This window comes from Uloborus diversus, chromosome 6 (assembly GCF_026930045.1).
Source record: "Uloborus diversus isolate 005 chromosome 6, Udiv.v.3.1, whole genome shotgun sequence".
NCBI lineage: Eukaryota > Metazoa > Arthropoda > Arachnida > Araneae > Uloboridae > Uloborus > Uloborus diversus.
This window is the reverse complement of record NC_072736.1, coordinates 134,749,405-134,893,583: the sequence shown is the minus strand read 5'-3', so window position 1 is coordinate 134,893,583 and position 144,179 is coordinate 134,749,405. Positions and strand designations below refer to the sequence as shown.

Here is a 144,179-nt window from a genome sequence, read left to right as displayed (position 1 = left end):
TCCATAAATACTCGAAGACACCTGTACCCAGGGGCGTGCACGGGGGGGGCGGGAGGGACACCTGTTGGCCCGGGCCCGAGCCTGGAGGGGGGCTCAATATTTTTGTAACTAACGGTGAAATATAGGGGTAAACAATATGGAGATGGGCCCGGAAAAGTCATTTGTGATGGGCTCCAAAATTTCTGTGCACGCCCCTGCCTGTACCGATAAGGAAAAGTCTTTTTTTTTTTTTTTGATTGAAACAGCATAGTTACTCGGCGGTCTAATGTTAATCAAGTTCAGGTTTGATGAAATTAAGGGAACTCTTCAAATATCATACTCACATTTATATCGATTTGTACTTTATTAACTTTGTATATCGTCTCACTTAGTGAACCGGTTTTTATGCTTTTTTTTTTGTTGTTTTTTTGTTTAGTGGTGGTTTTGTTTAGGGGTGGTCTAACTTAGGTTCCAAATCTTTGATTTACCGTATTTGTTCTTTAGAGAAAAGTTAAGGGTAAAACAATAAATTTCATGCAATTTCCCTCACAAACGATTAAATATAAAACCCATTGATAAACAAAGGCCATAAAATAAAGGTTTATACTTTCTTTACCTATAGTTAAGAAAGTACTAAAAATATATATTATTAAGAGTAATGATAATGAAAATTTTGAATTAAGGATTCTCTGAAGCAAACATAAAATTCATTCTAGTGGAATTTTTAATCTTCATTTATAGTGTGGCCATGTGAAGAAACATGCGACTTTTATTACAAGCTACATGACACTAATTGCGAAGCATAAATTACAATTTATAATATTACAATTCTAAAATTTACAATTTTACAAATTTAAACTTAAAAGCGATTTCGTTTTTTTTTTTTAGTGACTCGTGCATTTGCTTTCGGAAAGCAAACTTTGATAAATTTGAACAAATGATGAAGACAATTTTTTGTACATAGTTACGCATTTGAAAAAGCCTTTCTTCACAGTCGTCGGCAGTCTCCGAGACGCTCGTCGTGTAATTTACACCACTAAAAAGCAAAAAATTAATTACTTTTAAATAAAAAAAAACCGCCTTCAAAAAATACCCAGGAACTAAAAAGCAAAAAATAACTGATTACACTTACATTCCATTTCCTACCCAAACATAGAAATGAAATTTATTTTACAATTCCGGTACAAAAATCAACTAAACTAAACACCGAATTAAAAAATAAACACTGATTTAAATTACTATACGATGAATTATTTTAAATACCTAACTAATTACATACGATCTCTTAATTTTTAATAACCTTTTGAAGTCGGGGTCTCCTATAAACTACTACCTAACGTAACTGAGTAGGTTTAGTTTTAAAGACTAATTTCGCGTATAGTTAAATTCGTGTTTAATTCAGGATTCGGTGGGTTGTCAGTTACGTTATGTAGTTGTTTATAGGAGGCCCCGACTTCAAAAGGTTATTAAAAATTAAGAGATCGTATATAATTAGTTAGGTATTTAAGATAATTCATCGTATAGTAATTTAAATCAGTGTTTATTTTATAATTCGGTGTTTAGTTTAGTTGATTTTTGTACTGGAATCGTAAAATAAATTTCATTTCTATGTTTGGGTAGGAAATAGAATGTAAGTGTAATCAGTTATTTTTTGCTTTTTAGTTCCTTGGTATTTTTTGAAGGCGGTTTTTTTTTTATTTAGAAGTAATTTATTGTATATTATGAACACCTAAAAATGATACTGAACTGGCTTAAAAATGATGATTCAAAGAAAAATGATACTGAAATGATTTCTGAACACCTACAAATTGATGAATTTCCGTGGGTTAATTTTATTAATTTGTATTGAACATGTTTTATTTATTTTCATGCCTTTCTTTTACATTTAATGTATAACTACGGTACGCTGTACAAATACTATTATTGGTGTCGCTGTGGTACGTAAATAATTATGGGTTCCTATTATTGTGGACAATTTTTAAAACTCGAGAAACGTGTTTTGATTGAAGTAAAGGCGGAAATATATTTTTTCCTTTAAAGACAAACATTTCTTTTAAATTACAAGATACATACTTAACAAGATGTTATTGAAAAGAGATTCGTGAGCCAAGATGCTCAAGAAAATTCTAGATATAAAAATGGTACTCCAGCGTTGATGGAAGAATTTACATTTGAAGCAAACTGATTAATAAATAACAATAGGGAAAACAACGTTATAATGGGCTCAAATGCGCAAAAAATTACCAACAGTTGTTTCGGGGACTAAAGAAATAACTCATTTCAATGCAAAATAGAGTGAACTTTTAGATGTAAAATCATCTGAAAATTTTTTTTGCATTGATAAAGGTGATTTTTTAAAGCCAAAACACGTGTCTTCAATTTATTACAAACTAGCAAACATACCCAGCTTTGCCTGAGTCAGTAATAATATTGAGAAACAATTTACACTTTCCTTTATTTATTTTTAGCTGTGCTCCGCCGTTTCTCCCGCTTTAATAAGCCAACAATGTATTTAAAAACTATTTTAAGTACTTCACGCTATAATATATATATGATATATACACATAGTAAGAAATTGCACACCCATATCCACATCAATGTTTCCCGTTAAATAAGAAAATCAAGAAATAAAATTTTTCAATAAAGCATAATTGAAAACCCCCGATTTTTAAGTTAATTTTTAAATGAGCCGGGTAATAATTGCTGAAAATTTTCCTGCCCGCAGCCGGTTTCGAACCCGAGACCCTAAGGTTGCTGGCCTAGCGCTTTATCAACTGAGCTATTTGGACAACAAAAGCTCGAGCTATTGATGCAACAAAAAATACAATATGTAAAAATAATGTAATGTAAAAATATCAATAAAAATGACAATATTAACAAACAGATAATAAATTTTTAAAATATGAATAAAATACGACGGGAAAACGTTTCACAATTTTTCTCAAAATAACAGAAAAATGTTAAGTTGAAATATTTGTTAATCATCTCACTCTTCAACATCACAATCGGTCAGTATTAAAAATTTGTAAAAATAGCCAAACATAATACGATTTGTATCCAATGTCTGGCACTGTTGAGTTTCAACAATTTATTTTATCTTCACATTTACTCATCCTAATTTTAAGACAAGTACCATTTATTTTAACTCTTCTTTTTTTTTTCTTTCATTTTTTAGTAAAAGAAAATATCCGCCTAATGACGCCATTTGAACCGTTAGAAAGTTTAAATAAATTGGGTAAAGCCATTTTTAAAAGTCGTCGACGAGAAGTCACTAAGTGAAAAACTACCTTATTTTCGAAGTTTTGAGATTTTTCAAGCTCTTTCAGAAGGTCTTAAAATCTCATTTGTGATTTGAAAAACAAGTTTAGCAGCTTATGCTTTGAACTTTCATCCCATTTCGTCTTTTTTCTCTTGACTTCCATCGGTAGCTTTTTGTTTATTGCTTCACAGATAACGAGCTCAAAACGGAGGAACAACACAAATAAATTGTATTTTGTATCAAACATTAAGTTCTTTTTTTTTTTCCTCTCTTTGCACTCCTTATCTTTGTACATTCTGAGAGAAATTTCAGACTTTCACTTTGTTTTTTATGCATCTAATTATATCCTTTTGGGAAAAACTAAAAGCATGGCATAAAAGCATGGCATTCCTGAAATGTTGCTATTCGATAAATTTATTTAACTTTCTTTTTTAGTTTTCCGCTCTTGTATAGGAAAACAACCGTTACTTATTAGTTGTTTTCCATTCACATATGAGTATACGTAATCAGGATATTCTTCCAGATATAATGAAACCTATTCTTAAAAAATAATTTATTGGATTCCCCAAAAGATTTAAATTTGATATTAACAAAGCTCCATTTTGTAGGGCTCACTAATGAGCAAATTCAGTTTCCATCAGGAAGGTCATTTAAAATTTTCCCGTTGGTGAGGATCAAGTCGTATATGCTAAATGCATATTATATCAAAAAACTTCAATCATTACTCCCACACATATGTAAATACAATAATTGATATTGCACTTCAGAATATATTTCCTTCATACCCTCTAAGTGATGGGTTTAGTTATCATAATTATTTCAAATGCTTTTCAATTTATATTCTTTCAATTTTATTTGTCAAGCATACAAGAGGTCAGAATGTTTATTCTCGGTTTAAATTAAAGATGATAAACTGATATTTTCAGAAATACTAACCATCCAATTTAACGAAAAAGAAAATTAAAATTTAGAAAATACAATGAAAGTATCATTAAGCTACTGTGCAGATTTTCTGATCTACGCTTTCAAAATGCAAGATTAAATTATGTTGCTTGTAGAAAACTGAACAAACTTTTCATTCGTACATTGAAGTTTCACCAACATTTTTTTTTTTTTTTTTTTTTTTTGTGAAACTTATTCTTGTATTATCTCTGACTGTTTCATAGATTGTTTAGAAACAGGATTGATATAATAAGTTTCCTTCTATTGGAACTGCCATCTATGTACTTTAGAAAGAAAATGCATTAAAAAATAAATAAAATAGAAATAACCTGGAAAATGCTGCATTTCTCCACTGGTTGCGCCGTGCATTCACTGATTCGAGACACTTTTTTTCATTTCAACTCCTCAAAAAACCTGATGCAAAACTAAAAAAAGCTTTCCCAAATTTTTCAAAACTACCTATGCCATACGAAATGTTTTCTCTGTAATGTGCCAAATGGTGCAGTTTTTAACGATGCTATTTATTTTTGAAAATGAAATTGCGCTTGATTGTTCGCTACTCCACAGCAGACGATCAATGCTGATGCTAGTTTTCTGAATGGATGTTTTCATTTTCTTGTCATATTGGGAAAAACTTTCTGTTATAAATTTTACTACTGCATTTTATATCATTGATGACTTTGAAATGGAAAACGACCCATTTCCGGAGAAACGAAAAATAAGAACACCTTGACTCTGGTACATACAACCACTACAAACTAAGGAAGAATTTTTGGAGTAAGTACGACTAGAATTCGTACTTAGGCCGTTCCCAACTCTGTTAAGTTTGGTCTTCAAGATATTTGTCCATTAAAAAAGTTTCCGACTCATTTTTTCTTAGGTTGCCGTCCATTCCTAGTTTTTAATTAGTAGGCAATATTGAAACTAAAGTTTTGAAAGGTTTATTACAAATCACAACATGTCATGACACGTACGGCATACTCTGTGAATAACTTAAACATCTGCAATGCAGCTACATCTGCAGTGCTATCTGCAGTGCAGCTTGATTTTGGGTAGTATTTATTGCATATGACAAAATCAATGTGACAAAACCTCAAAGAAATTGGCTCCAAAAATATTTGTACAAAAAGTACCTTAGTGATTCATAACAAATAAAAGTTAAACCCCATAGTAAACTTTAAACCTTCACTCAAATTTAGTCTTGGCGGTATTAAATAATTCCAAATGTCACGCATTCACATTATAAGGAATCTACGGAAGATTTTAGTGCACTTATATAAAAAAAAAATCATGTTCCATTAACATAAACGAGCTGATCATCACATGACTTCCTTTTACGCCAATTTAATGATAATAGTGCCTTGGAGTAAGCAAAGAAACACTTTAAATATTTTTGCCCTAAGTTTGATGTGAACTGAAAAAAAAAACTTTTTATACAGATAATTTTTCCCAATATTGGACATTTTAATGTGATTCAATGGGTAACTCTCTAAATATCTCCAATTGTGGCCAAAATGAAAAGAGATTTAAAATTTAAAAAACCCGACAAGTTTATCGCCAATTTGGCAAAAAAAAAAACTTGGCGACCAAAAGCTTGGCGATATATTGCCAAGTGTTTTCCAAATTATAACACCATTTGAGTTTGCATTGAAATTAACAATGATTTCCGTCCAAAAAGGTGTAAAAAACCCCCTTTGGAACATCCGAATGCAACCAAAAGAAGTGCACAACTAGACCCCACTCGAAGTCTGCGTACCAAATTTCAACTTTCTAGGACATACCGTTTTTGAGTTATGCGAGATACATACGCACATACATACGGGCGTCACGACAAAACTCACTGTAATTAATTCGCGGATCGTCAAATTGGATATTTGGAGTTTCTGTACGTTCTTGGGTATTTATCTACGTGTGGGCGGGTTGGGAAAAACTCAATACTCGAGTAAAATGGAAATTAAGGCTGATTTTTGGGTGATTTTTTTTTTTTTTTTTTTTTTTTTGCGAATACAGTACTTCCTTTACTTCGTAAAAGGAAATAAAACAGTATAAGATTTTTTTTTCATCGGTAATTTGCATTGATATGACCATTTAACTTTAAAAACAAGAAATATTTCTATAGTAGTCAAAGTTTTGATACATTGGAGTCAGAAACACCCCGCTGTTGTAGCGTTAAGATGTTCATACTGCTATGAATATATTTAGACAGGAAATCTTGAAAGTAGCCTGGAAACTAAAACTAAACGGTTTTTTTTTTATCAATTATGATATTCTTCTTCTTATAGACGTGCTCATAATTTTTTTGACAAATAAGATAGTATCCAACGTTATTATCTCCCAGGAAACATTGAAATTTTTCTTTCTACTAAAACTTACCAGTTAACTCTTTCTTAATCAGAGTTTAATTATCTTCCTGTACAGATCATTTGCTTGAACTTCCTTCATTCAACGCTTCTTTGACCTTCATTTCTTTCAAACTTCAATGGTTATTTTCTGAACCTTTTTCTTTTTAGTTTTCTGGATTCTTTTGACGACAATCAGGAAAGAAACTTTTTCTGCACAAAATGCTCCCTCTTTTGCATTGCTGTTTGTTCCATGCTTTTTAATTTTTCGCTTACTGCACTTCTTTTTCAAAAGATTTTTTATTTTTTATATGCCGTATTTTTCATCTGCTTTTTTTATTCAAAAAGAGTAGTTCTTAATGCATTATTTCTCTGCTTTGGTTAGAGTGTAAGAAAAGAAATAGCAACTGGTTTTAAAAAAAGTGGCAAGGCAAAAGGATGGAAATTTTAATTTAATATGATTTAAATATGAATCTTCACTTTTTGGTAGTTTTCCACTTGTTGAAATAACAAACATATTTGGTTCTATTTAAACCGTTCATACTGTAAAACTTTCAATTACTGCAAGGGTAGCATAAGTGTTTCATCAGGTAAAATGGTTTATTTGCAGACATTTGAGGCACAGTGAGAAGCAAAGGGATGCATGTGGACTATTTTAAGTTTCGAGTAAAACGCGTTTAAAGATCAGATCCTCGGTAGGCTTTCATTGAATTTTTTTCTAAATCATGCTGTACAGCAGCACCTACCAGGGCTACTAGTACAATCTCTTGCCCCAAGACAGAGAGGTTCACCTACCATTTGTACTGGTTATCTCCAAATTTTTAATTTTGCCACTTGCATCCCTTTGCTTCTCACTACCTCATTTGTCAATACCGAAAAGAGAAGCATTAAATCACTTTAAACATCGTACTGCACTCTGGAAGATGCGACAAGCTACAGACTCGCACTTCCTAGCTTACTTCGGCAAGCGTCGAAAACCAAATATTGTTTATGCTCGTAACTTTTGTCCTACAATAGAGCGCGGTAGCGGATTCACGTGGAAGCAAGCCGGGGCTCTTCCCGCGCGTGATAACTTCTAGGGGCTACAAAGAGACCCTATTTCTGTTTTGAGAATTGATACAAAAACCTGAAGGAAGATGGGTTACAGCGGCAGGTTCAAGATTTTCTCCCGGCTCAGAAAAATTGATTTTCTCACATAAAAATAAGAGAGTAAACATCGTTTTTGCTCTGCAAATTCCGAAACGGTAGATTGCTTTTGAAATATCATCATCGAGAGGTACAGGATATCTCCAAAGAGAAACGTCAGCGAGTGGATTAAAAAGCCTTAATTAATATGATTGCAACAACACATAAAAATATTTTAAACCAGATTCGTAATTCGGCAGTAGATGGCTTCTAGCGAGATTTCCAAGCATTGAAGGCGTCACGGTAGATATTTTTCGAATGACCACTAGAGTTTGACCAATCCGCACCGCCTTCCCAGCAGATTTAAAGATATCCACGGCCCTTTGGTCCCTTACATTAGTCTTGCTGAGACTCCATTTGACTTTTTGTCCCCATGCTTTGAAACCCCCACGAAACATTATTTTTACTTACAAATCAAAGAGGACATCAGCTATGCACTACGTGACATTCCAAAACGGGCCTTCCGTAGCGCCTTTAATGCCTGGAAGTCTTGCTAGAAGTGATGTATTGATGCCTATTTTGAAACCTTTAACTGTATTATACCGTTTTATAACTACTTAACTAACACTACTTTACTTACAAAAACTGTACCTTACAAAAAGTCCTTCGAAAAAAAAAACGAGCTGATGTGTGCATCACATGACTTTCTTTTACTCCAATTTAATGTCATTTCCCCATTATTGGCATTTTTAATGTGATTCAATAGTTTACTCTCTAAATATCACCAACAGTGGCCAAATTAAAACCAGATTTTAAAAAAAAAATCTCCAAATTTGTCGCCAAGTTGGCAACAAAACTTAGCGACCAAAAGACTGGCGATATATTGCCAAGTGTCCTCCAAATTGTAACTAACACTACTTAAGTTTACATCGAAATTAACAATGATTTCCCCCAAAAAAGGAGCAAAAAACCCCTTTAGAAACACCCGAATGCAACCAAAAAGGAAAGTGCACAACTAGACCCCACTAGGAGTCTACGTACCAAATTTCAACTTTCTAGGACATTCCGTTCTTGAGTTACGCGACATACATACGCACATTCATACATACGTACATACAGACGTCACGAGAAAACTCATTGTAATTAACTTGGGAATCATCAAAATAGTTATTTCGCGTATTTATACGTTCTTAGAGACTTACCCACGTGTGGTCGAGTCGAAAAAAAAAACTCAACATTAATTCGGGGGTGAACAAAATAGAAATTATGGTCGATTCTTGAGTAAAATTTTTTCGCGAATACAATACTTCCTTTTTCGTAAAAGGAAGTAAAAACGAGCTGATGTGTGCATCACATGAATTCCTTTTACGCCAATTAAATGATAATATTGCCTTGGAGTAAGCAAAGAAACTTTAAATACTTTTACCCCAAGTTTGTTGTGAACCGAAGCAAAAAAACGTGTTATACAGATTAGTTTTCTCAATATTGGATATTTTAATTTGATTCAATGGTTAAATCTCTAAATATCGCCAATAGTGGCCAAAATGAAATCAGATTTAAAAAAAAAAAAAACGCCAATTTGTTGCCAAGTTGGCGAAAAAGCTTGGCGATGTATTGCCAAGTGTTTGCCAAATTATAACACCAGTTGAGTTTGCATTGAAATTAACAATGATTTTCCCCCAAAAAAGGTGTAAAAGGCCCCATTTGGAACTTCCGAATGCAACCAAAAGGGGAGGTGCACAACTAGACCCCACCAGGAGTCTATGTACCAAATTGCAACTTTCTAGGACATACCGTTTCTGAGTTATGCGAGATACATACGCACATACGCATATACATGCGTACATACAGACGTCACGAGAAAACTCTTTGAATTACTTCGGGGATCGTAAAAATGGATATTTCGGTTGTTTATACGTTCATAGGTACATATCCACGCGTGGTCGGGTTGAAAAAAAAAATTCAATGTTCATTCGGGGGCGAGCAAAATGGAAATTAAGGCCGATTTTTTGAGTGAAATTTTTTTCGCGAATACAATACTTCCTTTGCTTCGTAAAAGGAAGTAAAAAAAAGCTCAAACTTCTCTTTAATCTATATTTTTATGCAATTAAGGATAATGATTTTATCCTCATTTTTACTCGACTGCGCGTGCGCGACGCAAAGGAGGGTAATGTGTTTATCCGTCTATGTATGTATGTATGTCCGTTTCAATGTGGCGTTCTACAGGCTAAACGCCTTGGCCAATTTTGGTAATTGTTACGTCAATCGATTTGTCTTAACCTTGGGAGTGTCACTAAACACATGACAGTAATCAAAAGTACCATTTCAAAAACCAGTTGCCATTTTGTCAGTTTGGGATCGGCACTCGCTGGGTTTCGCACACTGTGTCGCACGCTACCTGCGTGCGACAAATGCAGGTAGTTTTCTCTGCCTGAATGTTTTTGTTTACTAAGTCTACTAATTGGGGTTTCAATGGCCGAGTGGTCTATTAAGTTCGCACATTTTTGCCGAAGGTCAATCACATGTAGCTTTAAGCGGAGTTAGGTCCCTAGAGGGACCAATTATCGGTAGTTTAGACCACCTCAAGTTACTTAATAGACCTCACGATACTAACAAACTCTCTCAATGAAATGACAAGATTGCGAAATGTACCGTCTTATAATCATAATAACTAAGTCAATGAAAATTAACTAAAAAGTGTAAAATAAAAAAATTATTAAATAAAAACAAAAAACCCGACTGCGTAAAAACCAAAAAAACTAAAAAGAAAAATGTATAAGCCCAGTAGTTTAGAATGTTATTAAGTACTACTGAATAACTACACCGTTGAAATAGTTTTATAACCGTACACAGATAAGACAAATCATACATTCAAAAGCAGAATAGAAGGATCAACAGTCGGGGCTCATTCAAATTTCACGGGGTTCCTTGAATCAGAAAGGAATGGGCCCCGACTGTTGATCCTTCTATTCTGCTTTTGAATTTATGATTTGTCTTATCTGTGTACCGGTTATAAAACTATTTCAACGGTGTAGTTATTCAGTAGTACTTAATAACATTCTAAACTACTGGGCTTATACATTTTTCTTTTTAGTTTTTTTGGTTTTTACGCAGTCGGTTTTTTTTGTTTTTATTTAATTTTTTTTTTTTTTTTTGATTTTTTATTTAATACACATACTCTAAGACTAATACATTTGAAAACTGTTTTATTCCTACCTTTTATCTCACCAACTAGCGAAATTTTTTGACGACAGATAGCGACACGTTGTTAACCCAAAAAGTCAACCATTCTGAGTTGGTCACATAGTTCTTTAACATTATGCTTTTGTTTGTCAGATGAAGCTTTGGTATCACAACATGTCGTGGAAAAGTAACAATGTCATATTAAGTATCACAATTTACTTTTAGTCGTTGTACAATCTCAGTTCTCAAAATATTAGTAAAACAAAACTAATCTAATTATCTTAGTTAACTAATGAAATCGAGATAGATATCATGATTAAAAGTTTTAAACCAATTTTTTTTTTTGCAAGGTAGACATTTTAATGTCTTTCATGACTGAGCTTGATTTGTAATAGTTCATGTTTTACTATTTCTAATCTACAATATAAAAACACTAGAAAATCGCCCGTCAAGGTATGACGGGTGAAATTTGCTTCAACATATGAACGAAGCCATTGCCTGTTTGGTGATATTTTGATAGTTGAAATTTTAACCCTAACTCCAGTGGATTAACCCTAAACTCCAGTAGGTAGCGTTCATTGCTGACCTCTTTTTCGTTTCTTCATTCCCCTGAAGGACACAGTCTTACCAATAAAACAGTTAAGTTACCGGATCGAGTTCAGCCTTGTCACAATAAAGCCTTTCCCTGCATGTTAGACATTACCGATACAAATTATCAAATTACCATGCCAGGCGCGAGTTTCACTGTTGGTGACTTCAGGAGTGTTACTCAATCATTGGCTATTATATATACATGATAATTCTTTAAGTATATTTTGGTTTTATTATATATTGTAAATTAAATAAATGTAATCAAATTAATGTAACATTTTCATCACAACTTCAACGTACACGGAATCTTTAAAATAAAGGAGTAATTAATTTTAGCACGCATTTTATGAATCTGTTTATGAATTTAAATGGTTTTTTTAGATATTTACACGTGATCGTATCTAACTTGCATCAAAATTTCTTCGAAGAAGAAAAATAAATACTCAAAGTAAACAATATTTGTTCTAGTTTTGGCGCATACTGATAAAATATTCACTCCAAAACCTCTCGTGCGTATTTTTCAGAATAATACCCGCAAAACTTCAAGCATTTCTTCAAGCATCGAGGAATCGAACATTTATGAGGAACCTTCATCGCCATTTATGTTCGATCACCGAGTTTGAAGGAAAGAAAAAGAGCACTTCGGTGTTACATTTATGATCTCTGGAAATAATGCTTGTTTTAAAATTGAAAAAGAATATTGAAATATCATACGCTTCGCAGTTTTGGCGAGAAAATGGGAAAGGGGTTTTGTTTTCTTTACATTTTTGCTTCTAATTCTTTAGTAACAAATCATTGTTTAATAGTGTTTTAGTTTAGAAAATGCATTTTGAGTGCTGATTTAGTTAGCAATATATAGCAAAATATTTAAAAATTTTAATCGAGTCAAGAAAATCAATATGTGTGCCATCAATGCAATCTATACCGATAATAATTTTTTATTTCAGGCGTTGCAATGCTATGTTAAACATTAAATAACAAATTATCAAATACGCTTTGAATTTAAAAAATATTATTGATTAAAATGATAAACAATGTGAATAAAACACAAATTTGACCGTCTTTTCCTAATTAAAGTTATTTTTCATTTTAATTATACATTAATAATAATTTTAAAAATAGCAGGAATAAATAAAATTCGTGTGTGAATGAACATGCTTTGATTTAACAAGTTATTCACATCTCGTATGATTTTAATTCTAAAGAAATGGAAAAAATAAATTTATTTGAAAAAAAAATTGTGATATCAGTATATTAATTTTTATAAAATGTTATGATGATGAAACTGCCATTTATCAGAACAGCAGAAAGAAATTTATTATTTTCTTAAGCCCGTAAAACGCTTTTTATAAGCTTTTAAAAGTCAAAGGACAACGGTGAACAGCACCCAATGAAAATACTTAAAATAGTACTTAACAGCCCATTAATTTCAATATCTTTCAATAATTTCTATTTCGGTTGTTATTGACAATTACACAAATTGCATATTTTTCGCTCTGTTGGCATTTTTCTTTCAAACACAAGCTATTTCATTTCTTACAAAACATAAGTGCTCTTTGTGCAAGAAAATGATAAAATCAACAGCAATAAAGCATAAAAATGAAAGATTAAGGCAGACACTTGTTTTGAGGTTACAAGGAGCCGTTTTTTAAATGTATAAAAAGTTGTGAGGGTTCAACTCTAAGCAGCAGTCATCAAATAAGCCAACTTCTTTGGGGACTACTGCTTAACAGAGGATTTTCAAAACCTTTTCTGAGTAGAAAAAGGGTTCCTCATGTCCACAATATCTATTTATACAAAATCCTAACAAGACGCTTCAATAATGTTGGTTTTATCATTTATATTAGTGCGGATTTTACACTAGACACGACATTGTTGCCATTGCATTTTTTGTATAACAGAGGTGATGACAACATCTTTCTGTTCCATTTTACGAAAACAGCGCCATTTACTGAGAGTTTCCTGATGGAAAATAACTTTTAATGATGGAATAAAGAACAGCCATTTAACAAGTAACAAAAATTAAAATTTTGGAAACCACCGACTGCGTAGTAAATGTAGAATCAAGAAGAAAAATTGAAAATCCTTTAAAAGCCATATACTGTTAAAAATCAATTACAAGTATTTTATTTGTTAACTAATAGAAATTCGCAACAGATAAAAATTTTAAACCACTGTGTTTCCTTTCCTTGTCGGCCAACAATGAATTCGTTTACCAATCGCGCTTAGCCGTGTTTAAAATCTGCTTAAAAAAATTATAAGTCGAATTCTATACAACATGGAAGTTCCAAACACATTCTATCAGACGCAGAAAATATTACTTTATTTTGGTACTAATTTTTTTAATTTTTTAATATGCTTTCACTGCAAAAACCGCAAAAAACCTTTTAGAGGTTTTAATTAAAATCTTCGTTAATTAACGTCATCCGAAGACGCAACCAAGCTAAGAACACTCTCGATCAATTCTCCTTTCGAACAATTTTTTTTTTCAAAATCCGCCCATATCCGTTTAGGCGCTAGAGTGTCACAAACAAATAGATACACAGATACATAGATACACAAACACGTCAAACTTATAACCCCTTTCCTTTGTGTGTCGGGGGTTAAAAAACGAGTGCGTATAAATTGAATCATGCTTAACCAATAGTGTACGCAGAAATAAAGTGTCGGAAGTTTCAACACTGTCGTTATAGGCGTGAAACCAAACTGCAAACTGCGTCTCGACAGGTTAAAAGAAAATGATGAATAACTAGAGATAATATTTGAGGGTTTTATTTTGTTCATGACATATTTATTTATGCATTAGTATAAAATATGCTTTGGCTTGAAAACATCATTAGTAATATAAATGTAATTTATATTACTAATGGTGTTTTCAAGCCAAATAATAATATAAAAAATAAAAAGTTTTAAAAACCCCCGACTGAGTCGCAACTGTAGAATCAAGAGGGAAAATTGAAAATCCTTTTAAAAGCCTTATATTATTAAAAATCAGTGTCAAATATTTTATTTGCTATTAAATAGAAACTGGCAACAGATAAAAATTTTAAATCATTGCTTTTAATTTCCTTGTCGTCCAACAATGTATTCGGTTATCAATCGCGTGAATAAAGGCTTAGCCGTTATTAATATCTGCTTTACAAAAACGTTATAATTCGAATTCCATGAAACATAAAAGTTCGAAACACATTCTAATCAGACTCGGAAAAAAATTCTTTATTTTCGTATAAAATTTAAAATTTTTTAACTATGTTTTCACTGCGAAAATCGCGAAAAACCTTTTAGAGGTTCCTAATTAATATCTTCGTTAATTAATGTCATCCAAAGACGCAACCTAGCTAAGAACACTGTCGATCAACTCTCCTTTCGAACATTTTTTTTTTTTTTTTTCAAAATCGGTCCATCCGTTTAGGCGCTAAGAGTGCCACAAACAGACACACAGATACAAAGACACGTCAAACATATAATCCCCTTCCTTTGTGTGTCGGGGGTTAAAAAAATTTATAAAAACAAATGAAAAATATGTAAAAACAAAGTGTTAATTTCTTTTGAAACTGTTTGATCTTGACAGATATCTGCTGGGTGCATCTCTAAATTCCAACGGAAATCTACAAACAGTAACAGAGATTTAACATCTGATCCTACTAACCCACTCACTTAGCAATCGCAAAACGCTAACCTAAAGCATTTATTGACGTCAGCATTTATATCATCATTAATACCACACTTGACTGAAGGCTTAGTTAAGTGCGAATAACTAACACTATTCTGGGCAGGTAAACGGCAGTATCTGCAGAAATTCGTTTTCGAGCTATTTGAAGAAACGCATTTTGGATTCCATACTAACGATGGGGAAATGTTTCAAAAAGACTTTCTTTCGCGCTTTTTTTCCCCCCGAATGGAACAAAATAAGCAAGATTGTACAATAAATCTCACGTATAACAGATGAACGAAAATACAAAGAAAAAAAAAGAAACTTGAAAACTTTGTAGTTTCCGCTCTTTACCTGTTCATTGCAGTATAGGCTATTCATTTTCGCTGACGTTTCAAGAGTTTTAAATCACAAAGATGGTTCACTCTCTTAGGTTATACTCCAATGTAGTGGTTTTCACGTACTTCTCAAGGGTTTTCTTAAACACTTCGAGATTGCTCAAGTGTAGAGAGGCCCCTGAATTACACCCTTGTGCAAATTAATTGAAACAAACTCGAAAAATCGAGAAAAATAAGAAGAAATGGTATTTTATTTAAATTTATATAAAATCAAAAGTTTATATTGCATAATATAATGTCTAGGACTTTTTACTAACATTTAGACACGATTCGGCGTGGAATCCACCATTTTTTCACAATCATTTATAATGTTTTGGTCCTTGTCCCAAATTTGAATGAGAGCAGTTTTTGGCTTTACATAGTTGAACGGTTCGTATGCAGCAGATGATGTATCTAAATGTATAAGTCAGCAAACGTGTGCATCTCTTCTGCAATATCTATCCAAAACGCCAATATCTTTTAGCTTCGGTGTATTACAAAAGTATCTTTGTCGCCAACTATCGGAACAAATTACCCCAATTTTAACCCCAATAATCTTCAAAAACAATTAAACTGCCCACAATCTCGTCCTACCAACTTGGTAAAAAGAGTGAAATATTACCTGCTTTAGTATCCACTCTCCCAGTAATTGTCCGCTGGAAAGACTTTCCTGAAAGATCAAAGCATCCGACGGTCGAATTCAATATTTCACTAATGTCTCGGAAATTCGGTCGACAGATTTAATCCGATAGTTTCAGTATAAGAGGAAGGAAACAATTTGATAGCTATCTCCTCTAGATAAGATGGATTTCCTCCCAATCTTTCGATTCGGATTACATATTGAGAATAACGATGGGAAACTAATGTCTCAAGAAAGTATTTCTATGACCTTTCCTATAAAAAGTAAGAGCTATTGATCATTCTCAAAAAAATGTTACAAATTAATGCCCCCAAACTTCAATGTCTACAAAGTTACTTCATTTATTTTAAACTACTAAGTTAGTTAAGTTTAGAATTATTCAACAAATTTTAGTTCAATAGTATATGAGGATAGAGAACGAAAAATAAGCCTGCATATAATGTACGAAATGAGAAAACGCATACATAGTCAAGATTATTCGTCCATTCGGTTGGTTTATTTTAGTAACAGAATAGGCACATTTTAAAGAATTCTTCGGATAATTTTTCTTATTTAAAGATGATTTGACACTTTGTAACGTTTCTCAAATTCTAGTAATGAAAATGTTTTTGAAAAATACGAATGATTCCTATTTATTAGAAAATTATAAGAAAAAAATGAAAAGATCAAATTAAATATTTACAGTATTTTGTTGTAACCCTTAATTAAAGTTTCTTTTAAAAATGTGCTGTTTAGAAAAACTAGAAAGTAGTTTACCAAAAAAAAAAAGACTTTCATTAATCAAGTTATTACTTCAGAGAAGACGTCTCGTTCAGAAATTTGTTTTTATCGCCTGCTAATTCTTACAAAATGATGAAATTTCTCTCTTACTAATATCTCATACATTTCCGTCTTTAAAAAAACAACTTTTTTTCGTGAATGTAATCAGTTTTTTATCAAAATATAAATTTCGTGTAACTCTGCGGCAATTTTTTTATTATTACGCAGCTTGCGAAAAAAATTTCACCCAAAAATTGACCTTAATTTCCATTTTGCACACCCCCAAATGAATGTTGAGTTTTTTTTTTTTTTCAACCCGACCACACGTGGATATGTGCCTAGGAACGTACAGACACCCGAAATATCCATTTTGAAGATCCCCGAGTTAGTTACAACGAGTTTTCTCGTGACGTCTGTATGTACGTATGTATGTGCGTATGCATGTCGCATAACTCAAGAACGGAATGTCCTAGAAAGTTGAAACTTGGTACGTAGACTCCTAGTGGGGTCTAGTTGTGCACCTTCATTTTGGTTGCATTCGTATGCTCCAAAGGGGGTCTTTTGCCCCTTTTTGGGGGGATCTCATTGTTAATTTCGATGAAAACTCAAGTGGTGTTATAATTTGGCGGACACTTGGCGATATATCGCCAGTCTTTTCGTCGCTAAGTTTTGTTGCCAACTTGGCGACAAATTTGGCGATTTTTTTTTTAAAATCTGGTTTCTATTTGGCCATTGTTGGTGATATTTAGAGAGCAAACTATTGAATCATATTAAAACTGCCAATAATGAGAAAATGACATTAAATTGGAGTAAAAGAAAGTCATGTGATGCACACATCAGCTCGTTTCTTTTTAGGTCAATTACTATGTTTATGGGAATATGGCTTCTTTCTAAAGCAGTTTACGCTATCAAAATTTTCCCTTTTTAAATAGCATCTTTTACTTTATATTCTTAAAATAGGATGAAGTTTATTTTCAAAATGATTTTTTTTTCTTTCTTTGTCATACGATTACAAGTACCTAAATACCGGCTAGCAACGGTCAGAGTGAACAAGCTATTTCTTTAGTAGTTTAAGTGTAACTTTACTGTGGAAATTTTATTAAAACCATTCCTCGAAAACTAAAGCTACAAGTTAGCACCCCATATCCGGATCTAAGGCAGAAAAGCACAAACAGCTCGTTATAGCAACCAAGGGACAGGCAATGCTGCCCTTGTTTGGGCTCTTGAGTCTGAAATAGCAATAACACAACTATAGCCAAAAAATCTCATAAAAAGTTTAGTACATCTTTATGAGGGTTTCGTCCACGAGCTTTCGTAGATTTTTAGGAATCCCTAACGAGAGCAAAACTAGTCTCTAGATGCTGTAACGAACTGTTGAGTATTTGCTTGTACTTTTGAAAATATCACCAATTTATACTTTACCTTTCCTCAAGCGTATACAAAAACTCCCGAGTTAAGAACACGAATAAATTCCGCATTTTTAGAGCTGTAACAGGCATAGCTTATTAATAAATTAGATATTAATATACTAATTATACCAATTGTTAATTATACTAATTATTAATAAATGCATCCCAACTAAAACGGATTTATAGCACAAAATAATTCCTTTTGGAAACGGGGGCATTCCTTTTGTCCTACTTACATCCCTTTGCTTTGAAGAATGCTTACATTATTTTCTTGTCTTTTTTTGGTTTTTCTTCATACTAAATACCGTACAAAGAGCATATTACTAGGTGGTTCCAAAGTTTCGTAAACACTTGCTAAAAATGTAAGTTTTAGCATTTTGGAAAAAATTTTGTGGTTTGTGTCATTGCGTGGCAAGTAAAATTACAGTTTTTGCAAGTGTTTACTAACTTTTCGAACACTCCTAGTAATAAACAGTAATACAGCAAAACCTGTCCTTTACGATGCTGTTAGGACCTAAAAATATATTGTTATCATAGAGGGTTTATCATCATAGACAGTTTGAACATTCATGTAAGTATTTATCCCCTTAAATATTGTGTACATAAAAAAAAAATATTTAAAAATAACAAAACGAAATTGACTCGAGTAATTTAAAATTTATAACTATGAGATTATAATAATACTAATTTAATTTTAGGTAATTTAATTATTTAATATTTTTTTGCTTTTCTAAAAAATGAAAATAAAAAATGAAAACGTATTATACATACTACGTAAAGACATTTGAGAAACTATCAGCATTACGAAGAGTTTTACGCAAAAAAAATTTCCAACACCACCAAAATGGCACCTTTTCGTAGTTTCCGTTAGGTGAATTTTTCCTACTGCATTTTAAATATTTTTCAGTAATAAAAAAAAATAACGAAGAAATTCATCTGTACTTGAAGCTTCGTGCTTCAATCTTATATTATCTCATATTCGTAACATGGTTTTTTAAGATAGAAAAAGGATAGTAATTAAATGAACTAGGTTTGTTTTTTGAAAAAATTGTATAAATATTCGTTATAAACAGATGGTTTTCGCTATAGATAGAATGAAAATACAATGGGTAAATTAGAATTTTATAGAAACTAGAGAAAATATTGTTGTATACAGGTTTATCGTTATAGACAATCTTGCTATAAACCGGTTTCACAGTGTTTTACAAGTAGCTTATACCATAATACATTAAAAATCGTAACAGAACAAATTTTCAATCCAGTAAGAAATGTGCACAATTGTATTTTTAGTTCAAATTTTAATGTTAAAAGAAAATAAAGATATGTATTCTTTAAAAAATTTATTTTAATATCCTTGGAATAAAAATTTTTCAGTTATTTATGTATTAAAGAATAATCCTTTAATGATTTCCGTGTCTAAGAGTTAACCAAACCGTGTCTAACCGTTAGCTAAGAAAATAAGAACCGGAACAAATAATATCGAATCCTGCTGATAAGGATTGAGTAAAATGAATACATAATATGAGAAAATATTTCCGTTCACAAAATTATACTATCAGCAGATGATAGAGTAACCCGCGTGTTTCAACAATGAAACTCGCACCACGGCATGATGATTTGATAATGTGTTTTAATAATGTTTAACCATGGCCACACTGAATACTTACGGGCCGTGGCAATCGCTGAAACCCATGGCAACAAAGAGGGCACCCCTGTTTCCATTACTTTGCAATTGATTGGTGGATGCAGTGGTTCCCAGTGGCGCCATTTGCGGTCAAAATGGGCAACGTCCAATCAAAAATATAAACACACTTTGAAACATTGATTATGATTGGTGGATGCATGAGCTGCATTGAAACGTTGTTATTTATTGGTGGATGCAAGAGCTGCATCGGTTTAACACAGAAAATCAAAAATTGTCAAGGCCCGTAAGCTTATTCAGTGGGGCCATGGTTTAACATGCAGGGAAAGTTTTTTATTGTTGCAAGGCTGAACTCGATCTGGTAACTCAACTGTTTTAATGGTAAGACTGTGTCATTTCAGTGGAATCAAGAAAGGTGGTCAACAATGAACGCTACCTACTGGAGTTTAGGGTTAGTCCACTGGAGTTAGGGTTAAAATTTCAACTATCAAATTATCACCAAACAGGCAATTGCTTCGTTAAAATGTTGAAGCATTGTTCACCCGTCATACCATGACTGGCGACTTTCTTGTATAACAATAATAACAATAATAATAAAATAATAATAATAATAACATAATAATAATTATAAATATTGTTAAATATTATGAAAATAATAATAAAATAATAATAATAACGTAATAATAATTATTGTTTATTATTATGAAAAAAATATTAATAATAATAATAATATGTAATAATAAGATGTAAAGAATTTACGCGTGACTTGCTATACCCATTAATAACTACGATCATATATTGAGAAACGTAAAGCCATAACTAAGCCAATACACAATCTAGAATGCTCAATAAATTCGACGCAATGCCATTTTTCGACTTAGAGTACTATTCCTTTGTCAAACGAAAACAACAAGCAAGAAAAGAACATGGTAAAAGGAGAAAAAAAGTCAACAGTTTTTAGACTCCAGGGGGATAAAAGCTGATGAACTTTCGAGAATAAGAAATTGTATTGGAAATTCGTTGTTATAGCAACCGTATCCTGGGACTAGATTTATTCTTATTAGCAAAACGGAGGACAAAGGAAAAAACCATCATTAGTAGAACGAAACCAGAAAAATAAGTTCATTATTACTGCATTTTGTTTTGTAGCATTTAAAGACAATGTCAGCGGATTTAAATTATAAATGAGTATATTTAAGAGAAAGTTTATGGATAAACCGTACCAGGCAACAATCGTCTTTTGAAAATAGTATATTATAAAAACTAAATAAGTCAACTTTTAAAAAGAAGTTACATTTTGAGAGGTCTTAGCAATAATATACTTTCCGTTAGTACGAATAGTTAACTATGACGATATCGTTCATTTTCACAAAATGTTTTAATGTGGTACATTGATATACTATATACATCTGATTTTTTGAAACTTCCGGGTTTTTTAACCTAAAAAAATAATGTCATTCATCAAATTTAAAAACAAAATAATAATAAATAAAAACTTTTTGTGTGTTAAGAAAATAAATACATTTGATTACCTTTTTAAAGCGGTAAAATGTCCGCTCTGTTACCACTGGTATCAGTGTTGAAATAATTCTCCGTTTTAATCAGTAAGTAATTAATTTTAACATTGATTTATTACTTAAAATGGGCACTATTTTTAATAAATAAAAATAGTATAGAGTTTTAGCTAAAAAAATAATTAGAAAATTGTACAAAAATGATGATACATTTATTTCACACATTGAATGTTTTAATTGTAACATTTTTTGAAAAAGATCCATAAATTAAAAAACTGAAATGCATGAATAAATAAACATGCAGACACACACAAAAAAAAAAAAAAAAATGCATAGCATAGTGTCAGTTAAGGTAACAGGATACACGGAAGAAATGGAAAAAAAAAACCTATTTTGCCACTCCTGTGGAATTTTTTGAAACTAAACTGTTGGTGAGTGAAGACTAAGTGACACATATTGTGAGGCTCTGAGAAGTTGAGCTCCGACTCTGATAATGTTTACCTCTGTTTCGTAAAATAGGGAGGGGCAATTGGCGCTAAATTGAGTTTAGAAACTTTCTTAGTAGTTCTTCAAAAATATTCAAAATACAATTCGAGCCAATAACACGTCAATTTTTCACTAAATTCCCCTAAAACAGGTAAACATAGTCCAGGTCACAGCTCAACTAACCAGAGCTGCACTATAGAAGACAATCTAAGAGTCCCACGCGTTTCCAAACAATTGTTACCGTTATGGAGGGGTTCCCTCCTAGGGGGATCGTGGCGCAGACAGCGCCATTGAAATTTTTTAGAGGGGAGTGTTTTAGGGGGTATTTCTCATTTTTTGGGGGAGGTCTTGCTTTTGGGAGGGGTCTTCACGATATTTAGGAAGGTGCGCCATTGCCCTTTAGGGGGGGGGGCACCCCTGCCTTATGCCTTCAATGTTTGTTTGGAAAGCGTTCGAAAGCTAGAAGCGATGTATCAACTCAGAAAGAGTACTTAGAAACCTTTTAAAGTAATGCAACGGCGGAATCAATAAATATCTTCTGATCGACTCACTGACAATACTTTCTGGACAGACCATGTCTATGTGTCTGAGTTCTAGCTGCTGTTGAACACAATGATATTCCACATTCTTGGCTGTTGAAATGAAATGCTTGTTGTTTGGCGAAAAAATAACATGAGAAAAATGATTCTTAAAATAATAATTTGAAACGGAAACAATTCTCCCAAAAGTATAGTCAAGTAATAATGCATTTATTCAAGTAATAATGCAGTGACTGAGGAAGCAATATGTTGCGCCGAAGAGCTAAATCAACGAAACATCACGATTTGCATTGCATACAAAGAAAGATATTAAGCCTTCTTACTCAAATCTCCATTTTCAAGAAAAAATTCAAACCGAAAGAACGAAGTAACTAGGTATTCATTTAAAAGTGCTACAGCTTCTGCATATGTAATTCGAACTTGTTTCAGCTATTGTTAACACCTCACAATGAAGCTTTGAAATTATATTGTTAGAATGATTTTTAAATTGCGTTCTTTATTGTAATACAGTCAAAGAAAATATTCAATGGACAGAGTGTTGATTCAAGGAGATTTTACTCAGAAAGTGGTTTTAATTGATTTTTAATAGTAAAATTTTAATTTAAGTTTATTGAAGGTTTGAGTAGAAAAATTGACTTGTAACTTGAAATTGCAAATGTTTGAATTAACTGCAAGACCGAATATCTATGCGAATTTCGAAAGAAATACCTAAAAGTGAAATAAGATGAAACGAAAAATAAATCTTGAGAACATTAGTGAATATTTAAACAAAACAATTAAAAACAAAATGCGCATTACTCCTGTATTTTTGTAATAAATAAATTATCTTTTATTTTGTTCATTGGTTAATCCGTTTCAAACAGTTGAAATTGTTTTTTGTGACTTTCTGAAGAATATTCTACCACTTTTTTTTTTTTTTTGTGTGTGTGTGTGTGTGTTTGTGTGTGTGGTTTTTTTAAAAGCTTTTTGTAAACTTTTGTTTTTGAGCATGGATGATTGATATAAAGTAATTTTGCCTCGTCTCATTTAATAAATTTGTTGCAGGAGTTGGTAAAGGTCAGCAATCCGGATTTTTTTTTTTTATAATCCCAGTAATTTTTAAGGAACTTAAAAGCAATACCAGATGCCCATATTTACACCGTTTTTCTTTCTTTCTTTAAAACTTAAACCGAGTTACTAATGACCTGAAAGCTAAATTACCTCTTTTCAACTGTCGGCAGAACACAAGTAGGTGACTTCAAATTTGGAAAGGAAAAAAATGCTTCACTTTTGTTGATAATTGTTGTTTCAAAGAAGACAAAAATGCTTCTAATTAATTAAAATTATGAAATTATAATTTAATAATAAAAATCAAGTCCTCACGTCGTCCTAAAACTTAAAAAAATATTTTGTTGAGTTTTTTTCAAACCCGTATGAAATAAATCTGAATCGTAGTCATCCACCTGTAGCATTCAGTCAAAAACTAATTATATAAACACTAGTTTTTCAGTAACAAAACGCCACTCAAAGCATCATAATGACACCGATTAAAACACATGGTCTCAAAACTTCCTTCTCCTAAAATACGGAAGAATTTAAAGAAAATCTTCAAAGATGCTGTTGTTCTGGATCCTTATTTCAGAGCAATGTTTACTCTTATCTGAAATTTTCTGAGTTACCGGTTACTATGCCAACGCATTTTCATCGTCATTTCTCACCCTCCACATGATCGTCGGATCCGGTTCAGCCTCCGCTGGGAATGGAATTATTGACTTCCTGTTTTCCGAAGACGTTTTCTACCATTCGTTTCCTTCAACGAGCATATTTTCGAGAGTACATTATGGCCATGAAAAAACTATATATTGCTGTTTTATTTTATTTCTTCTATTTTTCTTTTGTTTCTCAGAATAAGAGAAAGCCATTGTAATTTTAGCACACGTTATGAACGTTGTTGAGGTTTGCAAAACTCCAATTTTTTATCATCAAAGGGAGATGTCGGACATGGTGGACCGTGGTCCAGGTTAGTTCCGTGAAAGGTCAAAAACTGGACTGCCAAAATTTCTCTGAAAGTATAAATTTCTCCAAAGAGTTGTTTGAAATAAATCTTATCTGCAGACAACAATGCTTTTTATGGAAAGCCTAATAAAGGAGAACGGAATCAACGTTTTTTGCAAAAAAAAAAAAAAAAAACTGACTTCGTTTATAGAAAGGTTGGAGTTTCCTGCAAAAGTAACATTTTAATGTTCTCAGCATCGAGCTACAAAGAAGTGGAAAATTAATATGTGATATGATGTACAGTGTATCGTTTTCAACCGTAAGCGGCTGGATTTCTTGTAGAAAGATATTGAAAGTCAAGCACTTATAAACATTAATTTTCAAATATTTAAAAAACTCTGAAACAAACATATTTTCATAAAGAAATGCTTTTTACACGGAGAAGCAGACGGCAATATTTTCAAATTTTATATAAAATCTGACAAAACAATTTTCAGCAAGATTAGTAGACTTTGCAAAGTTAGAGAATTTTTCACAAAACAAACTTGTTCCGTCTTTCACCGCTTTTACTCCTAACGGAGATAACACTGTAAAAAAATTCCGAAACGTTACTGAGTATTTCCGTGTAACGTTTCGGTATTCCGATGGTTTTTGTCCACTTCCTGAAAAAAAAACGTTACTGAGTATTTCCGTGTAACGTTTCGGTATTCCGATGGTTTTTATCCACTTCCTGGAAAAATAAAGTATCATTGTCAAAAAGTTTCCTGAATTGCTACAAGTTGCACGAATGCAGGCTTCTCGCTGTAGTGAAAAATAATTTTAGCTCCCAGTTTAAAGGTTAACTGAGCGTATTTATAAAGTGCAATATCGGCAGCAGTTCAATTACGGACCGTCCATGCTGGTTAAGCTCCCAAGGGGAGCGAATAAGCGTGGACTACGTTGCTTTGCAAGAATTGCAATCGAATAAAATTCTCGATACCTGCTTGCAATTCTTGCTTATCTTTAGCCATGTTTGCAATACTGCTTATGGAACTTTCTTAATAATTCAGGAATGTGCCAAGCTATTATATTATACCTACTTAAGTTTTTTCTAAAGTTCCAGAGACACGACTGGGTTCAAACTGGAAGATTTCTGAATTTTTCAGGAAGCTTCCGGGATAATTTCAGGCAAGTTACTGATAATTAGTGGAAAACGTTCCTGGTTTTTGCGAGGTATGTTACTGACAGAAATTGGGCAAATCAGCTGCCCATTATTTTCCAGGAACATTTCTGAATCGTTTTTACAGTGAATAAACTAGCAGGTAGACATTTTCTAGCGACTGTATAAAACTGCATTCGCAGAAGAATTTTGGAGTAAACATGCACAGAGCATTATGGAAGTTCCAAAAAATGGCTGTGTTCTTGGCTCCACAAATGCTTGTGAGTTTTTACTTTAAAAAATGACTGTTTTGAAAAACAAGCATCTCTCTCAAGATTAGTGGCTTTGAAGACATTCTGCATAACTTGTTCCCCGCGTGAGCAATGCTTTAAAAAACTGGCTCAAGACCGTAAATGTAATCTATCCTATTGATTTCTAGACATAAATATGTTTAGCTATTGCAGCTAGTTTTATTTTTTGACCTAAAATTAAAATAAAAAAAAGTAAGGCACGTAATGAGTTTTTTTTCTGCACCTTGATAAATAAAAATAAGATTTTCAAAACTATCATGACCCAGCCTAATTGCGCTTTAAGCCCAATTAATTGCGCTTTATCTCCCCACAACATTATTCAATGTAAAAGTAACTTAGGAATGAAATTTGATAATTATGAAGTTTTATTACCTTCAACCGATACAATTGTAAACGCATAACTATTTAATAACATAACATGATTTCAGAGCTCAGATAAAAAATGATAATAATCAAGAAATGAAACACATTATATGAAAGTGTCATTTTAAATTAACTGAAAATAATAATTGCATTCCAGCTCCACTAAGTTTTTGACATTTTGCTATCAGCAGTGAGAGTAAATCGTCACCAATTGAGTAAAATCTGAAATTAAAGCGTCATGAATATTTTAAACTAGCGGTACCCGCACGGCTTTGCCCGTAGTAGAAAATTAAAAGGTCATTTGGTTCGCCTGTATATTTACAAATAATGGATGATGAATTTATCGCCAATTTGCTGTGTCAATTCGCTCACCCATGTTATGGTAATTTGCTCGTCTACGTTATGGCAATTTGCTCGTCTACGTTATGGCAATTTGCTCGTTCATGTTATGATAATTTACTCGTCCATGTTATAATAATTTGCTCTGTAAAATGTTTTTAAAATTGAAATAGAAAAAGAACAAAATCGAATTTTCGAAAAATCGCTTTAAGGTGCACGCCTCCATAGTACAAATTAATTTGTGTCAAATTTCATGAAAATCGGCCGAAGTGTCTAAGCGCTATGCGCGTCACAGAAATCCAGACATCTAGACATCCAGAAATCCAGATTTTAAGCTTTATTAACTTGACTTAAATTAAAGATTTGCGTTCGTGCGGTGAAAGTTTAAAGAAGTTCAAGAATGATGTCACAATGAACTAAAGCTGCCTTGACCACCAATAAGACGGACTAAACCATGGTTGCTTGTACTAGACCTCTAAATTTTCGCATATGTGAACGCATTTTCCACGTTCATGGTGCCTTCATCGCATGTCCAACTCAACTGGCGATGAATTTCGATTGGTAGTCCGCAAAAGTGGAGAAAACTAATGATTACACGTTAAGCTCATAAAGTAATTAAAATGACAGTGACACCACTCAAGGTTACAATTAATGAGGAAGATTGCTTGTTAAATTTTGCTCCAACCGTGAGTCATGCTGAACACAGTTTGTCGATCGTTAGATTGACCTTCGTCATTTTCTTACATGTAATCTTTAAAAAAAATATTTTGTTTTGAATTTTAACTAACATTTGTATCTATAATATGAGCCAAAGTGGATGAATTAATACGTTTAAATAAAAGCCTCATGATATAATGTGTGGAGCATGAGAAGTTCTTTGTGAATCTTTTAAATTAAAAAAAACAAAAAACAAACAAAAAAAAAAAAATATATATATATATATATATACATACAGGGTGGCCCAGCGGGTAATGTTTGAAACAAATGAAAAAATAAAAACAAACAAGAGACATGAGTAGAATTTAATGACTTATATTGAAAGGACAAATTGGGCTATTAATGATATAGAGGTTCGAAGTGACTGCCATCTTTAACAAGGACAGCAGTTAGGCGGTTCTGCAGATCGGGTCTTATCGGCAGCGAAAAACCGTCTGTGACCACAGTAGCGGTGACTGTAGCCATAGCTTTTTTATCGTCTTCCACCGATCTAGTACGTTTGAACTTGGCATACAGTCTACAGGGAAGAGGATTGAAACACATTTTTCAGAACAAACATGGAAGCAAAAAGGATAAGATTTGTACCGTCAAACGCACAAAATGACTCACCTTTCCATAGTCTTTTTGTTTGGCCAATTCTTGTTGTGGAACTTCTCCTGCCATGCTCGTTGAACTGCCTTCACATTTTCATCACATCTATTTGTAGCACAATAAATTCGCGAACTTCCGACGAATATTTTTGTTTATTTTTACTAACGAGAATCACACGATAAAGCGCACCGCACACTGAAGGAACATCACATTTACAATTGCCCACTCAACGGAGCATGCGCACCAAGTTCGGCTTCACTCACTTGCACTTAGCACTATCTATTGGACTTTGTTTCAGACTTTACCCGCTGGGCCACCCGGTATTGAGTCGCTCAGAAGCCAATGCGGTTAAGTCCATTTTTTGATATTTTCTGATTTTCGGAGATTTTGATGAAATAAATAATAATCTTCTTAGTTATGAAAGGATTTACTTGTTGGTTACTTTTTCTAGGTTGGACAGCCCTTTTTTTAATAGCTTCTGAATATATTGTATAATAATTTCAGAAGCCAGTGTGAATAAGTCCACCTTTCATCAATAATTTTTTAAATAAACTTTGAAATGAAAATTAAATTATTCTTCTTCTTTCGATATTTGTTGGCAACACTGAAAACAAGAAATTCATAGTAACTGTAATAACTGTAACCGTTACCGTCTAATTATAATTGCTTGAGTTTTATGCATGTGCGTCAGAACACAAAAATATTACGTTGAAGTGTTTGCGAAAATTATTGTGTTATCAAAAACATTAAGTAAATTTTCTTTAATAACTGTAAAAACTCTGACTTTTTAAAATAATAAAAAAGATTTATTGTAAGGGAATAAAAACTAAAAATGACAATGGAAATAGAACACAGTGAAAGTGATACGATATTTCATTCTAATTCAAGGAGAGTTAAACCATATTGATTCTGATACATAGTCAGATAACGAAGATATAGAAAATAATCAAAATAACGGTAAAAGTTGGTAGAAAGCGCAGCAGGAATCCTGGCTTAATTGGAAAGTTTAAACCCAAGCAGGATTAAGCTCAAACATAATTTTGACGAGTATGATACCTTTCATGCAATTGATATAAAAAAAAAGCAAAAATAGGTAGGCCAGTAAATTTTAAAATATAATTTAACCTATATTATATCCTAATGGCAGAACAATTTCAAGAGAAACAAAAAAAGACATATGTTTATTAAAGTATATACCTCCAATTAAACACGACTTTTACAGGACATAAAGGACAACACGTAGAGATCAAGATTTACATTTAAATGACTCGGAAGAAGATGATGTTTGTTATGATGAATAAACATAAAACTTGTGACATTAAATGTTATTTTATTTTTTTACATAAATTTCATATCTTTTTCAGTTGCCAAAAGGTATAAGTCCTAAACTTTTTAAGATGCTGTCATTATTTCAATAAATATTTACGTTTTTATTTACAAATCCTGTACATATCTTGTTTTTTGCAGAGTTTACACCTCTAAAAAATTTTTTATACACTTTTTAAATTAAATTAATAAACCAAGAATTTTAAAAACTAATGTATCAAAAAACATTGATTTTCTCAATTTTTGTGTTTTGGACTTAACCGCATTGGCTTCTGAGCGGCTCATATATATGTGCTAACTTTCCCCTAACATTTCTGAAAGGACATTCATTTTTCTTTTGCTTTAAATATATTTACTTAAACTGTTTGCTTTATATGTGTATAAAAATGTAATTGCAAAATATGTAACTAGAAACTTTATCAGTGGTAATGGGTCTACATGCATATTTTTTTATACAGTTCCAATTGCTATTAGAAGCGTGAATTAATTTGCACTAAACTTACGTTCGTTATAATTTTTTTTTGTGTTATCGGCAATTGTACTTGCATATAAAATGAAAATTTTCATCGGAACTTAAGAAAGAGCATTTAAACTAATTAAATTAATATTAAATTGTTGCCTGTAGAATTTATTTCATGACTTTTATTGTTTTCAAACACTAAAATTCTCAATTTTAATATTCGAAGCGTTAATTTATTTTGAGCCTTTCTCTAAAAACACGACCAACTTCTGCAAATTAATGAATTGCTTCAAATATTTCGACTGGAACACTTAATAATGGATTTCAAAAGTTTTTATTGAGCAAGCATTAATTAACTTAGCATTAAAGACTTTACAGCGCATTAATTTAACTCTCGGGTTTGTATTTAGATTCATCAACGACAACGACGGAAAGAAATATCGTTTGTCATTTTGAGATAACAAATAGTAGCATCTAATTCAAAAAATTGGCTACCAATGAGATACTTACTACTTACCACTGATGACTAAAGAATTTTCCCAGCTCTGTCCGTTAGTTGTAAACTCATTTTTGTAGAAAAAAAAAAGGTGGAAAACTGAGAGTAAATATTTACCAGCAAAGTTCAGTATTTAGCCTTCTGCAGATTCTTTTGAAGTCAAATACAAAAACTATGAATGTTGCAAAGTTTACACATATGGTTCAAAGGTATTCTAAATGAAAAGAACAACAACTGCTATAAGAATGTTTTATGGAGATGCTGCAATGTACATGAGAAATGAGCGACGTTGGAAGAAGTTTGGAAACGAAGAAACAAAAATGTCTGATAAATTGAGGCCTACAACATCGATCACATGTACAAGTTGGAAAAGTGCTAATGAATTGATTTGAGAAGACAGTCAAAATACAGTTTATAGTGCTGCTGATGTATTGTTTGGCTCAGCCCCAATGGATAATAACTCGCAGTATCACAAAGTTTGTGATAAGTGGGTTCGCAAGCAATTCATTGCTGATAAGCGAAGGAGTGCAGTGAGAATGTCATTTTGCTTGACGTGCCCCATATTCATGATTTAGTCCTCTTTTCTGGCATGTGACCATTCCATTTTACGAAGTGTACCTACTTAGTTTTACATTCAAAGACTTAATGGAATGACTCTTAAGCTTTTGATCAAGAAGAATCTAAGAGAGATATTTTTACCTTTTTAAGCATTAATAAATAAGTATACTATTTGGTGAAATAAAATGTAATTTTATCAAGCAAATGAAAAATTCTGAACTACTGGTAATTACTGATTGAAGTTGATTGCACTTGTTGCTAGCCCATTGAGCTAAGAACAGAAAATGGTAAGTGTACAGAGAAAAAAGCAGTAGGTTATTTGAACTTTATTTGAAAATGTTATGTATTGGACCCTTACCTAGCGTTACCAATTGAAAATTGATCCATGAGCAGGAATAATTAGAGACTGACTTCTTTAGTTTAATGTGGGTTTTGAGGAACGTTGTCGTTTCAAGGAACTGTAGTCCTTAATCTGACTAGTATTTCAAATTGACCTGGTGATTATATTTAGAAATTATTTTACTAGCCCTAATTGCAGTTTTTCTTGGGATTGCTGCCCTCACTCTAATGAGGGCTTTTTAAAACTAATGTCGTGATAGCAATGGTAATATTTTGGGGTTTTTTTTTTTTTTTTTTTTTTGTTAACTATATTCCTTCTTGTAATGGAGATTTGTAGGATCGGTTGACGCTATTTCGGAGCAGTTGTCTCTGATTTGAATGCAATTTTATTTATATCTCTTCTTGTTTATTACGAGGGAATTTCGGACCTGCTTCATGCGATCTCAATTCCTTTCTCCACCAAGAAACGATATAGCAATTAAGGCAGTCCACGCAGTGAAAGGCACATTTTGTAGACGCTGTTATTTGTAAGTTGATCGTTTACTTTATTTCAAAACTTTTGTATTTATCCTTTTAGAGATTTATGTCCATCTTCAAATAGCAATTTTTAGAGACAAATGTATTTAATGAAATGGTTTTTTTTTCCGGACTGTTGTCACAATTGTGATAGAAAATTTTATTTAAATTCCCCTCTTTTATTTAAGCCTGAGTGTTGACTTTTTGTTATTTAAAACATTTGAGTATCCGAGTCCGACTAGGCCTTGCTGCCAGTTTTAAGGCAGATATATACGATTTCCGTTTACTGAGCAACATTAAGGTGGAAATTCAATTTAGTTCAAACACTAAATGATACATAGCTGTACCATCTGTCGACATTTCGATAATTTTGATCCAAACCAGAAGCAGAGCAACTCCTAGTTCAGAAACCTCAGAGCAATTGATTTGAATGGGAACCCTAAAAACTCTGAGAACCCGACATATTTAACTGTTTGCAGGTTGTGTGAAGCAGAGATTCAGACAGTTAAACAGAAGCAAACAAGTTTAATCCAAAACATGGGGATATACATACAGCAAGGCTTAAATAAAAGAAGTGAAGCGCTGTAAATTGGACTGTGGCTCTTTAAAAGGAGTAGAAGGCGGATTTTCATCATATAATTAAAGATTTAAAATAGCAGTAAGCTTCCTTTTAGGTCAGATGGTAGATTAAAAAAGTGTTACTGCGGATTCCGCAGGAGGCTTCAAAAGTCTCTTCCAATACGGAACAGGCAAAGTTTATGCTTTCAAAGCGAAAGTAATTACTTCCAACATTATCGTACCCCAGTCCTCTTTACCAAACCCGGAGGTTCTTCGACCAGCTTCCATAGAGAACCAAAATCTCTCCACATATATGTCCAGCACCTTACCGATCAAGTCACTTGGACATCGTTTTCAATCTCGAGTTAGACCGTGCAAAGCAGGCGACGGACGCAGATAATATTTAATATAAGTCCCAATAAACGTCCAATTTACGCAAAAGATCCACAGTGGCATAATTGATGAATTCAATGAAGTTTCCGGGTAACTTCATAATTTCTCAACATAACAATACTCAAGTGTAGCAATGAAGTGAGTAAGCATCTCAAAATCCTACATAATTAATGCATATCACTTCAAGACGATAAATTTTCTCTTAATGCTATTAATAAATTCAAACTAAACGATAATAAACTGCAATTTAATGATATACTATGCTTATGTTATCACGCGCTAACTCAAGGACGTTAAGGATTTCGAAGTTAGAATTCATCTAATGTATCTCCAGAATGCAGGGCTTTGTCATTTAATATGGACGAAGTCAAGCATTAAGTTCTTGTCGCATTCGTATTATATTCCTTTTGTGTTGAAGTGTATGTATTATCATACAAGTTTTGATTTAACAATTATATGAATGTTATTCTACGCATATTGTTATTCCATACATATTGATTTGTTTCACTAAGATTATTAGGAGGAAAGTGTTTATGTATACTGTAAGCAAAATGATTTACCATTGAGACGAGACAAAATGGAGGGAGAAAAGATTTTAATTCGTGAAGCTAAGACCCCAAGTCAAGTGATAGATTTTAAAGCAAAGCCAATGATTGGGCTTTCTATCTCCATTCACTAGTTCCTGCTCTAAGGTTTTTTTAGTTGCAAATGTTCGACGTGAGAGCCTTTTGTTACATGACAAATGTCTGATCTATAATCCAGTTCGCGTGTCAGGTGATTTTTTAATGGGGTTACTTCAAAGACTGTCAATCAATCCCCGATGCCAAAAATACTGCAAACACTAAAACAGCGCATTTTGGCAAGGTTGCGAACTGTTGACTGTGTGATTTGCCAAAATGTGTGGAATTAACTGGATTAAATATTAGATTTTGTGTAACAAAAGACCTTAACAGATACTGTCCTTCTTTCCTTTTCACTTTAAGAAATTCCATAAATAAATGATTCTAGACGTCAATAAATACATCCAATTGGTAGTTTAAATAAAAGAAGATATTTAATACAAATAATGTTCTCCGCCGACGAAGGCAAGAAAAAAACAACATTCACAATGGGGTGGTTTCCTTCAGTCAAAAGTATTACTTTTAGTCATTGAAATGGACAGAATGAGCGAAAAAAAAAAAAGAAAGAAAAAGGACATGGGCCCAGAAAATACTTTCATTTTCCCAGCAGTTTTTTTTAAATTAATTTTTTTAAATGTACGATTTTTCAAACAAGGGGTGGTCTTTATGACGTCACAAATGATGTTTTTTGGCGCATCTTTCTACTACGTTTCCACGTTATGATAATCAAGCAGCGAATTAAAATTGCACTCTACGTTTGCTATCAACCATATCGTTGCCAATACACGTGAGTAAAGATGCGAATTAAATATTTAGCTCTGTGAGTGGCAACACAGAATGGCATTTCATCATTTGTGATGTCATCGCCAAGAAATGTAAACAATGAAAGCTCACCGATTTAAGTAATTTTTTAAAAATATTAAACTTAAACAAATTATTTAAAAAATGGTCAGATCCTATGTTTTTAAGCATGCTCTTTCAGAAAAAATACTTTTGAAATTTCGGAAACGATCCCATTAAATCACAATAACTAAACTGTTCTGTAACATTTCTTTTTCTGTTGCCATTACAAAAAACAAATATAAAGCGCCAACGATAAAGATAAAAAGATATTAAGTAGAATTTTATAAATGGCTGACGATCATAAATGCAAAATTAAATTCAAAGCGCAGCAGGCGATATTTTTAACAAAAAGCAGTAACCAGTTACTGTTTGTAATTGAACATCTCGTACAATGTGCTCATACATAACACATTTGGGTATCTGAACTTTATGGGGGTAAAACGTGGTATATTTCTCTTTAAATTTATGGTATAATTCATTGTAACTTTGAGCAGTAGTTTTGAAAAAATGATATTTGGAATCAAATCCATCATTTGTAGTCTCGCTGAGTTACTAAATTACGCCATTCCCTACGTCGATAAAAATCTTACAAATTAAAATACATAATGGGTATTTATCACTTATTTGATTATATCAGTTTTTCAGTCAGTTATTCGCAACTCCAGAGCTCAAATACGCTACAATACACCTTACGGTGATTAACAATACTAAAGAAAAAGGTAAAACATTCCATTCCACGTGTTTTCTTTGGTGTAAATTACAGGCTTCAGACAGTTTATGGTGCAATATAATTTCAGAAGAAATGAAAAGAAAGCTTTCCACAAACACGATGAAAAATTACTGTCGTTCTCTAAGCGTCAAAGCAAGTTATAAGTTACGGCACGCGTTTGTTTTACCTTTTTCGTCCGCCATTAGACAGTGGCTGCAGCTCCCCTATAGTTTATTGGAGTTGCGAAAAGCAATTAATATTTTTATACGGTGCCTATCCTTCAAATAGAATTAATTGCCTTAAATATATTCATCAGCGTTTCGTCTAAAAGATAAAATGCAATTGTAATACAAAATAGAAATACTTTACAAATGTTGGTTTGTCAGTGAGTTTTAATGCGCACTGTCTGTAGCGGTAAAATCATATGAATCTTTCCTTCCTTACTAATAAGATAGTTTAAACAGTGTGAGAAATGTTCCTCATTTTTCACGTAAACATTTAATGTATGTTAACATGGAAAAGAAAAATAGTTTTATGACTTGAGTTTTTATTTCTATTCTTTCCAACTATTTTCCCCTCTTCTTTGTGTTTGTAGCTCCTTATAAGCAATGCATGTTACATAGGCATAAAAATTTGAAGCTAATACAAAGTGCGCCTTTCTTGTAAACAGGACTGTCAAGATAAAAGATGAGACTGCTGTCAGAGGGTTCTGTATTCGCCGTCTTTATACCCTTCACGGTGAAATTAAATTATTTATTTAACTACCCCCCAATAGTGAGAAACATTGTTTCTATTTTAACACACTCAACCAATTGAAAAGCTTTGAAACAATGTTTTCTTTTGAATCATAGAACTTGCCTATGAATGGCATAAGTTCATCCTTTCAGCCTATATCTTTATGCTATAGAGTGGAAAACCTTTTACTATAACAAGAAGTTCTGTCTAGAACTAGACGAGCCTACTTTCCCGTATACTCATACTACTTTCCAGAACCTGATCAATATTCTCAAAAATAGCTCAAATCGCAAATTTTTTCAAACATATTTTAAAAATACTTTAAGCTGATTTCTAGGAATAAAATATTCCTCACTCATCTAAAAAAATTAGATGCGTAAAAAAAAAAAAAATAGCAGCAACTTTTAAACAAAGCAGCTAATACACTTTTTTCCATTAAAAAAATCTTTAACAGCTTTCAAAACGAAAAAATTATAATTAAAATTAATAAGCTCATTAAAATAAATACATCATATCAAACAAAAAAAATCGTTTCTTTTTCCCTTGTTGCCAAAAACATTTTTTTAAATGAATTAATGCACTTACCAAAACAAAAACAAACAAAAAAAAGAAACAATAAAATGTCAACTTAAAGAAATTTTTCTTTGTCAAAAAAAAAATCATCTGCGCATATCTTTATGTAGAAACATAAATGACTTCGAGTTTATTCGCCAAAAACTGAGTACCTAAATTGAAACTTTAGCGTAAAAATAAAAACAAGTCATATCAACAATAATTATTTCACAGTTAAAACCATAGCTGCGGAGTCAGAGTCGGAGTCAATCTCATTTTGAGATAAAGGAGTCGGAGTCGAATATTTAAGAATCGGTGTCAGTCATTTGTCCTCCGTGTATAAAATTTTGCAAAAACTACGAAGTCAGAGTCGAAGTCGGAGAGTCGGAGTCCGATTAATTGTCGGGCACAGGAGTCGGAATCAAGTGCCCCTAAATTCTCGGAGTAGAAGTCTGGAGTTAGGCGTCAAGAGTTATTTCCAACAAAATTTGTTTGAAGATCCGCCTTCAAGTACGGAATCTACATTGACTTTCAGTTTCCCCGTAGACGCTATTGTTAAATGATTTGAACTGTTCAAAATTGAACGGAAAATTGTTCAAATCAAAAAAATATTTTATATACAAGTTTTTCATCAAAATCTTTTTCCTACAAAGTTTGTTTGAAGTAAATTCGCCTCACAGTTCGGAATTGCCTTGAATTTCCCCGTAGGCGCTAATGTTAAGGTTTTTTTGAACTGATCAAAATTGAACAAAAAATAGTTCAAATCAAAAAGTAAAATATGGAAATAAGGTGTCCTTGCCGAGATCTTTCGAACAAAAAAAAGTTTTTTCGAATCGGACTATTCATTCAAAAGTTATTAGGGGGGACAGACAGACAGAGAGATCGACAGACATTTTTCCCCATCTCAATATCCTACTTAATTTTAATTTTTCAATAATTATCTTACTATTTTATTTATTTTTGCCTTTTTTTTTTTGTTTTTTGGGATATTTTTAAGATGCATTAAGACTTCTTTCATGCTTTTTTCTTCTTTCTCTGACTTTTACTGGGACAGTAGGCTAAAAATATTAAATGGTGACTTAGATAACAAGTATTTATGTAAAGTTTTGCGAAGTTTGGTTCGTCCGACTTTGTGCAAACTCATAATGTGTGTCCATTCATGGTTTATTAGCGATGCAAAGTAAGAACTATTTTCCAAAATTTTATTGATTCAACTCAGAAATAATTAAGTAATGAATGAAATTGATTTTTAGTACTCAATTGAGGCAGTGAGAAGCAAAGGGATGTAAGTGGCAAAATTAAAAATTTGGTGATAACTAGTATACATGGTAGATCAACCTCTCCTCTGTCTTGGGGCAAGAGATGGTACTAGTAGCCCTGGTAGTTGCTGCTACACAGCATGACTTAGAAAAAAATTTCAATGAGAGCCTACCTAGGATGTTATCTTTAAACGCGTTTTACTCAAAACTTGAAAATATCCATTTACATCCCTTTGCTTCTCACTTCCTCAATTAGAAAAAAGTCTTCGATTATAGGGAAAAAAAATCTTTGATTTCAATTTATAAGTTAAAAATATAATTAATTGATTATTTACAAACAAGAATTTATTAAATAAATTCGAACTTTGAAGGAACATACATCTCATATTTCTTCATGAGTTAAAAAATCCTTCGTGGTACCCAAACGCGTGATTGTGAAACACAATTTTTCTTTTTGTTTGCCTTTGATTAAAGAATTAAAATATAATTTATGTGAATTGCTCAAAATGTAAACATAAATTTCGTACATGCTTATTTTTTTCCCAAAGTACATTTCCTCTTAAACAACTAGGGATATTTTTGATGGTTCTCGGAAAAGCAGATCTTGCAAAGGGTTATAGTATTAAAAAAAAAAACTTGACAGTTTTTGTACAGTGTAAATCTGATATTAATGGACGGGTTATGATTTACAGGTTAGTCTCACAAGTGGAATAGGCAGAGTAGTTTTTAAAAAATATAGAATGATGCACACCCACAGCATTTGGCGCATACAAAACAGTTACGATTACAGGAAGTGATACTTTTATTACATTGTGTTGATTTCTGCTGTAGTCAAAAAAAAAAAAAAAAAGCATTACGTGTTGTACATCATGGTCATCTTAATGCCTAAACTTGTAGCATTGTAAATGAATTTGATATATTTTAAATGCTTAAACTCAAGCCTTGTAAATAAATTAGCTATATATTATTTTCTATTACTATCAGCTTTCAATTTTTGTTTTTTTCCCTTTGATGAGATGAATTTGATTTCCCTTTTGAAAAGAGTTTATAAGCGTGTTACATAAATTGTTTTGTGACAAAAACGCATTTAAGAACATGCATTTCATCGGACACCGCGTTTGAAGTTTTTCTTTTTCTTTCATCCGATTCAGATTGTCTAGATTAGTACATTAGTTAATTATTCTAATATTCATCTATTTTAAGTTCGTTAGGGCTGAGAAATTCTATAGCGGATTTTAAAAACTAAGTAGCCCTACCAGGAAAACATACTATAGTGTAAAAAAATAAATAAATAATTGGAAGCAAATTGAAAGAGCTTATAAATAAAACATGTTTCTGGACGCATACACTATTTGCTCTCACGTCCCCGTTATCGAAAGATCTTAAAGTCTGCTGAAGTTTTAAGAAAAGTTGAGAAATTTAGCAAGTTTCAGCGGGATGCGCTTTCATGCGTTTCGCAGATGTATGTCCTGCCACATGCAACCAGTGTAATCGTGTGGTAATTCTAATTTCTCGCGAAGTCCTTAAATATGGGAGCTTTTTTTTTAATTTTTGGCAGACTTTCTGACTTTCTATCTCGTCAACGGGGCACGAAGGCAAATAATATTTGCGCCCAAAAATTGGCTCAGTATGCTTTTTATTCGTGTGGTATCTTTTATAGCGGGTAAAAACTATATGCTTTTGTATATTATTTGCATATGTATTCAAGTGTGTAAATATTTATTGTTCCTTTAATTCTAGGTGGTCTATTTGAAACTGGGGATGAGGGCTTAGAGCTAGCTTTTCGTTATGCCGTAGATCACGTGAATGCAGATTCGAGCGTCTTGCCAACAACTCGGCTGCAAGTCATAGTGGAAAGAGTAGAAAGACATGACAGTTTCACCGCTTCGAAAAAAGGTAAAACACCATCAAACTAAATTAAACTTATCACAAGAAAAACCCTCAATGTGAGTTTGTACTCTGTCAAGTAAATCTGTTAATATGTAATTGGTACCCATAGTTCATTTCTGCAAGTTTTACATGCAAGATAAAATTTACAAGTTCGTCGTTATATTTCGGAGCTAGACTTATTCTTAGTGTGAAAACGATCTTTAAACATGTAAGGGGTGAAAATTGAACCATTGGAACGTTATATCCTTTCAGGGCAATCTCCAACAAATTTACTGACCCATAAATTAAAAGAAATGTCTAATTTTCATCAACTTTGCTCATTTTTTTCTCTTATTTAAAGAAGTACTTTTCCAATGGAATTATTACACTTGTCCATTTTTTATCTTTGTGACAAATTTTTATTTTAGTTAATGACGTTAGCTTTGTTCCAATTAACGCAGAGACTACTTGTTTGGCGATAGTCTGTCTTTTCAATGGGCTTTTAAACAAAACAACAATTACACAAAACTCGAAGTTCGATTAAAAGGCAAAAGACTAATCCAAAGAAATAAAAGACACCATTTAAAAGTAAAATATCTCTCTAATTAAAAAGTGAGGCATTAAATAGGCAAAGATCTAATAAAATATCCCTCTAAATAAAGAGTAAGACGTAAAATACTTTTCAAAGGTCTATAAAGTAGCTCCGCTGGAAAATATCAAGTCATTAAATACTTTGCAAAGATCCAGTAAAAGAACCTGCCAAATAAATTAATAATCAAATTGAAGTAAGAGTTGGAGGATGAATAAAACAGATGAAGCTAAACTGATGACCGTCAAACAAAATTCTTAAGACTACTTTTTGGAGCAATTACGGAAAACTGAGTCTGTAAGATAAGATATTACTCCTCAACTAAGATGGATGGGCCATATTTTAGGTGTGGGGATGGAAACCCAGTGAAGAAAAAATCATTAAAAGAACAAAAGAAAAGAGAAGAGGTAGACCGTGTGAAAGATGGTTGGACTTGGACAAGGTAGAAAAGTGATTGAAGAACTTTATGTTAGTAGATGAACACTGACACCAAGTAGAACAAGAGGGTGAAAATTGAAGCTGCATTAGCTAGGATTCGACTATAGAACTTAAAAAATGGAGAAACAAAATAGAATTGAAAGTGCCACTAGAATATATAATAACCAGTGAAATAAATATATCAAGCCATTAAAAAACAACTTACGTTCCATTAAAATGTAAATTTAAAACGGAAGAAGAAACCATGAAAAAAAATTTCAGCAATTTATAAAAAATACAAACGACCAAGTATCTTTATAAAGGTTGCTGTACTTATAACAGCAAAGTACCTATGTAAATAATCACAAAAGATGTTTCCCTAATGTACTCAACAAACATCACAGGTCAAACACAACACAAATTCATGAAACTCAGTGCATGTTCTGCCTCTATGATGTCTTAAATCAGACTCCCTCCCACAATTCCCGGTTGTAGAGCACAACTGAATTCCCTTTATTATATCTAAATGCATATCCGATGCAGAAACATTACTGCCACAGCAACTCAGGTCATTAAACACATCTACCATATATCTCTTGAAGAAAAATATTTAACACAAAAAATCAATGAATGGATAACTTTTCAGTCAATACTTTGACCATTCTAGAAAAGACAATGAACCCATTAATTTTTTTTAAATATTGAAGATCATATTTTCTCCAAATAGAAAATGCTGCTCTTTGTCTGATGTTTTTTTTTTCCATCAGTGGAGTTCAATGCTGGAAAGATAATCTTTATCAGGAGGAACACACAGTGGAAGATCTGAAAGAAATCTCGTCCATTGATCTCATCCTTCTGTATCATATTTCTTGGAAAAAAATATATCCAGAAGATCGAAAAAATGGAAATGGTCTTCTAGGTATTGTTCTGTCTGGATAAATGAACTTCTAACATTAGTTTTGTGCGAATTCCAAAAAGACGTCCTCAATGTTTATCCTTTGGAGTAAGATGTTAGAAGGAAACTTTTAAAAAAATTTATTAAATCTTTTACGAAAATAGTACACATATGTTTTTCAAACTTTAAGAGCAGTTCTGAAATACAATACATTAATATTAGCCAGACATGTTTTTTTTTTCTTCTTTTTATTTTACCGCATAATGGGATATAAAGTACATGGGATGTTCATATATATCTCCAGAATATTCTTCCAGCCGACTGTGTCTTCGGCCGCTATTCTTAATTGGTAGCTTCATGATTTGTAGGTCTTTGGGGATATCATCTAGCGAACTCTTTCTTTTTTACTGTAAAAGGTTTTTTACTCAATTATCAGTTATTTTCGATGTGACTGAGCCTGGATAACCATTGCGACTTGATAAATTTATATATTTCTTCGCATTTCAGGAGTATTTCTATTTTCTTATTTGATCCCTTTCATCACAAATATCAACTTAAAATTAATTTCTGGTGAATATTTCTAATTACCCCCCCCCCTACTGTGGTGGAATACTAAGATACCCCCTTTTTTTTTTTTTTTTTTTGAGTTTCTTTTTAAGACTTTCGTTGGGATCCCGCGAAGATCTTTGTTACTAACTGCCCTTGAGAGGAAATGTGTTCACTCATTTATGTTGTTTCTTATCCCACTTGGCAAACAGAAACATTTAGCCCAAGTCTATGAACCCTTGCGTTTTTATTCCCTCCAAAAGAGTAGAATAGTTGAAGTAAAAGTTCACTCATTTATTCTTCATAGGGGTCAACTGCAATAGCCAGGCTTATCTCAAACTGTTAGGTTGATGCAACATGTAATAAAAGTTTTGCTCTTTGCCTTAAATGGTGCTTTTGCATTCTTCAAACTGTCGGCAGTACTGAACCACATGATCTTATGAAAAGACCAATCGACTTTGGTTTGAGTAATTAAAATCTGATTTGTTTTATTGTTTTAGCTCCAAAATTCCAAAGAACTTGTGTCGTACCATTACCAAGTTCATTAAACATACACGCAATAAATTTATATTTGGTGAACGTTTTAAAAAGAACTTCGGTACTATGTGAAGAATAATGAATAGCATTTAGTTCCAATTCCCTCTATTCTTCTTTTTTGGACATTTCCCAACATAATATTTGCATTAACTCCAAAATCCCTAAACCGTTACTAAAAGAACCCGTTTTGATCTTCTCTACAAGTGAATATAGTACTATTCTTAAGAAATTGTTGTTTGAGTTTATAAAGTCTTATTCTCAAAAACTATATTGTGTAGCATCAAAAACAATTTTTTTTTTTTAAGCACATAAAACAATTTAAAAAATGTCTTTGTTAACGTGTTTTTCAGAAAATCGTAAGCAACTGGTTTTTTTTCAATCTTAGAATAAGATTGTACTTTTACGATGGTGTGCTTTTACTATCGAATAAATTTTAAACGTCTTTAAATTCCATGCACAATAAATAACATTAAATGTAAAAAATCATTAAATATAAAATGAAAACTTAATGTTTTGCAAATTTTATGAACGTCAATTAAATTTGGTACAAGAACAAAATCTTAAGTACAGAAACAAGAAAAACCTATTTTTGCCACTTATTAATATATTTATTTTCCAATCGCGATTGCTTTTTTTTCCCTTTTAACCGTTGTTGATGTTCCTTTTAGTTTGTTTTTCTATGCTTTTATTGCAAACTCCTCTGGTCCACGGGCCTCTACGAGAATGTCCCTCCTTCTAGGTGGTGGCGTCCATATCCTGTGGTCCACGCGGCTCTAAGAGCTTGTCCCTACTCGTGGGCGGTGTGAATAAGAGTCATTTGTAGAACAACAAACCCAACGAGTATGGTCCGAATGCGATTTGTGATTGCGAAAAATAATTTTAATTCTAGCCGTTAAAATTCCAGGGGCTAGCTGCTGAAGTTGCGTGCTGGATGCTAAATAGTTTTTTTTTTTGGTAAATTGATAAAATATGTATTAGATGTGCCCTTATTTTGGACGTAAAGAGAATGCTTCGTTCCCATTGCGTAATTAATTGCAGCTAACGAAACACAAATGAGAATTATTAAGTGAGAATATTGTGCATTCGTGTGTTAAAAGATTATATTTAATGTTACTAAAACATTGCCAGCATATATTGATCAGCCAATATTACACATTTTAAGGAGCGTCATGTTTCGTATAAAGTTTTGAAAAGAAAAATGTAATTATAATTTATCAAACAGAATATATAGAAAAAATAGTAAACTCAGCTGATAGTTATTTTTCTAATTAAACCTTAATGTACAAATACAAAGCCATTCGATACCCAATCTTCAAATCGAGTGATCACCAGCTTTCTATTTTTGAAAACTGCTTTGAGTTATTACCTGATAGTTCTATCAGATCTAATAACGCATATTTTATTGGTTTAAAGAAGTAATGATAGCAAAAAACTTAACAATCATAAAGTAATTCATAAAGCAGAGATTAAAAAGCACTCATGAAAATTTTTCTATAAAAAAAAAGCTATCTGCTGCACTAAGGGCTCTTAAGTAAATTAGCTCTATATCTGTAGTTTTAATACGTGACTGTGAGGCACAAAGCAGGAAATGACTGAGCTGGTGGTGTATTTCAGGTATTTCTGCCTTAGCCCTGGCTATAGGGCGGTAACTTACTGAACAGGCATTTGTTTATTTATTTCGATTGCAGCGCTACCTATATAATAGCATTTTAACTATGTTCTCAAACATACAGCTATGCCAGTCAACAAATGAATTGCCCTAAAAATAAAAAATAAAAACAGTTTTAAAGTCATTTTTAAAATATCATACCCGTATTGTGAAATTTTTTGGTTCATCAAAACTAATTTGTGCTATTATAAAGTGATAAATTTTTTGTAACTTATATTTTAACTGTTAATTGAGACCTACTGATGTTCAGTGCAGTACTTATTTAGTTGATATGACGCATATTTTGATTTTGAATATTTAATACGATTTTTCAAGTGTACCCCGGGCAAAGTGAATGGGGGCAAAGTGAAATGGCTCACTTCATTTACGTATTTATTCTATTACATTCCTTAATCTATTAATTCACTTATATTTTATCATTTATTCATTTATTTTCTTACTAGCAAAAATACCCGGCGTTGCCTGGGTCAGTAATAATTGTGAGAAACAATCGCTACTTTCTTTTGTTTTCTATTTTAACAGAAAGAACTCAAAACACACCGGTTTGACGTCATTAAAAATTGAGCTTCATCCTTACCCATAAAAGTAAAACGGCAATAAGTATCAAGAACGAAAGAGTATTCATTTAGAAACGAAAGCGCAAAGTGAAGCATATAAAAATTTGCAGAATTTCCAAAATATATCTAACAAAAACAAAGATCACTAAAAAAACACTGTGCGCTTTATTTACTTAAATAGTACACACAAAAAAAAGAAAAAATGCTCTCTACTATGTTTACCTAAGTGTGCAAAAAGCTAGTTTCCAAATGTTTAAATGACTTTAGACTCATGTTTGCTCCGGAGAAGCCTTGATTCAAAATTTACATTATGATTACTTTGAATGTTGCTGTTGTTAGGCAACGAATTTTCGAAACAATGGGTTTAATCTTTAATCATTTGATGTGGAAATTACATGACATTTACTATTTTCTATCACGACGTTCTTAAACTAAGTTTTTTAGCAATAAATTATAGCCTAAGTTGTTCTCCGATTATGTAGCTATTAATGGTGAAAAAATGGTTAAAATCCCTCCAGTAGTTTTGAAGTTTACCCCGGACATACGGACAGAGATTAGCCCTTTATGTATAAAGATGTGGATGCAATTCCTAAGAAAGCAATGTCATGCTTGCTCCAGAGAGGCCTTGATTCAAAATTTACATTACGATTACTTTTAATGTTCCTGTTGTTACGCAACGAATTTTCGAGACAATGAGTTTAATCTTTAATCATTTGTTGTGGAAATTACATGACATTTACTATTTTCGATCACGACGTTCTTAAACTAAGTTTTTTAGCAATAAATTATAGCCTAAGTTGTTCCCCGATTACGTAGCTATCTATGGTGAAAAAATGGTTAAAATCCGTCCAGTAGTTTTGAAGTTTATCCCGGACATCCGGACGGAGATTAGCCCTTTTTGTATAAAGATTAGTTTACAATTTTATTCACTCATTTAATTTTTCTCTTTAATTATTTTTTTATTTATGTATTCATCTATTGCTTCATTATTTACTTATTTAATTATTCATTCGTTCATTTATTCATTCATTTAATGAAAAATATTTTTAATAATCAGAAATAAACTGCAATTAGAAAAATATTTAATTTTTCAATTTTCCTCGTACAGAAAAAAATGGCATTTTAATTGTTTTTATCTTTTTGTTTAAGATACAAATTTACTACCAAAAATAAATAATATTTCAATGCAAGTTTTATTACAAAATACATTTTTTTTATGTACTGCAACTTTCAAAACAAATTTTCAATTAGTTAACTTAAAAATAGGTAAGTTATCTTAACTATTTCACTTTAACCCGCATAACCCTACTTTAAGAAAACTCGTCTTGCAGAACAATAATTAAACGGGAAGTGTTGGAAAATTTCAGACTTTGAGTGGGATATATTTTACAGAAATTACTTTTGGAAGACACTTTCTGCATCCTGCAGGGAAATCCTCATTTATATGAGATGGTTGTTCATCAGTAAAGGGTTGCTTTAAAACCAGTTTTATTGTGCTATGTCTAGACACAAGAGATTATTTTTAATGATAGCAGACGTTGCAATAAACATCAATTCTTTCCAGAACATTACAACTGAGAATTTTTTCATTTTTTTTAGAGAACTGTCAGCTTTAATGGATTTTTAAAGTAATTATAAAAATATATGACGGTCATTCTGAAATTGAAGGGAAATTTAGAAGGCAAAAAAGAGAAAACAAAAAGATGATGGCAGAGTTGAAATTTTACTCTTAGAGATTTGTTAAGAAACGAATACATTGATTACTTCAGAAAAATATCAACTAAAAATGTTTGTGTTGAAAAATTAGTTTTCTTATTTTTCAGAAGATGGAGAAGTTCAAAATACGTTTAAATGAAAATGGTGAGACATGAAAACACTAAAAAGGGTAATTTAAAATTATTTTAAAGACACATCTAAGTTACAAGATATTACGTATAGATGACTGGTTACGTTACTAATAATCAAGCTAATTAGTAAGAAAAAAGTTTATTTTTAAAGTTCAGCTTATATAATTTTGTATTTTGCAAAGTTTTCAATTTATCAAAGCAAACGTAACTGCAATTGATGAATTTATCTTTTACTTTCTGCATAGTGCAGGAAAATCTTCACTTATATGAGACGGTTGTTCATCCGTAAATGATTGCTTTAGTACAAGTTTTATTGTGCTACGTATAGACACAAGAGATTATATTTAATGATAGCAGACGTTACAATAAACATCAATTCTTTCCAGTGCACTACAACTGAATTTGTTTTTCATCTTTTTAGAGAACTGTCAGCCATAATGGATTTTTAAAGTAATTATAAAAATATATGACGGTCATTCTGAAATTGAGTGGAATTTATGGATTATGGAAGTAAAAAAAAAGAAAAAATATAGTTGATGACAAAATTGAAATTTTACTCCTGGAATTTTGCTTAAAAAATGAATACATTTACCACTTTATAAAAAGGTTAATTAAAAATACTTGTTCAGAAAAATCAGTTTTTTGATTTCTCTGAAGATGATTAAGTTCCAAATGAGTTTATAAATGAAAACAGTGTGACATAAAAACACTAAAAAGGGTAGTTTAAAATTATTTGAAGACATTTCTAAGTTACAAGGTATTATTTATAAATAATTATTAATAAGCTTCAACAAAAAAGTATCTTCAAAAAGCTCAGCTTATATATAGTTGGATTTTGCTAACTTTATCCAAGTAGCATTTATCAAAGAAAATGTAACTGCAATTTTTGAATCAAGATTTTTTTTTTTTTTAAAGTAATTACATTTTATTGGAACGTTAGTTTTAATTGTAATGGTTAAACATCTAATTATTTTTGACATGGAAGGCATAAAAGTATTACAGTGAAACCTGTGTATAACGATACTGCCTATAACGATAACCTGTCTATAACAACATTTTTTTTTGCCCCCCGCAAAATGTCAGCATGAATAATCAAACTGTCTATAACGATAACCTGTCTATTACGATATTTTTTTAGATCCCAACAGTATCGTTGTAGACAGGTTTTACTATTTCCCGTTTTAATAATAAATTGATCAAGTTTTTTTTTTTTTTTTTTTTTCATATATTAACTGCTGTACAGCTGCATTGACGTTTCTTTCTTTTTTTATACAGTGTGTGATTTACTGAGCCAATCTGTTGCTGCCATTTTTGGACCTCAATCTACGGAATCCAGCAGTGCGGTGCAGTCAACATGTGGGGCTTTGCAAATACCACATATACAAACTCGCTGGGACTATCGGATACCGCCCCGAGCCCACACACTCAACCTTTACCCACCCCCAAGTTCCCTGGGGAGTGCCTACCTAGCGTATGTAAAGGAAAAGAATTGGAAGATGTTCGCTATCTTGTACGAACAGAATGACGGTGAGTAGTTAAAGGATTATATTTTAACTATTACAATTTAATCGCCTTCAATGGATAAGGCCAGATTTTTGCAACTTCCTTTTTGAGGAATAAGTGTCCTAAAGGATGAGTGTTTGATTAAAGTATCGTTCTCAAAAGCATATCACACTCGTTTGCTAAAAACATATGTTTAGTCCCTTAACTCATACTAAAAACTTACATAATTGCAAATTTCTTAAAATAACTAACACAAGCATAGTGGATATACAAGGTGTTCCATTCTAACCTGCAAGACCTTTATTTTCGCAACCGCTAGTCCTAGATGCATACTTCCAATTGCAAAAATGTTTAAAATCAGATGCTGAGTTAAGATATTGAAAGTTGGAAGCAAAAATAAAAATGAGTCAAAAAACACGAAATTAAACTTTTTATACGGGCCCTAGGTCCCCTAACTAATATCTCGAGACATAATCTCCATTTAAAACTATTACTGACGCAAAAAAACTTAATATTTGTGTGACCAAAACTCAAGTAGATGTTTCAGTTCAAAGTTTTAAGGGGCCATACAGAAGATGCGATTGGAACTTATCTCCCTTTCAGAAGAATCACTGGTCACAAAGTAAGAAAAACAAGGTATTTATATTTTTCATCGCTATTCAAAAATAAATACAAATGTTATGCCGTGATACGCAAAAACACACTACAAAACCAGGAACAGTTTGAAAAACCATACTCTATGCACACATATAATTTTTAACACTTGTTAATAGCTATATTTTCCCTCAAAATTGACGGAGAGTAAAAAATGGCGTAAGTTACAAAACGCTGCGTTCCATATCTCGGTGAATATCGTTCGTATTAATTTCAAACTTTTTGCGTTGGGATCATTTTTAAATGGAAATTATTTTCCTAAATATAAGTTAAGGGACCTGAAGCCCGTATTAACAGTAAAATTTTGATATACAATTATACACAGTATTGTTTGACTTATTTTTATATCCACTACAAACTTTCAATATCATAACTCTGCATCTGATTTTGAACATTTTTTTTTCAATTGGAAGTATACATCTAGGACTAACGGTTGCGGAAATAAAGGTCTTGCAGGTTACAACGAAACACCCTGTATAGCCGTACAAGTTGATACAAGGGGAACGCCATTGCAGGGTCGTGAATCCCCCCCCCCCCCGCTAAACCGTATTTGAAAACACCTTATGTGATTTAACTAAATCAATACTTGGTTTAACGAAAAGATAACAATATCTTAAACATTTTAAAGATAACATCACTTCCCCATTCAAAAGGGAGTTGAAAACCACGTCTTGTTTTACTTAAAGTAGAAATTTAAAGCATAATCAAGCATCTTTGATGTATCTGCTAAACTTCCTTGAAAATCAATATCTTAACACATTTTACTTTAAAAGAAAAAAAAAATAACGTGCCGTCCATGGCCAGCGTATTATATGCATCTAAAATATTTTTCCAAATCAATTATCCGTGAAAAATGTGGGGCAAGTAATATTCTCCAATAAATCTGTGTTTCTTAACTTCCTAATCCATTTAACCTGTCCTCAAAACCAAGTTAACCGGAATTGACTATTAACCAATATCGCCAATTTCAATCACTTTTTGATATGAAACGATTTTCAAACTGCAATTTCATCATTAGTTAAAATTAAAACGTTTTTGCAGATTTTGCTTTAAAAAATTGTTTTCTCAAAAAAAAAAAGTAAATAACCTTTGAACAAGAAGCTAATAAAAGTTTAAGTCAATATACCGCTACAGAGTGGAGATTAAAAATTTTGTGTCTACCGACCAATAGCTACCACATTTTCCAATTTTTACCTATTCTTAACGCAATCGCCTAATGCAAAAGCCAATAATCATTTTCAGATTCATAGCGTTTTCTGCAGAAAAATATACCAAACATAGATTTATAGTCGAACCAAAATAAGAGCAATAAATGAATACAGGAAATACATCTGTCGGTGACATGATTAATGAAATACATTACACAAGTTTCTTCACTTTCTGTTAAGAAAAAGTTTTTTTGAGACTCAGAGTTATAACAGATGACTGCTTGTCCCTGCTCAAGGCAGGCATGTCCAATAGCAGGATATAAATTGCTTCTGTTGCAGGAACTTTGACAAGAAAAAACACTTTCGAACCGTATCGGGTAATCCTTTTCTTCATTTTTACTACAAAGATGTTTTCCTCGTAATCATTACATAGGAACAATCATTACATGTATTGCTAGTCTACGTAATAGAACTGAAAAGTATATTAATCCTCAAGAACATAATGTTTTTGCAGGGAAGTATAAGATTATTATTTTTACGAATTTATTATTTTTTCGAAAAACCAAGGGTATATTGTGCAGTAGTAAAAGATACTTGTGTACGCCACAGGTCAACTACTTTTTTCTTTTTTTTTTTTGTTAAGTTTTTCTTAGCATTTTTGTTGTTAATATTGATGATTTTTGTTGCAAATTGGAACTTTATCCATATAATTCAGGGTACTAGTTATAGAAATTATTTTTATCGGTATCCACGACAAGTAAGATCCAAGACAGGTAAACACGATCTTTTTTTTTTTTTGGTTTTACTCTTATACTTTCAACATAAAAATAAATCAGAAACAAATCGATGTAATTTAACTTTATCTTAGGTAGTTTGCCTTCTTTAACGCTCTAGTTCAGCTTATTTGAATGAAAAAACTTTTAACTATTTGATTTTTTTTATTTACAGGACATTATTGATATCTTCAGTTGATAATATTCTAGAAGTTGAAAACAATCAAACAGATAGTGATAAACATCTTTTAGAAAACTAAGAACAGAAACTTCAAAAAAAAATCCATTGTGCCTGTCGATCTTCAAAAACATAATGTTTTTGCAGATAAATATAAGATTTTTTTTTTTCTGTTTTTTAAAAAACCAAGGGTAAATCTTGCAGTAGTAAGAGATACTTGTAACGTCACATTACCGTCAACACCTTTTTTTTTTTCGTTAAGTTTTTCTCGGTATTTTTGTTGTTGATGTTGATGATCTATGCTGAAAGTTGGAACTTAATCCACATAATTCAGGGGCACTCACCAAGCAAAATAACTCTTAATATCTGAAAGACAAACACGATAAAAGAAATCACTGAAGTAAAAACACAAAATTAAATTCAAAAATTATAATTTTAAAAATATGGAAACCAAAAATTATAAAACCTCAAAAACATTTTAAATTTTCAAGCTAGAAGCATGCATTGTAAGAAGAGCATAAGACTAATGTATTGCTGGTGATGTACTATAAGAAGACATTAATCTTGTGGCTGTCCAACATGAAGTACAAACATCACCCTTTAATTATAATACAGTGTCTAGTCCTTGACAGTTAAGTAAGTGGGTTTTATTCATTTTTCCGACCCTAAATATAATTATTCCTTAGAGTTATTTTCGGAATTCGTGCGTAGATGTAACAGTGCTTAAAACAATCTCAGTTTTAGTACATTTAGAGACATGCTAAAAAGTTGATATTGGGCCAGTTTTTGAAATTTTACTTACGACGATGGAAGCATAGATTAGCTTGAAGTTGTAGTGTAGCTTAAATAATTTAAACTTGAAGTTAGGCACAGAACATTCTTAGCATACAAGTTAACTATAGTATGACATAGAAAACCCAACCTAGCAGCATATGTACGGTGTGACCTTTCTCTTCGTAGCCTTACTGCAAAGTTAGCTTTGCCCTAAAAATAACTTTAAAACATGTGTTGTAAAACAAAAGACCAGTCATGCAAGACATCTTTAGTGTTTTTTTTTTCTATTTTAAGTAAATTTTTCAGAAATCATATTTTTTTTTTTTTTTTTTTTTTTTTGCCTTTTTACTTCCTTTTACAAAAAAGGAAGTATTCTATTCGCGAAAACAATCACTCAAAAATCGGCCTTAATTTCCATTTTACTCACCCCCGAATGAATGTTGAGTTTTTCCATCAACCCGACCACACGTGGATACATGCAATAAAATGAAGTTCGGTACACATATGGGTTTCTATGTGAACTCGTACCTATTAGTATTTGGCGAGAATTCCTCAAAGGGAGTGGAGCAATTGAACGTTTCTTCAGTTATGCGTGCCTGCCATCCCTCAAGAAGTAACAGGAAGAATAAAATAAAAAGTCGGTCCATATGTTGCACCTAATGGGTACAGGTGTTGATTCATTTTTGGTTTCAGTAGCTCAAACGGGCTGAGTAATTGAATGCTTTTCGTCGTTACTTGGAACTGCTGTATCTCAAGAAATAATGAACGGAAACAAACAAAATTCATGGAAAAGTAGCCCTTGGAGAATAAAAGAGAACTAATGCTACAGTAAGAACGATAAATCGTAATAAAGTGTCGTCTACACGATTTAAATTGTTGAGAAATTATCAAAAAAATTTCAATGATTGAAAATTTTTATTTGTTGTCATCCTCTGTTTGTTAAGAAATAAAATGTTTACAATTGTTTTAAGCAATTGTTTCTAAAATAATTTTCAATTTTCGCTCTTTGCTTTGCTTCTTATAGGATATTTCGATAATTTAAAAATTGGGTTAGCTGTCAAGTTTTTGCGAGCGTATTTTTTTTATGAACACTGCGTCTTTGTCAGACGTGGGAAGAGATCCCTTTAACCCAGTTCTAGTATTTTCTAGAGGTTGCAGGGCTTATCCTTTCATTTATCATTGAAATAATATTTACTTGCTTTTGTTCAAAATTACACCAAGCTTAGCGATATTTGGCGGTTTCTTGCCAAATTTGGAAAACAAAAGTTATTAAAAATTATGCCAACTTGGCGATATTTCTCAGATATCTCGCCAATCCCATAAACATAGTGTTGAATGGTGTATAGCACGCTAAGTAAACATACACGTAAAGTTTAGAACTACGACAGTTTTAATGGAATAAACGCCAAATTCAGCCCCAGCTTAAAACAAATTAAGAATTTATAAACATAAAGAAATTACTAATTTGCAAAATTTGTAACAATACTGACGATCCAAGAATTTACACTGTAGACAGAGCCGAGGCGCGTGGGGGAGGGGTGGGTCGTGGCCGCTGCTTCAGAATCAAACAGTGATGAATTGTCAACAGTATGATGAACAAAATAATAATGCTCAATGAATTTCAAATATGATGCAGAAAATATTACACAGAATAAAAGATTTAATAATAATTTTTTTTAAGATGATAAATTCTTGATTATTAGCTGTACCTTTCACCTGGTCGGCATGTCTTTTTGAAGTAACATGCTTGCGGCAATCATCACGACCACCATGTTCAACTTCAAAATCGCTATTGCAAATAGTACATCTTACATAACCCGTCTTTAAAGATGAAATAAGGAACGGCCAAGTGCTTTTATTCTCTTAACGATATTTTTGGCAGTTTTTCCGCTTTTTTGCCGAAGAACCCATAAACTGCATGAAAACTAAACCGGCAGCACACGTGCAGAAGTTTCATTTTCTGAACTTACGGTTTAGTTTTCATGCAGTTAATGATTTTTTTTCTTTTTTGAGTCTTTGGGATTACAAATTTTAAAAAAAAAAAAAAAAACAGAAAATCGTAGTTTTTGGACCCGCTTTCGTAGCGTCGTAGTTTAAAGCTGTAATTGTTAGAAACTACGTTTTTTTTCGCAGCAGTTAGCAGCTCTGACTATAGATATAGAAGACAGTTTCGTAAGAGCCACAATATACTAGATTTAGTTGTGCTATAATTTCTGGTCTATTGCGAAAACAGACTCAAATTTTTTAATAGTGGATTCTATTTATACCTTTGAAACAAAGACAAAAATGTAAAGCAATCGAAACTAAGGCAAACAGATGTAGCGAAATTCTCAATTGGTACATAAATGTAAAGGCAAATAAAGCATCATTTTAACATATGCTTCCTCAACCAGTTCCAAGATGCAAAACTGCTTATATTATTTAATGGTCTGACTAATTTGAGGCAAACCCAAAACTTTTCTACAATATAAGATGGCATTCGATAAATCTTTTTTAAGCCAAATTACTTTTTTCAAGTAAAGTATTCAGCAAGAGCTCCATTTCAAAATGCTGAAAGTTAATAAAAATAAATAATGATTCCCCAACTTTAATCAAATAAACGATTATATTTTTCATTTACATCTTATCAGAACATAGTTTATTAACACATTTCTTTCGAAAAGATCAATAACTTTGAAGTCATTTACGATACGAACATTAAGAACCTTATCTCAATTTCTAATCTTCCGCTTACTCTAAATAACAAGAGAAAATCATTATCCTCTGGGTAATCTCATTATCTCTTGCTAATTTAAAATTTACGTTTCTTCCAGTTTTTCGCCATTAAAGAAAAATGTAATGAGTTTCTGCCCCAAATTATCAAACCTTAACACAGAAATTCATCAACCCATAATAACGATGAATTTAATTGAGCGTATCTGTTTTTTATGGATTAGACTCATTTTCAAACTTTTGATTGCGTGAAATTTACTTTTTGCCTTAACTTAGTTTTTACATAAAGTAAATATAATTTATTCGTATTTTCGCAGAGTTAATTCATTTCTTCTTTAAGACTTATTGTTGCAATAATTTATTTTGTATTGAACAGGAAACGCAAACTATTTTCTACCGTTAAAACTTTTTCAAAACTAAATCAAGCATTTTGTTTCTCTGTACATTTTAAACATTTCTTTTCCATTACGTAGATTGCGTATTTTTCTTTCATATTTTAATAATTTTTCATTCATATTGAATCTTCAGCTCATAATTACCGATGAGTTTGATTGAACATATTATTAGTTTTTATAAATTAGACACATTTTCAAACTTTTAGCTATGTCTAGTCTTTGTTTTTTACTTTATTCTGGTTTTCGCATAAAACAGATATAATTACACATTTTGCACAAATAATTCTACTTGTTTTTATGACTATGGTTGGGGCAAATCTATCCTGGCAACGCTGTAATGCTGTGATTAGGATCTGCGTAGCTTTCACAATGCTGCCAGGTTAGGTTTAGCCCAGCTATAGTTGTTGCAATAACGTGGCAATAATTTATTTTGTATCAAAAATGAAGGAAAAACTACTTTCTATTTTTTTTTTTTCAAAAATAAGCAAAGCATTTTGTCCTTTACATTAATTTTAAGCATATTTAGAGCACTTTTCCCTGCACAAAAATTAAGAATTTTTTCCTACATATTTTTGGCATTTTCTCTTCATATTCATTCATCAGGTCATAATATCAAAGAGTTTAATTAAGTAGGGTCTGGTGGGGGAAAGTGGTCAATGGGATAAAGTGGTCATACGTCAAATAAATGGCTATAGCTTGGAAATAAATGTTCGAATGAATGTGAAAATTTTTTTTAGAGTAAGGCAGTTAGAAACTACATTTTGAATACAAAATTTTACAACTGGCAAAATTTTATTCGGTAAAAAGAAATATTTTGCGTGAACATGAAAAATTTTAAAGTTTAATTACCTATTTTAACATCCTTGGGAAATTTTGTTTGTTAGAATTAGGAACAGATTGACTGTACAGGAAGCTTCCTACATGTCTCAATAACTCTTACTCATTAGCAGTTAGCTGAATCTCTTTTAGATAATTTTTTAGAACAATTTAAGTTAGATGGGGTAAAGTGGTCACAATATTAGGCTTAACGAATATTGTCCTTCTAATGTCACTTAATCTTTAGGTATAAGGCAGATAAAAATTAAATATTAAGTTTACTTAATATGTATTGTTTTTACAGTAAACGGGGTTAAATATACGAGTATATGCGTATATATATGCATATATACTCGTGTAGACATGTACATAGACGTTTTCACATAAATGCACCAATAAATATGTATATGGGTATCTGCAAGTATTTTTTATCTATACAGCTATACATTCTACTATACACGTATATGCTCGCTTATACTCGTATATATAAGAACACTTTTATACTCAGGTAGACACGTATATACGCGTACGTACTCGAGTAGACACATACATACAAGCTTATGATATAAAAGTATACAGGGTGAGTTTACATTCCTGAGAAAAATTATTAAAAGGTGTTAGAGGAGAGAATAAGAAGCAAGAATCAATAAGGAACATATGCTCACAAACACAATGCTGACGCGCTACATGTACGCAAAGTGAGAAATTGATGGATGCAAAAAAAGTCACAAATTTGTATATATATATTACTCAAATACAATTTTACACAACATTTTAGGACTTAAAGTTTTAAAGCGATTGATGAAATTTGTGGCCTTCAGCTGTAATACATGCGTCGCATTCACAGATCCCTCTCTGTTGCAATAACAAGACTTATGAAAAACTTTCATCAGCCGCTGCGCTTTTGTTGCGATGCGTGTATTAGAGCTACTACATACCGTAACTTTCAACAACTGCTCTAAATATTTCTTAAAAATTTAAATGTTAGGTAAAATCATCTTTGTGCAACAAATTTCTGCCCTGCTTTGCATCCAACAGTTTCTGGCTTTGTGTGCATATAGCGCGTCAGTGATTATAACTTCCTTATGATTCTTTGCTTCTTATCCTCCCCTCTCACACCCCTTTGATTTTTGCCCAAGAGCTTAGATTCACTCTGTATGCCGACATGTATATAAGCGTATATTCTCGTGTATACATACATGTACTGGTGTATACATGTAAATGTATGTATATACGTCTATACAGGTATATAATCGTGTTTACACGTATACATGCCTATATACTCGTGCTTCCATATTATATATACGTGAGTAGACATGTACAAAGACTCACTGGATGTATCCACGAATTAGCTCGTGTATACGCGTATATGTATGTATGTACACTTATATATGCGTATATACGTCTACTATACACACATATACTCAAGTATGCACGTATTTTCTCGAGATACAAGTGTATACGCGCATATGATGTTCGTTTTATACGCGTATATACACGTGACACGTACATATACGAGACACGTATATACTCACGTAGACACGTATATACTCCTGTAGGTAATCACGTATTCATGTTTATATACTCGTATATACACGTATATACTTGAGTAGGCATGAGCATGCATGTATCTGATGTATACATGTATCTACTCATATAGGAACGTGTTTACTCGTGTATAACACGAGTAAACACGAATACAAGTATATATTCGTGTATACACGCATATACTCGTGAATATACTTGTAGCTATAAAAACAACTGAAATATACAAGTATTAGGGTCTTTATAATGGTTTTGCATCTATTTTTAACTATGACCATTTTACCCCATGCTATAACATAGGGAAAAGAAAGTTCTATAAAACTACTAAAATCAATATTTTTCTTCCTAAAATTTAATGCACCGTGTTCTTTAATAATGCAATGTAAATTAACAACAAAAAAAGTTGAAGTGTTTAAAGAATTTGTTGCATTTATTATCCACCTAAGTTGAAAACCTACGATTTTATGACCACTTTACCCCACCAGACCCTATATCAGTTGTTTTTCTGGATTAGACACAGGCCCGGATCTACAAGTTTTGGGCTCTCCTGCAAAACATCATCCTTACCGCCAACTGGATTGTTCGCCCTGGATTGGACCGTAAACAGCTCAGTGCTGTGTCCTCTCCCACCCCCCACTCCCACCCCCAACGGGGTCTGCGGGTATGTGTAGATCCGGGCCATATTAGACATAATTTTCGAACTTCTGATTATGTAAAGTTTCTTATCTGCTTTAACTCAGTTTGTGTAAAAAAGGGTTGCATACAGTTACACATTTTGCACAAATTGTTCTTCTCGTTTTTTTATGATTAGTTGCTGCAAATACTTTGCAATAATTTATTTTGTATAAAATATTTAAAACAAGCTATGTTTTCCAGAAACAAACTTTAAAAAATCATTTATTCAGTTTTCTTTCACATAAATAAAGTTTTTTTTTCCTTTACACAAAGCATTTGTTCCTTCATATTTAAAGATTTGTTTCCCTTACATTTATTCATCAACTCATAAAATCGATAAGTTTAATTGAGCGTATGAGTTGCTGTCAAAAGCAGATCAAGAAAATTTTCAAGGGAGGAGCCATTGATTTTTACTGTTTAACACTCACTACGTGTCTTGAGTTTCACATCCACGCACATACATTGTATACATATTTGTGTGCGTCTGTGTGAGTACGCGTGTGTTTAAATTTACACATCCGTGAACTTCCCTTTCCCTAACACTACTAAAACTTTGTCTAAAATTGCGTTTTTGGAGGTTTAACTTCTAAAATCTCCGAGAGAGAGTGTTCCAAGTTCTATACTGCCGTGCTAAGCACAGATGTGGTATCTGCAGTAGAGCTCAAAATGAGAAATCGACGATTAAAGTTTTACAACTCATTTCTTTGATTTACGACTTAATTAAATGCTCAACTTGCGGTAGTTGTTCCGCAAATAACTTATCTAAAAACCGTAAGAGAGCATTTGTGTAAAAATCTTAATTTAAAATTAATAAATGTAGTTACGACAAATTTTCTTTTCAAAACCTTTTCATATACTAAGCTATTTTCACCGTAAGTGACCATTACTAAGCATTTTTAGGGGTATCTACAAAGATACGACAAAAATAGCTTAGTAAAACGTGCTCAAGGTATCATCAAATAATACTGAAAACATCTGCTTTCTTTGGAGTTAGCTGTTTCGCTTTATTTTGTTAATACAAATCTAACAGAATCTACCTTCTGAAAGATACCATTTTTAAAACTCCGGACAGTTAAAACTGTAATCAATTACAATTTTCTGTTATATATATTAAAAGAATGTGTTTTTTATAATGTGTTATTTTCTAGATTCATTTTTACCGAGCATGAAGATGATTTTGACAGCAGACGATACTTAAATAAAAATATTACTGGCCGTAGAATGAAATGCGTTTTTTTTTTCTTTTTTTGCATGAAAGAATTAGATATGAATATTTTACATGCATTTCATTTTTAGAATTTACATTTTAAATAAACATTTGAATAGAAAAAGCTGAATATTTACTTTAACAATTATGCAAAGTTGTATTCATTTTTATTATCAACCTGTATCAACTATTCAACGGTAAACTAATTTTTATTTCTGTGTTATAATAAACTGCTACATTATTAAATATGCTGCTTTACTAAGGTATAAAAGTCGTATCTACAAAAAATACTAAGGAAAAAAGTGGTAACTGCGCAGATACCACTTTAAAGGCTTAGTATTTGTCACTTACGTTCAAATTGCCTTAGCAAACTCCGCAAACTGTGCAGTTACGGCTTTTTTCCTAAAGCTTTTTTTAATATTTCGCGTTCACAAATCGCCAAAAAACTTGAGATTTAGGTAAATTAAATTACTAACGACCACCTGGTGACAATAACTCAATTTTGATAAAATGTGCAGATACCACATCTGTGCTTAGCACGGCAGACATGTTGTGCATAGAAATCGATATAAGTACACATTAAACTCATCATACAGTTATGCATCACTAAATGAAGTATTTTTTTTATCTACGGAACTTAACCCCTATTTTAACTCTAATATTAGGTCTCGGTGTACGCGGTTTTGATTTACGCCGTATTTCCGTGGAAAGGAACTCCCACGTAAAATGAGGGTCTACTGTAATCTCATTTCTAATTTTGAAAAATGTCCGGGGAAAAGTGCCGGATTCCATCTTTCCGTAACATCATCAAAGATAGTCTAAAATTGCGTTTTTTTTTTTTTTTTTTTTTTCACTTTAATGTCAAAATATTGCCGAGATAAAAAACTTCTCAGTCTCTTCCAAACAAAATAGGGGTGCTTGCCACTCCCTTGTATTATTGCTATGGCCCAGACGCATTTTTTAACTTCTGATTAACTGACTTTCAATATTTTTTTTTCTTTAACGTAGCGTATGTATAAATAAATAAAGATACTTAAACTTCTTTCACAAAAAATCTCTCTCTTTTTTTTTTTTGCTACGATGTTGTTTCAATAATTTTGTATAAGAAAGAAAATAATAGTATTTTTTAATATTATACTTTTGAAGAAACATGAATAAAGCTGAATATATACCTCTGTGCTAGAAAAGTAAAAATAAGTCACAACGTATAACTGCTCAAAAATTACAGATTACTGCATTTATGTGTTTCGGGGTTACAATAAAAACCCATTTTTTCAAGATAAAATAAATTAGTGAATGATGTAGCTTTTGTCTGATATCTTTTCATCTTTAAGCTGACTTGTTTTGCATTGAAAAAGGGTTTCCTTGTAACCCCGAAACGCGTGTATGCTGTAATCTGCAATTTTTGTGCAATTATACGTTGTTAGTTCTCATTTTGTATAAATAAAGCATTTTTATTTATATATTTTTTGAAAAATATGATTTTTCATTAATACGCAACTATATTCGATTTCTTGTAAAACAAACTCAGATTTACAACTTTTATTGTAGACGCTGCTTAACAAATAGCAGTTACATTCAGTATAACAGTTCACCGGAAATTTATTTTGTGACAATATTCCCTGTTAGAGGTATAACCTTCTGCAAACTTTTATGCGAATAGATCATTACAAGTATTATAATGAAATTTGAGCTCATGTAATTTACACTTGAGCTCGCTCTTGGCTGCTGTCTACAGATATAAATGATATGTTACTGGGTCATTATCGTCCCAGTATCTCGCTAATTGCTCTCACTAATTTACCTTCTATTCAATGATTGGGTTTATAAGGCAAGGTAAACTGAGTATTAATATGAATATGCTAACGAAGTTTACTGAATACTGATTTACAGGGTGTCCGAAAAATCCTTGAAACATTTCAAAAATTCATTAAAAAAAAGTAACAATTTGTTGTATGAAAATGCGATTTGCACAAGACTAGTTCATAGGTTCCCAAATTTTTTATGGCATCGTAAAAATAAAGAAAAGAAAAAAGAGGAAAAAACGACCATATTGTGTTAAACAAATACCTTTATGCTTGAAAATTTAAAAAAAATAACACAACGTATAGTAGCACAAATTGCAAATTACTACAGACACGTGTTTCGGGTTTACACGAAACTCAAACTCACTTACTTTGCATTGAAAAGGGGATTCCTTGTAACTCCTTTTCCTTTGTAACTTTTTCGTGACATTGTTACATAAATAAAATAAAAAAAAATAAAAAAAAAATAAAGAAAACTTAAAAAATTTTGTTAAATAAATACCTTTGTGCTTGAAAAGTTTTTAAAAAATAACGTAGAAAAGCACAAATTTTAGATTACAGCAAACACGTTGCATTTTCCTTGTAACCTCAAAACACGAGTCTGCAGCAATCTACAATTTGTGCTATTACACGTTATGTTTTCTGATTTTACCTTCCAAATGGTGCTTAAAGGTGGTGCTGTACCATCACAGTACACTGTAAAATAAATTCCGAAACGTTACTGATTATTTTAGTGTAACATTTCGGGATTTCTCAATGGTTTTTATCCACCTCTTGAGAAAATCAAGTATCATTGTCAAATTGTTTCCAGAATTGCTTCATGTTGCTCGATTGAAGACTTCTCATTGCTGTGAAAAATATTTTTAGCTCCCAGTTTAAAGATTAACTGAGCGCATATTTATATATTAAGTGTATCGGTCTCAGTCCGGTTATGGTCCGTCCAGACTAATTAAGCCCTTAAATTGAGCGAATAAGTCTCTGGGTTCCTCCGCTTTGCAAGAATTTCATGCAAGGGAATTTCTTGCAATTCTGTCTTGGGATTGGTCCTAGTTGTAATAAAGCTTCTGGAGCTTTCTTGGCCAATCAGGAAGGCGCCATGCTAATATATTTAATCTACGTTAGTTTTCTCTCGACTGATTTTAACCCGGGAGATTCCAGGATAGTTTCAGGAAGGTTACTGACATTTGGAGGAGAACTTTCCTGTTTTTTGCAAGATATGTTACTGGCAGAAATTGGGCACATCAGCTGCCCATTATTTTCCAGGAACGTTTCTGAATTGTTTTTACAGTGTAAGGAACGCAAACAAAATGTGAGATGTTTAACCATTTTCCTAAACATACATCAATTAATACATTTCATTGCTAGAGTTGAATGTTTACACCGTTTGTTGCTGAAGCCACGTCTAAACAGATCTCAAACTCATCCCAATTTCTAGCAATGCCCCCTGAATACTAAATGCCATACACAGAGCAAAAGTAGTCCCAATCCAGGAAACGGGGAAAAGTAAATTTTGGTACACCTGCCACTGCCAGCTATAGGAAGGTATTAGAAATTCATAGCGAAGAACACACACAATGTACAGTTTGATTTGAATTGTTTGGATCCATTGCAATAGCAACACTATCCTTCTATTGCCGCCAGGTAGCCTTGAAAGGTTTACCGGAAGTCGGAAGGGTGTATGACGGAAGTACAATTTCTGAGGTAAATGTGTTAGGCATTTAGTATTAAGGGAGCGTTGGTTCTAACCAGCATGAAATTCAGACACAGTTAAGCCAAAGAAATAAATAAATGCCTTTGTGCAGAGAAGTAAATGAAAATAACCAACGTTCTGTAAATTTGTGCTACAAAACGTTGGGTAATTCGTATTTTCATATCTTCAGTTCAGGCTGGCAATGCTATACAATTTGACACAAATGAACACAAAAAAAAAAAATCGCGAACCAGGGAAGTATTATTTGGCACCAACCGAATACTCCAAAGACAAATTGGTTTTTATAAAAATTTATAAAACGTATCAAGGACTTTTCGGACACCCTGTATTATGAGAAACTTTCACGAGTCACTTAAAATTGTTAGTCATTTAGGGTAATTTTGAGTCATAATTTATCTTTCCTAAATTACACGGCTAACATGTTCAAACCCCGCAAACACACCAACACCCTTGTAGAAATTTCTAAGCTTAAGAAATAATAATTTTTATATCCGTTAAAATGAATTGTTAACCCGGTTTTCCAAAAATAATTGGGAAAGCTAAAATCATAATTAAATGTATTTAGTTACTTTTTACATGACAAGTAAAACTACTTGATACCAGTTACTTCGCATTTGTACAGCTGGTGGAGAGGAAAATGTAAGATCACTAACCTTTAAGAAACAACATTTTTTAGAGTCATCTTTAAAACGAAATTATTTGGACACCCGCGGAACTCTCAAAATCTCTTCTATATGCTACCTAGTCTTCACTCCTCAACAGTTTCGATTCTAAAATTACCTCAGGTGGGGGTAACAGTGCTTGTTTCTCTTTACTCATGTTTCCTTTCACCCCAACTGACCCTGTATGGGACTGTAAAAGGTTGAATTTGCTCAATTTAGTATTTCCTCTGGTCTCTCCCCACCCCTCTCTCTCTATTTTTCTTGCCAATATTTTTCTCCCAGTTCAATTCTCTACTTTAATGCTTTATCATTTCATAAAACTGGTGATAAAGACAGGGTTGCAGGTATAGCTAATATTAGATAATTTGGCTATTTTTGAAAACACAGGGAAAAAGTTTAAAGTGATCACTCAAAACGGTCTTTGACTTCCTTTTAGTCAAACCGTTGATTGACATTGTTAGCTATTACATGCTTTTTCCGAATAGCTTTACATAATTTTTAACGTGGGTAGCTACATTTTACTCAATATATATCAAACATGGATACCGTTCCAAAAATAGTTAAAAATGTTTAAATTAAAGTCACAAATTTCCAGCCGCCTATTTTAAGGGTTGCCTAACGAAACTGATTTTCAGAGTGTCACTTGGCTGTTTAGGATACCAGATTCAATTGCTTATTGCCACATTTTAAGGAGAGATTCTAAAATATTGGGAAAATGTTTCACGACTCTGAAATCGAAAGTCAGCCACAAGTAACGATATCGAACGTCATATCGCTCTCCGTTTTTCCATTTTTATAATTATGTTCCTTTATGTTAACAGTTTTTTCTTAAACTAATTATTACCCTTAATGATTTATAACTAATTTTTTCCTAAAGATTTTCAAAATATCTAGAAGGGAGCGCGATTTTCGTATTGGTTGGCATTTTTGGCTAATTACATGAAGCCGCTTGACTGTTTTCCTGAATTTTCACCTGGCAACCTGCATAAAAAAGAGGCAGAATTATTCATATCCTTGATTGTTTTTTTTTAAATAGGCTTTCAATACATTTTTTCCTTCTTTCGCAAAGACTATGTTTTGCTAATAGCAGCCGACTTTAAAATCACGTTGTCACAAGTTTATAATAATTATATTTATAAAAACCTGCAATATATTGCCATTATAAAAAAAAAACTGATAAAGCAAAACGTAAAAAAAACTTCCAGCTAGTTTGATAATATAAATTTTAGCCGCTTTTGTATGAGATGATTATTATATGCAAGCAAAAAACATTTCTAATCAATTTTAATGTCTCTTTTTCAACAACGTAGATAAAATTAAGGCATAAAGTATCATTTACATTAATTATTGTTAACCACTGAATAATTAACGACATAATATTCTACTTCCGTTTCCGCTATGCATGTTGTATGGAATGAGGGTATAAAGACTTTTGTATTACGTTTCAGCGTGTGCGTTAATTGCTCCCCATTATAAGGTCATTAAATATTAATTTGCGCTAATTTAATGCGAATCTCTTTGTTTTATAATTTCAGAGAATGAATTATGGTCTGTTTATGATACTAGCATGGTATTTTAATCTAGACACAGCAGACTCTTTTTTTCCTTGGTTATTAAATTTGACATTTATTGCATTTTTGTGGTGTAATGTATATAGGTGTTGCTTTTTCTTAAAACATTTGCTGTACGGCACAGTAAATTGATTGAGTCTTCAATACAGATTAAAAGCACTAATGTTTGACATTATATCGTTGTTTGGACATATTTTGCAGAGACAAGACAATGTTCTTTAAACCTTTTAAGAGACGTTAAAGAGGGGTAAAAAGTTCGTGATGCATGATGTCGCTGCTTCGCCCATATACATATTTAGGTTCATTGTTCACTTTTTACTTTCATTGCACAAAAAAGTAACTGTAAAAAATATAGTACTGAGTAGAAACATTATTTTATAGCCCTCATTCGGCTACAAGAGCTGCTGAAAGATCCGATGATTCGAACAAGACATGTCGTGGTTCGCCAGTTTGAGGAAAACAACAACTACAGGAAGACTCTGAAAGATCTCGGAAAGAAAGGTATCAAGAATTTCGTGGTAGACGTAGACACGCAGGACGTTCATTTACTTCTTAAACACGTAAGTATAATCTTTTAGTTAAAAAAAAACTTCTTTGCTTGGATTTGCGGAATGCGAAGGATTTAAACTACTGCTAACCCTTAAATGCATCGTATTGCCCTGTGGCAGCACGCCCAACTTAGTCTTCTGAAATACTATAAAAACAAATTTTAACTCACTCTGCAGATGCTAATAACCAAGAAAATACTCACAGAAGAAGCTTTTAAGTCAATTTTAAACTTGTAAATGCACTAATCTGGTGGAATGCATATTTTTTTTTTTTTTTTTTGGGGGGGGGGGGGGCATCCACAAATACAGGACTTTTTTTTAGTGGCACTAGAAAGCGACTTCCTTGACAAATCAAGTTTTACTACGACAGCTTAAATAGTTAGACATTTTTGCGTTTTTTATCAATGTTTTGGTACGTTTGATGGTAAATTATTTTTTTTTCAGTTAAAACCCAGTGTTGCCAAGTTTAACCATAAACCATACCTAAATTAAACAACTTTTTTTTTTTTTTTTTTTTTTTTTTTAAGTTCTGTTCTGGTACTTCGAACAGAAGTTTAAAGCCCTGTAATAATATAATTACAATGCTGGACAATAGTATAAACTCACAAATTTTGGATTTTGTTTCAATATTGACTTAACTCATTTTAATTTTATTTTGTTAAAATAAATTTAAAAAAATGAGAAAAACATGTCCAAAACTCAGTATGGCTCATTCATTAAATAGAATAGCATATTATTTCAAAAATGTGTAACTTAAATGTTTTATCAGAACGTAAAACAGAGACAAAAGTAGAATTCCGGAGGCAAAAAATATTAGATTACTGTACATTTTTGTCAGAATAGTCCGTTTAAAGCTATGACATGAATCAATGTTTAAATTAGTGATAGTTATGTGCTTTACTTTCAAAAATAAGAATGAACAACAAAAATATGAACAAAAAATACAAAATTTTGGAAAAATAATTCTTAATATCTTTTTCTCTTCATAAATCCTCATAAATGCGCTTCATTGTTGGAAAATATATTAAACGAGCTGATGTGTGCATCACATGACTTCTTTTTACGCCAGTTTAATGATAATAGTGCCTTGGAGGCAAAAAATATTAGATTACTGTACATTTTTGTCAGAATAGTCCGTTTAAAGCTATGACATGAATCAACTTTTAAATTAGTGATAGTTATGTGCTTTATTTTCAAAAATAAGAATAAACAACAAAAATATGAACAAAAAATACAAAATTTTGGAAAAATAATTCTTAATATCTTTTTCTCTTCATAAATCCTCATAAATGCGCTTCATTGTTGGAAAATATATTAAACGAGCTGATGTGTGCATCACATGACTTCTTTTTACGCCAGTTTAATTATAATAGTGCCTTGGAGTAAGCAAAGAAACACTTAAATGTTTTCACCCCAAGTTTGTTGCTAACTGAAGCAAAAAAAAAAAAAAAAACGTTTTATACAGATTAATTTTCCCAACATTGGACATTTTAATGTGATTCAATGGTTAACTCTATAACAATAGTGGCCAAAATGAAACCGTTCATGAGTGACTAGGAGTCTACGTACCGAATTTCAACTTTCTAGGACATTCCGTTCTTGAGTTATGCGAGATACATACGCACATGCGCGCATACGTACATACAGACGTCACGAGAAAACTCGTTGTAATTAATTCGGGGATCGTCAAAATGGATGTTTCGGGTGTCTATACGCTCTTAGGCATATATCCACATGTGGTCGGGTAAAAAAAAAAAATCAATATTCATTCGAGGGCTAGTAAAATAGAAATTAAGGTCGAGTTTTGGGTGAAATTTTTTTCACGAATGCAATACTTCCTTTACTTCGTAAAAGGAAGTAAAAAGCAAATTCGTAGTTAGATAATGGTTAGTAGGTCGTAGTTAGGTAATTCGTAGTTTTTTTTATGTTAATTATGTAAAACTATAACATGTGACGTACACGCTCCTCTTTTTTCCGGAGGGGGGGGGGGGAGGTTAAAGACCGAATAATTAATGGACATACCAGGAAGAGAAAGTGAACGCCCAAGCGTTGAAAAAAAAAATTGGATTAATCATGCATTCCACTAGAACTTATAGTGCTAACTCATCTGTCTTTTGCAATCAAAGGGAATATAGTGTAGTCAGCTATAAATTAGTCGTTGAAATTAAACGATTTGTTTTATTCGAGTTAATATCAATCAATCTTTGGTGAATGTAATGAGGGATACTTTTATGTACTTTTGTATGTTTAACTTGATTAACACTTTAAGAACCATAAGCTTTACGACAGAATACGGAAATTTGAGGAGTTTCCAAAAAAAATGGAAGGGTATTTTTAAGCGACTTTTTGGCTAATATTAAGATTATAATACCTCAATAACAAGAAAAAAATTAATTTGCTATCATTTATGTCAAATAATTCATTTTAGGGGACAAGCGTCCCATCATACTCTTTAACGGGTAAATTAGTTGTTTTTACAAGTGCCCATTGGGGGGGGGGGGAGCAAAACAGTGATACGGTCAAACTTAAAGAAATTTTAACATCCTACAAATAATAGCCGATCATAAAGTAACCAGCGTGTTTCAGCAAGCAAACTCGCGCCACGGCATAATAATTTGATAATATGTTTTGGTAATGTGTAACAAGCATGGAAAAGCTTTATTGTGATAAGGCTGAACTCGATCCGGCGACTTAACAGTTTTAATGGTATGACTCATTTTAGGGATGTTAGGGTTAAAATTTCAACCATCAAAATATCACCAAACATACAATGTCTTCCATCAAATGTAGAAACAATTTTCACACGTCATACCAAGACGGGAGACTTTCTAGTCAATAATAATAGTTTAAAGTCGGAAATAGTAGACTTCTCTAAAAATAAAGTTTAATTTTAAAATGAAGAGTAATTCAAATAGATGAACATGATTTCAAATTTGTATATTTTCTGCACAATACATTTTACTTAAACTCTGCAAATTGCATGTAATTATACAAACATGGAAAATTACAGATGTTCAATATGTCCTCCACCGACTGCAAGGATTACGACTGTAGTTGAAATTCATCTCACACTCGATAATGAATGTCTTGTACCACTGAATTCACCGCCGCGGTGATACGGTTTCGTAGGTTGATCAAATATGAGAAGAGGCGGTAAACAGCATCTTTTACAAACCTCCGCAAGAAAAAAAAATGCAGGGTATGAGAACAAGGGAAATGCAAACTATCTTGTGTTCCATTGCAGTCATATCGCTTAGCTGTTACCACATAGTAGTTTAATAACAACTGACACTACAACACAGTTGGTTCAGGAACACTGCAGTGGTAGTGTTTAAAACTTCAAATATACCAGACAGAATTCAAGTACAACGTATACTGCCGGGTGTATAGTAACTTTTAATTGAGGCCTTTTTTTTAATCACCCTGTTTTTTGTTTTTTAATTGTATGTGATTATTTCCGAAGAGAGAAAATAACAATGAAGTTGCAAAGCATATTGCGCGTCCATCCAAGGTGCGTCCAAATTGCGCAATATTAATAATCAGCTAAATAGCATGCAGAATAAAGACTACGAAATTATTGAGCTAATTATGAATAACATGAGATTTATGATTTTTTTTTTTTTTTTTACAAGAAATCAATTTGCATACACCATTTTGAAGCACGTAACAAGATACAGAACAAAGCTATAGTTTAAAAACAAAAGATATTCACCGAATCATATAAGCGCAATACAGCCCGGCTGGTGGCGTGATGGTTAGGCGCTGGCTTTCTACGCCTGTGGACCCAGGTTCTGACCTGGGGTATCTAGTCGGTGGGATTTCAAGATGCAGAAAATCATCAGTGCCCATGTCGTATGATTATGCGGCATGTAAAAGATCCCTTGGATATTTATTTGTTTGGCTTCGAATATCCCTCGGCTAAATTAAATTCCCAGTGCAATTTTGCATCAAAAGAGAGCCAAGGTGCCTCCATCTGGTGGAAACTGGGCGTCCAAATTGCCTGTGCCATTGACATAATGCGCCTTAATGGTGACACATAAAAGACTAGATGCCGTATCGGGGAATCGCACTAGATATACTAACGACTAAATAACGTTAGAACGCAGCCTCCATTACAAAAAAAAAATAAGCGCATTACACAATTATAAACATCGTTATGTTAAAGAAAAAGAGAATTTAAAAAAAATTTCAAAAGAAAAGAGGTTTTCAAATGTGGCATATTTAGAACATTTATGAAACATTAATGTGTTTTCTAGCAATAAAATGAAGGAAAATTTTGATCCTAAATCAAAAAAAAAACAATAAGTGAAGTACAAACTATTATATTATTTTGATAAAATTTCTTACAGCAAAAGTAATTTCTTATCAAATCCGTAAGACGCAATGATTTTTTTTCCCGGTATTATTCGCAAAAAAAGAATATATAAAAATGTTATCTTAATAACATTAATAGTAGTTATATCCGATGATATCATGCGTTATTAAAAACATTTATTTACTCTAACTAGGTTACATTCAAATATTTTTTAGCAAAACTTAATACTACTACAAAAGTTTTAAGTTGTTAAAAAAAAAAAATCACACTACCATTTTTTTCCTTTTCTTTTAATCTTTTTTCCCTCATAAATGTCTGCAAATGAAATTCTAACGTATCAAAAGTTACAAATTTAGCTATTTTTCCTTTTTTTTTTTTTTTTTTCAAAATTAGTGCTTTATTTTGATGTAAATGTTAAAGAAAAATATTTTGAATTGTTTCTATCTGAAGAAAACATAACATTTCACAAAGCAACAACACGGAAAACGCTGCCCAAATCAGAATATTTTTAGTGTGAAATCCTAATGAGATAAAAGTTATAAATTACAGTATTTTTCCGTAGCTGTTGTTTTACGGAATCTAATATTCCATTTCTTGTTGGAAGAGAAAACTGCTCTTTAATTGTTCATCTGAGGAGAAATCAACATTTTAGAAACTTAAAACGTAGAAAAAGTTGCCCAAATCAGAATGTTTTTGACGCGCTAAAAATAATTTTCTCCAAAGATTAGATAAAAATGAAGGAAATGCCCATCCTACCAGCCATCTTTTTTTCTTGATGGACTAACTCCAAAATTCCGTCCTACTGTGCCCCAGTTTCCTTCAACAAGATTCTTTTTTTACCTAACTTGGAAGTTCTTTTCCTCCGACTCTGCATTTTCTTCTTTCAATTTCCGGAATGTGGCTCGCCAGAGCGACGTGGTTGGAATGAAATGCGTGCTATATATGCAACATGAATGTTCTGCGGCAGCTGATGAAATTTTTCATTTGATTTTTTTTTCTTGAAATAGTCATTATAACCTTCAGCACAGGAACAAGAGCTGAAATCTTGTTGACGCAAAAATGTGTTTCTTTTTGTAAGTATGCTTACTTTTCTAGAAGCGTACCATCAGTGTTACCAACCCGCATGCAAAATTTTATTTGGCGATAGTTCTGATTCTTGCACTTTTATAAAGCCTTGTCATTGGTAGAGGAAAATGAAATATGAGATCAAGTAGAAATTTAATAAAATAAAGTATGATCCGGTAATGAAAAAGAAAGGAAAAAAAAAGTTTTAAATTTAGTTGTTTGGAGTAGTCTTACAATTGGATGAACAATTAAACACAACTTTATGTTCAAAAATTCGTAAAACTGACGTTCAAAAATAATGTCAAAACTTCACCATTCGGTGAGTGGTGCAAAAAGCATTTTGTTCATACGTAAAACTGTTCGAAAATAAAATAAAAATATGTAAAGAACTTTCATTTGTCGGCTTCTTTTTTCATTATTTTTCTCGGGGAGGGGGGGGGGGTGATTGAAAAGCGGTGTGAATACACGGTTGATAAATGTGTGCACATATCATCAGTGGACAAACTTGGACTTTTCTTGTTGTTTCCTTTTCGGAATTATCTTGAAAAAAGAACTATTTGCCAATTGATCAAATACAAAACTTTTGAAACCTAACCATATTTAAAAAATTATAAAATGTTTATTCACTGTTCTGACTAACCTATTTAATCATCATTACTTATCTTCTATACATATAATAAAGTAAGATGTTTGTGTGTGTGTGTGTGTGGCGCTCATCCCGGGAAAACGGTAAGGCCTAGAAAGATGAAATTTGGTATACAGGTGTAGTTTTTGCTGAAGTTGTGCACCTCGGGCTTCGATTTTTGATATTTTAATTAGAAAAAGAGTTATTTAATGTTTTATGTGATTTTTAGCACTTTTTAGTACTTTTAACCTCACAGACCCCGAACCAATCGCGTCAGACAAATGTTTTTTGTACTATAGTGTCGGAAATTTAATTTTAAATATGATGAACAAAAAAATTTTGAAGATAGAGCAATTTTTGTATTTTTTATAGATTTTTGAAAAAACCTTTAATTTGCATTTTTTTCTGGGTTTAGTTTTTTTCGAAACCCATCCTGTGAAAAGTATTGAACCCTCAATTCTAAAATTTTAGTTGGTAATAGTAAAAACACTCTGCCCCCTTCAGAAGAAAAAAGTTTTTAAAAATACGCAATAGTTTTTTTTTAACAATTTTTTTAATGCAGAACGCAACGCGAGCTGTTCGCTTGCCGGCTGAGTTCCAAACTTACCTCGTCACGTGATCCAACTGAAATCGTTTACCTTCTCTTCACCTTTTTTTTCCTTCAGTTTTTTATCTTTTTGCAAGCGTTACTTTTTGCGCACTACGGGAACATAGAGCCTTTTTTTTTTTTTTTTTTTTTTGCGGGCTATTTTGATGAAATAAATAAAGTCCGCGATTTTTTGCATGATCTGTGTTTCTGCTACGGATTGGTGGTTAGGTTAGATAGATACAGAGATAGAGATTGAGTGGACAAAAAAAATTTTTTTTTTCGAAAAAAGATTGTTAATTAGTGGCAGAGGTAGATATGCAACGATCGTATAGATAGATAGATAGATAGATAGACAAATATAGAGGTCGATATAGTAGATGGACTGCAAGAAAGAGACATACCCATCATTTAAGGAGCTTCAAGGGGTGTCAATGACCCCCCCCCCCCACACACACACACCATGACTTTGAAAAAACAATACTTTCACATAAAAGTGGGAGTGCTTTTAGTTATTTTTCGACAAAATTTGCATGGAGAGTACGCCGTTTGTGTCTCCCCTCCCCTCCTTTAAAAAGTATTCCAAACGACGGAACTGGAGATAGGTTTAGAAAATATTTTATTCAAACTACTAATGATATAGATAGATATAGTTTGATTGATACCGCCATGAAATTTTTTTAAGCAGCCGCCGAAGGCGGCAACATTGGCGTAAAAAGGCGGATGGTAACATTGATATATAAAGAAAGACATTGATTAATACCGTCGCTAAATTGTCTAAGCAGCCGCCAAAGGCGGCAACCCTGGCACAAAAAGGCGAATGGCGTAAAAAGGCGGACCAGCTGGTCGCCGAAGGCGGCTAGTCTGAAATAATTACTCTGAGGAAATGCTTTGGGTAAAAATTATCATTGTAAATTATACATGGTTTTCTTTGCCCGTGTGGAAAAAAAATATTTTCTCTCTTATTTCTCGGTATCTAGTGAACTCTCAAAATTTTATGATAAGGTCAAAAATAAGTGAGATTTCAGACTTACTCCTGAATAACAAATGAAATACCCTCGAAAGTGATTGAAAGCTATTTACAACTTATGTTTTAAGGGGCGAAACCAGTTTAGACGGGTCAAAAAATCCACTTTTTTATGTCATAAAATATTGGTAAAACTATTCAGGAATGTGTTGACAAAATTTCAGTCAAAAATTTCGAATAATTCCGATGCTATTAGTAGTTAAGTTGCTGCGGAGATTCGAAAACGTTCACAGCATTTTTTTTTTCAAACGCGTTTTTCTCGAAAAATCCTTTTTTTTTTTTTCAACTTGTGGACATTCTAGCTCATAGAGATATTCACCAATCGTGCTGAAAATTTGTGTGAAAATTCTTTATTCAGTTATAATCTTTTTGCACTTGACTCTGGGATCATATTGTTAACAAAAATATTTTTTAATGCAAGAAATGTTTTTAAAAAATTGTAGAAAAATATGACGTTGTGATCTAACACCTCAAAAATATGCAATTTTCAATTTTTTTGATCACAACTAGGTTTACATTCTTAGGAGATATGTTGTAAAGGAAAAACAAAAATTTTAATGATTACAGATAAAAATTGTGGCTTTGACAATGCCCACAATCAACAAGCTCTGACAATGAAAGCCCATAGACAGCAGCTTCTATCTCCACTATTTCTAGTGGAAATGAATCGAAAAAATTACAAAACGTACTTCAAAAAATGAATAAAATATGCTCTTAATTTAAACAAATTCTGATTATTCCTTCTCTTTAAAAAAAAAACGAAATACACTAAATTTTTGGCTTCCTAAACTGCCTCCCCCCCCCCGGAATGCAATCTATTATTTTAAAAATAAATACTAAGAATAAAAAATGTTAGTATGCCGTCTCTGGTTTTAAAAATGTCAATATTACACAAATACAAATAAAAAATACAAATACAAAAGTGACGATCAGTAACATGCTCTAGGCCCAGCTGGACTGGTCCTAGTCAATTTACAACCCCCAGTGAAGATCAATGATCCTCTTAAAACTATCTATTCCCTTGCTCATTACCACCTCTTCCGGTAAGCTGTTCCAAGGTTCCACTACCCTGCTAAAATAATAATTTTTCCTAATATCCATGTTATCCTGAGATTTAAATAGCGTAAAACAATGACCCTTGTCCTGTTTTCAGTGCAAAACTTTAGCCCCGTAACATGTTTCATTTTAATAAATTTAAATAACTGAATCATGTTCCCTCGATCTCTTCTTTGCTCAAGACTACATTTTCAGCATTCTAAGCCTGGAATCGTAGTCTAAATCACGTATGATGCACAAAGGCTCCTTATAATCGAATACATCATAGTTAAAAACTAAATTTTAACTTTCCGGGAATAAAGCGAAAAAATATGCGTAAAAGTGTCACGCCCGGGCAAATGGATTAATCATGCCATAACGTTTTAATAAAACGATAGTTTATTCTCAATTTATGATCGTTTGTTTATCTCCTCATACACTACATTCATGTTCAGTATCGTGATAGTGCGCAATACTCTTCCTTCAGTGTGCATATACTTTTATAAGACAGAGTATATTTGTTAGTTTTACAGCAATTTAGTAAATTTAAGAAAGTTTTTAAAATAAACGATTTTAATTGCTCTTCTGATATTCATTTGTTTTTTCTTGCAGGCACAAGAAGTGGATATGTTAACTGAATATTTCAATTATGTCATTACTACTTTGGTAAGTAAAATTCACGATTTTCAACAGTTGCTTTAGTCAGAGGCAGGTACAGACTGCCATTTTAGAGGGGGGGGACATACTGAATAGTATAGGGTTTGACCGCGAAAGTTTCTGATTGGGTGACAAAAAAGGACCGAATCGGCTTGGTAGAAAGCACCTAATATGGCTTAGGTATTACTAATTATATTCATAAGCAATGAAAGGAAGTGGTATTTGAAACATTTACTCCTAAAAATAGTTAAGGAATGGAGAAGCTTGTTGTAATCGTTTACATTTTATTTATAAAGTATTTAAGCAAAATAAGGTTGAATATTATTGTCGACGGTGGTGGTTTGGGGGAGGGCGTTCATGGTCCTCATGACTTTCCCCGTGTATCCGCCACTGGGTTTAGTAAAAGATTATTTAAAACTAAGTTGTTCCTGGAATTCATGGCTAAGATAAATAATTTTGAACTAAGAACGAAACAAGTACTTTTTTCGTCACCAAGGTTTTCATAAAAATGGTTTTAATCTAATTTTTGCCGCCACTCTCTCTCTCTCTCAAGTCAGATTCGATTACCATTCAAGTTATTAAAGTTTCACAGCACGTCTAATTTTTCGGGATCGAGAATGTGATTTTGTGTTATTTTGAAAGAAAAAGGAAGAAAAAGACATAAATAATTCCCTAAAGACCTAGACCTTTTTTACTGTCTTATCTGTCAGTTTCATATTTTGATGTGTTTTTTTACTTGGATCAATATTTTTATCATATTATTGTGCAAAGAACCTGATAGTTATTGAGATAAAAAATAAATATAAAAAATATCTACAAAATCTTAACTCTTTTTTTTATGATAAATTAAGAAAATAAAAATCTGAAAATATCTTCCATAAAAAGGGTTAAAAACCATGGTATATTTTAGAAACCCTAAAAATTAGCGGAACAACAGATGACGTATGCCTAGTCTATGTTATTCTTGACATTTTTTGTTTCTTTTGCTGACAGACCAAATAAGTGTTGTCCCTGTAGTAGCTTTCTGACACGCATTGCCTATCATCTTCTTTTTCAGTGTTGAAAACTAACAAATCATCTTTAAGAAGATTCAGTGCTTATTATGTGATCAATAACAATAGTAAAAACTAAATATCATGTTCAAGACCGAGAAAGGTGTCGAATGGGTGGCGTAGCGAATGGGTTTTGTCTTTTGGCGCAATTGGTCGCGTGTTCAAAACAGTGTTCCAGTTTTCACTAGGATCTTGAAGACGCTAACTAGACGTCAAAATTCTCCAACTGGCATTGACATCCGCTCCCTCACAAAATGATGGCACATAAAAAGTCGATCAGTCGTGAATAGTCAATAACAGAGCTGGAGGCAGATGTCTTAACTACCAGTTTGATGGTAATCTTGCCTTTCATAATGAGAACATCAGCATGCAACTCAGTTATTAACTATTTCAGACTAACGAGTCCATAACAAATACTAAACTGTGATCTCTGAATGTTATAACCAGACTGTCAGTATATGCTACGTAGAACAGTTTAGTTTTTAGAGAGTTCACAATGTTTTTGAAACGAAAACGACTTTTGCTGCCCACAAGGTTCAGAACTATATTAATCGCCAACAGTAAAATGACAGGTTCTCCACACTCTTATTTTTTGAAAAGGAGTTGTTTGGTCCTTCATTCATCAAAATTTATCATAGCATGGCTTTTATAAAAAAAGTAACGTTTAGCTAGTTATTTCATCTTGGGAAAAAAAGAGACGGTATTCTAATATTAGCGAACCGTCAATGATCGTCACATTACAATTTTAGCAAAGCAAACTGATTTTTTTAACCCTGTTTTAGAAAATTGAATCGTTTAATATTTCGTCAGTTGTACTTTATCTCATCAGATTCGCACTACAAACTCAGTTCAGTTTTTAAATAAAAACATCGATGACACACATTTTATTCAAATTTTCCTCACAAATTTATGTACTTGGATAGGAAATTAGTTTATGACTTACCTTCTATGACGTTGATCTCTTGTTTTTTCTACAGGATATTCATACAATGAATCTTGAAGATTTCCAGTACATTGGAACTAACATCACAGGCTTCCGTATAGTGGACGATGAGGCTTCGGATTTTCAGGAAATTGTCCAGGACTGGAGATCCGGGACACTATCAGGAAAAAATTTTAATATTGATTCTGCTACTTATGCAAAAGTACGTTCATGTTAATTCTTTCAGAACAAATAATTCACTCCATTAATTGTTCAATTACGATGCACAAAAAGCTATAATGTAGGGTAGAAGTATATTATCTATTTAACGGATTAATCAATGTTGGAATCTAACAATTTCCGAGTTTGGCGATACTTTAAAGTTGTTTGACTAATATAGTATTTGCAGCCATGTTTGGTCAAACTAAAACGGAAACTACATGTTTGGTCAAAGTAAAACGGAAACTACATGTTTGGTAATACCATACATTATCTTTTTTTTGAGTTACCTCTAAATAAATTGCACCTATTGACTCTAAAAACTAGAGAGTTATGATTTTTATTAGTATATCTTACACAGTATAATCTAAAAAAAAACTAACAATTCACTAAAAGAAAAGAAAAGCAAAATATATTCTAACGTAACAAAATGTATAACACATATTAACAAATATATAATGTATGGAAAGGGTTAAATCAGTGTAATTTTTATTTCAGTTATTACCTTATGAATGTTTATCGTTCTTTATGTTATCGTTATTGTTCGTTGTGAATCTTAAATATAATAGTGTAGTTAGCACCACGAGTGAAATTTCAGTGCCTGGATAATGGAATTCAGATTGTTATTTAACCTTTAAGTGGGCGCGCGTATCTGAGAGATACGCTAAAGCTTTCTACACACGTGACAACTTAGTTGAATCAACTTTCGAAGTTAGGTTAGCAGGAAAAAGAGCATGGTAGAAAAGTGAAGGAATCGCCCGGCATCCTTCATTCATCAGGCACGCCGGGCACATGTGCAGCGATTATTCTCATCCCGATGAGTTGAAACAACCTTTCAGTTGATTCAACTCAGCGGAACATTGACAAGCGTTCGCCTCACACACGATTTAACTAGTTGAGTCAACTCGGTTCAATTTTACCGGCGTTGTGGAACAGCTGCTCAAATAAATTTGGCTTATAAGAATAAAAGTTGATTCAATTAAGTCGCCTCGTGCGAACACAATGAAAAACGAAAGTCAAACGTTGACAAGCAACGTTTTTAAAAAGTTGACTCAACTAACCGCCTCGTGTGTCGGAGGTTTAAGAAGTAATTTCGTTTTCTAATTTTATGTCAGATAGCGCTATGAGCGTCCTACTAAAGGTATTCTATCCCTCCTTACGACCAACTTTTGGGCATCATTGGATATTTTTTGCAAGCATCAGGGGCAGTCTGTGAATCTACAGGTTGTATCTGGTAGATACCCGCGACTGATTCAGTTAGTTTGCTTTTTTATAATTTCGATGCCTTTTTTTTTTAACTTTCATATTACCTTTGTCCTTCATATTCCAAATGTAAATATTTGAGTCAAAATATCGACAATTTAATTTATTGGTCATTTTATATTGTTTTTGTGTTTAATTCAGATTTTTCCCAGTGTTTTAAAATGAAGATTTTTTAACTAAATTGTACTTATTTAAACCTCTCCGCTAATTGAAAGATAGTTTTGGTGTTTAAACTTCTGAAGATTGTATATATTTTACGATAGTGTATCTGCAACAAAAAAAAAGCGCTACCTTTCATGTTGGTATAGAAGCTGCACCCGTTGGAGGGTGAAGCGAAAGTAGAAAATTTTGAGCCAAAATTAATTTCTAATTTTATGCAACGCGAAATTATAAAATATAGCATTACATTAACTGTTTTACGACAAACATTTGTAAAAATAAAGATTTTACAAATAAATTTATGTTCAGTTATATTTAACGTAGAATTGAGTTAAAAACTTTTGAAATAAAATGTCATTTAATGAAAGCAATAGGAGTCCATTAACTAGAACAGAAACAAACTTCTATGGTTCAAGTGCAGATTTTTAGTTAAGGATGCAGCGCCGCTTTGACATACGTAAAAGTACTCAAACTACAATAATATAAATGTTTTCACTTTAGGAGTAGGGTAAGGAGGGAGTTGGTGGTAGAAAAATTATTATTGAAAAATGGGTCGCGAGCACTAAATGGTTGAAAGCAGCTCCTGTAATGCTTTTTCCTGACAATAGATTTCTAGATTGTTTTTCTGTTTGAATGACAATACTTTAAAAATATGAAAAATGAGTTTCAAAGCAGTAAAAAAAAAATAAAGAAGATAGACTAAAAATAAAAAAATGGCTTGTTCCTTTCAAAGTCTCCTCCAGTGCATATCTGCTGAAGAATTATTGGCGGAGTAGGATATCAGACAGGCAGGCCAACTAACCCCAAACTTAACTGATTTATCTATCTCACCATTTTTTAAAATTCTCTTTTATTTTATCTTTTTTTATTTCATTTCTTCAATAAATACAGCCCACTGTTTCATTTATATTTTTTCGTTGTTTTTCTTTATTTTTGTATTTTATTTTTGCGGATTATTTATTTCTATCGGAATGTCGGGTAAAGAAGATTAACTTAAGCAGAACCAGTACTTTTACTGTGCAAAACATAAAAGCTATATTTTTGGTTTTCTGTACAAGAAAGCATTTTGATCAATTACATCCCTATTTCGTTGCAAACCGGTGCAAAAAAAGTGTTGAACAGAGATTCATTTTCCAAATATTGACAATTTTAACATGATTCAGTGGATTACTCGGTAGATGAATACGCCAAATTTAAATCAAATTCAAAATTCGATTCTTGTCGCCAAACTTACCACACAACTTGGTGATATATAACCAAGTAGTCGCCGCATTGTAACATCACTCCAATTTGCATTAAAATTAGCATTCATTTGTCGAAAAAGAAGTGTGGAAAAGCCTCTTTTGGAACATTCGAATGCAACCAAAGGAAAAGGTGCACAACTAGACCCCACTCAAAGTTTACAAACGAAACTTAACCTTCTATGTCATACCATTTTGGAGTTATGCGAGATACATACCTACATAAGATACATACGCACATACAGACGTCACGTTAAAACTCGTGATAGTTAACTCTGGAATCGTCAAATGGGTATTTCGGACTTCTTCCATATGTTCTTAGGTTATATACACGCGCGGACGGACCGCGAAAACCACTCAATTTTTATTCACGGATGAGCAATTGAAAATTTAGGCTGATATTTCGGTGAAAAAAATTTTGCGATTACTATACTTCCTTTACTATGTAAAAGAAAGTAAACAGAAGAGAAAATATCTGACTCGTATCAAATTCAGTTTTTCAAACTGGCTAGGCTCAATTTTCTAGTAAATTTCACCGTTAATGACCTTCTAATTTCAGCTGGTTTTCCTATTTTTTAAGTATACAATTTTACAAGAGGTAAGCTGAAGAACGAAATAAAAAACAAATAATTCTCCCTATATACACTTTCGTCATAAAAAGTAAACACATAAACAAATAAAGTATCTTCTTTTAAACAATACAAAAGCGACTAGCATATTTGCCATTTTTTGTTAAACTGTTATCAAATAAAACTTAAACTTAGATTTTCATGTGGAATATTTTGTTTCTTATGTTTCATGAGTCATTTAATTAATATTCAAAACTTGGAGTTAGTTTAATCATAAATGATCGAGATATTAGGCTCTAAAATTTTGGTTGAACTTATTTGGTACACATACCTTAAATAAGTAAAATAAGGATAAAATTTATTTCACTTGCATTGCCAAATCGTAAACACGGTTCGACATTGCTACAATGATCTTTAGAGTCTTTAAAAAACTTAGTTATTTTTTCTGACTAGCAATAGATTGAATGTATGGTAAAGGAAAGAAGTTTAAACTATTTACTGGCCCATCTTTTTAAACATACACAAAAGGTTAAATGCACTAAGTGTCCAAAAAAAGAAAGTCGCTGTCGAATTTTAAACGTTCCGATTTTGGAAGGTGATTTGATGAGTATTACAGATATTTGCATTAATCTTTGCTCGATGCAAGCTTAAAACGCGGGCGTTGCACAAGAAGACTGTTTAGTTCGAAGTAAGCATGGCTGGAATCGGTAGTTGTGTTCGAGGAAATGATGTAACAGAGTTCAAAAAGGGGCAAATTGTTGGCCTGTACCAAAGTGGGAAAAAATGCAAAGACATAGTTGAAATTAGAGGTATAGGATTGCGAACTGTTCAACGCATAATTAAAAGGTGGAAAGATGGCAGAGAAGCTCTTGTTCGCGACATCTTTGTGGTCGTAAATTCATTCTGGACGAACGTGACCGGCGTTCTCTAAAGCGATTAGTGAAGAAAAATCGCAAGAAATCGAACATTCAACTCACAGCACTCTTCTACGAGGGAAGTAAAACAATTTCCAAGCTCACTATGCGACGAGAACTTCAAAAATCGGGACTAAGAAGCTATGTTGCAATAAGGAAGTCATTTGTGAGTGCCATTAATCGAAGAAAGAGACTGCAATTTGCAAAAGATCATAAAAATTGGACTGTTAATGAATGGGGAAAGGTCATGTGGTCCGATGAGTCAAAATTTGCGCTTTACCAAAATGACGGAAGTGTTAGGGTTCGAAGAGTGCCATACGAAGCAATGGACCTTACATATCTCGTTTCCACTATGCACTCTTTCGGAGGCGGTGTAATGATCTGGGGTTGTTTCTGTTCATTTGGACTAGGCTCGGCTGCATTGTGCACCAACCAAATGAAGTCTGCACAGTACCTTAACAGCTTGGATGATCATATTGTGCCATCTATGGACTTTTATTTTCCTGACGGTTGTGGTGTATTCCAAGACGATAACGCCAGAGTAAACCGGGCTATAATTGTTGAATATTGGTTCAATGAGCACGATGCATCATTTCAGCACATGATTTGGCCACCACAAAGTCCAGATCTCAATCCAATCGAGAATCTGTGGGACGTACTCAAAAAGGATTTAAGATCACACACCACACTCCCTTCATCTATCGAACGTTTAGGAGACCTCTTGATGGAATTGTGGGTGAAAATAAAAACGGATACTCTACAAAAGCTCACTGAAGCAATCCCACGGCGTATGAAGTCTGTAATACGCGCAAAAGGTGGTCCAACCAAATATTAAGGCATGCGACATATTTTTTTTTTTTTTTTTGGACACGTAGTGTAGTTGGGATTCTTTTTCTAAGGCTCTTTGAATCTAAACTGAAGGAGCCATTTCAATCAACGTTCACCGAGATTTTTCGCATGGAAATTTTTCTAACATGTGTGATTCTTTCTCTGCCCGAGATAAATTGTTTTTAAAAAATACTGAATGTTAAAATGCATGTAGATCTGCGCATGTTCTTAGCATTGTTTTGATACATGTGATTGCGCTGTTATTGCATTTTTACAACAGATTACTATTATTTTTTGGCGTATTGTTGTTTATTGTTTATTTTTGTGACTTCTTGCATGCTTGCGAGCAGAACTTCACGGTAAGTTTTATTAGCATAGAATGAATTTTTAATTTAAAAATCTCTTTTGTTTATTGTTATATATACTTTGTATGTATGTATTTAACGGTTATATATTTAATAGGTTATGTGTGTTGCCATATTGTTTACTTTTAAAACAAAGTTATTCTTTATGTGTTTGTTTAAAGCTGCAGATGCACTCTTTATAACAATAATTTCCAGAAGGAGGCCATTTTTTATTACTTCCTGAATGTAACTAAAAGATATACTAGGAGGACAATCTTCACTACTTGCTTTATTATGCATAAAATTACGATTAATGAAGAGTTGTGATTATGACTTGAGTGAATCAGAAATTAATTCTAATTTTATGTTATTTTTATAAGATTTGTTAAAACTGCAAGTAAGGAAATAGTTAATGGAACACTTTGAGTCAATATAAAGTTACTACACTCAATAAAAGAATGAAATGTATAAAAACATGAGTATCTGAAAAGAAATCTCAGGTTACAGATTTAGGAAGGAATAGAGAATTCAAAAAAAGACAAATTAATCGATGATGTGCAGCTACCAAAGTATACAACTACTAACTTAGTTTGGATTTAAATTAATGCACATTGTAATAGAAATTTTGCGTAGGAGTGAACCGATAGGTATCGGGAAGCCACATTTTTGTCAAAATACAATGTGAAAAATTATTTCCAGCTATATTTAAGCTACAGTCCAAAGATACTATTGAACAAGCTAAAAATAACTTTTCACATTTTATTTAGACTTAAATTCACCTGTTCTATTCCTCCTATATTGAATAGAGTTAGTCGTTTTACAATTAGATCTTTGGTGGGTTTTACAAAGGTTTTTAATTTTTAAGGGACTTTGTGCCTACAGTCACACAAATCAGACCATCAAAAACAGCGGTTGAAAATGTAGATGGGATTAAATTGTTAAGTTTTAGGTACTCATTAGCATTCAACTTACAAGAATTTTGGTAGCATCAACCAGACGAAGTTTTTTAAAAACATAATTATCTAATGTTTAACTTATCTCGCGCAACGTGAGTAGAGCCAAAATTAATATAACTAATTTATTTATGTCTAAGACTATTTACGAATGAGATAAAAATACGAATATATTAACGCAACAGAAAACTGACTCTTTACAATGAGAGTAGCTGATTGAAAAGGTTGTACTTTAAATGAGATACCAAAAATGTGATACTTTTAAATGGTTTAAATCTGAAACAGAGCTACAGAATACATATTAAAGCAGTAGACTCAAATTTTTCGACCAATTAAGCAGATTCAGCAGAGCTGCAAAAAACTACCAAGCGTGGTTGGAACTGAAAAAGGGGAGGAAGCAAATGAGGCGAAGTGGCAAGAGTTATATATAAATGGCAATTTGCAAATTCGGTTATTTGACGTGATCTTGTTGCAAGAAGAAAAATTGAATGAAATTAAAACAAATTTAAAATTAATGCTTGAAGTACTTTTTCAAGATAATTTAGTTCAATTTGTAACAGAAAACTTTACGTTTAAACATGACGTTTAAATAAACCGCAATGTTTTCATGAATAAAAACTATGACTTTTCATTCCAGTAGCCTGGAAAGAAAAACTTAAGTGTACTATATTTTTCCTCAGGTATTAAAAATTAAAACTTTTTCCAGCCAACTTACGGACAGAGAAAACATTTTGTAAATAAGGTTTAAGTTTTTGCTTTTTATCCTTACTTACAACTGGATTTGTGGTGAACCCATTTTTTTTCCCTGGTCCGCAAAACGATGAGATAAGATTTTCTGAGTCAGGCATAGTGTTTAACTTATCAGGAATAATGGCTTCGACCGAGTCCACTTCGCCTTTTTTTTCTCCAGCCAACTGTTGAAGCCAATGTATCTGTTGGCTGAAAAAGACGACTGGATGGACTCAAACGAAGAAACTATGCCTCAAAGGAGAGGAGATCATAAGGAGACGAAATTTCTGCGAAGAGTCTCAAATGTGACTTGTCAGTTTTTATTATCGTTAAAGCTTCAAAATCACATTGACATAAAACTAAGGAGTAAACTCTATGTGTTTACTACATTTCTACTAAAATTCAAGGTAGTTGAAGATTTTTTTAAAGCGTAAGCACACTTGGAAATTATCCTAATGAAATACGTACAATATCAATTTTGAAGCTGGATTTGATGTGAATATTGTAACAAATAAAGTAAACTTCAGTAAATAAAACGACACAATCTACAGAATGAATCTAAAAACTAATGTAGGGAAATTTGCTGTGTATTGCAAAGTTTTGCGTGAACGCTTCAACTGCCTGTAACATTTTAGTTTATGAGGATGCGACATAGAAAGCGTACATTATTTTAATTAAGCACCAAATAAATGACAAACAAAATACAATAGATAATCTTTTCTTATTACGCAGTATTTGTTTTAAAAGATTTTTATTCGAAGTGGTATGCATTTTTTGTAAATTAGAATATCAATTCGTACTGTTTTATTTTCTTTTTCATAAAATTTCCAAAAATTATGCCAAAATCAGATTTTATAATCAAACTAAAGGCATATAAAACACGAAAACAACTTAATTTCTCTTCATAAAACATAAAAAAAAAAAACATCGCCTTTTTGTACGGGTACCATTGATCCTAGCAAAGAACTGAACTCGAGTTTAATCTAAATTTAGAGAGTCATAAGAATAAGCATCACCATTGAAAAGTGAAATCTCTGCCAAAATTACGCTTCTGTTCAAAAGAATTACACGAATAAACTGTTTAGCCTATTTGCTGTGTGTCATTTAACACGATTTTTTGAAATTTCATTATATATGTTTATAACTAATAAAACTTGCTAAGGGATCCAAGTTTGTTAATTGAGAAGACTCATCATATACAAATGCCATGTTGCATGAATGCTTGAAAGTGCTGCTTTGTTTGGTTTATCGTTGGAAAATCATTCTCAATGCGTTCCATATATTTATCCCGGGAAAAGAATTTCGAATAAATGCACCTCACCTTCTTTTCAATTAAATAGTTAATTCATGGCAAATCATTGTGTATCTTTAAATTTTGTACTCTGTCTGAGACAGTAAATGGAATACTCAATTGAAACACAATGGTAGCTATGAGACGTCTTCGACAAGGGATTCTAACCAGTAATAGGTCTTTTTGTAGCACCTGCAGGGTCAACAAATACTGAATGAGTGAGCAAAATCTGTCAAAACCTTGCTTTTCAGAAATTGTAGATCCTTTTGCCGTCAGGGACGTAGCCCAGGGTGCACCACTTGAAGGTAGACCTGCGTTGCATCCTTCAAGGTAATCATACACTGTTAAAAATTCAGGAAACTTTTATGGTGAATATCACTGTAAAATGGAGTGTTTACAGTAGAGAAAAAAATTCACAGTGAATTGTACCGAAAACATTAAACGATTGCACCACCAATTAATGCACCACGTGACTTACAGTGCAGAGTACATAACACGTATTTCCCCTTGATCGATGCGGCCCAACTCGTATGGTGGGCAGCAAAACCGCCTGCCAATCCGAAGGTCCCGAGATCGAACCTGCAGTTCGCATTTTGCGTTTTTTAACTCTCATTTATTCTACTCTAAAATTTTACTGTAAAATAGGATTTTACGGTTAAAGTTACTGGCAACTTGGATGCCAGTAACTTTTACCGTAAAATTTCAGGAATTTTTTTAACAGTGTATCCGGCCTTATTCACTACTCGATTTGAAACTCGGTCCGTCACATGAAACTGCAAACGATACGTTCTTGCGACTTTATTCAACAGCCGATTTGAACCACCGTCAGACGCACAAAACTCCAAACGTTGCATTTTTGCAATCTTAATTATTTGCCGGTTATAATCTCATTCAGATACCCAAAACTCCAAACGTTGCATTTTTACGGTCTTATTAATTTGCCGGTTCTAATCTCATTCAGACACCCAAAACCCCAAACGTTGCACTTTCGCGATCTTATTAATTTGCCGGTTCTAATCTCATTCAGGCACCCAAAACTCCAAACGTTGCAGTTTTGCGGTCTTATTAATTTTCCGGTTCTAATCTCATTCAGACACCCAAAACTCCAAACGTTGCATTTTTGCGGTCTTATTAATTTGCCGGTTCTAATCTCATTCAGACACCCAAAACTCCAAACGTTGCAGTTTTGCGGTCTTATTAATTTGCCGGTTCTAATCTCATTCAGATACCCAAAACTGCAAACGATGGATTCTTACGGTCTCATTCAAAAGCCGATTTAAACTCCTTCGTTCGAAGCCTTTTTCAATCAATAAGAAAGCTTTAATCAGCAGTTCGAATATCAGACGGAGGTTTGATTTGGCTGGTAATACAACCGGTTATTGGTTGAAGAAACCTTTGATCGGCGGTTCACGTGTCTGACAGAGGTTCTAATCGGAAGGGAAATATGACCGTTATTGATTAAAGTTGACTTCGGCCTGTGGGCCGGATATCTGACTGAGGTTTGAAAAAGCTGGTGAATACAACAGTGGCACACTTTTTAAGCCGAAAAGTTTGAAGGATTGTCCCATTTTACTTTCACTAAAAAAATGGTTTCGACCGAGTTTTTAGTGTGCCTGGGCCTGTAGAACCCAAAACTATTTTTAATAGTGTACATTACTCGTAAAATATACATTTAATTATTTGCTTTTTTTTATTTTCTTCAAAAAATGGCAGACGGAAGTGGCTTTGGTGTATGACGCGGTGTGGACCTTCGCGACGGCTTTAAACACGCTCGAGAAAGGCCAGCGACTGCAGGTCAAATCCATCTCTTGTAAAGACGAAGAGCCTTGGTCGTATGGGCTAAAACTTTCTAGACACATGAGAGGAGTAAGTGTTTTTCATTTTTAAATAAAATGTGTTTTTAATTGTTAATCAAAATGTAGGTTTGATTGTAAGTGTTTCGTTGCAATCATCTTGCTGAATTTCTTGATTTTTTTCAATAATAATTTACCAAATTCTGTGTGCTATAACGTTTGAGTATGACTTTTCTTTCAACTAAGAAATTGCTTTAAAAATTTCAATTTATAAATTAATTTTAGGACTTCTTTTAAAAAAGGTGTCTAAATGAAAAATCTTTACAATTAATACATAAGAAGCATAATATCGGTTCCCAACCAGTGGTTCCCGAACCCCTAGGGTTCGCTTGAGTTTTTAGGGGTGTTCGCGAAAATAATATTGTAATGGTGGAATTTTAATATGCTAGTTTGAGATGAAGTTTTCAAGAGTTTTTAAACTGTCATTTATTCATTTGTCTCTTGCCCATTCGTTACTTTTTGAATACAATTGTTAGCATACTTGCTTACCTATTTCGAGTTCAAGAAGGTATACATTTTGAGATTCTAATTTTACAGGAAAAGCCGGCTGGTGGCGTGACGGTTAGGCGTTGGCCTTCTACGCCTGGGGCCCCAGGTTCTGACCTGGGTGTCCAGTCGGTGGATTTTCGAGATGCAGAAAATCATCAGTGCCCATGTCGTATGATTATGCGGCATGTAAAAGAGCCCTTGGGTATTCGTTTGGCTTAGAATATCCCTCGGCTGAATTAAATTCCTAGTGCGATTTCGCATCAAATGAGAGCCCAGGTGCCTCCATCTGGTGGAAACTGGGCGTCAAAAACACTACTGTGTCATGCATCAGCGCCTTAATGGTGACACACGAAAGACTGATACATTGTTGGGGAGCGCACTAGGTCTGGTTATGGCCCAGACGCCTCTTGAGGTGGGTCTCTTATATAGCCCCATTGGAAAGAAAAAAAATTACAGGAAAAAAAAGCATTTATTAATCTGAGACAATTGTGACAAAAGTATTTTTAAATATCATTCTTTGATTTACTTTTTCATTCAGTTATACAGATAAATGAACTGTTGTGTCAGAAAAATATATTTAAAATTTTGTTATTCTTTTGGACAACGTTTGTGTATGAAAAAAGATTTTCGAGATTATATAGAGGCAAACACAGAAGCAAATTAAATGCTGAACCTAATGAAAGCCTGAAACTTGGATACTTTATGTATACTTTAAACTTTTTTATTCCACAACTGCTCCATTTAAAACCTGCCACCTGTCTTTTAAAAGTTCACTGAAGTTTAACAAAGAATAACCAGTGGGTTTGTTTTTTATGGAATTTGTTTTGCATTCATTTTCTAGCTATCATTTCAGTTTGTTGCAATGTCTTGTACTTCTATATTTTGCAATTATATTTTTATTCCTGTTATGAATTACTCAGAAACATAACTATAAAAATTCTCCGAAATTGTGTGTGCGCGCACGCGCTTTTTTTTTTTGGCTTGTTGTTTAATACTTACTGCACGAGGGGTTTGCCAATTTCTTTTTGATGCTAGAAGGGTTTCGCAGGGAAAGGAAGGTTAGGAACCGCTGCTCTAAAATATTCTCTTGAACATTTTATTACATTTCACACTGGCATGTGATTTTTGTTTACTGTTCTGTTTTGCTGAAACTGAAGTTTTGCAGCTTCCTCTATTCTTGTATTATATTTTTTTTTTACACATCACTACATTTAATTATTTTTTTAATTCATAACTTATCTTACAGAATTGTGTATCACGCGATCTGGCACCATTGCCAATCATGCCATATCACGCAATAGATATTTAGAGTACATAAATCCAATTACATGTTAATAAAACATGTAAAAAATATAAGTAATTTATTTTAAAAGCAAAAAAATCTAAATTTAAAAAAATAAAACAATCGTCCGTCACACGAAATACTCAATTTCCAGCTCAGCAATGAATGTGTGGATTTTTCTAAATCAAGGTTTTGCTGCACTCAGCAGTCTATACTTATAAAAAGATGACAGTTTTGTTTGTGTGTGTGTGGTGCACTGCGCGTTCAAACGATCAGACCTAAAAACATGTTATTTGGTAAAGAGGTGTACAGTAGAGTCTCAAAAATCCGAGTCTTGAAAGTTCGAGGTTCCGCTTAATCCGAGGTGCTTCAATCGCATTTTAAATTTATTTTTTTATTTACTCAAAAAATGATTTCATTAAAATATGAAAATAGAAATTTTGTTTCTGTAAAACTAATTAATTTCCTACAGGAAACAAGGAAAAGACATTGAGAAGTTTGTTTCCACAACTCCCAAAGAGACACGAAATATTCAACAAAAGGATATGCATTACGACTGCAAGATATGTATTCAAATATGTCTTTGAGATAATAACTTGATACGCAAAATTGGCATTGATTTTCGACAAAGAATGTGTTAACATCCCTTTTGGAGTATCTGATTGCAATTAAAAAGTAGGTGCACAACTCGACGCCACACGAGTTTCAAAAAGAAAAATTTTCACAACTAACCGTTTTTGTGTTAAAACTCATCGAAATGGTATTGGGCGCAGTCAAAATGCATGTTTTGGTTTGCTTAAAATTGCACACATAAATACGCACTGATATCGCGAAAAACTAAAATCATAATTCGTTTAGACGCAATTAAAGCGTAAATTTATGTTGAAATTTGAGTAATGAAATTTGCGTGAAGAAAATACTTCTTTTTCTTTGACCAAAGAAATAAAACGTGTCCCTCCTATGTCTTCCAAATAGTGGCAATTGTCAATCTGGAAGAACTTTCCGGATAATCTGGGTTTTCAGTAACCCGAGGTGATATGAGCCCCAATTAACTCCGATTTTCGATACTTCACTGTAGTTTGTTCCAACGTTGTGCACTTTGAAACCCGATTTTTGAATATGTGTATGTATATGTGTAATATTCTGTTTTAACTTTAGGTGGAGCTGCAGGGGCTGACAGGCCGAATCGTGTTTGATGGGAAAGGATTGCGCACTAATTTTACTGTAAAAATTCAAGATCTCACTCACCTTGGACTAAAAGAGGTATTTTCTGCATTTCATTTTTTTAAACAGTTGTAAATTCAATGGAAACGTATTTAGCTCTTTTTCTTTTTTAAATCAGAGTTTTTTTAAGTACCATTATTAGTTTATGTGCCTGTTTTTTTGCCCTTTTCAGTAATGCGTTTTCATGTTTTCTCTTTTTACCTATTTATTTTTGTTTTACTCATTCATTTATTTATTCATTCATTATTTGGAGAAAAAATATAAAAGGACTCTCATTCTGTACATCATAACTAAGTTTGCACTTTTACATAATCAACAAGGTCATTTTTAGGATTACGTTTTGACATCAAAACCAATCGAAAGCTGTTAAATATGTATTTGCATTATTGTCAATTAAATTAATAAGTTCAGTCAAAGTAAATGTATAAATTTTCTTTTAAATCAAGTTGTTATGCTATAAAAATAGTTATGAATATTAATGTAAAATTCAGTTTTTTTTTTTTTCTCAATCTAAGAGCCAATACTGCAATCATAAGGTAATACTCATGATAATATTAGGGAAATACCCCCCCCCCCTTTTTTTTGGCTGTTTTAGAAATTTAGGCAGGGAAAAATAAATCAACAAATAATAAGCGTTTAAATTTCACGTTAAACATATTTGTAATGGAAATAAGGGTATGCGGACAAAGAATCGTTTTCGTATAGTTTTAATGATTTTTTTTGAAACTGTAGTTCTAGAAATGCAAGTTTAAATGATATTCGTTTATGTTAGGGGGAGAGTGTTCGGAAACTCTATAATTCTACCGAAATTGAAGTTCTAAGAACGTAAATTCGCCCCTCCGTTAAAGAATTCCTGGATCCGCTCTTGAAGTGCATCCATGCCCGGGCCGGTATTCGAACCAGGGACCTCCCCATCGCAACCTGTTTTCTTATCTCGACATTTATACATTCAATTTTCTATTTCAGGTCGGAGAATGGGACCATAATTCTAATGGCGTGATTCGGAAGACGGGAAACTACACACGACAGCTCGAAGAAGTTTCCAACAGTCTGAGAAATAAGACTTTGACCATTACGACAATTTTGGTTGGTATCAAGATTCGTCTTCAGTTATCTAATCGGTAACCACATTGCCACAGTTTCATCACTTAACGGGGAAATGTTGGATAGGGAATAAATATTAGGCAGATATTGACCAAGGAAACGGGCATATAGGAATCCTGTTAATTTCATCATCAGCCGGGAAGGAGGGAGAGAAATTATAGTTACAGTGAACTCTCGATAACTCGAAGTCCCAAAGAAACGGCTAAAATGTTCGAGTTATTGGTAGTTTGAGTTATGTTAAGTTTCCACAACAGTCTCAAGAGTTTGGGACCCTTATGAAAACTTCAAGATAAAGAAGTATTAGAGTTATAAGCTTCGAGTTATCGAGATCCGACTGTATTTATCGTTATGAATTATACAGTGTTATTCATAATTAGCTCCGGGGTTTTGAAGGGCTGCAGTAAAAAAAAAAAAAAACGAATAGAGCATACAAGAACATTTGAAAGGATTCACAAACAATTCAAGTTTTATTTACATATCTTATAGTTGTTGTATGTGTGAACTCTTGGTCACACGGCGTAGATCAATGCGACAGCCTAATACCTGCAAAGGGGAAATATTTGGACAAGGAATAAGTAGTATTAGACTGCTGTGGGCCAAGGAAACGGGTAGTTCACATTTGAATCCTGTTTATTTCATTGCCAGACCGAGGAAGGGAGGAATCGTAGTAGTTTATCGTTATGAATTATACTATGTTATTCATAATTCCCTGTGGAGTTTTAACGGGCTGAGATAGAAAAAAAAAACGAGTAGAGAAAACAAGAACGTTTGAAAGGATACACAAGCAGTTCAAGTTTAATTTACATATCTTACAGTTGTTCCTTGTTCACACGGTGTAGATCAATGCGATAGTCATATATTTCTGTCACTCTGCCAAACGTGGTTCTATCAACTCTTTTGGCAGCATGTGTTATCCATTCGCGTATTTTTATTAAATCACGCGGTAAAAGAGATTTGACAAAGTGGTAGTTTAGCTATACACACAAGAAGAAGTCCACATAAGCAGCACATGCTGTTAATAAGATTGATAGTATCATGTTGAGTAGAGTGTGGCAGGAACTAGACAATTGCATTGATCATGCTATGTGATTACGGGTTTTACGCGTAGAATCTTTGTAAGAGACTCAAAAGAAACTTAGTCTGTTTCTGTATTATTTCATTTTTTAAGAAGTATTCCACTTATATATGTTTATTTTTACTATGATGTTCCAAAACCAGGACTGCGGAGTCAGAATCGGAGTCGTAGAGTTAGAGTCGGATTGTTTTTGATTTATTCAAAACCGAAATCAGGAGTCAAAAGCTTTAAAATTCCAAGAGTCGAAGACTATCATTTTCAATCCGAATGGACATTTTCCTCAACTCTGCAAGGACTGCGGAGTAATAGACGGAGTTATGGAGTCGAACTGATTTTGGGGTTAAAGAGTAAGAGTTGGAGTCGAATGTTCTTTCATTTCAGGAGTTGGTCGTTCTCCCTTCTATACCATAGCGCTGTTTAAAATCCCGAAAAGAATTATGAGTAATCCTGTATTTATCTTAGCTATGTATAAAGTCTTCCAAAAATCGATGGTAAAAACAGAGCCATTTTTTTCGGGGGAGGGGGGTTGATTAATACATATTTTATAAAAATTCCGCGGACATGACATCGGGTATAACGTCTTCCCCAAGAGTTTCCGTCGGTACCGGGCTGCATATAAGCTACCTTTACTCCTGTTCGGTCATAGGAAAATTTCGGGCCCTCTCATTGGCTTATTCGAGTGTCAATCAAAGCTTCAAAGACGCCATTGTAATATTGCTAGTCGTCTTTCGCACTGTGTTTCTTGTTTGTAATCTGCTAAATACGAATAAGCATTTGCAAATGATATCTTTAATTGAATGTTGCTGGCAAAACCAGCATTATTATTTCCAATCAATTTCATTCTTTACAAAACAAATGAAAGCTGCCTTTGAGCAAGGCGCCATCTTTGGGCAAAAAATGCATGTTTGACGAAATTGTTTTGATTTAAATTGAAGTTATTTTAAAAATAATTCTCATGGTAAATTATTTTGTAGATGGAAAAGAGCGAGTTCTGCAATTTTTCATATTCTTAATGATATTTAATGCAATTTAAACAGCTCTTCTTAAAGAAATTATTACCATTTAACTTAATAATAAATACTTCTAGTGAATAATTTAATACATAATAATTTCTAATATAATTTTCTCTTGTGCCAATTTATTTCTAGCTAATTTCTATTGAATATGAGTTAGCATTCAAGAAAAAGACCTTTAATTGAGTAGTGAGTGCATCTGGAAAAAGTTCCTTTTTGTTTTAGAAGAATTTCTTTCTTTACAAAAAAAACTAAAAAAAAAAAAAAAAAATACTAATAATCCTTTACTTCAAAGATTATGTTTAAAAGAATCAGCAGTTCGCGCACTACTATTGGATAAAGTCAGCTGAACAAAATATCATATCGTTATTGGTCAAAAGCTTTATAAAGCTCTCTAACAGGTTGTCCATTTTTTATGTTAAATCCGTTTTTTTTATCTATATTTTGTTTATGTTATCGTTCATTGGTTGGATTGCTTTATTTGTGTCTTCACTGGTTAAATTCATAATCCTGAATTAAATTATAAATAGTCGATGTGTGTACTCTTTATAAAATGTTAAAACAATTGAGATGTCTGTATTTAAAAAAGAAAGGCTTCTACGTTCATTAAATTCAATTTTTTTAAATACTTCAAAATTTTTTCAATGAATGTATGATATTTAATGTATTTGAATGATTACATTCAAATTGCTTCAGAACTATTCATGAAACCACGAAGGTCTTATCAGCAGTACAGCAAAAAAAATAAGGAAAACTTTTTTGCTAATTTTGCTGAAAATATTTAACAGCTGCAGTTCTCTTCATGGGCCAGTCTAAAAAATTTCGCTGTATTTTTTATTACAATGCATTAAAAGTCATATATTGATTTCAAAATTGTCTCAAAAATGGTTGAGTTTTCAAGTTTTAGAATTTTGTGAAACTTTTTTTTCCCCCAAATGTATTTAAGTTAAATAGTAAATGAAACTACATTAAATTCTCTTGAATTGCCGCATCAACTGTGAGTGATAATTTTTTTTAATTAATAATAAATGAATTAAGGTAACAAACGGTGCGATTTCTGAAAGTTTGACTTGAAATAACATATAATTTTACATTATGAAACATTGCTTTTTAATGTTATTTTCAATTATTTCATTCAAGAGTTTAAATTACCTATTCCTTTTTACATAACTTTAAATATTATGAAGAATATTAAAAGATAAAGAATTTGATGTTTAATTTAAAAAAAACTTACATTGAGAATTAGTTGACAAATGAGTTAAATTAAACTCCAATAGCTCCTTCTTCAAAAGCGCTATTTTTTGCTTAAAGATAATGCTATTTATTCGTTTAATTATTTATTTTACAGGTTTTTTTTTTTTTTAAAGCAGAGAATTATTTTATTTTATGAGTTGTAAAAATTAGAAGGAGACAAGAAGGATATGTTTGCCAGACTCACTCAAAATTCAATTGGAAGTCTTATTCTTGAATGCTAACTTATATTCAATAGAAATTAGCTAGAAATAAATTGGCACAAGAGAAAATTATATTAGAAATTATTATGTATTAAGTTATTCAGTAGAAGTATTTATTATTCAGTTAAATGGTAATCATTTCTTTAAGAAGAGCTGTTTAAATTGCATTAAATATCATTAAGAATATGAAAAATTGCAGAATTCGCTCTTTTCGATCTACAAAATAATTTACCATGAGAATTATTTTTAAAATAACTTCAATTTAAATCAAAACAATGTCGTAAAACATGCATTTTTTGCCCAAAGATGGCGCCTTGCTCAAAGGCAGCTTTCATTTGTTTTGCAAAGAATGAAATTGATTGGAAATAATAATGCTGTTTTTGCCAGCAACATTCAATTAAAGATATCATTTCAAATGCTTATTCGTATTTAGCAGATTACAAACAAGAAACACAGTGCGAAAGACGACTAGCAATATTACAATGGCGTCTTTGAAGCTTTGATTGACACTCGAATAAGCCAATGAGAGGGCCTGAAATTTTCCTATGACCGAACAGGAGTAAAGGTAGCTTATATGCTACCGGGCTCAGCGCCGGACTCTCACCACTCGTAAAAAGATAGCCGGATGTAGATAGGTAGGTACATATAACGATAGTAGGGGAATGTGGGGCAAACTTAACTTAATCAGTTTCTCTATTATTTCATTTTTTTTAAATATATTCCCCTTTGATTTTTTTTTTCAAAATCAGGATTATGGAATCAAAGTTGGAGTCGTAGAGTCGGAGTCGAGCAAAGTAAAACACAAAGTAAACAACTTTTTCCTAATGAAGTAATTTCCATTTGATTATTAGAAATATTTCGCATCAAACGAATAAATAAATGAAACAATAGACAAATAAATAAAGTAATAAATGAGTAAATAAAAAGTGAATGAATAAGAAATTAAGTGAATGAATACATAAATGAATTAATAAATTAAGGAACGTGAATAAATTAATCGGTAAATTAATACCTGAGTGATTTAATAAATAAATGAAAAAAGAAAGGAAAGGAACTATTTCGCCTGCTCCTTTCACCCCTGCGTGCACTTGACACACTGTATTAAACATTTACAATCAAAACATACTTAATATTAACTAAATAAGTACTGCACTGGACATCAGAAGAACGCAATCGATATTAAAAAAGTAAATTACAAAAACTTTTTAACTATACAATGGCAAAAATTACTTTTCATAAATTATAAAATATACCAATATGGGTGTCAAAGTTTGAAAATCACTTGCATACCTATGTACATTGTACAATGATCTTTAGAACAATTTATTTTTCGTCTGGAATTAAAAAAAAATATTGCTGGATAGGTGGCGCTGCAAACTGTTAAAATATTTTACTGTTTCACTTGACCCACTATTTCACTTCACCCAAAATTTCCCTTCACACAGCTAGTTGTTTAACGCAGGACTGTGGAGTCGGAGTCGGGCCGATTTTGGGGTAAAAGTGTCGGAGTCGGTGGATAACATGCCGACTTCGATTCCGGGCTTCTTTTTTTCCGTAATTTTCACTGACTCTCCATACATTTAAAAAAAAAAAAAAACTAACTACCAATTGGTTCTTCTTATGAATGAAAATTTAGTAATAAGAAAATAAATGCCACTGGCAACTAGCTGGCTTCTTTATTTATCGAACTTTCACTTTCTGTAATATCTACCTTCCCCGACCCGCTAGTTTGCTTGTTTTTATAACTTTCTTTAACAAAAAACAACTGTCAACAAAGGTTTTGCTCCCTAATATTTTGTTAGTAGAAGCAGTTTTCAAATCGAAAATGATCGCTTTCAAATAACTTTTTTTACGTTGATTTCAGTTATAAAATAGTAAAACAAATGTAGCCCTGAGGCAAGTCGAGGCCCGTAGCCTGAGTCGAAACCTCTGAGTAGCGACAAGTTCAATTAAGTTTTCGCGCGAAATCACTAAGCAAAAAGATCCAATAAAATGTAAGCAATGTTTTTTAAGTCTTAAGACTATTCTACGAACTTGGTTGCAAGAAAGATTCTTTCTCTAAAGTAACAGCTTTCTAAAACTAAATTCACATTATTTGATCAACATTTATTTGTTAAACATTAAAAGGGGAACAAATTAATCCTTCTCATTCTTTCAAAAAATGGTGTATAAAATCGCTAACTGCAAATTGCAGAGCAAGATCGCTAACTGCGATCTTGCTTATAGCAGCTGTCCAAACGAGGCACGAAAACAAAAGAAATTGCATACAAGACAAAGTAATCGTTTTCGCCGCTCGCGGCGCTGCCCTCCTAGGGTCGCCTTGCAATGTATTTGGATGGTTATTTTAGTCTACCAAGACTTAAACATTTATACGTCTTGAAATCGAACCTACACACAGGTTATTTTACTGTAGTTATTCCTTTAAGTCCCGCAAGTAACCCCAGGAGGTCAGCGCCACAGTGGCAGAAAATATAAGTTCTTGTTATACGCGCTTTTTCTCCCCTTGGGACAGCCGCTAAAGGAAGATAGCAGGTAGCCATGATTCAAATCACCAAGGCACTGCCAAGCGTTTGTTCTACGTACGAGTAAACTAGTTGAGTCGACTCGGTTCAGTTTTAACAGCGTTGTGGAAACGAATAAAGTCGACTAAATAGAAGAAAAGTTCTTTCAACCAAGTTGCCTTGTGTTAACAAGAAAAACGAAAATCAAAGAGTTGACAGGCTACTTTTTCGAAAAGTTTAACCACCTTGTAGGAGGCTCTAAAGGGGTAAAATGCCAAATTATTTTTTATAAAAAAGGGAAGAAAAAAGGAATTTGTAAAAATGTACAAACACATTGAAAGCATTGATTTTTTAAGCCCCTTATCACGAGTTTAACATGACAATTGTCAAATAATTTGAATGAAATGAATATTTCAAGACCAAAATACTATTTATTCTTCTTCTTTTTTTTAAATTTTTTTTAATGTTTGCAAGTTGTCTTTGCACCAGTTTGTAAAATGCTCTATATTTTAACTGTAGAACGACCCTTATATGATAAGAGTTGAAGACGAAAATGGCGTCTCTTATGAAGGCTACTGTGTTGATCTTATTAAGAAGATCGCAGAAGATTTAAAATTTCAATACAAGATCAAAGAAGTTGATGACGGCAGTTACGGTAGAAAAAATGAGCTGGGAGAATGGAATGGTATGATTCGAGAACTTATAGACGGGGTATGATTTTTTAATTTACTTCTTGATTAATTTGTAGAATCCTATTGATACAATGTGAGAATACGTGATCTAACAAAAGCTCATTTTAATTTAAGGAAAACAAAAACAACTTAAATCGAATTATTCTATTATATTTCTACGTTTTTTACTTATCGTCGGCCAAACATTTCTTATGTTATTTTAATTCTATTGCATTGGCAACACATAGTTCTGTGCTTTTGCTTTTAGAATACGGAAGAGAAAAATAGATGGTATATACTTTTGTGAAACACCGATTTGGCTGTTTTAGATCTGGAATTTGTTTTTGTCTATTATCTCAGTTTTAGTGTATCACGTCAAGTTTTTTTTTTTTTTTTTAATCCTTAACGGCCTCAAAGCGAACAATTCTCAAAATGTACGACATTAAAAAAATATATAACACAATAAGGTTATTTGGTAAACAACAATTACATTTATTGAATGCACAATTTAAATAAAATTAACTTTATTTTGTTGCTGAACACATAATTATTTACGTTACTTGCTGAATATTCAGTTTTTAGCCGTAACAATAAAGAAAATTAAAATGTGTTATAAAACTAAAAAAATGTTTCGGAAAATAAAAGATTTTTCTTCAATTTAAAAAGAACTGTGTCAGTCACTAGAATAACAGGTAGGTCTCTTTTAAATCACGCTCTACCTCGAAAAGTGGACATATTTACAGAAGATGCAAAGAAAAAAAAAAACCTGACTTATTAGAAGAAAACTAATTCTACAATTTTATAATCAGCATGCCTATTTTTACTCCAAATTAACTAAAAATTTAATTCAGCAGACATTTTGCTGAAAAATATTCCCCAGTGTACGCTGCATATACATTTAATAACAATAACCATATAGATAGTTTCAGTAACGTAAGACTTAGTAGTTTTAGTACAGCCAGCCATGGCTTCCTGATATTGAATGTACTGAAATTAATTACTGCGTAGCCTTATTTACAATTAATAACTAGTTATTGTAACCGGTTTAGCTAGAAAAACAGATTAAAGTTTAAACTTATAACTTATAGCCTTGTTTACAAAACTTTGCACCACGCATTGCGAAATAACTTTACAAATTGTTAGATGTTTAGTAATTTTACGAAATGGCGCTATGAGAAAATATAAATTCCAAAGGCGTAATGAAAAAGACTTCTTGACGCAAAAAGGTCGGGGACCGCTGACGTAGGGATACTGCATTGACTTTTGTAACGTTCCAGAAAGTTAATTTTAGGGTAAAAACTGATTCAGTTCATTTATTTCGCAGAAAGCAGATATGGCAATTGCCGATTTAACCATCACCTACGTTCGGGAAGAGGCAGTAGACTTCACCATGCCTTTCATGAATCTCGGCATCTCCATTCTCTTCAAGAAGCCCACTAAGAAAGTTCCAAAACTCTTTTCATTTCTTTCCCCTTTGTCCGTAGAAGTTTGGCTCTACATGGCCACAGCTTTCCTTGGTAAGTAGCTAAAACCTTTGTTTCATTAAACCTTTTAAATATGGCAGTAGTATTCATTTAAAATTTTTTTGATAGAAATACCAGTAAGAATATAGTGTAAACATTTGACTATGCGTTTAAAAAAAATTATATAACCATATTAACTAAAGATTGACAATGATCTTAACATGGTAGGATTTTTTTTTTCTATTCATTAATGTTTTTAACTTCATGTATATTTATTAAGTTCCGTTTTCACTTGCAAGACAACCGTTAGTCGTAGATGCATATTTCCAACTGCAAAAATGTTCAAAATCAAATGCAGAGTTAAGATATTGAAAATTTGAAGCAAAAGTAAAAATAAGTAAAACAATACAAAATTAAACTTCTTATATGGGCCCCAGGTCCCTTAAATTGTATTTAGGGAAATAATCTCCATTGAAAAATGATTCCAATATAGAAAGTTTGGAATTAGTACGACCAATATTTATCGAAATATGAAACGCAGCGTTTTGTGACTTACACCACTTTACACTCGCCGTCAAAAACACCTTTTGGGGAGGAAATATAGCGGTTAACAAGTGTTTAAAATGATGTGTGCACAGAGTGTGGTTTTTCAAATTGTTTGAGGTTTTTCTGTGTGTTTTTGCGTATCACGGCATAACATTTACATTTTTTTTTTTTTTGAATATCAATACAAAAATATAAATACCTTGTTTTTTTACTTTGACAACCTGACATTCTTCTGAAAGGGCGATAAGTTCCAATCTCATCTTCTGTATGGTCCATTAAAACTTTAAACTGGAATATTTCCTTGAGTTTTGGTCACACAACTGTCAAGTTTTTTGTGTCAGCAATAGTTTTCAATGGAGATTATTTCTCTAAATATAAGTTAGAGAACCTAGAGCCGGTATAAAAAGTTTTTTTTTACCCATTTTTATTTTTGCTTCAAACTTTCAATATCTTAACTCCGCATCTGATTTTGAACATTTTTGCAATTGGAAGTATGCATCTAGGGCTAACGGTTGCGAAAATAGAGGGCGTGCAGGTTAAAACGGATCACCCTGCATATTCATTTATTTCTTTTTTTTATGCACATTTAGTTCACTAAAGAAGAATTCAAACGTTTACACGTCAGAGAATCCTTTGGTTTACCTTTTTGTTAAAGAAACCTCTAGATCAGAACATAAAAAGAAGGGAAATCAAAATTTTATCCAACCTAAATTTATATTTTATTTTATCCATATCATATTTATTTAAATTTACTTTGGCAAGAAAAATCGCCGGTTAAGAATTCCATCTTTTATGAAAATTAAAGTTCTCCTAGCATTTTGGCGCTTTGATTAAGCAAATTATGATCATTGTGTGAATCATGTCAAAGTTCAAGAGAACCCTAGGGTTCCACACAAAACAGCTTAAAGAAATGGAAGACTCATATAAAAGGAAGAACAAAAGATCAAAGACCGTAAATTATATTAAAAACTTACTTAAAAAACTTGCTTCTTTACTGAAAGTTATGATAACAACCCCCAACTTTCAATTGCAAAATTCTCCGTAAAGTCACTAATACAAACAATCAATTTTCTTTTCAAATCCTAAAAGCGGAAGCCACTTCTTAATAAGAGAATACATGGTGTGTTGTTTTTTTTTTTTTTTTGTTTTTTTTTTTTGAGCAATCACGATTGCTTATTGTTTTCACTTGACTGTTTTGATGTGCTATCATTTTATTTTCCCACCGCCACACAGTGGTTCAAAACGACAAAAAAGCGGAAAAAATTCAATAACTTTGAATACTCTCAAAAAATACTCTGGAAAATTGTTAAAATTGTTGTATGGTAATATTTATTCTTCCTGCCATCGGATCGTATTCACTGCAAAACCCCGATTTTACGTCCCCCGAATCAACGTTTTCCCCGCGTTTTACGATTTTTATCATCAGGTCCCAGTTTTTCCATATAATAATAATATTAATTTAACTCGAATGAAAAGTTTTTTATTTATGAATTTCCCGCATTTTACCTTCTCCCTAGGCAGTTAAAATAAAAGAGAAAAAATGTTTTAAAATTAAGTAACGCATTTCCTTCTGTGCAATTTTAAACATAATCCACTCCGTTGAAAGTTAATCCATGAAAACAGAAATGCTACTGCTCCATCCGTAGCCGACCTTGTGGACCCTTCGGCCGTCAATGAAGATGGACAAGAAGAGGAAACACAACTCTTCTCTTCTTTCAGTACTGCATTTAAGAGCTTACTAATAGTGAAAGACAATTTTCTTTATCATAAAGATCAGGAAAAAACTTTGCAAAGTATTTAAATCCTGGAAGTGCTGTATTTATTTTAGATTCAATGACTCATTATTACTGACTATTTTCAACTTAAACGCTCGGATTCGTAACATAATGTGTTAGAATGATCTAAATTGGTATGTACAATAATGTTCTTTTCGTAAAATATCGCGTTTTTTACCTTTTATAAGCGTCATCGCAGCAACCTTTATTATTATTTTCGTTTCCTTATAAAATTTTTGCTTTCTATACAGTTCCCATATTTTACGGTTTTTTTTTTATTTGAATTGACGTTTTCCCATATTTTATGTATTTTATGTTTGATTCAGGCCACTGAGAAACGTGAAATCGGGGTTTCTGTATAGTTCAAATTCATTTCTGGGTTTAGCGAAAAATATAAATTAAATCAGTTGTATGCCATACGAAAGGTTTATTTATTGCAATTGATAACCTCGAATAATATTTTCTGCAATGTTAACAAACTGAGAACAGCTTTATACTAGAATGATTTCGCAAAGGAAATCAGATATTTCAAACGTTTGAGGATTTTCTAATTTCATTGTTTTATGAAAAGTTTTAAAACTTTTTATATAGAATTCTGTATGAGTTTTAAAAATTTCTTTCTCACATGTATCTTCTTCAAAGCCATACTAAACGGGTCCGAAAACTCTTATTTTCAGGTTACTACTGTAATGCATGTAGAATAATGCTCCGCATTAAGCCATAACAACGTAAATCTGTTTAAAAAAATCCTCTATATTTATTGATGAATGTTTCAAGAGCTCCGACTTTCGGAAACAGTAAACAAACGTTTTTAGGCTCTCCTGCAAAGTAGTGAAACTGTGACATATGTTAGTCTGGAGCATGTTTGACGACCAATTTCCTTGATAAAAAAGCAATTTAGCCCCGTCATAACGTTACGGGTTATTTTCTAGCTTACTGTATTGGTGTTTGTAAATAGCGAAAATCAAACAAAACATCTGCTGCGACTGCAGTCGCAGGTGGTCGCAGCTAAAATGTTGTTGTTTATTTACAGAGAGGATTAAACTATTGGTATATGTAAATTTTAGCCCACCGGAAGACGCTGATAAAAGTATATTCCACAATATTTTTCATTATATTTTTTAGAAAATAATGTTTTTTTATTTCAGGTAGTTTTCCATTTTCATTGAATTTTTAATTTTTAACTACTATGTAATATGCATCCTATAAGTGTGAAAAACCAATCAGAAATGACTTTTATTAAATTTTAGTCCTCCTTATTGAACGAATGAATTAAAACTGAAGTATAAGGCGTACGTCCGAAAAAAGTGAAAACATAATTGTTCAACAATCTTGGCTTATTTTTGTAAAAACGAATTTTTTTTTCCAAAAAACTCTTATGGAGTAAGTTACTACAACTCAAGGGCTAAGTAATTACGGCATGAAATATTTTTTATCTTAAAACTTAAAAATGGCTATTTTTTCCGCCCTTGAACCACTGTGCGCCACCCACTGCAGCATCACCGTCGATCGGGGTCCTCACGATGCTGCTCCTATAGCGAAAGCCGTCTCCAGGTTGCATCCATGTCCTACACACACGCGCATACATACACAACTACACACACGCACGCACGCACAAACACACACAAACACACACACCTACATACACATACACGAACACACAACTACCCACACGTTCATGCCTGCACACAGGCACAAACACATATGCCTACACACACATACACATACCCCCCACACACACATTCATATACACAACTACCCACACACTTATGCCAGCACACAGACACAAACACACATGCCTACACACATATACACATACCCCCTACACACAAACACACATACTCCCCACACACAAACACACACGCCTACATACACACACTCGTGATTGCGAAAAACATAATTTGAATTCAAGATGTCAAAATTCAATTTTTTTTTTCGTTCTTGTTATTATTTTGCTTTAATGTAAAAAATCTTTCATAACACTGGATCATTGAATACAACGATTATCTTAAATTGTGAAACATCTCATTTGTGGTTCATTGAAAATATTTTATTTTACATACTTTTCATTTATTTTTTTTATCAGCATCTAAATTTTCGTGTTTTCAATTCTTTAGGCGTATCTCTCTTCCTGTTTATAGTAGCTCGATTTAGTGCCTACGAGTGGGTGAACCCCCACCCATGTGATCTAGAACCAGAAGAACTCGAGAACCAGTTCACTCTCCTAAACACTCTCTGGTTCACTATCGGATGTCTTATGTGTCAAGGTTGTGACATTACGCCGAGGTGAGCATTTATGAACACTTTACCTCATTAACCACTTTCCCCTACTAGACCCTATTTCATTAAATAACTAAATTTGCTAAAAATTTCCTGCAGCTTTTAGATATATCTCTGAAATATAAAAGAAATAGGAAAAATTAAGAAATATACTTGCTCAAATATTTTTCTGAAATATATTATATTATAAACTGTATATGTATACTACAGTATAAATTAGTAGTTGGGTAATGTTTCGTAAATATTTTACAGAAAATGTTCTATTTTGTTTTTCAGAGCGAATTCTACTCGGTTAATCGCAGTTATGTGGTGGTTCTTCACCCTAATTATGGTTTCTTCTTACACCGCCAATCTGGCAGCATTTCTCACTGTTGAACGTCTTGCGTCGCCAATCGAGGGCGCCGAAGATTTAGCCAAGCAAACCACCATTCCGTACGGTTGCGTAAGGTCAGGATCAACGCAGTCATTCTTCAAAGTAAGTTTTCGTTCAGTTGAATATCTTTTATTGCTGCTACTAACAATATCTAATGCCTCGTCATCCCGCTATTAAGGTACTGTCTACCTCCGAGAAGTTGAGCGATGGTCTTGAACAAGTCCATTTCTTTCAAGAGAGAGCAATCAGTAAGAAGAGGAATTAATTGTTAGGCGCAGAGTTGGGCCACCATTGCAATCCTTTTATTGGCGAGAAAATCCTGTACCGATTGCTACTTCTTACTTGAAAAATAATATTGTGCCCCAAATGAGCAATAACACTGTCAACTAAATCCACAAGTTCCTAAACCGTTTTTCCTCACCCAAATTTCAACTAATGGAATCGTTTAATCGGTCGGGCGGCGGAGCTCAACTTGCCAGAGGTGGACAGTATAAGGACTTTTTTTTCAAGTTTGTTGACATTTTTACACACGTTGCCAAATTTAGTGACTTTCGGTGAGAAATGGACCTTGGATATTAATTAACAAAGCTACGGGGATGCTACTTGGTCTGGAAGATTCCATTTGCTCGTTTTCCGTTGAGTGCACCACCTCAGTCTGACAAAATGACATAGTTTGATATAGGATTTGCCGAGGCTCGTTGGACCATGGGGCACGTTGGACCTGTCTCGATAATTTTAATGTTATTTTAATTTATAGGGGAGGCATCTTGAGACATAGCCCACCTTGGTGCACCATCAATTTAAGCTTTAATTTTGTAAACAGAAATTAGTTCTCTTATGACATCATTGACGGGAGCAGGATCTACACTTCAGTGTACTTTGGAATTTCTCACATGAACAGTTAAAGACTGATATAATTCTCTTTGTTTTGAAAGGTTCGGAGTTCCATCAATAAGTGGTTTCATTATCAAAATTTTTAATTAGGAAATGAAATAATTTCAATCAGAGTGTGTGGGAATTTAAATATGTCCTATCATAATAATTTAAAAGTTAAAAAGTGTCGTGCTGCTAAGCCTAACTTTTAAAAAGTTGATATATTATAACAATCTTAAGTGGGGCAGGTTGGAACACTGTCCCAAGCTGCTCCACCAGTGTATAGTACAGAAAAAGCCTAAATCATTATCTTTTTCTTTACTAATAATAAAGTTGAAAGTTTCTCTGTCTGGATCTCTGTCTGTCTGGATGTCTGGATCTCTGTGACGCGCATAGCGCCTAGACGGCTCGGCCGATTTTCATGAAATTTGGCACAAAATTAGTTTGTAGCACAGGGCTACTGTTATTCAGAATATTGATATTTCTTTCTCAGTAAAGTTTCAAAATATTAAAATAACAGAAATGGTGAGATATAGAAAATAAAATAGGAAGTTCCCTGCTGTTGATGCGTCTGCTCTTGAAACAGCGGCCGAAAATGTTCTAAGCAGTGTTGGGCATTAATCAACTAAATCCTCAATCGACTAAAGTAATCTGACTCACATTTAGTTCAGATTAAATTTAATTTGATTTTTTTCAATTGCAGACGAAGATTAACGTTAGTTTAAACTAACTCGTTAGTTGCTGTAAAAAAACTAATTTAGTTCAGATTGTTTTAGTTCAGATTAAATTAATCAGATTGAATTTAGTCAGATTAAAAGTAATCAGATTAAAAGTAATCAAATTGATTTGGTTACTTTTTTAATTCAGATTAAATTCGTAAAATAAAAATGTCACATGAACAGAGACACATTTGTATTTCTACGTGTATGTACATATTTACGCAAGCATACACGAGTTAATACGTGTATATACGACTATGTGCGTAAATATACGTATATAAACATGTTATCCCGCGTATGTTCGTGTACGGAGGTATATTTGAATTTTTAAGTGAATATACATATTTACGTGTGCACGCACGAGTAAATAAGTGTATATACAAGTATGTACGTGCACACAAGAGAATATGCATATGGATATGTGTTATCCCGAGTATACTCGTGTACAGAGGTCAATTTGCTTTTAATTGTGTATATACATACTTATGAGTGCACACAAGCGAAAATACGTGTATGTACGTGTACACATGAGAATATGCGTATAGATACGTGTTACCCCGAGTATACTCGTGTAAAGAGGTACATTTGTATTTCGACGTGTATGTACATATTCAAGCATTCATATACGAGAATGTACGTGTACATACAAGCATGTTCCTGTACACACGAGAATATGCGTATAGATCTGTGTTACCCCGAGTATACTCGTGTAAAGAGGTAAATTTGCTTTTAATTGTGTATACTCATACTTATGCGTGCACACAAGCGAAAATACGTGTATATACGTGTACACATGAGAATATGCGTATAGATACGTGTTACCCCGAGTATACTCGTGTATATACTTGTCTTTTCTCGTATATACTCGCATAAAAGTGTATGTACAATCTTAAATACAAATTCTCCTTTTTGCACGAGTATACTCGGATTAACACGCATCTATATGCATATTCTCGTGTATACACGAACATACTTGTATATACAAGTACTTTCTCGTATATGCACGCTTAAATATGCATGAACACGTAAAAATACAAATGTACCTCTTTACACGAGTATACTCGGGGTAACACGTATCTGTACACATCTTCTCATGTGTACAAGAGCATACACGTATTTTCGCTTGTGTGCACGCATAAGTATGTATATACACAATTAAAAACAAATTTACCTCTGTACACGAGTATACTCGGGGTAACACGTATCTATACGCATATTATCGTGTGTACACATACATACTCGTATATACACGTATTTACTCGTTTATAAACGCATAAATATGCATATACACGTAGAAATACAAATGTGCCATCGTACACGAGTATACTCGGGTTGAACAAGTATCTATATACCTATTGTCGTGTGTACACGTACTTACTCGTATATACACGTATTTTCTCGTATATGCATGCATCAATGTATATACACGTTTAAATAGAAATTTACCTCTGTGCATGAGTATACTCGGGGTAACACGTATGTTTACATATATTCTCGTGTGTACATGAACATACTTGTATATACACGTACCTTCTCGTTTATGCACGCATAAATATCCATATACACGTACAAAACAAATGTAGCTCTTTACACGAGTATACTCGGGGTAACACATATCTATAAGCATATTCTCGTGTGTACAGGAACATGCTTGTATGTACACGTACATTCTCGTATATGAATGCTTGAATATGTATATACACGTCGAAATACAAATGTACCTCTTTACACGAGTATACTCGGGGTAACACGTATCTATACGCATATTCTCATGTGTACACGTATATACACGTATTTTCGCTTGTGTGCACGCATAAGTATGAGTATACACAATTAAAAGCAAATTTACCTCTGTACACGAGTATACTCGGGGTAACACGTATCCATATGCATATTCTCTTGTATACACGTACATACTCATATATACACGTATTTACTCGTATATGCACACATAAATATGTATATTCACTTAAAAATTCAAATATACCTCCGTACACGAACATACGCGGGATAACACGTTTATATACGTATTGTCACGCAGATAGTCGTATATACACGTATTAACTCGTGTATGCTTGCATAAATATGTACATACACGTAGAAATACAAATGTGCCTCTGTTCATGTGACATTTATATTTTACAAATTTAATTTGAATTAAAAATGTAATCAAATCAATTTGATTACTTTTAATCTGATTACTTTTAATCTGACTAATTTCAATTTGATTAATTTAATCTGAACTAAATCAATCTGAACTAAATTAGTTCTTTTAATCAACTAACGAGTTAGTTTAAACTAACGTTAATCTTCGTCTGCAATTGAATTATATTTTAAAAAATTACTCTGGACTAAATGGGAGTCAGATTACTTTAGTCAACTAATCAATCAATTACAAATTTAGTTGATTTTTTTAGTTGATGACCAACACTGATTCTAAGTAATAAGATTTGAATTATTGAAAATGTCAATTATTAGGATTATTGCTGGTGCCCCATCTAGTGGGGCAGGTTGGGACGTTGTAATGACTTTTCATTTTTTTTAATGAAAATATGATTTGAAAATGATGGAGTAAAATAAATTTTCATTGAAGCAAAAGTGTCTAAATTGCATGTTCAGCTAAGTTTGGTGAAAATGGGTTTGAAAGTAAAATATCTAAAAATCAATATCTAAAAAGTGTCCCAAGGTGCCCCACCTTCCCGTAACCAACAAATAGCACTTGCAATCCTACAAATCTTATAATAAAATCACATGGTAGTTATATTGAAGAAATCTTATGATGAAATCCCTGGTAGAATTATGTTGAACAAATCTTATAACGAAATCACTAGTAGAATTTTACTGAACAAATCTTATAATGAAGTCACAGGGTAGACTTATATTGAACACATTGTATTTCAGAAATAAATCTTATTGTTATTTTGACAGTGCTGAGTAACTTTCATAAGTATGTTACTTTATAAATATATTTTGTTGTTTTCATGAAAAAATGAGCAAATAAGTTGAATTCCTCTCCTACAATAAGTTTTTTTTTCGTTAAAAATTTATAGTTAATTTATTTTTAGCTGTAAAGAAAATAATTATGACAGCATTTCTTCAGACCAACATTGGTCCACTTTTAGAAAACCCACGAAAAACGAAAACTTTTAGAAAAATTAGAAATACGATATTATAGCACAGCAGTAAACCTGGGAAAGCAAAAGTCTCTGAGGATTAGTCCAATTTTTTCTGCGGACTGGTACCAGTCCGCCGAACAACCGGTTGAGAATCGCTTAACTAGTTTCTTATGTTTTTACTCTTATCATTTTTGTATGGATCTCGTCATTTGTAATATTGTCCTATATTTTGCACCTGCTACCGACATTCAGGATTTTTGGGCCCAAAGATTTAACTAGTACCTCATATATAATCCGTGGGTCTTTATGGACTCGGGATTTATAAGCTCCGATTTCGTGTTCGAAATAATCACTAAACCTCACACAACCCGCCAAATAACTCTTCATGCAGTTGAATAATCACTCCGAAATTTCTGCACAGAATTTAAATCAATGAATTAAATGTATGTAATAGTTTTTCATTATTACAGGAATCTGAGTTTCCAACTTACAAAAGGATGTGGTCCTTCATGGAATCCTATCGACCAGAAGTTTTCACAGACAATAATCAAAAAGGAGTAGAGAGGGTAAAAAAGGGCAATTATGCCTTCCTCATGGAATCTACAACTATCGAGTTCATTGTGGAACGTAACTGTGAGCTAACTCAAGTCGGAGGATTACTCGATTCTAAAGGATATGGGATTGCTACACCTCACGGTAAGAATGCTTTGGCACAAATACTGTACGTAAAACCATTGATTTTTTCCGCAAAAATCACTAAAAAAAAACAGGAGCTATTAAGTTATAGCCCTTTTTTTTGTGTGTGTGTGTAAATGTGAAAACTATCTTGAAATTTTAACTAACACTAAGTGATACGAACTTTAAAAATACATTTTCAGTTCAGCTGCGAAATACATTTCTATAAACCTTTCTTTCGTGCAAAAATAAATTAAAGCAGTTTTTATATCGAAACTGAAAACATATATATATATATATATATATATATATATATATATATATATATATATATATATATATATATATATATATATATATATATATATATATATATATATATATATATATATATATATTTTAAGAGGAATAAAATTAAATGGAATTCAAACAATAGAAAATAATAAAAAGAAAAGAAAAAAAGGAAAGAAAAAGGACGAAAGAAAAAAAAAGAGAGAGAGAGAGAGATTTATAAAAATTTATCGTAAATAAAACGAAAAACTTTCAAGCAGAAGTTGAGGGTTATCATACAATGCTTGCAAGTAAACGTTGTTTGCTGTTTAATTCCCCGCGTTTCGCAAACATTGAACCCCTCGTCCTCCCGGAAAAATTCAAATATCATCATCGAAGTCACTTCAGGAATGCTATTGGACTGTTCTCTCACGAATCCAGTCTCCATTGGGGATTAAAACGGATTAATTAATGGATTTAAAGGCTAAAAATACGGAGTGTTCAACGTGCTCGTAGCCGTAACACGGTATCTCGCTTGGAGTGCTTCTCTGAACAGCTGTTTGACGTCATCTCAAGGCGCGCTTTTTTGCGCGTGGGATTTTGAAAAATAATTAAAAATCATTGATGTGTTTTAAACTACGGTGTTGGTGAATATCTGAGTTTTGAGGGTCTGTTAACAATATCTAATGTTCAAAATTGGAATTTTTAATAGGTTGATACTACTTTATTGCAAGCATTTCCTTTAAAGCTACATTATTCGTAAACTGCCCTTGAGTAGGGCCTAATCAATCCAGAAGGACTGTGACTAAGTAGAAGGAGAAACGCCAAATAAAGAATCCTAATATATATTTTTACCGGTAGCTAAAAATGCTTATCACCTCAGTGTAAATTGTGACGCTTCGGCAATGACTGATCTAGAAATGTTTCAAGGGGGGGGGGCAGTTGTTTTTTGACTCGCTTTTTGCTACAAATCTGATTTATATATGTTTTGGGGGAAGGGGAGGCTGCGGCAGCATTTAGCAACAAAAAAATAGAGATTTATCCTAGGAGATCCCTGAACCTATTCCTTTCTTTTCCGTTAAAAGAGGTACTCTAAAATTGCGTTTCAGAACTTCAATTTCTTAATATAAGGTAACTAATAAAGTTCTTGCCGTTTTTACTATGCCGTTGTAAGAAGTGATAATAGGTGTGCAAAATTCGTGTGTTACTTGGTTTAAGCAGATGTCAGGAGTTTAATTTAATGAATCACGTATTTTTAGCACCTGTCGGGTGAGATTAGCTCCAGCGGGATCCGTACAGTAATTTAGCAAAATGGAAGTGTCAAAGGAGCTCGTTCTGTGTTGTTTGCTTTATGGTTTTGAAATGGGTCTTTCAGCAGAAGCATTAACTCGTCGAATATGTCAAGCGCTTGGAGACAATACTGTGAGTGAAGGCAATGGTATCAAAAATTCAAATCTGGAGTTTTGTCTCTTTGTCACGAACTTCGTTGCGGTCACCAACCTTGGATAAGGAAGCCCTGTAGTCTGTCATCAACGAGGACAGTAGCCTAACATGTGGTGTACTCGCAAGGCTGTTTTAGGAATCTGATAAAAAAATTATACTTCATTTGAAACCGCATAGGTAAGTTATACAGGCTACTGTCTGACCGCGGATTGTATGGAAAGACAAACATCCGTTTTACAGCCGGAAATGGACGAATCTATTATTTTTTACATATGTCAGCTTTTGCAGAAGCAGAGTCTCATTCAAGTGAGCGGAATACGCGAATTAAATTTTTACTTTTCCCCCTTATTCACATAGATTCGTCTTATCTGGACGTTTGAAAATTCCATGCAATCCGTGGTTGGACAGTAATCAAGTGATTTCCACACAAGCCGTTAGAAATTCACATGAACCAAAGCTTTGTAGTATGTATGGCGTTGCTTTATCGGCACTGTAGTGAACCCATACTCGATCAAATGATTTCTGGTGATGAAAAGTGGATCCTTTATGACACTCCCACATGTTTGAAACATTGGTTGTCATCACAGGTTTACCTTTTACACAGCATGGCCACTTATGCACCCACACAAGATCATGCTTTGTTTCTGATGGACTAATCGCCAAGTTGTTCACTATAAGCTGCATCCAGCGTCCCAAACCATCACTACTGGCATGTACTCGCAGAAAATTTAACGTGTACAACAAGCGTTGCAAATGAAGGAGCCATCACTGGTGAATCGCAAAAGAGCACTGCTAACGCACAACCGCATGTGGCACGGGTGGTCATGGATACCATTAAGCGACTTGGTAGGAAAACTTTGTGTCATCCTTAACATTCAACTGACCTTGCGTCAACAAATTACAACATTTTTCAATCTCTGTGCATTTATCTTCGGGGGAAATCCTTCATGACAGAAGTAGACCTGCGAAAAGCACTCACACACTTCTTTGCATCCAAGACACCCGAATTTTACCGCAAAGGGATTGCAGAGCTTAGAGACACGTTGGCAGAAGATCATCGATGACGATGCAGATTACTTGAGGACTAACGATTGGCACTACTTTTTGTAAACCATCTTTTTTTTTTTTTTTCAATAATTCGAAACGGCAAGAACTTTATTAGTTACCTTATACTTCCGTTGAAATGCTTCGAAACCCCTTACCCCTAACACCATCGAAGTTTGCCTAAAACTGCTTTCTTGAAACTCTAATTCGGAAAAGTTTCTGGGAAGTAGATTAGAACTATACTCGTTTCATTATCGTCATCGATAATGGCCTTCACTTGTGTTTCAGGACTTCAATTGGGGAAAATGTCTTGTACAAGGTCCCACAAGAGAGGGGCTATCGTCCCCATCGTCTCTCCCTTGGATCCGTCCGTGCGCTTCGTTTTTGTTTTTACAGTGCATCTTTAACTGTCATTAATTGCTCTTCCATCCAGGTTCTCCGTACCGCACGCACATGTCCTCGGCCATCCTGAAGCTGCAGGAGAGCGGTCAGCTGCACATCCTGAAGGAGCGCTGGTGGAAGAAGCGAAGGCTGACTCAGAAGTGCGCGAAAGACGACACGAGCAGTTCAAGTTCGGCTTCCGAGCTGAGCCTCGCCAATGTAGGGGGAGTCTTCCTAGTGCTCATTTGCGGGGTCCTGGTCGGCTGCCTCATCGTCATCTTCGAATTCGTCTGGAAGTCCAGGAAGGTACCCAGTGAAGAAAGAGTGAGTATCTTTCCTTCCAGAATCATAAAATTTCATTTGATTACCGTAGTACGCAAAAAGATTTTTTTCTTAAAGATTTTTTCCTAACTTTTCCTTTCAAGAAAAACTTTCACTAAGTACGAAAACTGTAGCAGTGACTGCATTTCATTAGCGACAGGCACTGGTGCTTACAAGAGTTTCTTTTTCTGTTTAAAGCGAGTGAATTATCATAGCAGATCATGTCAAATTGGCGATAAATTTACCAACCAGTATTTTTAATTTGGTTAGGACTTGTGTAAATAACGTGCTTGCATTTTGTCAATTTAATTTTTTTCCCCAAAATTTGCAAAAATATCCATTTTTGCGTTTTTTGTGGAATGACTTCGTTGTCATATTCCTTTAGTATCGCCTTCCATGGGATACATTTCAAAAATTAGCTTGAAATTAACGTGGCTACAAAACATGCCAAAAATCAACGGCAATGGTGCTTACAGGTCCACATTTCAGACCTATATAGATTATTTAGAGGGGATACCAGTAGCTCGAAGTTAGTTTTCGAAAAAACTTTCAACAGATTAAAAATACATATGTCCATTCAAAATAATCTGCTATGACTGTAAAAAAATGTTTCTTTAATGTGAGTGGAAGAACATTTTTTGATCTCTTGTATATTTCTGCTTAGGATAAGTGTAAAAGAATTTCAAAAACATTTTTCTTAATTCTTCATTTTCTTTTTCCAGGAATCATTATGTTTATCTCTTTGTCGGGAGTTAAAATTTGCAATATTTTGTGGCGGTTCAACAAAACCAAACAAAAATACCGACGAAACTGCTGAAGACGCCACACCACATCAAGAAAACGGCCTACCTTTCATGCCGATGCCTGGATTCTCTTCTTCGAGCCCTTCTAAGGGTTTTGCCTCCTGACGCGAGGCCCCCCTGGTGCAACCCCTAGTCAAGGATCCCGAAGGCTCCACATACTACAGGTACGGTAGGGGCACTGGATCTGACGTCTAAGAATACCTTAGAACTGCAAAGCACCAGGAGGGAACATAAACTTATTTAATCATGAAAGAAAACTCATCTGATGTCTAAGATGGTTTGTGAGAATATTATTATCATTAGAGAAGAAGATTTCATAGTTTGGAGGAAATATTGAGCAATCTCTTCTATGACAACATTCACCAAGGATTATAAAAGATGGAATCTTTTCAAGTCTGACATTTTTCTCATGCGTCACCATGGCAATTAAATATAGAAAGGATGACGTATGACTAAGCCCTGAGTAACTTAATAAAGTTCATTCCAGACGCATGGACTTGTAATCGCAGAATTATTGCGAAGTCATTCATACTTACCGTTCATTTACGCGCAACTTTTCCTGGAGTATATTCTCGGAAGAACTGAATTTTTGATTGCTGCTTAAATACTATTTCTAATTACGGAGATATTTAGCAGCCGTATGTTTAATGAAAGAAAGAATAAGAGATGGAAGTTACTATGCGTCCGACAAAAAAAAATATGGTTTGGATTTTTTAAAATATAGTACTTGATGCCATGAATAAGTGTTACAGTGTTGCAAATGTGTGAATGATGGTTCTATTTTATAAGTCGTGTGTGTAATTTTCTGGTCTAAATATCATCAAAAACATTTGTCGAGTGTCAAGACTATTATTGGCAAGATCATCAGATACATATATAACCACTAACATCAGTTTGAGTACTTCCGTTGCTTTTTACAACTTTCATTGCTGACACAGTACCCAGACGAGAATGACATCAACGCTGTGTAGTCTGAACGAAGTAGGCTAATGTGGTTTGGAATTCATTTTCCCGCCAGAATCAAAATAAGTACTGTGACTATAAATTTTGTGAAATTTATAATGTTTTACTATGAATACATTTTCTAGTGAGTTTTGGTGACATTTAGACCAGGCAAAATGGAAAGACTATTAGGTACGACTTATTGGGTGTGTTTGTGCATATGTTGGACATACTTTGTTTTATTGAAATTGAAGAACATCGAACACAAATATTATATGTCTGAATCGCGAGACGATAGACGTATATATATATATATAAATATATTGTGATTATATAAGCATGATATTAAAAACGTTGATCTATAGAGATATTTCAAATTTTATAGGTCCAAATTCAGTTTGTCATAAAATAATTCAAAATGTCAGTTCAAAAGAAATACGTTTTGGTGTAGAAAACGGTATTTGTTCTAAACTGTGAGTCAGTAGAAGAAATGTATTCAAAAGCCTGTAATTTATAAAAGTACAGTTATTTCTCATTACTACGTCACTCATTTTCTGCGTCTCATTCAGTTTTAAGTTGATTTTTCGAAATCTAGTCTGAATTAATGTAAACATTAATGCAATTTACCTTTCAATTAAGAGTCATTGATTAAAAGGCAGCTCACTTTAATTTGCCGGTGAACTTTTTTCTGTACTCTTTTTCTTGGATTTAATTTAACAAATTCCGATTTTTAGAAAGGGTCTGCTTAGCAGGGAAGAAACGGCAATGTTCTTTACCATGAAGAGAATGAGACGTAGTGGACTTCTTTTTAAGGAATTTATAGGTTTTATTTAAGTACAACAAATAATCCGGAGCAGCTTAATGTGTTAAAAAACCGCAAGTTACCAAAAATATATGTTTCATTTAAATTGAAGTTGTGAAAATGTCAGAACAGCACCCAATGCAAAAGTCGAGTCTTCAACGGAAGATTTTTAAAAAATCAAACACCAAAGCTGCGAACAAAAACGTTATATGTTACAGGATAAAGAACCGAAAACTTTAACATATTGAAAGTACTTTCTTTACGCAAAATTCTCCAATTAATTCATTAAAGTGAAACTACTATTTTTTCTCCGTTCGCGCGTTGACTAATTTACTCAATTTCACATTTCATCTGTTCTAAAATAATGTAGAATTTAATTTTATGAGTAAATCTTACTGTTGCATAATTTTTTGTCCATTTCTTAAAGTGATGCATAAATGAGGGATTACTGTACTGTTTTGTTGCATTGAAATCGGTACATTTAAAATAATTGTGATTTAAAAAATATTTTGAATATAAGCATGGAAAAAGCTCAACAAAAGGTTTTAAATTTTTTATTCCGATTGTTGTAAAAATTCCTTCTATCCTCATTTTCTACCAGGAGATAAAATTATGATATTCTCTTTTTTAAGGTGCGGTATCGGTGTGTTACAAATTCTGTTTTCCTGACAATTGACTATTGATAATGTTACAGATTCATTGTGCACCTTTTTGTAGCACTGAACGCACCTGAAGCACGACAAATGAATTAGTCTTGTTTAATTTATTATTAGAATAAATAAATATCAAATACCCTCTTTTTTTAAGCTCTTATAAACTCAATAATCTTATCGTTGCTCCCCACTAATTAGAAATAAATCGCCATGATAATCACTGACGCGAATAAATACCTTCCTTCCTCAGTGGTCTTATGGCCCAGGCAGGAGCTTGGCTTTCTGAAGAAGTTTTTTCCATGCCAACCTTCTTTCTTTCTTACGCAATCAGTTCTTCAGCACATTATCTTTGACACAGACTCACCCTCTAAAACTTAAAACCTCCTTCACAACAGGCAACAGTTGTTGAGAATTATTTGAACAAGAGGATTAGTTGAATCAACTTTCGAGCGAGAGGTTATCAGGATGTATAAACCAGGTAGAAAAGTGAAGGAATCGCCCGGCATACTCCACATGGCAGTCAACTCATCAGGTGCACCAGACCACACTTGCCGCTATCATTCTCATCCCGATGAGTTGAATCAACTTCAAGTTGATTCAACTCAACTATATGGAGCAGCTGCTCGAATAAATTCGGCTTAATAGAAGAGAAGTTGATTCAACTAAGTCGCCCCGTGTAAAAATAACGAAAAATGCTAGTCAGCTAGTTAACAGGCATCTTTTTCGAAAAGTTGATTTAACTAGCAATCTCTAGTATGTAGGAGGTCTAAACCTGTTTACCATTGAATATATTAGATTAAATTTTATTTAAGACAATGGAGTAAAATTTAACTGCATGCCCTGTAGCCGTCTGAAGTTGGTGCTCCATGGGAACTTCCGGAAATGATTATACTACGGTTTTCGAGGAAGTTTGACAAGAAGAACATTCTATCTAACGAGTCATTAAGGGGAAAAAGAAGAACAAGAAGGGCACGTCTTGGGGGAAGGGCACGTCTTTCTAAGGGTTCTAAGGGCTTGCTGCACGTCTAAATAATTTCAAGGGAAACGCAAACCCTTAACGGCAAACTGCCGTCTCTACAAAGTTATAGATATTTCCTATTTCACATACAAACCGGAAGTTCTCTTTTCCATCTCATCGCAGTTTAAACAAAAGTTTGCGAGGAGGAATATGTCAAGGATGTGAACTCTCAGCGGTACCCTTTCCTGCCCATTGCAGCATACTTCTCGTTCCACGGCATGCTGACATTTGTTGCTAGCTCTCTTCACACATTTCGAGGTCGTTTTCTAGTAGTTACACCTTAATGTTTTGTAAAAAAAAAAAAAAACTTAATGCTCATCAGTTTCAATTTTCCTCGGATATCGTGGTTAGCGCGCCTACGGCACATGCGTATATTTTTCATAACGCGGGAAGTTTCGTTGTAATGGAACTCAAGCAATGTAACAGATATAAAATCAGAAATTATTTTTTTTTGTCGAAACAGATATTTCATTGTACTGGTATTCTTTGTAACGGGATTTCACTATACCAATAATTCTAAGTTTGTGAAACCACCACTGCCTTTCCCCATTGCAGGAGCGCCGAGGCTCCAAAAATTCTAAATTCTGTAGAGAATGGTAATATATATTTTAACTTCTTTTAGAGTTTTTGTCACTTTGAATATCTCTCTTTTCTCCGAGACGCATTTTCCAGCTATATTTTAGAGCTTTAGTTATTTTTCAAATTTGTATTCATAATACTTTTTGAATCACAACTCGTTTTACAAAAATATTTTCCTTATAATCACAATGCAAAATAAAAAAGTTAGTTACAGAGATTGAATTTTATCTCACAAAAGTCTTCTTAAATAAATTCAAGCTATTATTGTAGTTTCTAACATTTATTGTTATTGATGTTCAATTTATAAATAAAAAAATATTCCTTCAACTTCCACCCTTTTTGTTTCTTTTTTCTAAAATTTGTACAAATATTAGCTTTTACTGAAAAACATTTTATGCTGTCCATTAATAATTGTATTTTGCAATGTAATGTATCAAATGAAAACGTGTCAAATTTTGATAAAATGTTTCGTGTCAAAATGTCAAAAAAAAATTTACCATTGTTTACCGAACCTTGGTATTTCTGGAAACTTTTAGCATTTTCCACTTACAAATAGGATCATGCTTACAGAAACGTATTAAACTTTTATAATTATGGCTATCATCATTATTATTATTACTACTATTACTTTTATTAACCAAGCTCGATGTTTGTAAATTACTAAAATATGACAGCGGTAGGTATTTAAGGAATCATTTAATTCATATATTCATTGTTCGAATCGATTACTTTTTAAAAACTTTTGGTAATGTGAATGAAATTAGAATAGATAAGAAGTCTGTCCTTTTATAAGACTTTCTAAGAGTCATGATTGAAGTAAACTAACAATGATACATCCGCAATGAAAATCTATAAGATATTCAGTAAAATGCTTGCTACTAGTTAAAAACTAATTTTTTTCGAAATACAGGGTTCTTCAAGAGTTGTTAAATATTTGTAATTACAAGTTTTTGAGATTTCATGCATTCGTCACACATCACTCGTCAAGAAAAATATCAATTGTAAGAATTTTGGTGGAATTCGTCTAGCAAATGTTTATATTTTGACATTTTAATAGCATCCATAAAACTGCTTTAACGCATTCGAGGTTTCTCTGTATGGTCGAAACATACCTAGATAAATTTATCTATAATCTTGGTTAGTGTTTTCTTTTTGTTTTGTTTTGTTTTTTTCTTTGTAACGGAAGGGGTCTTTTTTTTTCTTTGGTATTTTTAATCAGTCAGTTTTTTAAAAAACCCATTATCAAATAAAATCATTAATCAAGATTATTTTTTACGTAAAGAACATAATTTAAGGACCTATAATTTTACTTTTTCCCAATTGAAAAGTTCTATTATACAAAAAAACATGCTAACTATTTCAACTATATTTTTTTGCTTTAATTATAAGATTATTTTGCATAATTTTCTGTGATTTTTCACCAAGGTTGGCTTATCTGTGTATTAAAATTGCATTTTTACGCTTAAATATTGTTGCAAGTAAATCTTAGAAAATTCTTACAGTTAGCATACGTAACATTTAATGCGTAGTCAAGTTTTTTCTTTTCTTTTTTTGGAAAAAAAAAACACCAATCCTGAAATGTTTTCAGAAATATTTATCGGTCCCCAGGTTAAAAGCGGATGAGGGACGCTGTATTAAAATATAGTTGATGACAAATTTTCGAAAAGAAAATTGGGAAATAGTCACTAAAAAAAGTGAAAAAAAAATGAAAATTTTGATATATGTCGTATATTTAACGATAGGTCTTCGGAAATTCTTCCATGCAAGATGATGAACTAGAAACACCAGCTGAGCTTTAAACTTATAGAAAATAGCTCAAATTAAATAGTTTTTCCTCGTGTAACTATTTATATGCTATTATATTATAAGTCGAGTACATTAAAAATATTTAAAGACTTCTGGAGACCCTACATTTTGGTAATCGTTTATGTAGTTAAGATCAACTTATTACGATATTCTTGTTAATACTATCGATATAGTTACCTAAGCATATAACTTTTCATATATTTACTATTTTGGTTAAATTCAAAAATATTGTTCAAACTGCGAGCTCCTGGCATTTTCAAGTGATGAATTTTCTTTGAAGGTTATCGTTTCGAAATTTTCTGAACATGCAACACTTCACGGATGTTTGTCATGAAACATAAATCGATAGCCAATTTGGTTATGGGGCACATTCAAAGCTATTTCTTTGCTTGCTCTGTAACTTTTTTTGAACCTTACATTTTAAAATCAAGAGCGTTTTTATTTCTAGACTTTTCTAGATATTCACAGCTAAACAGTTGCTTAGAATGAAATGGAATCCGATAGCCAGTTTAGAATGATGCACATTTAAAACTTATTTATGTGCTTACTCTGTAAATTTGCTTGAACTTCACATTTTTCAATCAAAAGCGAAATTATTTTTAGAATTTTCAGAATGCGCACCGGTTTTATAAATAGTTGTTTGTCTTGAAGTGAAATTCAATACCAAATTTGAAATGAAGCACATTTAAAACTTATTCATTTGCTCTGTAAATTTGTTTCAACCTCGCGTTTTCTAATCGAAAGAGTTTTTAGTTCTAGACTTTTATGAGTATTTACAATTGTAATAAATAGTTGCTTGTAGTGAAGCTCTGTAGCCAGTTTGGAATGATGCACATTCAAAACTTATTTATGTGCTTACTCTGTAAATTTGCTTGAACTTCACTTTTTCCAATCAAAAGAGTAATTATTTCTAGAATTTTCAGAATGTGCACCGGTTTTACAATTAGTTGTTTGTCTTGAAGCGAAATTCAATATGAAGTTTGAAATGCGGCACATTTAAATTTTATTTATTTATTGCTTGCTCTGTAAATTTGTTACAACCTCACGCTTTCTAATCAAAAACGTTTTATTTCTAGTCTTTTTTGAGTATTCACAGCTTTAATAAATATTTGCCTGTGGTGAAGCGGAATTTGACAGCCAGTTCGGAACGAAGCACATTTAAAACTTATTTATTTGCTTGCTCAGAAAATTTGCCTGAAACTCGTTTTTCCCAATCAAAAGTGTTTTTACTTTTAGACTTTTCTGAGTATTCACAGCTTAAATAAATAGTTTTTTGCAGCGAAGCGGGATTTGATACTCGTTTACAAATAAGGCACATTTAAATCTTGTGTCCTTGCTCGCGCTGAAAACTTGTTTCAACCTCATCTTTTTTAAAACAAAAGCGTTTACTTGAATAGCCAATTTGAAATAAACCAGATCTATTAATTTGCTTGCGCTACAAATTTGTTTAAAACTCACTTTTTCCAATCTAAATCGTTTTTTTCTAGACTTTTCTGAATATTTACAGCTTTAATAAATAGCTGTTTGTAGTGAAACGTAATTTGATAACTAGTTAGGAATGAGGAACATTTCAAACTTATTAATTGCTTGTTTGTAGTGAAGCAGAATTCAAAAGCCAATTTGGAAAGCACAATTCAAACTCATTTATTTGCTCGTTTTTTAAAAGTACTTCATCTTTACATTTAACTATCAAAATTATTTTTAGTCTCTTCAAAGATGCTGTGAGTAATTCTTTTAACCAATATTTTACTAATTAAAAGATGTTCTGATTTCAAGGTGCAGAAATAAAAAAAAATGCGTATAAACCAGTGGCGTACCTAGCATGGGTGACACCCAGGGTTGTAATTTGTGGTGACACCCCTCCCCCTGGGAAAATTTTCAAATTTGTAGTCTCAAAAATGCATTTTAGATTTATATTTTTCAAAAACTTGCAATTTCACTTTGAGTGTCACCTCCCAGACGTGTGACACCCAGGGCGAACCGCCTCTTTCGTCCCCCCCCCGTAGCGATGCCACCGGTATAAACTCCATACCATTATTAGCAAAATTAAGCTTAGGTTCTATTGCGCACTGGCCTTGTAATGTGCCCTCCAAACTTGCAAAGCCGCCTTTTGCACAATAAACTTGGATTTAACCAATTTTCTTTGCTGATGTAAAAATTACCTATTATCATAAATACTACTCAGTAAAAATCGAAAAGCTATTAGAATCGTACCTCTCTTTACAGAACATAGCAGCTTTATAGTACTCAATACCAAATTACCCGAAATATAGATTAATAAGTTATTACGGTATGAAGAGTATTTAATCTTTTGAAATGTGTTCCTAAAAGTGAAACGAAAATGCTATTGAATGCAAATTGAAAATGGTAACAAAACATTGATTCAAGAGCTGTAACTTCATATCTACTGTTGGACATAGGAAGAAAGTTTTCTTATTTTTATACATTTAAATCTAATGATGTAAATTAGATGTATAGAAAAATAGTATATGTTAGACTGAATGTATTTCATCTGTGATGAAACTATCTAGGATAGAATTGTAATATATATATATATATATATACTCGAAAAATAAATTATATAAGTAAAAGTATTGTGTTTTTTTATTATTAACCCTTTCACTCATAAGATATTCGTTATTGAACGATGTAGTTATTGTCTCTTAGTAAATTTTTAACTATCGAGTCAAAATACACTATTAATAACTCAGGAAAGTTTTACAGTAAAAATTACTGCAGCGTTTACTAGGATGAAGTATAAAAAATCCGAAATCTGACAAACGTTAAATAATAGTGCAAAAATGATGCCTTATGTGGCATGCAAAAGGACTTCGACATCAAAAATATCTTGAGTGTCCACTCGCGCCCTGAAGTTGACCATCATTGCATAAAAACTAGAAAAAGTTACTATGATGCCATCAAAATTTAAAACTTGAAGTAATATTACGTAAGATTAGGCTTCTTGTGTGGTTACACACCACATACGAATATTTTGATAGAAAACTAGCTGCGTCGGACGGCTTTGCACCGTCAACCTCGAAAATAAAAGTTATGTCAACTGACGCGTGTTCAACAATCAGGCTTGAACAAAGAGAAAAAAAAAAAGAAAAAACAGTAAAATTTTGCTGCAGATTGCGGAAAAATAACCAAAAAGTAAACATTTAAAATCCTCCGATTACAGGAAAAGCCACAACAACAAAAGGTAGAATTTTATAAAAAAAAAATGGCAATAGATTTTTTTTTTTTTCAATGGTTTTCTTAAGGTACAAATTTTAATAAAAAGCATTGTTACGGAAAGTTGAGATGAAGCACTGAATAATAATTTAAATGAAGGAAAGCCTACGAAAAATTGGGATTTTGTGTCGAAATGTGTCATAATTAATGGTATTTAATTGATATCTCCGCTAATTATTATCAGAGGATTATGTTAAATAGCCAAACATGAAGACGGGAAGATTACGAATTCATAGATACCTGGTTCGATGGTCAGTTCACTGCCGCTCGTGAGAAGTAACTCGGACATACATACACACATACATAGATACATACGCTCAGTTTTTAAATACGAGGGTTATTCGTAAATTAAGGTCCGAATTGCCGTATCCAATTGAATGTATAGCCTACATTGTAAGGCGCATGCGTACCGACTTCCGGCATGTCTTGTTCATCAAACGACGCCATTTGCATTGGTATTGATGCAGTGTTCTTTGTACAGTGTCAGTTTAAAACAATTGATCGGCCCGCCAAGTGTGAAATACGGTCGGTGATTCGGTTTTTGACGGCAAAGAACGTTCCAGCAGCAAAAATCCATCGACAGATAAGCGAAGTGTATGGCCCCAATGCGATGAGTGACAGCTAAGTGCGTAAATGGGTGAGAGCTTTCAAAGACGGACGGAAAAATGTCCATGATGAATCGCGACAAGTCCGACCATCAGTGTTCAAAGATGATTTGGTCATTGCCGCGGATGCGAAGATTCGTGAAGACAAGAGATTCACAATTTCAACTTTATCATTGGAATTTCCTAATGTGGGTACAACAACTTTGCACAAAATTGTCTATGAAGAGTTGCAATTTCACAAATTGTGCTCACGTTGGGTTCCCAGGCTGCTTAACGAGGAACACAAAACGAAAAGAAGGGACTGTGCTCTTAACTTTTTGAGCCGATATCATAGGGAAGATAATCCATTCTTAGAGAGGATTGTCACAGGGGACGAAACGTGGGTGTCGCACTTGACCCCAAAATCTAAACGTCAATCAATGGAATGGCGTCACACGTCATCACCAGTCAGAGTCAAGGCCAAACAGACAATCTCAACACACAAAGTTATGGCAACCGTCTTTTGAAACAGACATGGAGTCTTGTTAGTCGAGTCAGGGCCGATATAAATTAACTCCTCCTCCCTCTCCAAATTTTCGAAATTGAAGTTTCAAAAACGTAATTGTAGACAAACTTAGAACATTTTACGCGAAAAAGATTATGGAGCTCTTCTCTGGAAAAAATGTCAAAATTATGATCCTAAAAACAAAAGCAATATTTTATGTTCAGGGGCTATTCCACTTAAGTTTTTTGTAAGTGTAGTTAAAAAAACCTAATTTTTTTGAAACGTTGGAAAAAGGCAGTTCGGGGACCCTTGTTCGAATATTTTCTGAAATTCAAGTTTTAAAAACACTATTGTAAGACCATAGTTTTTAATATAAAGGCCAGTAATTTTTCGAAATTAAAGCTTGAAAACGCAATTTTAAGCAACTTTCGATATTTTTGGGTATTGTCCGTTTTTTACGAGAAGGCACTTGACTACGCCTTCGTCACGTGGTATTCGATGGTTCTATTTCGCTGTTTTCGACAGAAGGCATATTCGAATCAGAGCATTTTGTCTTAAAAGCAACAGTTTTTAAAATGTAAAAATAACGAAAGCAGCAACAGACAAGTGAAGGAAGTAATGGTAAGGACACTGACTTTTTTTGCACATTAAAATGCACGCCAAATTTAAGGATTTGCGTTCGAGAAGGTAGGGTGAAGAGCCTTCTCGTGGAAAACAGAAGATATTTGGGACCGTTCTCCTGGAAATTTCGCGAAACTGAAGAGCTGGAGACGAAATTTCAGATGCTCCATATCGCTTTCGGTGTTTATGTGTGGTGTGGGGGGCTTCGGAGGACTAGCATTTTGAAAACCTTATTTTCAGACGAACCATAAAAAGGATGAGAAAAAGGACGGAAATAGGGTATGTGTGTGTATGTGTGGGTTGGGAGAGACTTAGCTGACCAATGTGCAGTAACTATTGAACATTTTTAATTCAAAGATTTTTTTTTAAAGGAATTATTAAGATTTTCCCCTAACATAAATATTTTTATCCTATAAAGATCACTTTGTTTTCACAAGTTGTGGTCTTTTCTTCACTTCAATAATAAAGAATAGTTTTTGAAAACATTCAACTTAGCATTCTAGGGGGACGGTCCATGTGCTCCCCCTCCCTTGTTGCGCCACTAGCCGACATTAAGGGAAGAACCATGGAACCCTTCCTTTTTCTTTAACGTCACGAAACAAAGCCTAAAAGTGCAAGGCCTTCAATTTCGAACAATTTGCCCCTCCTCTTACGTCTCTGCACATAACCTAAAACTGCACTTTTGAAATTTCAGTATCAGAATCTTTCCGAGATAAATCCCGAAACAACCCCTCTCACCCTATGTATCCAAAAGTAGTCTAAAACTAAACTTCAATTTCGAAAATTTCAAATAGATGTTCTCGACCCATCTAATATCAGAAAGATAATCTAAAACTGACTTCAATTTTGAAAAAAAAAATCGAGAGGCACCCAAACCCTCTTTCCACATTCACCATTAAATGTTTTTAAACTTTTTCTGTGCAAATTTAAGTGAACTATTATCCCTATGGCAGGTGAAGACACTTCAGTATTTCTGTCTCCTAATTGGGAAAAGCATATTACTCATGCATAAATTTTGAGGTTATTTATCTCTTTTTAAAAATAACCAGAATTATAATAGAGTGCATTGGTACTTTAAAATTCACTGTGAATGTGTAACAGGCAGATTTACACCAAGTTTTCCATCTCAGAACCTTACTTACAACTTCATTGTTCAGTATTTAATGGAAGATTTTAAAAAAAAGAGAGTTAAAATTAATGCTTTGAAAATATAACATTAAAAAAATCATACCTTTTCTGCTGCATTTCAATGGGTTTTTTTTTTTTTTTTTTTTCAAACTCAAAGTAAGATCAAATGCTTTCAGTTTTTTTCTTACTTGCAACAATAAGAATTATTGCTCATTCACATGTGAATAAAGTTCATAACATAAACTAGTCTTCTTCTTTTTTTTGGGGGGGGGTGCGGGGGGGGTCAGTTCAGCGCTCAGAATAAACAAAATAGCTCTTTTGAGAATAATCACTCAAGTCTTCTAATTTTCAAACACCTGATGCCCATAATGCAACCCTGCAACCAGCAAAAGAGCAAAAAGAAAATCAAAACCAATGCCACTTGTCAATGGAACCAATGACCATCAGTGCTCCAGCACCAAAAACCAATTTCTTTTTCTGGCGGAAAGTTCGCATAGCACGTGTTTAATATTTAAATTTGTCTTTCATTTCGGCGTCCCGCGTATTTTTCCCACTTTGCTGTGATTTTTATTGACGATACAATTTTATAAATGAGTCGACGACCCAACGCTATGTTTAATAATCTACTTTTATTTTTGAACTGAGGTTTGTTGTGGTTTCTATATACTGTACTGAATAATTATTTTGAAAAAAATAAAAATGTTTGACATGTACATCTCGGCTGCTCATAGTTAGGTTATCTTAAATGTGTAATACTAATTCAGGACTATTTCTAAGTAATATTTTATGTTTACATTTTCTTTTTAACCTTTAAAAAATAAACACTAAAATAAAATTCAGTCTTGTTTTGGCAAAACATTCGTGCTTTGCATTTTAAATTTGTTAAAATGGAAAAAGTATTACCGAAGATATTCGCAACTCCAGCGCTCGAATACGCTACCTTGCGGTGATTTACAAAACTGCCAAAAAAACTAAAATATTGCCACATTACGTTCCACGTGTGTCTGTTGACGTAAACACAGGCAGTTTGTTCCGAGTATTTATTAACGCAATCGATGTGTCTTAGATTGCTTTCAGCTACAGAAATTGTTTCGTCCCTTAATAGTATTCTCGAGCTTCTCAAAATAATGTTAGTTTTCCTTATTTCCTTCTAAAAAGTGATTTGATTGAGAAAAGGTGATAGCGTTAACACAAGAAAACTCTGGATTGACAAACTTCGATAACGTTATACCAGGTAAATTTTTTTTTATTGTTTTGTGTGAATTTGTAAAAATATGGGGTTTTTTTTTTTTTTTTTTTTTGTTTAATCTTGAATTGATTTAACTGACCATATTTTACAGCAGCATTTAGTTGGAATGTACAGTATGCAAAATATTTTTTTGAATATATTATCGTAGAACAAAACGAAAAATGTTTAACCGAGAAAGAATTTACTTTATTGCTTTTATTCTCAGCTGAAAGGTTTCGCCAAATTTGTTTAGGGTTATAGTTTTAGTATTGTGCGAGCAAAGTATCCTTGGCGAGATTCCGCATGTTAGTTAAACCATTTTTAATTTTTATCATGAGTGGAATAAAATGGTAGAAAGATTACAGAATTCGATAAGTAAAAAGAAATAATGGTAGATCAACTGAAAAGAAAACTACCACCATATATCCGTGAGAATTTTGTTGATGATTTGCATAGCATGACATAATTAAATCATAACTCAGAAACTAGAAACATACGAAACCGAAAAATTTTAAATTAACCGATTCGGCAATTTGAGAAAGATAACTCAGCTACAAATGCAAAACAATTAGCGATAGCCAAACAAGACAAAGATGTATCCTCTTCCTCTTTTGGTAATAATCCGTAATGTCATATAATTAAATTATCAAGCATTAATTGTTATTCTTGTCAGTCTTATGGCCACACGAAAATGTAGTTCAATCAAGAATTGATAAATATCGAATTCAACATAGTGGAAATGGCTGCTTTGAACTACGAACTACGTAATTTGCATTAATTTCTAACGTTTATTAATGCTTCTTGAATTCTCATTTCTTTCTACGTGGGCCAGAATATCAACAAGACTTTGAAAATTAATTTAAAAAGAATAAAGCGAAAAAAATTATGCATACGAACAAAATTTACTAGGCTTATTAGCATTTTCTTCGTTGCCATGTGCGTTTGTTTTACCTTTTTCGTCCGCCATTAGAAAGTGGCTACAGTGCCCTCTGTAGTACGTTGGAGTTGCGAATAGGGAATTCAGAATTAGCTCTAAAAATAAAAGGCTGATTATAACTGAAATTGCCGACTAAGACAGTCAGGGGCACCCCAACGGGAGGGCCCTGTGATCTCCCGAAATGTCCTCATTTGGCAAATTGCGTCTGACAATTCGGCAAATTTGGAGACATTATTGCAATTTTTAAATTCCCGAATGTCCGTTTCCATGTGTGTATATTCCATACCCTTATTTTATCATTCGGAAAATTAAGATTTTCCCTCAAATTGAGAATTCCCCAAAAATTTCAGTTTGGGGCGCCCCTGGGTACAATGTCGGCAAAATCAAATTTTGTTGTTGAAGTAACTGCCGAAAATTGAGAATACGGTGCAATTTGCTGTCGGTTAATTGATTATGTCTTTCACGTGATACACAAAGACATGCCTATGCAAACTATTTATGTTTTTGATTTTTCTTTCTGAATTAAAAGGTGAAAATTTGCGCATGTCAAGCTATTACTTTACTCAAAGATTTTCAATCCAGAATCAATTGAAAAAGAAAAAAAAATGCCGACAAGGTGTCCGGAAAATAAGCAGCCGTAAAATAAGCAATTGGGATAGTGAGCAGTTGAAAAAAATGATCGTGTCTGTCTGCAGTATGAATTTATCAGAATGAATATGGAGCACTGTCAAACACCCAATTTGCTCATATTTTCTTTTCTTCCGTCACTAACATTATTAATTATAAATCTGTGTACATGTGTAATACATTTATAAAAAAAATCAAACGTTGTACACATCCGAAACAAAAAAGTCAAAAATACCGATTCTAGTTGATTTGACGATTGGGCCGTGCCACATTTCTCAGGGACCAGTGAAAGCGCCCTGAAAATGAAACGCTAAAGAAAACTGTCGGCGAAAGAATGCCGAACAACCGTGTTTACTGTGCAAATAAGTGTAAATGGAGTTTTCATTATTTATCTTACGCCAAGTACCAAAAGGTTAGACATGTAACTTTGCTGACTTTTCGTTTTTAATTTTTTTTAATCAGTAAATGCTTTGAAATTCCGAAATATTGAAAATGCCGACTCAAACTGATTTTACCGACTGGATGAAATCACTGGGAGGGTGAGACACACTCCTCACCCCCCTTATAGCGACGGTCATTGAGTCGAGTTTATGCAACAAGGGGCAACAATTAATGCAGCCGCCTACTGCGATACCCTGACGAAACTTAGATGCGCAATACAGAATAAGCGGCGTAGGCTTCTGTCGTCTGGGGGGGGGGGTTTTGTTACTGCATGACAATGCCAGACCCCATTCTGCTATTCACACTCAAAATCTGATCAGATCTTTTGGATGGGAACAGATCGACCACCCACCGTACAGTCCGGACTTGGCGCCGGGTGATTTTCACTTGTTCCGCTACCTGAAGTAGTTTCTCCGCGGCAAGCATTTCACCACAGATGTTGAGGTGAAAGCAGCAGTTCAAGACTGGTTATCCTCACAGCCGGCAGACTTCTATGACTTAGGCAAACAAAAACTTGTAGAACGTTATGACAAATGTTTAAACAAATATGGTGACTATGTAGAAAAATAGAGAAACATGTAAGGAATTAAATAAAAAAAGTTTTTGGAAAAATCTGTGTTTGTATATTTTTTATAAGAAATCGGCCCTTGCTTTACGAATAACCCTCGTATATAAGGCTATATTTTAAAGTTTTATATATGCTTCGAATTTCACCAGTATAGCGTCAAAATTAAATAATATCGTAATGCTCCATACTTTCGGAAAACTTATTAGAAATTATTGTTCGTAAAAACTTGCTTTCATATTAACTAAACCTTACATACATACGAAAACCATAAGAGTTGAAAGCATTTATTACGCTAGAAAAAAACGTATCCACTTAGCGCATGGCTTTGACACAAAATACAAAATTTACCCATAATAGAGAACAAAAAGTATAAAACTTTGAAAATAAAAATGTAGCTTGCAACAGCCGTCAAAAGTAACACCTACAAACAGAAAATGCTAAATAAATTTTAATGCTTTTTGAACCGTCAAACTAACCACATTGAATGCCATTCGCTATAGTTTGGCGGGCGAGTTGAAATATTATCTTGACTTCTGCAAATGTTCGACTTTGTGTTATATTGTGGCGTAGGATTTCTGGATTCTGATCTAACTCAAATAACCCCATTTCTCTTAGACAACAAACCGTAGCTGACACTTATTTGTCTGATTCTACCTATCGTCTCACTGCTTTGGTATGACTTATGAAATTTTTGAAAATCATACAATTTAGTTGGTTCAGTAAGTTACCACCCTATAGCCAGGGCTAAGGGTGAAATATATGAAATACACCGCTAGCTCAGTCAATTCCAGCCGATGACTTCAGTTTCGTGCTTATTAGCACTCATCAGCACGTCATAGGAAAGTGACTGAGCTGGAGGTGGAAAACCTCTTAAGAAAGTCAAGAGTGCCAAACAAACTGGTAGCTAATACAGAATTACCACTGACCAGACGAGTGACCGAAGCAATGGTTCGGTTCAACTCGAAGATTGAAGGCAAGGCAGGTATATTCAGTAAGTTACCGTCCTATAGCCAGGCTAAGGCAGAAATACATGAAATACAGCGCTAGCTCAGTCAATTCCAGCCGAGGACTGCAGTTTCGTGCTTATTAGCACTCATCAGCCCGGCCTAGGAAAGTGACTGAGCTGGAGCATTCGAAAACCTCTTAAGGAAGCCAAGAGTGCCAAACAAACTGGTAGCTAATGCAGAATTAGCACTGACCAAACGAGTGACCGAAGCAATGGTTCGGTACAACTCGAAGATTGAAGGCAAGGCAGGTATATTCAGTAAGTTACCGTCCTATAGCCAGGCTAAAGCAGAAATACATGAAACACACCGCCAGCTCAGTCAACTCCAGCCGAGGACTGCAGTTGTTTGACACTCGTGGCATCCTTAAGAGGTTTTCCACCTCCAGCTCATTCACTTCCTATGCCGTATTTTATGTATTTCTGCCTTAGCCCTGGCTATACGGCCATTGTTTCCGCCACTCGTCTGGTTAGTGCTAATTCTATATTAGCTCCCAGTTTGGCACTCTTGGCTTCCTTAAGAGGTTTTCGGTTGCTCCAGTTCAGGCACTTCCTATGCTGGGCTGATGAGAGCTAATAAGCACGAAACTGCGGTCCTCGGCTGGAATTGACTGAGCTAGCGGTGTATTTCATGTATTTAGTTGGGTACTTCATCAAACACCGTTTCTTTCAAGGTTTTATCTGAAATTCCCTTCTTAAAAGTGGAATTGAGTTTTCCTACTTGTGCCTATCAATACGCTCATGGTTAGGGTTATAGTGCCTAGAAAGAGTAGTGTGCCGACCGGCGCTTTTTTCCCCACGATTCTTGAAGACAAATTGTATGAAAACCGCTAGATGGCAGTGCGGTCGAGATGTACGTTCAATTTCGCGGTGATTACATTAGTAGACGCGGGATTTTGTTACAATTTAGTTCCGCGTTTCTCTTTTTTACCTTTATTTCGTGAATATTTCATGAAACAGCGTTTAAGGCTTTTAATGGAGACATCAAAGTTGAACATTGGAAAAAATAAAGCTTCATCTTGTTTCGTACGAGGGTGCAAAAGTGGGTACAAAACATGCAAGGAAAAAGTTACGCTTTTAAAGCTCCAGCAGATGAAGAAAAACTAAAGTGTAACTCGTTAATTCCCAGGTTAGATAAAGTTTTTGATAAATATTGTTCAATTTGTGCTCTGCATTTCGAAAAACATTTTATTGAAACGCATTTTAAGCATATTATAAATGGTGAGGAAGTTTTGATTCCTCGGGGAAAAACTTTTTTTAAAGATTAGGCAATTCCGACAATTTTCCCAAGTCTGCCTACATACTTTACTAAAAAATTACCAAAGAAAAGGTCCATCAGGAATTATGCAGGTAAGAAAAATGTTCCTTGTTTGAAAAAAAATAAAACTTGATCTTTCCGCAGATGAAACTGAAATAACCACGTATAAATCTATTATAAATGAAATTGCTCATATTAATTTGCCTAACGAATATTGGGTTTGTATGAAATTTAAAAAATCTCCAAATATTGTAGTTTTTGTATATAATGAAAATTTTGTGGAAAGTTAATATTAACGATAAAAAGATCATTATTGAAGTAGACACAAAGACAAGGATGTTTTCAAAACAAAATTTTACACAATTGACTGAAAATTTGATATTTATATTTTAAGGCAAATGTATTATCAATCGAGATGGCTTAGGGCGGAGTTTGTTGTTGTTTTTAATGCCACTTAGGAGACTCAAACCCCATTCATGTAGCCAGCATGAGTTTAAAGCAGAATGGAGCGACTCCCAAGTCAATGAGGCCCCTAAATGAGAAAGAGCCCGACTTGGGCACGGTATATGGTAGCATCACCTCTACAGTTTATAGGTCTGGAGAATAGGTTGGAAATCTCCAGCAACGCTACGCCTGGTAACTGTTAGCGACCGACCATTCGACTTTCGGACAAATGGAATCAACTAGCACGTAAGTTATATTTAAAAAAAAAAATTTAATTTTAGCCTTTTAAAATCCTGTACGAAATTGATAATTATTTTTGTTATCGTCCCCCGTTATCGAGATAAAAGGTATTTAAGTCTCCCGAAATTTTAAGAAAAGTGGCAAATTTAAACACTTGGCGAGGGATTGAAGGTACCAGCTTTATTATTAGTAGAGAAATAAGAGACGCGCAATTATTGGATACTTAGGGGCCATTCATTAATTTCGTAAGGATGATTTTGGCAATTTTTGATCCCCCTCCCCCCATGTAAGGGTACGTAAGATTTTTCACCCCCCCCCCCTATTCTTACGTAAGATTCCATTTCGTTTTTTAAAATGAGAAAATTACAAATCTTGGAATCGTTACATTGGAATCGTTATTAAATTCACGTTATTAAATTTAACTTTTTGCGTAAAGAAATAGTTACTGAAAAGTTAGAATCTAAACTGAATGTTTTTTCGACATTTTTTTTCTGTAATATTAATTAAAAATAAAACATGCCATACATAATGCGACTCTTTTATTATATTTTACACTATTCATTCTTTGTAAAACAAATAAAAAAACATCTTATCCTAACACGTTTCTTACCTTCCATACGCAAATGGAACATAATCTCTGCCAAATCACTTGTTGACCGCGCTATTTCTAATGTGAAATACCGACTTGGAAAATATTACGTAAGAATGAGTTTGACCCCCCCCCCCCCCCAAAGGTACGTAGAGGCTTTTCCAACCCCCTCCTCCTCGGGACCCTCACATATTTAATGAATGGCCCCTTATAGTCTACTATTTTCATTGAAGATAAATTAGCATAAATTAATTTTATATACTTCAAAAAATAAATGAACACCCATGTAACAAATAGCACTTATTACAGAATTTGTCTTTTGCGCAGAAATAAGTTCAATCCGAAAAACGGGGCATTTAAACTGCGAAATGAGCATGCAATCGCTGATTTAAAACGAGTCCAATTGAGGAGCATAACGTACACCTCGAGCGCAGCGCCATCTGGTTTTTCCTCAGATCTGACCTCACTTTTTCCCCGTCGATCGACACACTATTCTTTCTAGGCACTATAGTTAGGGTTTCCAATCCCAAAATCTTGATCCTGAATCCCGCGAATTCTCGCATGATATTTAGCGTGATTAATAACGCCGGATTAGGAGCGAAATCCCGCAAGATTTACAATTCCGCAAAGGTTTCCTTGCAAACATTTCCACCTTTTGCCGATCATAAAATGAATCTTTTAAAAAGCATCTTGAACTTGAAATCACCTTCCTCGTATTTCTGCAAGAATAGCAAGAAAAATTTTGTGTCTCATATGATGAGCGGTAAATTTGCCATTTAAGTACACAGTAAAAGGGGTATATTTTTCTGAGAATGAAATTGTATTTTTATTCGAGTTTTTTGTTTTCATACGCCAGTAATTCAGAAACTGCGTAAAAATTTGAAACGCTTTCGATAACCATCACAAAAATTTTAAACCCAGAAAGTTGTGTTTTGCAGAAAACCAAGAAAGTGCATTACAGATTATTAAATCCGCTAGAGTAGCCTGAATGCAATGATGGAACACTTTAGTAAGCTTCAGTAATACAAACCTATAACTTGCTAAAAGTGCACACTATGTGTCTCGGAGGAAGAAAGTGCACCCTAATTTTCTCCGAAGAAGCCCCAATTTGGCGCAGGATTGAAAACTCTACTCCTGGTAGTCTCTCAGCTTCGAAATTGAAATCTGGAATTGTAAATTTTCGCTGTCCAGTCGAATTCTTCAAACTTGTCATCATAATCCAATGCAAACCAAGTTCTCTGAAGACGTTTCTATCATCTGCTATTACCGCTATTGTATTTTTTAGAGTCTCAAAGTAACTAGTTTGCAAAATCACAGTATTTATCCCAATCAGGGTGAGAGATAACAAGATTTCGTTACTGTAACAATGAGATGTTTGAAACCACCCTAGCGGGAGCGGTAAATTTTAAAAGTAAACCAAATTGAGGAATATAGTATCATAGTAGATACTATTCTGCTAGACTGCAAAAATTCCGTAAGGGCCCATCAATTGTCGTATATAGAAAAGAAATTCGATTGGTCGTTGTTAACCATCTTGAGTGTAATAATGCTCCAGGTTCTATAGTTATATGTTAGTAGAATGTATAATGATAGTATATTCACAAATGTGGTTTTCTATTAATATCCACCTAGTACCAGTGGATGTATTACCAGTGTGATGTATGGACTCATCCGAGTACCCTAGGATGAGTTCATACATCTCTATAGAACCAATAGAAACATTTTGTTATCTCATCTAAATTGTGGATGAGACTACAATAACCATTGTGGATCCAATCCACAATGGTTATTTTGAGAATCTAAAAAATATAACAGCACGTCATCGCAGAACTTGGGTTTCTGTCGGAGTACGTTGACAAGTTTGAAAAATTCGATTGGACAGCAAAAATTTACAACTCTAGATTTCAATTGCGAAGCTGAGAGACTACCATGATATCTCATTGATATGCAGAAGTGAAAAAACTCGGATCTTCCACTTATAAAGGGAATTTCAGTTAAAACTCTGAAGGAAATGTGCGTTTTTCTGAAGATGTACGAGTTGCAAAACCTCACATGTCATACTAAATCAGTGAGGCGATGGGTAAAATGAGACAAAGAAGCGTCAGCCACAGTTTGTTGTCTGATCAAGAGGGATGGATTAGAGTCGCATTAGAACCCAGAAATCTTACTCCACAATATAACACTAAGGCCGGACATTGTAAGGAGTCAAGATAACAGCTCGACCCGTCAACCAAACTATGTTTTATTGTATGCAACATGTTAGCACTTTGAGTGCTCAAAACCCATTAAAATTTATTAAGATTTTTTTTTTTTTTTGAGATGTGACTTATGTGAGCTGTTGCAAACTACATGTTTATTTTCAAATTTTTACAATTAACCTACGTTCTCTATCACACGTAAATTTTACATTCTGCTTCAAAATTACGCGCTAAGTAGAAAATCAACAGTTTCTTTTTCTGCTTTTTTTTTTTTTTTTTTTTAGTTTACAAATGCTTTTGCTACCACTGACTAATTTTTGGTTATTTATGAATGGAGATTAATATGAAAGCAAATTTTTACAAATAAGAACTTTTGAAACTTTTCCCCAAAGTACGCTATATTGGTCAAATTCAAAGCATGTGTGGAATTTAAAAAAAAAAGTTTGTTGAAAGTTTGCTGTGTGTAATCTACACGAAAATCCTACTTTTACGTGAAATTACGTCAAGGCTAGCAAATTTTGATTTGTTATGAAATTATTGCAACTTTTTCCACTTTTTAAGCAATAATAGTCAACTTCATGGTGCGAGTGGATCCTCAAGATATTTTTTGCTGTTGAAATCCATTTGTATGACAAAATATATCTAAAAAAGGCAACTTTTTCGCCCTGTTACTTTATGTTTATCAAAAGGGAAGCATATTTTTACTATTTACTTTGTTCTTCCAAACGATATTAATGTGACTAAAAAGCCGTTCTAGATACAAAATCCAATTCTGCATCGGAGTTAAATTCTATGACAACAAGAAAAAAGCGTTCAAAAAAATTTATTTTAAGAACTTACACCTTTTTACATTAATGATTTTTAGGAAATGTTTTTATTTCTTTCATGTCTTAACAAGAGCAGTATGACTACGTAATTCTAAATTTTAAAGAATCAAGCTCTGTTTTAGATTTTAAAAATACTATACTCAAATCAACAATGTACGCTCAAAAAACTGAAGTAATCTTTAAATCAGTTATATTTTTAGAAAATTTTGGAACTTAACCAGTTCAAATTTATTTTCAAATAAGGGCATTTTATGTTTATATAAAAATCGTTTGACACAATACAGGCAATTAAAATTTTGCGCGAAAAGATCGAATAGAACGCAAAGAGACAAACTCGACACGATTGTGTTCAATCCATGTGCGAAACCCCTCCAAAATACGAAAAAAGTATCGGCAAGTTATTTTTACTTCTAGAATAGTAATAAAATGTTCAATTAAAGAAAAAAATAATTACAAGAACATTGCAAGCAACAAAATTACAATTAACGTTTTTTTTTGAACCTGCCTGATCATAGTTTCACTTCTTATGGATTTTTATTTTAATGTACAAAATGATAGCAGAACTATGTGCAATGTGAAAATATTTCCAATAACTTCGAATGAAAGCACCGGAAAAGCATTGCAATATTATTTTTTCTTAAAGTGGCCACCTGCAGGTCACGCATTTAGTCACCATTTTTACGGCGTAATTTTTATCAATCTGCTATACTTATTAGAGCTAAAGTGAGTAAAAGTGAATGTGGCTATAGAGAAATAAATTATCCTTCAAAAAACGTATCTTAACTCAAATTTCTATGAATTCAAACGTATATTCTTACTTGGAAATTAGAACTATTCTTCTTCAAAAGCGAAATCACTGCAAACAATGGCAACCAGTCAAAATAATCGATTCAATTTCAGCAGTTTGTACTACAAATACATGTTTTGCAATGTAGAACCACCGTTTTGAGAAAAAAAATTTATAGTTCTACTTTTGGGGGGAGGTTAATCTTAGGAACACTAGCCACCTTTGGCTGACCTCATTGGTTCGTAATTTGGGGCTCAGGGGCAGAGGGGGTCAATCGCCTTGCCCCCCTCTTCCCCCTCAGTTTAAGAAATTAGTGTATTTAAATAAAAGTGGTCGTGGTTTTTGTTGTTTTCGACAAAGATTGGATTGAGTGTGCACTTTCTGCCCCTCTCCCTTCTTAAAAATTTGAAAGGACAGACCTGAGTACATATAATGATTAGGAACATTCAGGTATTTAAAGACATTGACCTTTTTGGTTCATAATTTGGGGGGGGAGGCACGGGGGGTCACTCCATCCCCCCTTAGTTTTAGAAATTAGTGTATTTAAATAAAAGTGGTCGTGGTTTTTCTAATTTTTCGATAAAGATTGGATTGAATATGCACCCTTTTTCCCCCCTCCCCCCTTGAAAATTTGAAATGACGGACCTGAAGACGTCTTATGAATAGGGACATTGAGGCATTTAAAGACATTGTCATTATGTTGCCAAATTTACCGAATCAGCAGACGAAATTTAATGAATAAAAAATGTTTGAGAGGTCACAAGGAGGTCACAGGGTTACCCATAGGGATGCCTCTGACTCTCATCTAAATCAGAATATCCCAAACTAGATAGCCAGCGAACTCTTTTCAAGGACCAATCTTCGGTTTGAACCCCTTTTATTAAGTCAAATGTCTACATACTTGTAGTTAAACGAACTTAGATGAATTAACAGATACTAATTATAAAGGGACAGCACTATTAAAAACGCACTCGGTGGGTAAGCGCAATACTTAACTATATTTGCAGTTTATGAGTACACAATACAAGTTGAACCAAAAGAAATCAATAGGTAACAAACAGAACGATTAAAATTGAACATCGAACTAATGGAAGGAGTGATATTTTTATCTGGAACAATATTAATATATTGGGCTTAATCTTTGATAGCTGGAGTCCAATATCAGGTTCATCATCTTTTTTTTAGCTGCGATATTTAGTTTTAGTAGTTTCAGTTTGAAAATTTGGAGTCACGGAGGTGAGGTAAGTCGTGTGCAAACGGAAAAACAAACTTTGCTTTTCCATTAAGAGGTTAGGTTTTTTTTTTTTTTTTTCAAATGAAGTCAAAAATAGCATAAGGAACTTTATTCTTATTTTCAAGGGGCACGGGCAGTTTTAAGTTATGTCTATCAAACACTCATACTCATACGACGAGATATTGCATGGTTTTGGCGAAGCAGAAAATGGTTTAATTATTTATACATGATTTTGCTATATTTTATCTGGAGATGTAAGAAAGTACCGCACAGAGGAGAGTTTCAAATTTCACGGCTGTAAATTCCACTTTTCAAAGACAAAAGTATTATTTAAATAACAATTACTGTTCTTATACTTTTTTTAGGTTTGCCGCAAACACCCAAGAGGTCCGCTTGTCACAGTTTAAGCCCTGATCTAAATGATTCATTTCCAAAAATAAACAATAACAACAATGTCACTCACCGATTAACTTCACACAGCGGCACAAGGAAGTAGAAATAATCCAAATACTGCATATCAAACGTAACTTAACAGTTAAATCAAGACGCTAAAATTTTAATCATTCCTGTTGCAAACGAGCCGCCCAAACATTGCAGAGTTAAAACTTGAAATAAGCATGGATTTCTTTGTTGACGAAGACACTCAATAAGTAAATAATAGCACATACATCAACAGTATCATCATAAACAAACGCATCCAACGAATACACAATGAACCATTGACTTCGATATACGACCCACCATAACAACCCTACTAGCAAAATTTCTTGCATCAACCTTGACAGATCTTAATATCATACTGACGGCGTCAATGTTGACGTGTTTCATACTGCATAAAGCTTGCATAAAGATTAAAAAGCAATATTACAATAACAACACGTATGCAACATTGCATTCATCTTAAAATATCAATATTGATATTACCTTACAATAACAACATTGCATACATGTTGACGCCGTCAAGATGATATTGATTTCATGCTGTCGCCGTCAAGGTAATTAGTACACAATAGAGAACAGGTGGACCTTCGTTGATACTTGGGCATGCGCACAGTTCTTTCTACCCAGCGTCCCTCGCATTGCTGGCACATCGATTCAGTCGGTTCAGAGGAGTTGCACGTGGCGTTGCATTTTTTAGGCTTCGTTAAGTTGGTTGCCTAGTTATTAGTGTGGAATAGTATTGTTTTAGGAATAACTTATGAATGACTGATATTTGCATTTGTTTATTAATATAGTACTAAACAAGTCATATCGCAGACGATGTGCGATCAATGTTAGAAATGGCCGAAAATAACTTTTTTCGTCCCTAGACTTCGAAACAAAGTACATGAAGCCCAGAATTTCGTATTATCACTTCAATCTCACGAGTAAGATTAATTTTATTCAATGATTATTTATGTTATTCTTTAAAGAAATTCATATGTTCTGTCCACGGGATATTTTCAATGCTGACATCCATTTGAAAATGTACTTTATTGTATTTATTTATCTATTTATTATTTTGCTATCTTTACTCTTAAATGTGCTATAAAACCTTCCGCAATTATTCCTAACTAGGCATTTTATGTCTTTGTAGTACAATTAGAAGCATGAATTTAAAAAATAAGTCAAGTATTAAGCAAAACGAATAAAGTTTCATTTTTCAAATTAAATTGCGAGTACTATTAATATCTTTATATGAATTTCCGATCAGATATCAGCTTTAAGAAAATATTCTTAGGCTAGAAAACTATCTTGAAGAATAACAGAAATAATTAAAGAATGAAATTTAATTCTCGAGTTTAAGTGAAAATAATACAAATAAATAAATGGATAAAACACCTTGCAAACGTACTGATTTCATACTGTCATGTCAATGTATCCTGACATTTTCCTGTCATATGAATACGTATGCAATATTACAAAAGCAAGATCATCTTGCCTAGACCTTGATTTCATGCTGTCATGACAACATCTTGATATTATCCTGTCATATCAATACGTATGCAATATTACAAAAGCAGCATACCTTGATATTTTCCTGATATTATGCTGCATACACCTTGTCAGTCAATATTGTGGCAGCCTACTGACAGCATAAATGGAGTAATATAACAATATTGAGGCAGCATTAATGCAAGATGATTTTTCTTGCATGTCAACCTTTATGCAATGCTGAGGAAAGATATTTTGCTTACTGGGAATGCACTGTATCGCGAAATCTTATCGTTCATCCGTTTTTGATCTCACTCACTCGTTCACTGCGACTTTTGTGCACGGCCACAGTTAACTAAATGGAGCTTTTCACTATTCACTCCAGGATCCCCTGCACCTACCACTATTTGTGGTTTAACCTGTTGGATGGGAACTAAAGGAAGCTATGCACGAAATATATACAGATGACTCAAAAGTCAATGTTTCAAAATCTTAGTGTCATTATTGAATTATTTACAGTAAAATGATGCGGTTTGCACAAGAATGCTCAGAATCACGGAGGATTTTTGTTTATCTATATTATATTGAAAAATGTAAAATCAGAGAAATTATGAAATTCTGTTTGTGGCAGGTCAGTGTCCAGAAAATCCCACGGCACCAAAAGCCTAAAATTTTGAACGTAATGACTACGAGCCGCGGAGGAATTTTATTTTAAATTTCGAACAAGTTTTTTCGTAATTAGTTTTTTAAGCTAAAATTTCACGTAAATTGCCATTTCAAGGTATGAAAGATTTCCCACACCCCTTAACATTCTATGTCGTTCGAACGATTTGTTTTTCTGCATCATATAAAACTCGTTCCAATTTTCTTAATGAATTAGAACAGCAGATATTAAGGGTTTCTATTTTAGTGAAAAGTTCTTAGCTCAACTCAATTCAAGCTCGGAGCTAAAGAGCTAGGGAACAGGAATTTGAAAGTGACTTTTCAAGCGGAAAAAAACTCCTGTTCAGAAGTGCTCAGGAGCCCGTTTCCACCTATAGTAGTTCAAGTTGGTGCAAGTTAGTTTGGCACCCGCTCTTCAAAGCGTTATACATACATATATATATATATATATATATATATATATATATATATATATATATATATATATATATCGGTTATGCATATTTCTATCAAGTTCCTTTTGTCTTTGCGTGGGAGTGGGATTGTGCTGTAATTGTGGACTCTTTACTTAAATTCTACTTTCTACGGGAGGGAGAGGGGGATTTTTATTTTGTTCGAAACGGAACTCGTAACGCATGTTTTGATTTGGTTCTTGCTAATAGACGATTTAAGCTTTTGCAAACCAAATAAGATTGCAAAGTAATCTTCGTGGCAACGAGCAGGGGACGGAGCCCTTAGCAATGAAAAAAAATTAAATTGGTTATATTTTTGACTAAAAGGTTTGACTAAAATCTAGTGTTTTAAGTAGAATGTAATCTTATCATGCGTGAAAGAAACAAAAACATTAATTGCATATTGTCTAGACTCTCAATATGTTGTTTTAATGTTGCTTTAAGAAACAGTTTTGCACAAGCGATTAGCAAGTCAAGAAACTGAATTTAAAACGAATTCCGAAACATTTTATCTTTGACTTCTGTCTAGACATGCAATTCTTGCGTAACAAATCTTTACTCGACAACTTTTATACAAACAAAAAATACACAAGAACGGCCCTAAATGTGTCCAGACCTTACACCTTGTGACTTCTGGTTGTGGGGCCCCTTAAAGGCACGGGTGTATAGAGATTGGCCTACTTCTTTGACTCGACTAAAAGAAGCAATACACCGTGTGTCAGTTATATCCTCTAAACTGCTTTTTGACTTTGATCAGAGTGTTTCTTATCGTCTGACGGGTGTACTTCTCAAGGGTGAAAAACACATTAAATGACTGTGGTGTTTAAGCTAATTTATCGTTTTAAATGAGCTGTATTGTAATACTATTCGAATGTTTTCGCACAATGTGAAATACACAAGAACGGCCCTAAATGTGTCCAGACCTTACACCTTGTGACTTCTGGTTGTGGAGCCCCTTAAAGGCACGGGTGTATAGAGATTGGCCTACTTCTTTGACTCGACTAAAAGAAGCAATACACCGTGTGTGAGTTATATCCTCTAAACTGCTTTTTGACTTTGATCAGAGTGTTTCTTATCGTCTGACGGGTGTACTTCTCAAGGGTGAAAAACACATTAAATGACTGTGGTGTTTAAGCACCTTTATCGTTTTAAATGAGCTGTATTGTAATACTATTCGAATGTTTTCGCAACAGGGTCACCTTTAGATCAAAAATGTAACTGAAATCAAAAATTTGTTTTTTAAAAATTGTACAACAATTTAGATTAACTCATTATAGGTAAGGATGATAATAACACGCTTTCATTGTTTTTCTATTTACTTTGATATTAAATACGTTTGGCCAGCAACAGTCAACACTGTTAAATGCCTGTTTTTTTTTGTTCGTTAGACGGCGGAAAATAAATAATAATAATGAAAGAAATGCAAAACACTGTTCTAAGATCGCTATGAGCATGGTACCATAAATCGCACGTTAATAATCTCTAAACAAACGAAACAATGAGACAATACTTAAAAAACAAAATTTTCATTGAATAGGAAAAAAAAATGTTTTAAATCTGATTACTTCTCAGTAGCTTTCATGTCTACCTAGAAAATTGAATTTCTTATTAACAGGGACATTTTTCGTTTGACAAAGGTAGAAAAAAATGATGAAATGTCAAAGATTTAACATCGCTTTTCTCTTTAAAACAACTCAAAGAAAAGTAACTCAATTTATTATGCAATGCAAATAGGGAATGGAAAAGTCAGTCAGAACATTTTTCTACCAATCAAGAGCGTTTATTTGTTTTTAAACAGAAAGAAAATAATGGACTACTTAAGGTTATTACCCGTTGACTGTGAGATAAGTACACGAAGTAACTAAAGTTTTAGTTCATTAAAATAAGAGTACCGGTTGATTTTGAGAATTATAGTTAGGACAAGCCTAAACTGGCAGCGTCATAATGCTGAGGTTAGGATATGCGTAGCCATCAATGCTGCCAGATTAGGTTTGCCCCAACTATAAACTTGTAGTAAGTGGATTAGTTTTATGTAGTTACTAGTAATTCTTAAAAATAACTGATGTGAATACGAATAATTAAATTAAGTACATATACACACCGCTCGAAACAATTAAAGGATATTGAGGTTTTTAATGATCTTACACCTGGAGAGAACTTTTTGAACGATTGATACATTATCCACAGACGTAGTAAGCTATGTGAGACAAAAAATTTCATTTGTTTGGCAGAAAAAATACTTTTTTTTTCCCTTGAAGTTTTGGATAAAAAAGAAAAATAACGCACTTTGTGCATATGAGAAAAGCAAATAAGAAAGGGGGTTTCCTTAAAAGAAAATCGATTTTAGTTGGGGGTATGGTAACCCCAGATGGCCAGCATTATGAAACACCTCTGAGGCATGGAATCAATGAGGCTATTAATGAGGGACTGGGGTATTCTGCCCCACTCCACTTGAAGAGATTTTTCCAATCCTTGGAGAGTTTGTGGAGGTGGTAGACGTCCAGAAACTTGTTGCCTAGAATGTCCCAAATAGGCTCTATTGGGTTTATATCTGGAAAACACGCTGGCCATTCCATTTGTATAATTCCTTCCTCCAATAAGAAATCATTCCCCAAGTTAGAACGATGTGGTCTGCAATTTTCGTCCATTAAAATGAAATCATCCCCAGTTTCTGCAGGGTAAAGGACTACAATAGGTCTGAAGATCTCATCCCTACTTCGAAGATCGATCAGAGTTCCATTCGGAATGACATGCAGATCGCTGCGCCCATCAATGGAGATGCCAACATATACCATCACACCACCACCACCAAATCGGACACTTTCGTGCACGAACGCTGAATTGTTTCTAGTGCCACGTTCCCTCCAGATGAAAATACGCCATTATCAGGATGAAGAGAAGAGCGGCACTCATCAGAAAAAAGAATATTGCTCCATTCATTTCTTCTCCAAATTTACGTGCTTTGTTACCCACTCCTTACAGCGCGACGGTACCTCGCAGCTAATGTGACATACAGACTTACGGCATGAAGGCGATTCAGTGGACTTTTTACAGTTTTAAGTGAAGCATGTGCAAAATTCAGACCCTCAATAAAAGGGTTTTTCTAAATCATGCTGTATAGCACCTACCATTGCTACTAGTATCTTCAATTCCTGAAAAACGAATGAGTGTTTCTCTTATCCTTTATACTAGTTCTCTATTTTTTTTTTTTAACCGTCACTTACACCCCTTTGCTTCTACGTCTTCATGTGCTTGAGCGTTTTCTTTCCCAAAGGATCATTTCTCAACAATTTTCTTTTTCTTTTCTTTATTTTTTTTTTCATTTTCGTGACAGAGTTATAACAAATTGTTATTGTTATTCCAACTGTTTTTTCAGTGAAAAGCTTAAAGTGCCATTAAAGGAATAAGGTAAAGGGCTTTTTGATGGATGTACATCAAGGTGTTTAACGCCCCGCTTTCCGGAGTAAATGGTTCTGAGAATGATTTTTTTGTTCCAGTTCCTACCTTTTCTCCCAGTCT

The 144,179-nt window shown here is 33.2% G+C and overlaps 1 protein-coding gene across 1 annotated transcript; it reads left to right on the top strand.

The window, feature by feature from the left end:
* The first annotated feature begins 34,583 nt into the window (after positions 1–34,583).
* On the top strand, positions 34,584–113,483 carry LOC129224995 (glutamate receptor ionotropic, kainate 2-like). Its single transcript, XM_054859543.1, has 17 exons — positions 34,584–34,587; positions 38,974–39,129; positions 47,435–47,686; positions 64,670–64,848; positions 74,102–74,155; positions 76,176–76,343; positions 81,664–81,672; positions 86,344–86,496; positions 89,413–89,517; positions 90,445–90,564; positions 97,145–97,336; positions 98,621–98,813; positions 103,198–103,366; positions 103,637–103,835; positions 108,912–109,137; positions 112,307–112,578; positions 113,298–113,483. The coding sequence occupies exons 1-17, from the start codon at positions 34,584–34,586 to the stop codon at positions 113,481–113,483; spliced, it is 2,637 nt and encodes an 878-aa protein (XP_054715518.1).
* The last annotated feature ends 30,696 nt before the right edge of the window (positions 113,484–144,179 follow it).

Bases quoted from the DNA above. Each gene is read 5' to 3' on its own strand.
- LOC129224995 (XM_054859543.1), top strand. The intron at 64,849-74,101 runs GTAAGTATAATC...TTTTTCTTGCAG, and splicing joins TTCATTTACTTCTTAAACAC to GCACAAGAAGTGGATATGTT. The intron at 89,518-90,444 runs GTATTTTCTGCA...TTTCTATTTCAG, and splicing joins CTCACCTTGGACTAAAAGAG to GTCGGAGAATGGGACCATAA.